This window comes from Eptatretus burgeri, chromosome 17 (assembly GCF_056783735.1).
Source record: "Eptatretus burgeri isolate ZD-2024b chromosome 17, Ebu_testis_v1, whole genome shotgun sequence".
NCBI classification, from domain to species: domain Eukaryota; kingdom Metazoa; phylum Chordata; class Myxini; order Myxiniformes; family Myxinidae; genus Eptatretus; species Eptatretus burgeri.
In genome coordinates, this window is record NC_140977.1 from 59,662,290 (window position 1) to 59,798,210 (window position 135,921).

The following is a 135,921-nucleotide window of genomic DNA, read 5'->3' on the forward strand; positions in this document are numbered from 1 at the left end:
TTTGACTTGTTAGAGATCACACGCTGGCTCTCAGCAGTTTGCATACACGCAGTGGCTGTTTCCATGACTTTAACCAAATTGGGGTCGGAGTTTCCGCAGAATTGAGTCGTCATTGATGCCTATTATAAAGAAATCACGTAACACCTCATAGTTTATCTGTAAACTCTCAATGTTTGGCGAGTCGGCGTAAATCAACCAGAAACTCGGATGCTGACTGACCATCTTGATGATGGTGGGTATAAAATTTACGTCTCGAGACGATCTTACCTGGTTTTGGGTAATTGTTTTTTTCACGAGATTGACGAGCTTTTCATACGACTTGTCAGAAGGTTTGGCTTGGGCAAGAAGATCTTTGATGAGGCTGGATGTCGGGGCACCGCATACGGTGAGTCATACAGCTCGCCACCCTTCAGCATCCCCATCGATGTCCATTTTGTTTACCACGAAGTACTGTTACGAATCTGGCAGCCATGAGCACACAACAGCCAGAGTCCTTATAGATTAGTTATATCGGTAAGTATGTGTTTCTAGTGAGGGTCCCGTCCCTTGTCTAATGGGAATTAAGTGTACGTGCGCTGTGGATTATTTTATAGTTAGGATTTTTACATCCCCAACAACAACAAGTCTCTGCTTTCGGCATTGTCCGCGCTCTTTGCTCGCAGGCGAGCGAGCGCGTGCGTGGGCAGAGTTTAACATGGGCATGGCGCCCCTCTTTGGCCAATCGGCAAGGAGCGGGCGTCACACCCGCCCCCGTCCCCGACTCACCACCATCGCTATTACGCACGTGGTCGGAGGTGAGGAGGTAGGCGGAGCTACAAACGCCTCCGATCGGGACTCCACCCAGAAGGGTGGGAGTTGCCCCGCTTACCGTGGGCCTGTCCAATGGAAGACGGCCAGGGAATCGTGCGATGGGTCCGTCCAATCAGGAGGCGAGTGGCGGGCAGAATAAACCCCCCCCCCTCCTAAAGAAGAGGAGTGTGGTTGTCTGGACCAGCGTTGGCGAGAGGGTGATAGCGGCGCGGTCTGTGGTTCTCGACGAGCGTTTTGGACGTTTTGGTGGATCGTGGTTCGAGAGCGGTCTGCAGTCCTGGTGGTGATTGCGGCATGGTCTGTGGTCATTGTCGAGCGGTCTGCAGTCTTGGTGCTGGCAACGCCAAGGTCATGGGTTCGAGTCCCACCGTGGAGGTGTGACCGCATGAGGTGGGGCAGGTACCCCGGCCTGGCTCTACTGACTGAAGACCCATTGAGGTCCATTTTCATTGTGTGTGTGTGTGTGTGTGTGTGTGTGTGTGTGTGTGTGTGTGTGTGTGTGTGTCCGTGGGACCCGTCTTTAAGTAGGATTGATAAAATGTTTTTGGTGTTGAGCATGAAATTAAGTCAGCAGGGTTCTTGCCTGCAGCGACATGATATCGCTGACTGGGAGTAGACACATTGTGTATCTTGTAAACTTGAACTCATGGTTTCGCTGGGGACAGGGAGGGGCGCTTGTTGTTGGGGGTGTTCGCGCGCCGCTGCCCCCAGCCGCCGCGCCCATTACGAATTCTGTGTTTGGCTGTGGGGGGCGGTCGACCTGCATAGCGGTGTCCTGGGCCTCTGGTTCCATTAACTCTATATCACTACCTACCTGGTTCAGCTTGCCTTGGCCGGACATGATGCGCGCCGGGAAATAAATTTAAAAGTGCTCACAATTTGGGGACACGGGGGGGGGGGGGGTTCCGTACACCCCTGATCCGCGTCCGTGAATTTCATGTGGAGGCGGATGAGGCCGAATCCCGTTCCCGGACACCAGTGTTGTAGTTTCCCGCCGGTGCATCGCCACGAGCACGACCCTCGATGGAGCGGTGGTCGCCTCGGCTCGATCGCCCGGAATATAGATCGTACTTCTCGGGAAAAGTCCAGAGAAGACGGGTCTTGGTTCTTTTGAACCGAAATACACCAATGGGTAGATCATGTGGGGTAGGGTTAATTGCCAACTTCAACTTACCTAAGTACCCACGTGATCCAGCTACCGGGGTACTTCACCCTCGGTGGAACTCGTACGGAAGCGAGCCGCTTAAGCAGGCCCGTTCCGTGTGCATAGCCGAGCGGTGGTGTCGCCGAATTCTGCCGGCCCGATTATCCTGTGACCCTGGCAATGGCCGACTAATCCCTCACAAGCACGTCGTCAAAGCGACGTCGTCAAAGCGACGATCGCCTAGATGACCATCACGGTCGTGCACCGAGATGCGAATCTTCCTTTCTCTCTCTTCATACAACACCGTGGCCTCGTATTTATTCGCCTGTTTGGGGGGGGGAATGGGGGGGGAGGAAAAACGTCTCCGCCCCCCTCCGTTCTTGATCTGAGGTGGTGAAGTCCTTGATTGGCCAAGGAGGCCTACTCCTATTATTCTGGGCGGAGTCCCGATCTAAGGCGGTGAAGTCCTTGATTGGCCAAGGGGCCTTTATCCTCCCATCCTGGGCGGAGTCCCGATCTGACTCCCGCCCACAGTCGTGGTCAGTGGGGTGTAGATAATGGCGTCGGGCAGAGCAAGGTGAAGGTGAAACGATGCTGGCGTGGTTGCAGTCGTTGGTGGTGCGAACAAAAGAAAAGGAAACCTGACTATTAATAATAAACCACAGTGCAGGAATATTTAAATACCCGTTAGACGAGGGGAAAGGGCTATCTATGAAACACGTACTTACTGAGATAACTAATCTATAGGAACCTGAATGATGTTCTGTGAATTTCCACAACCGTAACAATTAGTCCAGCAGCCAACTAGCTTAACCTGGAAGTGGAGTATATACAATGTTTTTTTGGGTTGATTTGGGTCACTGCCTCCATAAATAATAAGAATCCGCTTGATGACACCCTGTCACCGTTGGGCATTTTTCTAATTTGCATAAAACCAAGATGGCCCCAAGTGTTGATTTGTAAAATAAAATAAAAAGAAAAAATTACCCCCGTGTGGGGGTGACGGTCATCTCTGTAATGTTTTTTACTATCATAATCGATGAACCGTTGCCAGATATCTCCGAAAATGACAGACCAGATAGGTTTTGAAAATGGCGACTTTCACAACTTTCGTGACCTTGACCCTGACCTCGAATCCGGGAAAAAAATATGTCGTTGGGTATCACTCATCGACCTCTACCCACATACCAAATTTCATCAAGATCGGAAGTAAAAAGTTTTCTTTGTATAGGGAGGTGTTTTTGACCATGTTCTAATGCTGTGCTGTGCTGTGCTGTGCTGTGCTGTGCTGTGCTGTGCCAGTGTCCAAATAAAACCTGTTGATCCCACTTCAGAGCGTTTGTCCCTGTCCATTGAGCACATTACACACCCGAACTACGGACATCCATCCAGAACCGGGAACAAGGAACCACATTCATCGGACATTCACAAGTGTTCAATACGACAAGAAACAAACAACAACGAACAGACCAAACAACCCTCGGGTCCGTCACTGGGATTATTCCTTCTCTCATTTCTTCGTTTCTCATTCATGTTTCTGTTTCGTGTTGGACAGATGGAGCGTGCTTCCTCTTCTTCTTCTTCTTCTCTCGATTTTCCTCTCTCTGAGTTCGAGTGAAACGCCGTTTCAGGTTATTCGATATTTATTCGTTCCCTCATTCGTTCCTTCATTCGTTCCTCGTGTTTCTTTGTTCCTCCCTGACGCCGCATCGTGAGGACGACTCGAGGGATGGTTTGGTGATGGAACGTGGTTTGTGGTGTGCGAGTGAAATCAGATGTGAAGATGGACATTGTGAGAGTTTCACCGGAGATTTGGAATCGAACACGTGAGTTCCTTCACCGTAACGATGGAAACCGCGAATGGTATTGATAAACGAACATGATGTTACCTCACAAAACTCGAACCCACGTGGGGAGGAATCTTCTTCTTCCTCGTGAAAACCAACTCGACGAGGCGAATGAGTTGACGGACAATGACGTGACGAATGAGTCGATTGAAGGAGTCACGCAGAAAGTATTTTTTTCTCAAAAGAGTGTTGCTGTGGAGGATGGAGGACGTTCGGAAGGAAGGAGTCGTGCCGAATCATTGTTACTGTACAGGTATATCGGAATGAGTGATACTTCAGAGTAGTGCTGAATTCATGCAGATTGAGTGGTGCTGTGGAGGAAGGGGGCATGAGTTGGTGGGAGGGGGGCACGAGTTGGTGGGAGTGGGCACGAGTTGGTGGGAGGGAGGCACGAGTTGGTGGGAGGGGGCACGAGTTGGTGGGAGGGGGCACGAGTTGGTGGGAGGGGGGCACGAGTTGGTGGGAGGGAGGCACGAGTTGGTGGGAGGGAGGCACGAGTTGGTGGGAGGGAGGCACGAGTTGGTGGGAGGGGGCACGAGTTGGTGGGAGGGGGGCACGAGTTGGTGGGAGGGGGGCACGAGTTGGTGGGAGGGGGCACGAGTTGGTGGGAGGGAGGCACGAGTTGGTGGGAGGGAGGCACGAGTTGGTGGGAGGGAGGCACGAGTTGGTGGGAGGGAGGCACGAGTTGGTGGGAGGGAGGAACGAGTTGGTGGGAGGAGGCACGAGTTGGTGGGAGGGGGAACGAGTTGGTGGGAGGGGGCACGAGTTGGTGGGAGGGGGGGACTGACACACAGGGATTTGGCGTTATTTACAAGGAAATCGAACGCAGGTGGAGGGCATTCAGCCCATCATACCTGTGCGAACACCACACTAATTTATCAACACAAGATCCAAGGAAGAAAATACAAAAAAAATGTTTTAAAATAATGAAATTTTTTTTTTCTTCTCCTCAGGAGAGGGGGCATGGGCTTAGTTAAAAACAAACAACATCAACCACACAACCCCCCTTGACAAGACCCCCACCAACAGCACTCGGTACACAATCACCCATCATTGCTCAAACTCCCAAAAAGTCTTATCAACATCCCCATACCCCAATAGCCCTATAACTCCCAGATACCTATCTAATTCTAATTTAAATTTATCTCCTGTTTCTGCTGCCACTACCTTTCCAGGGAGACTATTCCATGCATTAACTACTCTCTGAGTAAAACACCCCCTACCTTACTACCGTCTCAACTCTCCTCTTCTTAAAGGCCCTGTCACACCTTGACGATTTAGCCAGCGTCTGCCTGACGTATGCAAAATTTGGCTAAAACGCTGGCACATGTCGAATACGTTATAGGTAAGTTTGTATACGTTAAGAGCACACTGGCATACGTCGTAGTACGCTGGCTTTTTTTGTAGTACGCTGGTATATGTCTTTGTACGCTGGCATACGTCGTACGCCGAGGTGTTAGACAAATTTTCCATGCTTGAAATTTTTCGACGTATGCCAGCGTATGACTCGTACGTTCCGCATCACGCTGGCCATAAGTTGTAGGCACGTTATGCGATCGTTGACACACGTTACTTGTAAGTTACTCGTAAGTCGAAACACATGGAGGTAATGGTTGGTGTACCCAAAACTTATTTCTAACCTATGAGTAACGTGTTGTAGGCACGTTACGCGATCGTTGACACACGTTACTTGTAAGTTACTCGTAAGTCGAAACACATGGAGGTAATGGTTGGTGTACCCAAAACTTATTTCTAACCTATGAGTAACGTGTTGTAGGCACGTTACGCGATCGTTGACACACGTTACTTGTACGTTACTCATAAGTCGAAACACGTCAAGGTAATGATAAGCGTCAATGTTCCAGACTCTCCGGTTTTTTTAATTTTTTATCTTGCCAAAACGAAGTTTTTGCAAGATATGTTCGTCAGCTTGTATGTTTTTTTTTGTTGTTGTTGTTTGTCTGTAATCACGTATAAAAAATTCTGCAGAGCACAGTTATCATTGGAAATTTTTGTAACCGCATATCTGAGGACTATAGAGGTCCTTTCAGTGCACAAAATTTTGAAGGTCAAGGTCAAAGGTCAAGGTCACTTTGTCGCAAATCAGGGGAGTCGACGAAACTCTTATTTTTTGAGTAATTTTGATCGGATCGTCTTCAAACTTCATGGGAATATAGTTCATGGTCTGGCGCTCAGCTGATTAATTTTTGGTGGCGATTGGCCTTGACCTTCATGGTTAGCGCCTCAGGTCAAACATATTTGACCCCAAGGTCAAATTTTCAAGTTTTAAGAACCATATCATGTAGTACCTCAAATTGAACACCTCGATGAGTGCTTTCTAGAAATGTCAAGCTTGAGACATTATGACGTCATTTGGTGACGTTATGAGGCAAACGCATATTTTTCATGGTTACTCTGTAGAACGATTCTCATCGGAATCTCTCGTAGGCAGATATTCCTCAAGGAGTCGCTCCTGGAGGATAGCAGCTCTGTTCACCTCAGTGTGACCTTAAAGAAGTCACACGTGGGTACCTTTTGGCAAGATATGGGTCACCCTGCGGGTGACATTGGTTTTATTTTTTCTTTGGTATGACGGTGATGTTGACACCTCGATTTCTCGTGCGGTTATGTTATAATATAATTAATAGGCTGCCGCTCAACGATTTAAATCATGACATGCTCAAAAATTACCCCTTACATCCTGTAATCTCTATTTTCATTATTCTTTCCCATCCCCAACATCTTACACTTGCTCAGGTTAAATTACATCTGTCAATCTTCTGCCCAATCTAAACAAGTATTAAAACTTTCCTGAATCTGATGACCACCCCCTCTGCTATCCACCTGGTCAGAGTTAATCCAAGCTTTGTGTCATCTGCAAATTTGGAGAACTTACTCTTTACCCCATTATCCAAATAGTTGATGTAAATACTGAATAGTAATGGTCGGAGTACTGATGCCTGAGGTACCCTACTACTTACATCCTCCCAGCAACACATCCTCACACTCACAGCCACTCTTTACTTCCTACCACTAAGCCAGTTTGTAATCCAATTAGCTACCTCACCAGCCATTCCACAAGCCCTCACTTTGGCTAACAACCTCACATGTGGTAGGTAGGTCCTTCTTATAAAAGAAGGTGAGGGGATTTAACTGTGCACAGACAACCTCGGCAAACTAGACCTAAATTTTCTGATATTTAACATTCTGAGATAAAGATCATTGGATGAGTGGAAGGAATTTTTGTTGGTCGCACGGAGAATGGTCGTCCTGTCGGAACCAGAGGATTGGTGGCAGACCAAGTGCTTCGGTGAAAGACAGGTCAGGTCAGGTATGGGAGCATGCGTCAGAGCAGCGTGTCGCTGTGTCCATTTTCCGTCGGTACTCCAAGGGCCTCCGCCTTGTCATCCCCAAGCAGATGACTGACCCATCCCAATCTCCCTGAGATGCTGATTAACCTGCTGCAACCATGAGGCATGTGCTCTGCCCATTGGCCTCCTCCACTCACGAGACTCCCTCGCAAAGAGAATCTGGTGAGCAGGATCAGCGTCAGGAAAACAAGCCACATGTCCATACAACCGCAACTGACGCTCACGGACTATGCAGTTAACAAATCTCATTTGAGTCTCTCTCAGCAACCGCTCCTTGGACACAAAGTCCGACCCACGATAGCCAAGGATTCTACAAAGAGACCTGGTACCAAAGGAATTAAGTCTCCGTCTCAGATCCCTGGTCAGAGTCCAAGTCTCACATCAACAGAGCAAGACTGAAAGCACCAAGGGCCTGAAGACTCAGACTTTCGTCCTCCCGCGCAAGTACCGGCAGTGCAATTCCCCATGATCAAGTGAATCCATGATTCCCCAGGCCTGACCCAGACATCTATTGACCTCTGGCTCATAGCCAGCAGAGACATGAATATCACTGCCAAGGTAAGTGAATCTCTCCATGACCTCAACATCCTCAGCACAAACAGGTACAGACGGGATAGCAGCATCCAAGATGTCAATGAAAGCCTGGATCTTAGTTTTGACCCAGGAAACCCGTAATCCCAGTGGCTCCGACTCCTCATTCATCACTTCGAGGGCCCCCAAAAGGATATCTAGAGTCTCTGCAAAGATGACTGCATCGTCTGTGAAATCAAGGTCAGAGATCGTGACATTCCCAAATGATGCACCGCAGCTTGATCTCTCCGACATCCTCCCCAGAATCCAGTCCATACAAGTGCAGAAAAGTGTGAGGGGCAGTACACACCCCTGACGAACTCCAGTAACAACTGGAAATAAGTCAGAGATGGTACCACCACATCTCACAGCACTCCCAGTACCAGAGTATAGCTCAGACATCAGGTCGATCAGTTTTCGTGGCACCCCACGAAGACCAAAAATCCTCCAGAGGGCATCCCGATTCACTGAATCAAACGCTTTACAGAGATCAACATAAGCTGCAAGCAGCCCATGCCAAAACTCTCACCTGCGTTAGGTGAGGATCCGAAGAGGAAGGATACGGTCAATCGTTGACCTCTTTTGTGTAAAGCCTGACTGCTCTTGATGCTGGTGCTCAAGGAGATGGTGGCGAACCCTATGAAGAATTATTCGAGCAAAGACCTTGAGAGCACTGAGGTCTTTCGGGGAGGCACAGCATTATCTGGCACTGAGAGCAGCATCACCCCTCGGTCGTTGTTGCAGTCGTGGCGATCACCCTTCCCTTTCCAGCGAGGGACAACAAGGCAATGACACGAGTGCAGCATTTCCACCAGAAGACAAGTTTGCAAAATATACCTTGTGAAGAAGAATAGGAAGAATAGATCATGATGAAGAACACATTGCATGCTGATGCCAGGGAAGTAGGGGAAATGAAGCATTTTGATAGGTTTTCAAAAGCTTTAAAAGGAAGAAGCATCTTCTTCAATGAAGATCATGGAAAAGGAAAGGAAAAAAAAAAGAGGAAAAGGAGCGATGTCCAGAAAGTACAGGTCGAAGGCAAAATAATAGTGTCCGAATGAAAGATTTTGGGTTTTGTTTTTACTCTGCGCGAGCGAAGCGAAAAGCCACATCAAGCAATCGTTCATGTACGTACATCATACGTGTCTGCATTTTGTTAAGAGCGTCCATTGTAAACCGTTCAGCAGAGGAAATTGAAACTTTACCACATGCAACATGACCATGTGATATATAGTGGTCACTCTTTTGAGGTCAACATTGGCCAATTTTCGAACATCTTAAATTTTCATCCGATTGAGTTGAAATTTGAAGAGAATTTGCACATCGAGTCGCTGAATTGAACCACGGAACTCTTTTTGAGGTGAACATCGGCCGGGATTTCTAAAATTTCAATTTTCATCCGATCGAGTTGACATTTGAAGAGAATTTTCATATCACCTTGTTGTGGGCCGGGTATCGGCTGCGAGGACGACCGCTAGGTGGAGCAGTAGAGTCGGCTCCACCGAACAGCCGGAATTTATAGGTCGTCACCCCGGATAACTCCGGAGCCGACTGGTCGCTTATTGGATCGAAGATCGCCAATAGGTCAACCGCGTGGGATAGGGTCGATTGCCAAACTCAATTTACCTAAATACCCACGTCGTCCAAACTACTGGGGAAATTCACCCTCGGCACAGCTCGAGCGGAACGAGCAAGTAGCGTGCTCGAACCGTGCGTAACCCGAGCGGATAGTTACCGAGATCCGTCAGTCAAAATGCACAATTTACCCTCACTACTTCCCAACACGCACCGTGCTAAACCAATGAAAGAAACACAAAAACGAGCTGAAACATTTAACAGGGGATTTATTTATAATTGGGGGAAAGGGAACACACAAAGAGCAGAGTAATCCGACTCTAAGAAATGCAGTCAATGTCCAAGCAAAAGCACTTATCCAGTTGCTACTTAAAGATGGGCCCACACACAGAAATGCACCCCAATGGTCTTTATTGAAGGTCTCCACCTCGAGGACAAGTGAGCTAGAGACCAGAGTCTGTGCTTGGACCTGTCCACCTCGTGTGGTCTTCGACGATCTGGCTCAGAGGGACTTGAACCCGCAACACGATGCCGCTCCAAGCACCAGGTACCACGCTCTCCAACCGGCCACGCACCAATCGACCAAGGCCAAGGAGAATATCGGAGGTGACGATGATCCAGCTCGGCGCAACTCGAACCCGCAACACGATGATGATCACGACGACCACGACCGTTTTACCACAACGACGAACTCCACCACCTCGATCCTTTTACCCACACGACGACCTCCACCACCTCGATCCTTTTACCACCCTCACTACCCAGCCTGGCATTTCTTATATTTCTTTCTCCTCCGGGGTGAGCACATCACCGTCTGAGGCGCTCTCAACTCTCATTGGCTGGCGTGTCGCGGGAAAGCCGCCCTCTGTGGCCATTTCAACTCTCATTGGCTAGCGTGTCGTGGGAAAATCACCCTCTGAGGCGGCCTCCACCCTCATTGGCCGGCGTGTCGTGGGAAAGTCGAACTCTGTGGCCTGATTGGACAACAGGCACCCCCTGCCTTCCTGGGCGGAGTCTCAATCTGAGGCGATGGAAATCTCTGCCCACGTACGTGGTCGAACGCACGTAGACAATGGCGTCGGTGTGAGGAAGCGAGGTGAAGGCGTGTTGTTGTAAATGATTATCCACAGCGCACACATGTAATTCCCGTTCGACACAGGTAGGGGGCCCTAACTATAAACACATACCAAAATAACTAAGCGACGGGGACGGCTGTCTGTCTGTGTGTGTGCACAAGGCTTCCAAATTTGTAACAACTTCACTGAATTCAACCACCAATTATTTTTGAGGTCAACATAAGCCAAAAGGTCAACATAGGTTAAATTTCTGAAATCCTCATTTTTAATCTGATTGACTTGAACTTTTCACAGGATTTCCATATCAGGTCATCAAATTCAACCACCAACTTTTGTTGAGGTCAACATAGGCCAAAAAGTTCAACGTCGGTCAAAATTTCTAAAATTCTCATTTTTCATCAGAATCACTTCAATTTAACATATGTGGAGGCCAATTAACTTGGTGTGCGATTTTGAAGGTGATTGGTTACACCTGAGCGAATTTACAATTGCCATTGTAAGGGGGGTGGACAATTGTCCAACCAAGATATTCTTGTTTTGTATTTTTAATTAATTTTGGAAATTTGTAGAATTTGTTTTTTACTTCGACATTGTGTGTTACGATGTGTAAATAAAGGTGGGAAAAGTCTGATTTAATGTAATGTAATTCCAGGCTACAAGGCAACGAAAGGTGAAAAATTTGAAATGGAGTGTACACTTTCTTTATGAACTGTACATATCATGCAATCTCAAAACGTTGTGGACGAGTGATGACAAAACGGACATTCATTAGAGAATTGGTTCGGTGACAAGAACAAGCTGATTCAATTTTGATTTCAATCCAGCATGTTGGTACGATACCAAACGTAAACTGTTCAGCCTGGTGGAGGTATGCTCTCCACCGAGTGCCGTTCTACCTTGTTCTGTTTTGCCGAGTGTCGCTCTATTAGTTTTGTGTTTTTTTAACCCCATGCACATGAACCGAATAGCAGGGTTTAGCAATTGGTCATGTATGTATGTGTCTGCATTTTGTAAAGAGCGTACATCAAAAACTTCAACGGAGGAAATTGAAACTTTACCACATGCTGCATGACCATTTGATATGGCGCATATGACTGTGATGACGCCATCTCCTTACAACTTACATGGTGAATTGAACAAAGCGTAATGCCCAGAGATAAAAAAAAGAAAAACATGAGTTGGCTCGTACCAAGTCCTTCTCAAGACTGTGCGTGGCATGTATTCTATGAATATCAAGGAATGATTTATCACGGGAAAATTTCACTGAAAATACAAATGGCACACAGTGATGAAAAGATGACAGAAAAACACGACGCATCCGGTTCGAAAAACTTAGCTTTGATTCATTTGGAAAGAGCACCTGTGGAACCTACCTGTACGTGGAGGAACCCTGAACCGGAAGTTTAAAGCTTATTTTTAAGTGTGAATGTATGCCTTGTCCCATCAAGCTATTTTATGAGGCTTGGGAGAAATATGCAGGGTCCCTCCCCAAATGGCAGGTATAAAGGGTTAATCCATGTGCCTTTTTGACGGCTTTTATCATCTTGAAATGTTTTGACCATTACCCAAAATTTTTGTTGCACTCTATTTGCTTTTATGATATCCTGTTCAGTTCATTGTTTAAAAAGTGAGCTTTAAACCTTTCTGATTAGTCAATCATTCACGAACATCTCAGGATGTCATTCCTCACCAATTACAAGCAAACTTGGTGAATAGTTCCAAAATGTTAAAGAGCCAACTTTGTCAGACTCTTTGAACAATGTAAGACCACACAACTTGTCTGATAGATTACCCTTTCCTCATCAATAAATCCACTAAATTTAATAATGTCCCACAGTAATAAACAACATTACATGTTCATGGAGAAGCTTATACCTGCATTCCATCTAGTACCAGCATCGTCAGTGACTTTAGTGTTCTAAGAACCTGATGAAACAATAAACCAACAACCACAGAAATTGAGAGTTCAACCTGAAATTCCAGAAACCAAAACTCTGTGCTTGGATAGGAACAAATAACTCAACCAAAAAGGTTTTGATTTCAAAAACATACCGAAGATGTTGACATTTCGTCCCCATGTCAGGTCAGGTATGGGAGCATGTGCCAGAACAGCGCGTCGCTGCGTCCACTTTCCGCCGGTACTCCAGGGGCCTCCGTCTGGCCATCCCCCAGGCAGATGCCATGCCCATCCCCATCTCCTTGAGATGATGGTCAACCTGCTGCAACCATGAGGCACGTGGTCGGCCCACTGGCCTCCTCCACTCATGAGACTCCCTCGCTGAGAGAATCTGGTAAGCAGGATCAGCGTCAGGAAAACGAGCCACATGTCCATACAGCCGCAACTGACGCTCACGGACTATGCAGGTAACAAATCTCATCCGAGTCTCAGCAACCGCTCGTTGGACACAAAATCCGACCAGCGATAGCCAAGGATTCTCCGAAGACACCTGGTACCAAAGGAATTAAGTCTCCGTCTCAGATCCTTGGTCAGAGTCCAAGTCTCGCACCCACAGAGCAAGACTGGAAGTACCAAGGACCTGAAGACTCAGACTTTCGTCCTCCCGCACAGGTACCGGCAGCGCCACACCCCATGATCCAGTGAATCCATGACTCCCCAGGCCCGACCCAGACGTCTATTGACCTCTGACTCGCAGCCAGCCGAGATATGAATATCACTGCCAAGGGAAGTGAATCTCTCCACGACCTCAACATCCTCACCACAAACAAACACAGACAGGACAGCAGCATCCAAGATGTCACCGAAAGCCTGGATCTTAGTTTTGACCCAAGAAACCCGTAATCCCAGTGGCTCCGACTCCTCATTCAGCACCTCGAGGGCCCCCAAAATGATGTCTAAAGTCTCCGCAAAGATGACTGCATCGTCTGCAAAATCAAGGTCCGAGATCTTGACATTCCCAAATGACGCACCGCAACTTGATCTCTCCGACATCCTCCCTAAAATCCAGTCCATACAAGTGCTGAAAAGTGTGGGGGCAAGTACACATCCCTGACGAACTCCAGGAACAACTGGAAATAAGTCAGAGGTGGTACCACCACACTTCACAGCACTCTCAGTACCAGAGTAGAGTTCAGACATCAGATCGATCAGTTTTGGTGGCACCCCACGAAGACCAAGAATCCTCCAGAGGACATCCCGATTCACTGAATCGAACGCTTTACAGAGATCAACATAGGCTGCAAGCAGCCCCTGCCGAAACTCTCGTCTGCGTTCGGTGAGGACACGAAGTGCAAGGATACGGTCAATCGTTGACCTCTTTGGTGTAAAGCCTGACTGCTCTGGACGCTGGTGCTCAAGCAGATGGTGGCGAACCCGATCAAGAATTATCCGAGCAAAGACCTTGCCCGGCACTGAGAGCAGCGTCACCCCTCGGTAGTTGTTGCAGTCTTGGCGATCACCCTTCCCTTTCCAGAGAGGGACAACAAGGCCCCTCTTCCAGTCAGTTGGGATGATGCCTGTGTTCCAGGCAGAGCACAAAACTGCATGCAACGACACGAGTGCAGCATTTCCACCAGCCTTGAGAAGTTCGGCATGGATGCCACAGATCCCTGGAGCTTTGCCCCGTTTCAACTGGTTCACCGCAGCCCGTGTTTCCACAAGCGAAGGTGGACCACAGTTGATTCGAGGGTCAGCAACAGGGATTGTAACACCCTTGACGTCCAACTCGACAGCTGGGGGATCAGCCTGGTACAACCGCTCAAAGTAACCGGCCCAGCGGGCCTTCACTTCAGACTCCTCTGTCAAGAGCCTACCACTCTCTGCTCGAACTGCAGTGCTCCGAGGGATGGGCTTGGATGAACGTAATGCGCGAATTCCCCTGTAAGCAGGACGAGAATCACCTGTCCACAGGTGATGCTCTACCCCCTCACAGATTCCTCGCACATAGGCCTCCTTGTCCACCCTCAGTGCACGTACAGTTTTACGCCTCAGCTCCCTGAACAGCTCAGCTCTGCCATTCAGCCTGGCCCTGCGACTCTGGTCAATGGTATCCAGTGTCCCTCGAGAGACAAAATTCTTCTTTGCCCTGCGGTGAGTTCCAAGACATCCACCGGCAACATCAAGGACGGTGGTCTTGAAGGCGCTCCACAACTCTTCAGGACCCCCCAAAGCACCCAGACCCCCCAAGTGTCCACTCAGCCTGTTCGCAAACTCCTCAGCTACTCTCTCTCATCCCTGAGCTTGGCAACATCCAGCCTAGGCTGGGATGGTACCATTCTCCAGGATTTAAGGTGCAGCTTTAGAGTTGCTACAACAAGCCTGTGGTCAGTATTGAGGAACTGAGCACTCCGGTAGACCCTGCAGTTCTGGATCATCCTCCAACGACCATCAATGAGGACATGGTCAATCTCCTTTGCCACACCGCCAGCGTTGGAATACCAAGTCCAGCGATGAGCTTGTGGACGCTGAAACCATGAACCAGCCACCCTAAGTCCATGACTTCTTGCAAAGTCAAGGAACTTAGTGCTATTCTGGTTCATAGTTCCTGACCCATGGGGACCAACACACACCTCATAACCGTCCCTATCAGTTCCAGTCGATGCATTGAAATCCCCCAAGACTAGAAGTGTATCTCGTCTGGGGCACTGATCAACCACAGACTCGAGCGTGGCGTAGAATGCATCCTTCACGGTGAGATCACTCGCCTCAGTCGGAGCATAAACAGAGACCAGGGAAATGACACCTAAGGAGTGACGAATCCTTAATCTCATAATACGCTCGTTGACCGGTGTTACCTCAATTATCATTGGGGTCAGCTTATTGGACACAGCTACAGCAACTCCTTGGGTATGGTAACCATCAGAGCGACCAGACCAATAGTAGGTGTAACCACCCACCATTATCTCGCCGCAATCCGGTCTCCGAACCTCAGAGAGAGCTGCAATCCCGATGTCCAAACGCTTGAGCTCAGATGATAACAGAGACAGGTGATCATCCTCTTTTAGGGATAGGACATTCCAGGCACCCACCCGAAGGGACCGCCTCAGGTTAACCCAAGGAGACCGCCGTCTGGTGGACGACACCTCAGCACCACTCCGACACACTCTCCCGCAATCTGACCCAGGGATGTTACCCCGTGGTTTCCCTCCGATCAAAGATTGGGGGTCCCGAAGGCTTTGCCCCAATCCCGTCATCCGGTGAGCTGCCCTGCGAAGGGAAGCTGCACAGGAGGTACTCCCACGGAGTGGGTTTTCAGATTTTTTTGCGTTTTTACGTTTTGCGGAATGAAGGGTTTTACGGTGGCTGGAGTGCAAATCCTGCCACCAACCTCCTAATAAGAAGTGACCCAACTGCAGGAGGACGTCCGCAGACACAGTTGGGCACTAGATATGGATGGCCGTTGGCTCACAAGGAGCTCCTCCGCCCTTTGACAGGTTTTGTTTTTAATCCTGCTGGGTGTCCATATCCAAACACCCTCCTCACCAGAAAACCTGGTGGGGGAGACGGTTTAGTCGCCGACAACCCGACCATGGAACAGGTTAGTACAGGTTTACATGGTACCTGTAGCAGGTCACAGATCGAACCTGACCTGACTAACAGGTGGCCATTTTTTAAGCAAGGTCTGTTCTTCCACAGATGTAATGACGATCATGAAAACCGAGCCTGGAGAATGGGAATTTCAGGAAGTGCGAGGTGAGCTGGAGGAGGATAAACCAATAACACGTCCTTTCAGCATCGTTCACAGGAATATCGACATTTTCTTTTTCATTTTTTCTCTTGTCTTCCTCACTCCCCCAACCCATATCACTCCATTCTCAATTACATGTTTCATATGTTAAGGGTGAATTTTTTAAAAAAAATTTTTTAACAGTGTCTCTACTTGTCCATCTGTGACACAGGACAAAACCATGATGTGATGTTCATCTTACTTTTAACAATAACAAGGACATGGGAGATGATAACTATCATGGCACTCTGACGTCATGATGTCGACCGATATGCCTCCGCCCAGATTATTATATCATTATAATACTTGTACGAAGTTTGATTTTAATCCCTTCAACTGTTCTCAAGTATCATATTTTTACCTGACATGGCCTCTGACCTTTGATGCCAAAATCTAATTGGTTCATCTTTGCATCATAACATATTGTTGTGGGCTGGGGGTCGGTGGCGAGAACGACCATTAGGTGGGGAAGTTTACGCCATCTCCCACCAGACTCCCCGGAATTTTCGGCCGTCGCTCCGGATAACTCCAAAGCCGGCGGGTCAATTAATCGACCGTGAAACGCCAATATCTCGATGGCGTGGCATAGGGTTAATTGTCCAGATCCAATATACCTAGGTAACCACGCAGTCTTGGCTACCGGGGATTCACGCCGTCGGAACATCTGGCCGAACCGAATTACTCTACCAGCTACGGTAGAGTATCAACTTCCACCTACCAACTCCGGCTCGGTTGCAGTCAAGCGGGCCTGCCCAGGACGTTCCAGCTATGATTAACGGATTATCGGGGATGAAACCCCATCTGAACTCAGACCCGGACCATGCTGGACCAAATAAAGAAAGGACGGAAACGAGCTGGGAACATTTCTAATAATTTATTTACAGTAAATAAAAGACAAGAGAAGCGAGACTTCAATCGATTATTCAATGCAAGCATTTACAATGGGCAAAAACACTTATGCAGTTCTACTTACAAGACGGGCCCAACACACTCAGACACACACACGCAAATGAAAAGAAAACCCAAGGTTCTTTAGTCGACCCTCCAGCCGATGAGTGAGACGAGCTGGGGGTCAGAGTTCGGCTTGTACCTGGTCGTCAGAGGGAGGGCGTGCTCTGCGATGTGGCACCTGACAAAGGTCGTTGGTCCGATCCCCAATCGCACGTGAGGGACTCGAGGCTGATGGCGGAGTTGGGGTGGCGAATAATCGGGGTCCGTGGAGGGGGGTCAGGGTCGCTCTGTCCTTCCTTGTAGAGGGCCAGCAAAAGCCCTTCGTAGCAGCAACGTAGACCTCCTGTGACCACTCCTCATAATCGCCCCTCGTAACCACCCCTTCCTCGCAGCAAAAACCCTTCGCCCACAGAACTCCTCTTTTACTGAACTCTCCCTGAGGACGGTGTTGGTAATTTTATGGACCTCCCTCAGCGGGGAGTGCCTTGATGAAACTGACGTTACTGTTTGCCCTGATTGGACGGGGCTCCCATGGGTCCGCCCTTTCTGGGCGGGGTTTCGGCCAAGCACGGAGAAAGCCCCGCCCCCACTCAACGAGTGCCCATACTCGTCAAAAAGAAGTTGGAGCGTTTTGAGAAGCCGAATATGAACTGCGCAGAGATTCTGCCTCGGGCAGCGAGTCTCTTGTTAGGTGAGTGAAGCGCTTGTTCAGTAGCAGGTTGTTGGTTTGTTTGTTGGTTTGTTTGTTGGATGGTTGGATTTAATAACCTCACTAAAAGAAATCGTAACGCACATTTTTGATCCTCCCACTAGACAAAAGGAAAGGGAATCTGACTACACACGTACTTAACGGAATAACTGACTTTTGGGACCTGAATGTTGAGTACTCATGGTTTCCAGATCCATAACAATATGCTTGTACCAAATTTGGTCAAAATACCATCACTGGTTCACAAGTTAGTGTAGTAGCAGAATTTTTACCGAAAGTGCTTCCACCCTTTGACCTCTTGACCCCTTAATCTAATTGGTTCATTTTTGCATCATCATACATACTTGTACCAAGTTTGACTTAACTTCAGAACGGCTGAAGGGATCTTATCGCAGTAACGAAAACCTATCACAGACATATGGACGGACTGACGGACAACCAGACGGACAACCCAAAAAAAAATGATTCCTCCAGCGACTTCTTCGGCGGAGGCATAAAACTCTCAACAGTGTATATGGGATTTGAAACTTGCGTTCCCAGCATTATGAACGATGGATGTGCTTCGTTGAAGAGAAACAAATTTTCATTTTAAAAACTTACCGAAGATGTACACATTTTTGTCCCGACTGGCAGCCATTTTTATCGTGAGTTCTGTTCCTCTCTAGATGTGACGACTATTGTGAAACGTGAGCCTGAAGAACAGGAATTTCAGGAAGTACGAGGTAAGCTGGAGCAGCAACACAACACTCAAGTTGTTCCCCCTTTCTTATCATTCCCAAGTTCCATCTTCCTTCCTCTCCCATTACAACTAGAATGACACTTGGTGAAGCGCATACCTCCGCCACGCTAAATTGTTTACGTTTTGTATCCCACTGATGGGCCGAATCTGGATATAGACCAGTCATCCTTGTCACATGCCAAAATCTAATCAGCTTGTTTTTGTCACCTATCCAGCTCGTCCACCAAGTTTTGTCATCCGTACACTACTTTTTGAAATATCGTGCTGTGTATCATTTTTGGCCCCACTCTTAATGGTGATGAATGACTTCAAAAATTAAAAAAAAATTCTCGTATCCAGATCCGTATTTCACCAAAATCTAATCAATTTGACCTTGTCACACACCCAACGTGTCCACCTAATTTTGTCTGAATCCGTCCATAACTTTTTGAGACGTTGTGTTATGTGTCATTTTTGGCCCGATCTCTCAATGGTGAACAATCACATTAATAAATTCTTATATCTGGATCTTCACCAATGTCTAACCAATTCGTCCTGGTCACATACCCAATCTGACCACCAAGTTTCCTCGAAATCCATCCTTAACTTATTTGAGATTCCCTGACAGACACACAGACAAACAGACAAAAAAACATAACCATCCACTTTCAGTGGCAGAGGTAATATATTCATGAATACGAGGTTGTAATGTCGGTGTCGTATGAATATCCATCCTTTTTAATTTTGCCTCATTTCCTCACATTTGTCCCCTTTTGTTATTTTTTTTATTCTTCCATCGGTTTATAACTTCTGCCTTTTTTGAGTGTTTGCATGGAGAAGTTGAAGGTCCTTCCTGCTCAGGATTTAACCTTGTACCTCTTCCACAATTGAAAGAGGACGTGTTGAGGAGCTTGTTCATTTTCTTGCAGAGCAACGGTTGATCAAACAGATGGTAAAGGAAGAGTTTGTTTTCGGTGATGACCATGAATGGAGAAAAAGGAGCGATGAGGAAATTCTGCCGAAACTTGGAGGTGAAATGAAAGAACAAATGAAGTTGAGAAAATGTGTGGTACTTTTGGAAAAATTAACTCAAATGGACAAACAAACCCAAAAGTATCCTTCCCACCTTCACACCAAGAAAGGATCCTACAAGTGCAACGAGTGTGGAAAGTGTTTCAGTTTCAGATGTAACCTCAATCGCCATTATGGGATACACGTCTTGGAAAAACCTTACACGTGTGATAAATGTGGGAAGAAGTTCAGGAGGAAGGAAAGACTCCATTTACATCTGAGAATTCATGCTGGAATAGGACCCTTCAAGTGCAACAAATGTGGAAAGGCATTTTCAGCCAAGCAGCACCATTTGGTGCACATGAGAATTCATGCTGGAATATGACCCTTCAAGTGTAACGAATGTGGAAAAGCATTTGCAGCCAAAACACACTATTCGTTGCATCTCAGGTGCCACACCGATGAAAGACCTTTTGAATGCCAGTGCTGTGGAAAAACCTTCAAACGGAAGTCAAATCTACAACAACATCAGATGGCACATTGGCCACAAAATAAATCCCATTCCTGTAACATTTGTGGAAAGGCATTCATTGCGAATGCTCATCTCATAAGACATCTTCGTGTTCACTCAAATGAACGACCTTTTCACTGTAAAATATGTGGTATGACCTTTAAACACAACTTCCATGCTTTACGGCACCGCAGACATCTATCACAGTGCAGGGAAATGACGGAGATGTTAAACTGTAGTCTCTCTGCTTCAATGTGATATTCATCAATGCACTGCGTTGAGGTGAAGGTTAGTTTTCCAGTGGATTAAAGTATTGTTACTTGGAAATGGGAGGCGGTGTGTGGGGGGGATAGCTAGACTGTGTGTGCTGTAGGGCCCAGAAGAGGAATAGTCTCTTATTTTCATTTGGGGCCGCCCCGTGGGCTCGATGGCCCGGAGGAGAAGGACGAGGAGGGGCCGAGGGGACACACCAGGTGTGCAAAAGAGGACGAAAGAGAGGGCGGAGGGCAGACCAGGTGAAGGGCATAAAGAAGAGCCATGAAGTGTGAACAAAGGAAGAGGCTTCACAAGGGCTGAGTCACCTTGCTCCTCGCTCTGGTTTTGCTTGCTCTTCATCGCTGACTGTTTCATCATTGCTCCAGAAGGATGGCTCTGAAATGTGGGCACTGTTCTCGAACTACACCATCGCCCTGCACTCCACGCATCACCAAAGGGCAGTCCACGCCTCCAGTATCCCAATGTTTTGCGAAAGTGTGATCTGTGTTCCCTCGACAGGTTACGTTTTAATTATTTCTTATTTCCCTGTGCACAAGTTTAAGTGTCCCCATTCCCCTCTTTGTGTCTTTTGATTCATATGATTGTTCTGAACTGCTCGTCCCATCCACCTTTTCTCCCAGAATCATTATAAATACACTAATAAAAAGATATGCAAATGTGTTCTATCCATCTGCATAGTGTGTGTGTGCCGTCAATTTCAGTTTAGTTGGGTGACCTTGAGGACCGGTAAAGTTGTAAATTAATGTGAACGCAGGAGTCCGAAGAAACCGTTCGGCCATTTCCGAGACAAAGGATCCTTGCACAGATAGCCCGTGTTAACGGAGGCTGTCTGACGTGACCAGATCTTGATGGATCATGGTCTGGTTTTTGATGTTGGATGTTATTGCCCTAAAATTACCGAGTGCCTTGATTCGTTGAATCATCACTGTAAGTAACGTGGGGTAGAACAGTTGACAACTGCAAACATAATACCTCATCATTCACTTCACCTTACCAGATCGCTCACTCGGCACTCACTGTGTATGCTGTGGGGCATCATAAAAAGATATGTGTGAACACCATGGACCGCACCGCAGGTCTCTCTCTCAAAATACCACCTCAATGGTAATGGGACATAGGCAAAAACAAAAACTGGCGCAAACTAGAAGGGCGTGCGGTAGAGCGCATACCTCTGCCCAGTAATGCCTGATCCACAAGAACATATCGGGCCCAATACATTTTTGAGATATTGTGCTATATATCGTTTTTGGCCCTATCTCTCAATGGTGAAGAATCACTTTAAAAATTCAAGTTGGCGAATCAGATTCGGATCTCCACTAAAGTCAAATCAATTTGTCGTGGTCACACACCCAACCTGTCCACCAAGTTTCATCCGAATCCGTTCACCACTTTTTGAGATATCGTGCTATATATTGTTTTTTGCCCCATCTCTCAATGGTGAAGGATCACTTCAAAAAATTCTAGTATCTGGATCCGGCTATTCACCAAAATCTAATCAGTTCATCCTCGCCACACACCGAACCTGTCCACAAAATTTTGTCTGGATCTGTCCACAACTTTTTGAGATATCTTGTACACAAACAAACAGACAGAAAGGAGTGAAAACATAACCTCCTTCACCTTCCGTGATGGAGATAAAGAGGGATCACAGTCTTCCTTGAAGTAAATATGTTTAAGTTGTAAGAATCTCTAATTTCTTTAAATTTTCAGATTTCATTCCAGATTTCGACACTTGTATACGAGATCCGATCCTCAAATCCAAAGACAGATTTCGATTATACGAGGTGTGTTCAAAAAGTATCCAACCTTAATTTTTCGTGCGTAAACAAATGAAGCTAGGGAGGCGAGGTTTGGTGCACGTATGTAGGCGATCCTAATTCGTATGCATGAATATTTTCCCGCCTGCAGAAGCTGTCAGTCGCCGACAGACCGCCGATGAGTGAGGAAGTGTAAGTGAGCGCCGTTGGATGTTAGTTTTTGACAAAATGACGGATCACTGTGGTCTCATCGCCAGTGATCACTGTGTTGAAGAAGTTGGGATCGCTGTTCACAGTCTCCAGCATGTCCTATGCGATCTCCAAATGGAGTTGCTTCTGCTCGATCGTTTGCAGCTTTGACACGAACTTCGCTGAGATTCTCCTGAAGCCCACATCCTCAGTCACAATGGAATGAACGGATCCAATGCTGACGCCCGCCTCGTCTGCAAGTTCTCTGATCATGATTCGACGATCCTGCATCAGCAGGGTCCTCACTTGGTCAATGACGATATCATTTCGGGATGTTGAGGGCCCACCAGAACATGCTTTACTTTCCACTGATATGCGACCATCTTTGAAGCGGTTGTACCACTTTTATCTGTGTGGTGCCCATTGCTTCGTTCCCGAAGGCCTGTTGAATCTTGCGGATCGTTTCCACTTGGGAATCGCCAAGCTTTAGACAAAATTTAATGCAGTAGCGTTGTTCAAGTTTTTCCGTCATTTTGTCAAAAACGAAAATCCGACGGCTCTCACTTACACTTCCTCACTCATCGGCGGTCTGTCGGCTACTGACAGCTTCTGCAGGCGGGAAAATATTCATGCATACGAATTAGGATCGCCTACATACATGCACCAAACCAAGCCTGGTGTTGGCGCAGTGGTTAGGGCAGCAGCTTGGGATCCAAAAGGTCCTGAGTTCAAGCCCCGTTGAGCCACTGAATTAATACACCAGGGGGTTGACTCAGCCTGTCATCCTTCCGAGGTCGGCGAAATGAGTACCAGTATACTGGGCCGGTGTATACCCCAGTTAAAAATAGGTGTACCATATCCCTGTGTCGTAAGAGGCGACCAGGGTTGCGTCAGGAAGGGCATCCAGCGTAAAACATGTGCCAAATCACGATGCGGATCATACGGATGATCCGCTGTGGCGACCCCGAACGGGAGCAGCCGAAAGAAGAAGACATACATGCACCAAACCACGCCTCCCGAGCTTCATTAGTTTACGCACGAAAAATTAAGGTTGGATACTTTTTGAACACACCTCGTATACTTTAATTGGTCCGTGACAGTCCGTCATGGAAAATTACACCATATAATGCATAAAATCACTCCAAGCTCTGTGATGGAGATTTCCACAAAAAATTATAAAGATTTCCTTTATAATTTAACAAATTGTTTATTCTATATAAAAAATATATATGTGGAGAGAAAAGCTTGTCTCAAGAGTACAAGCAGATCTCTGACTCTGAGTTAGAACACATGGCCTTTCATGTGATTGGAAAAATCAGGAGGGGTCAGAACATCACAGGGTACTTGGTTTATCGATACCAAACTACAAGAAAGCTTTGTTTGCACACGAGGTCCTTACAGCAAAGAGAAAACAATCTTGTGCGTATTTAAAGCAGATAGCACTGTGAAAGAATGCGTATCTTCCTTCAGGGTGTGCATGCACAGAAAACCTTCATTTACATTGGCAATGATAAGCATTTATCTCATCACGCCAATGGAGCATCTGGTTTTCACAGCTTTGCAGAACAATCAGAGGTGCATGACCTCAGCAGTTCGATGAGACTCCTGCTTTACAATCAAAATAAGGACAATGGGAAGGCAGAATTAATGAGCTTCATGTTTGTATAATTTTACAATTGAATGGGAGACCACATTTAATGAGACTCTGCACTATAGTTTTGGGGGCCTGACTGACTGGTGCCAGCGAAGGCAGTTCTGTTAATGATTCGGCGTCACTTAACAGTGCCGCCGTCTCCGGGGTTATAACGCCAGCTAGTTCGGCACAGGTCTCGGGTCACGCGCCTTGGATCGCGATACCAAAGTACACCTGGGCCTTACCAGTTGGGGAAATATACCCCGGCTACAGACTGGGTTTGTCAGAGACCGAGTGAAGTCTTCCAGTCCAAAGCCCGTTTGGTTTTAAATACAAATCGAGCGGATTGTTCCTCAGCACGGCACGAATAAACTCAAGGTGGCAACTTTCATATGAATCAGCCAGATTTAGTGGGGACACATTGGGGAAACACAACACAAGCAAAACATTCATGAACGTTATCATTCATCTATAACCCACTCTTAACTCGGGAGCTACGGATGTGGGTTTCGAAGGGGGCCCTCGTGAAATAAACCTTAGACAACATGCAGACAAGACACGGAGTACTTGGTAGTGCCTCATGGACGAGAGGAAAAGTGTCGAAGGCACGAATGCGGCTCGTGACAAGCCAATGGTCTCTGATTCGAGTGCCCAGCTCACCACGCCGCGTGGCAAGATGGCGGCGACAGCCTCCTTTTTGTCAGCACTGCTTACGCACGCCTCGACGCGTCCTGACCCCGTGAGGTCAACGGCACAAGACAGTCAGATCTATGGTGGGTTCCAGCTGGTTTCTCACAAGGTCCAGTATACAAATCCAGGCCTGGCCTGTTCACCAGACTAGGCCAAATCGGGGTGTTGGGTTCCGCAGTTGGATCGATGGGATCACAAGATGTGTCGAGCCATGCAGTGAGTAAGGACAGTCAGAGGCTCCGTGACTGGACTCAGGATCAACCTGTGGATGACCTTAGGCTGGATCCATAACCGAGGAGGAACAGCCGGTCAAACCACTCTTCACAAAGCCGATTACCGAGTCACACAAGCCGTTCCCAGACGGACAAAAAAACCAGTTCCTTTCGGGGCGAGCCTTTCTCACGAAGCCGATCGCAGACTTCTACAGCCGTCCCCAGACTGACAAAGCAGCCAGTTGCTTTCGCCTTTTTGGGGCGGGCCTCACGGACCGCCTCTGGGGACCCGTGATTGGTCCATCCCTCGAGCCCACAGCCGCTCTCCGCCAATGGCTTGCTGACACGTCTCGTCGACTGACTGTCAGAGCGCTGGGCGGGGGCTGGTTTGGAGGGGGAAGGAAGAATAACGCCACCTCTCGGTACACCACCACTGTATGAACACTGGACAGCCTGCTACACCTCCCGGCACACATGTAACGTCCGTTTACCAAACAACCTGGCAAAGCATGCATTTCAGGGGGGATCTGGGCTAATCCTATTTTTAATAACCCACTAAGGGCCCTTTTCCGCAACACTACCCCCACCTTTCTCCCGAGGCTCTCCCGAGCCTCCATCTGGGGCAGCCCACGATAATGGCCCTGTCTAACGTACAGCACATATCTCCCATTTCCTCTAACCCAAATATGGGAAGCACTTAACTCCAAAAACCAGTGTCACAGTAAGATTTGCATGTTTCTATCCTAGTGTGTCGGATCACTAATCTAACAAACACATTCACACTCTATGCACACTACTTAACATTCTAATTATGGATTTGAACGGGAGGGCATTCAATTTTACTTTTAACAACAATGTTTGCATCGGAGCAGGACATTCAAAGGTTCAAAGTTCCCTAACGTGTTCGCTTATTCATGGCCCCTCCCGCCAGTATTGTCTATTCACCCCTGAGGGTTTCCTCACTCCGTGGCCCTATTGGCCTCTCACCAGGTGAGTTCAGTCGGCCCAGGGCCTAATCTCACAGAGAGTTCTTCGGCCCACTGATCCCACAAAATGGCATGAACCTTCGGCCGCAACGGCCCACAAAAGCACTTTGCCCTCAATGGCCCACAAAAATGCTTCGGCCCATATGGCCCACAAAATGACTTCTCGGCCGCAATGACCTACTCACGAGCAGCAGCAGGCAACAAGCCCTGCATTGGACAGCAGGTGACACAGCAATGGTAGTACGGTGATATCGATAGTAAGTAAATGCAGTTTGGAGGCGTTCTTGAGGGTGCAAATGGGTGTGATGACCTTAGACCAGGTGAGATGGAGTGTACCTTTAACCTTCCTTGCCTGACTTGCTTTGGCAGGACTTGTTTTGGTATGGTCTTCTTAATAAGTTCTCTTTTTTTTTTTTTCTTCTTTTTAGCAGACAGGATGGTGCGTTTCTAAATCAAATGTTATCTTTGTGGGTGTGTGCTCATGACATACTGGTGGCCTCTCTGGCACTTGGAGAGGGTGACCTAGTCTGGCCCTTGTTAACAAATTTTCCCATCAACACTACTCGTACCAGGTGTCATGCATGAATGGTGCGGAGGAGAGTTCATCGAACCTAACCATTTACTTTTAGCTCAAAACAATGAAACAAACCCTGCTATGGCAAGAATGATCCGAATAACCAATTTTTCCCAACCTGGCACACTGTTCCATTCTTTTAAACCTGGGCAAGGCCCTTATTTGTCTTTTTTCATTTGGTGGTGCTAGGCATACTCGCTGGCTGGGGAGTGTGACTACTACTAGGCCTCTTTTCCTGCTTCCAATACGGGGTGGGGGACACCCAGCGACCTCGGGGTTCACCTGAGCGTGCTTCGGGCGCTCCTAACTAAGGGGTGGCTCTCTAGCCCCCATAATGTGCTCTCCTAGCACCCATACTGTGCTCTCCGAGCACTAAAACCTACTGTGCTCTCCTGGCACCTCTGACAGCCTTCACCTGCCAGGAGCCCCCAGAGCCCTGGTGCCCTCTCTCCTGACTCACCAACTTCCAATACCATGTCACACCCCCAGCCAGTATCACCATACCTTGGCCTGCACCTATCCCTAGCAGTCCGCCTGCACAATGGAACAGCAGCCAGAATCCATGTCAAATCCTCTAAGTCCCCCTAACCTGCACTAACTTGGTGAGGAGACTCCTGCCAACAGGGTACGTTGTTCGCACTCACTCTTCTCATTCGCACAGTCACGCCATTCACCCAAACACTTTAGTCATTCATTCCACAGTGCCACACACCCAGTCCACAATACCATCCAACACCTTTCACTTTTATGTTAAACAAAAACACACCAGTCCTTTGGATCCCACTTGGTCATCAAATTTAACTGATACACTTTTTTTTAATCAAACCCCAATCAATTTGTCACCACATCCGTCGTCCGCTGGCCTCCTCCATACTGCCCTAATCGTTTATTTCCAACAATTTCAACAAAACATCAAAATCTCTTCACCAGCCCCATGGAACCTCTGCATGGTTCTTACCAGGCATTTCAATCTTTCCTCGAACAAGCCACTCTTTGTCATCCACTTGCTTCAGGTGTGTTTAACGCTCTGCCTGTAATGTCTCCACCATTTTTTCTTTTTTTCTCTCTCAATATTCACCCAAATCCACTCGTTCCACTCTTATCCCTTCTGTCATCTCTCAATTTGCAATCACTCTCGATATAATTTTCAATCAAAAATTTTACATCCCAATATGGCCTGCTTCCTTGGCTCATTGGAAGGGAAGTGAGGGAACGAATCCCTCATTACCCATTACATGACCCCGCCGCCTTTCCGCCACGGCTCAAAGGGGTCACGTCTCATTTGGGGTTGTGGTCCACCCCCTCCTCTTCTCCAGGGTTCGCGGAAGTCAGGTAAACCCCAATCGGGGGAGCGGCCTCCCTCTCTTCTCCAGGGTTCGTGGAAATCAGGTAAACCCCAATCGGGGGAGCGGCCTCCCCCTCTTCTCTCTAACTCCCTGACGACAGATAAACCCCACTCAGCTAGCCAAACCCCTCGTGTCCTCAGAAAGGTTTGAAGACCAAGTGACACATGGCGGTGTCGCTGCTGGCCCGTTCCTGTTCTAAAATTGGTAAAGGGAGTATGTGACCCATGCCAGTGCCGCTTGCTACTCATCTGCGCTCTACCCCAAAGTTCCTGTGAGGCCGAGAGAGAAATTAAAATCCAATTTCTAAAGCCTGCTCCTGGATGCAGCACCTCTAACTCTGTAAGAACCCATGCGGAGCAGTCCATTATGGTGTCCGTCCCCTGTGTCAAGTTCTGTGCTGGTGGCATTTATATTTCCCCTTGCACCTCTAACCTATTTCCTACGTCACCACTCATTCCATGCTCAGGACTCCCACACAAAACAGGCTCCACACATTCCAAGGCTATGTGTTCACATTCCACACCTTCAACCTTGCCTGCGTATTGACCAACTGCCTCGCACTCCAGGGCTACATTCTCGACCGCCACGTGAGTACCCACACACGTTTCGGCCTTGGCAGCACACACCGGTGCTGTAGTCTGGACTGTGGACTTACCGCATTCATTCACAGGAACTCCACCACACACGTTCAGGGGTCACGCATACGTGCACCCCATCGGACAGTCTCCTCATTAACATAAAATCCAATTCCTACCTTAAGCTCATCGTCCGCACCATGTATGCATGTACCCACGTACCTGCTTCGTTCCAGTCACCTCGGTCCGGTCGCTTCTCTCCAGCAGGTTGCTCGTCATCGGTTCGCCACATTCCTCTGGGGTTGTCAGCTCCACATGCTGGACCTGCTCAAAATGTGTTTCATTCGTCAACAACCCCATTTGCTCCCTCAATGTCTCCTTCACCAGGGTTTGCTATAATTGTTGTTTCATCTGACGAGTGATGTCAATCAAGTCCCACACCACTAACATTCCTCCCTGTGGTGATGTCACACATCCCACATTATTGTGCTGTCCTACTTCCTGGCTCCATTTTCCTTTCCATTTGAGTCATTCTTCCTCTCTGAGCCTTTTGAGTTGTTCGTTATCTTTCCGGAGTCTTTCCATCTCCGCGTACTCCAACCTTGCTCTCTCCTTTAGTTGGTCAATTTCAAATTCATATTCTTTTTGTTTCCTATCCCACCGTCTCTCTTGTTCTTCATTCTCCAATCTTGTTGTTTCCCTCAATTGATTGATTTCCCTTTCCTGCTTCATTCGTTGTTCTTTCACTATTTCTTTCATCTCATTCTTTAATCTTGCTTTGGCTTCTAACTGTTCGATCCGCACAGTGTGGTTCCTTAACGTTTCATTCTCCATTCTCTCTCTTAACATCCTCAGCTCGTTTTGTAGTTCCCTCTCTTTGTTTTGGTGTTTCTGTAACTCAGAAGCTTTTTCCCATAATTCCTTGCTCATCTTCGCACCTCTTTCGCATTCTTCCTTCCTCATTTCGTCCATTCTCTTACCGTATTCCTTTAGTTGTTCCACATATTTCTCTGTTCTTTCTATCGTTTGTTCTTGGATTTCTCTTATCTGATTGCCTGTTCTTACCTCTTCCTTCAGTTGTTGCAATTCCACATCGTGTTCCCATTTTTCCTTTTCCAGCTTTATTTTTCATTCTTTTTCCAAGTTCTCCCTAACCCGGGAGTTACTAATTTGCTCTTCCTCTATTCTTTCATTCAGTTCGCTCTTCTCTTGTTCCAACTTATGGGTACTCCCCTCTACCTTCCTCATTTCTCCATGTAGTTCTTCGAACTGTCTTGACTTTTCCAACAATTCTTCCTTCCTTTGCTCCAGATATTTCTCTCCTCTTTTTATCTTCTGTTCTCGGCTTTCTCTTATCTGATTGCCTGATCTTACCTCTTCCTTTAGTTGTTTCAATTCCAAATCGTGTTCCCGGTTTTCCTTTTCCAGCTTTATTTTCCATTCTTCCTCCAAGCTCTTCCTATCCCGGGAGTTATTAATTTGCTCCTCCTCTATTCTTTTGTTCAGTTCGCTCTTCTCATGTTCCAACCTACGGGTAAACCACTCTCCTTTCCTCATTTCTCCATATAGTTCCTCGACTGCATTGGCTAAGTCATTTTCCAGCCACCGAATTCATTCCTGTGCATCGGCCAATTGTTGTGATTCCCTGTGCACATAATTTTCCTGAACCTCGTCTGCGTGCCGTAGCGCCTCGTCCAATTTAATTTGTAACTCCTCAATATAATTCCCATCACACCTCCTCTGCTCCAAGGTATCCGCCAATCGTGCATGAAGCTCGTCAATGTACGCGTTGTCGTCCTGCTTCGTTTGCCATGATGCATGCTGTGACCATGTGGTCTGAAACGGTGGGCGGGAGCGCTTTCGGCATGCTGTGCGGTTCGTTACGCTATTCATAGTAACCCTCTCCCGCTTCGTGTCGCGCTGAGGTGGAGCCACGACGCCATCTTGCGACTCCATCTTTCTTTACAATTTCGATTGTTTACTTTACTAACAGCTTTACAATCTATGGGATCACAAGACGTGTCGAGCCGTGCAGTGAGTAAGGACAGTCAGAGGCTCCGTGATTGGACTCAGGATCAACCTGTGGATGACTTCAGGCTGGATCCATAACCGAGGAGGAACAGCCGGCCAAACCACTCTTCACAAAGCCGATCGCCGACTCACACAAGCCGTTCCCAGACTGACAAAGCAGCCAGTTGCTTTCGCCTTTTTGGGGCGGGCCTCACGGACCGCCTCCGGGGACCCGTGATTGGTCCATCCCTCGAGCCCACAGCCACTCTCCACCAATGGGTTGTTGACACGTCTCGTCGACTGACTCTGTCAGAGCGCTGGGCGGGGGCTGGTTCAGAGGGGGGAAGGAAAAAGAAGAACGGCGCCTCTCGGTACACCACCACTGTATGAACACTGGACAGCTTGCTACACTTGCCGGCACACATGTAACATCCAATTCCCAAACAACCTGGCTAAACATGCATTTAAGGGGGGATCTGAGCTAATCCTATATTTAATAACCCACTAAGGGCCCATTTCCGCAACAGTTCTACCCCATTTGCCAACGTAGTGAACCATAGATTATATTGTTATATAGTTGACTAACATACTATATCTATTCATTTATAAAACAGCCTTCAGTGTGCAATGATCCATTATCAAGTATATTTTAAAGTATCAGAGCAGCAAACATAACAGATGGGTACATGTTTCCTTTTAACTGAGCATTGACGAACAACAAGATACCTTACCAGGGCCAGATGTGCTTGTGCCAGAATTGGGATTATATATTCGTTCTTATTATATTGATTATTATTACAATCATATGGTTTGAAAGTCATCTGGTTTGAAATATTCACTGAGTGTATAGTAATGGTATTGAGCATTTTACTGGTGCACTCAGGAGAACGTGTTTTGCAAATAAATAATCAATGATCCTAAGGTTTTAAAAGATATATTATAGTTATATGGAATTAACCAGACTACAGTATATTGAACAGAGATTATATTCCATTTATTCGTGGCCTGACACAGTGAGTTCTGAGCAAACAAAGAAACTCATTCCCATAAGCAGCCGCCACCATGAGCAGCCCTTATTTGCAAATGCAATGAGCTTCTGACTTTGTCATTGTGAGAGACCTGATGAGCATAAGTATCCTGCAGACAATTTAATCGATATCTCGACTGTCTCAGTGCCTTTGAAATGTTTCCTGGTGAACCATTCCTTATATGGTGACAATCACTTTAGCCAATGCTTTACAACAGATTCACATTGCTTAAAAGCATATTAAAGCAAATAAAGAGAAATTAGTACATAAATTGTGGACAAAGAACACTTATCTCAACATGAAAATATTTGTTTCAGCATGATCAATATAGAAACACCAGTGCTTTGCGATAGTCATGCGATCCATCGAGCATATATGTCCATGCTAACATTTCACAAGATGGAATTGATTATTTTACTTCCACAACTCCTGATTTGAAAAGTATAACACCTACAAAAGTGAAGTACACAGTGATTGGTAGGTATGTAGATCATGGATTCAATGATATGAGTGAGGAAAGTGAAAAGAAGTAGGCCTAATTGTGAGTGCTTTATCATACAGAAACCGTTGCGGCCCGTTTCAAGTCAAGGCATATTTGAGCAGGCCAAAACAAAATGGTAGCTTAAGACCCCTGTGAGGTGAAAGCAGGCTGACCAAGATGGCATGCCACCATCTTGGTAATTCTTTTTTTGGTTTTTCATGATGAGCACCTCTTTAGTTATCTTCAAAAGGGGTGTTTAAATTTATCCAAATACCCAATTTTCATTCATGCACTCCCTTGGTCTGCCCTCAAGATGCATGCGAAGTTTTGGGCCACTAGGTTTCATGGTTTTAGAGTTACGGAGGAGACACATGGACACAAACACACACATTACTAGCAAATGCAATCCATCACTTTGCTGATGGAGATATTAAGGGGGGAGTAAGAAGGAGGGGAGGGAGGGTAGGATGAGAGGGTGAGGGGAAGGGGGTAGGGGGAGTGAGGAGGGAGGGAGATCGGGGGGGGGTGGGGGAGTGAAGACGGTGGGGGGAGGGAGGAGCGATGCAGAAATTGAGGGCAGCATGAGGGGAAGGAAGGCAGTGTAAGGGGGAGCCAAGGTAAGGCAGTGTGAGGGGAGGACATTGCCACCGGACATTGCCACTGTCCAAAAATGTCCGGGAAGAGAGAGAGAGAGAGAGAGAGAGAGAGAGAGAGAGAGAGAGAGAGAGAGAGAGAGAGAGAGAGAGAGAGAGAGAGAGAGAGAGAGAGAGAGAGAGAGAGAGAGAGAGAGAGATGGGGGGGTGAGAGAGAGGTGTTGGAGGAGGGTGCTGCACTGTATTGGGAGGGGGTGGAGTGAGGATGGGACAAAGAGAGGAGTAGGGGAGTTATCAGAGAGAATATGCTATGCTTTATGAATAACACACACACACACACACACACACACACACACACACACACACACACACACACACACACACACACACACACACACACACACCTCTCTAATACTTCTGTTTGATCAGTCAGCGAGTCAGAGGTGATTCATTCATTTCTCGTTCATGTTTCTGTTTCGTGTGAGTGGATGATAAATGGGGTTTCTGGGACGCCCATTCAAATGAATGGGGAAAAAGGGAAAAACTTTCTGCAAATGTAAAATTGAGACTATGAAAGATTGAGACTTACTGATGAAAGCACTTCTTCCCTTTCATATTTTCATTCCACTCAAAGAGCAAACCAACGAATATTTTCCATGTTCTATTTTAGGGAATAACCTAATTTTCTTCTAACATTCATTTCCATCGAGTATATTCACAAATAATAACTTGGAACTTGGTTCTTGGTTTAAGTGTCTTTGTTGTGCAGAAATGAAATGATAAACTTCTCTCAATGCTCTTATTTGACCACCTCCTGAACCACATATCATTTTGAGATTGTAGTAAATTGTTTTTCCATTGTTCAATTGATAACCATCAAAGTTTTCAGTCCATTCAAGGATATTAATTATTTTCTTTACATCCTCCAACTTCTCTTATCCTTACCTTTTTCCTCCAGCTGTCACCTTAAGTTCTCCAAATAATCTCTGTCGAAAGTTCCCTCATTCTCAGGGAACCCAAGTTTGCTGTGCATCGTCCACTCACACCAGCCGATTCTGGCAGAGCGGCACTCTCCGGTTTCCTCAATTGCTTAATTGGTGTTTTGCTGCTCTCCGTGTACACGTATTGGTGGGCAATAAACAGTTTTCTCTCAAGTACATCGACGTCTTCATATATTGGTAAAGGGTAATCGACGCTCCGACATATATATATATATATATATATATATATATATATATATATATATATATATATATATATATATATATATATATATATATATATATATATATATATATATATATATATATATATATATATATATATATATATGGCGAGCAAGGGTCTCGAATAGCGGTCCAACTACGAGCAGGGTAATTCTGGATAAATAATGTATCAAGCTATAAAGAACACGACATAATTCCTTTACAAATGCATGTCCGTACAAATGGCAATTACATTAATTAGAAAGCTGAGGAAAGAGAGAGAAGAGGGAGGGAATATTTGAGGGTTGCATTCTCCAGACATTCAGCAAAGCAGTGAGTGAATCATGTCAATGGAGCCAAATGGCTGTGGGCCTTTGCTCCAGTACAAAATAACACCTTAAGAAAGAAAGACACAGATGACAAGCTCTAATTAAATGAGGTACATCAAGATGAATCAATTAAATTAATATTTACTAATTAGAAAAACACATTCAGGAATTAACTGAGACTACAATTCTTATTAATGCCCACATTCAAGCAGATTGATTATAATTATAAGAACTACCGAAAAAGGAAGTCCACTTCGACACTGTCGTCGGTGGGCGTGGCCACCTGGTCAGCTGATGGTTCCAAATACCAAACGGGCCTCCTGTTCTTGTACGCCATTCATGAGCCAATAAATGTGCTCTCACTCATGGAACCTTTGTCCCATGGTTGGTTGTGTGGAGGAAAAAGAATTATATTCATGTATTCTCAATTACAATTGTTGCTGGTACTTTATAAATTTAATTTTTGTACTCTTGTTGAATTGGCTGTCAGTCATGTTTCATTTTCCCCAAGAGTCTTTTGACCTACATATTGATAAAAGGAATATCTTACTATGAAAAAGGTCTTGCTCGCTGCATAGAAACAGGGTGACCTAGTTGATAACACTGCAAACTTTTGCCATGATTGTGTCATTCGCTCCCTCCCACCTAAAGTGGCAATGTATTGCAGTTTTGAGTTCTTTTGCCTCGTGCTTATCAGCTCATCCTGTAGCTGAATTGCCAAATGTCTTACCCTCCCATTTTTGTGGATGTCAAATTGTGTATAAGAAGAATTACTTCAGGCTTCTGTTTCAGTGAAGTTCATTCGAATGTTTCAGTGACTCATTGAATGTTCTTCCTCTGTATATATGAAATTAAAGATTCTTCGTTTGTATGCTGATCCATTGTGGAAATTGAGTTCTTTTTCACCACACAGCGAAGGGGAGGCAGCGAAGAGAAGAGAGCTAACAGCTCCAAGCTCCCCCTTTTATAAGCCCCAGACGAAGGGTAGGGTGATGACCCAAAGCGTCGCACTGTGACCCAAATCCAGCTTCTCTATTGGGACTCAGAGGCACTAGTCAAGCCCTGCCAGGCTCTGGGACCGGAAATTGCCTCAGTTGCCCATCAGCTTTGGCATGGGTCGAAGCTCCTGACTCAACATAGGGTATGCTCCCTGAGCTGGCACAGCAGCCTTGAATGTGCTCCGAGTGCAGTCTGAATGTCGAATAGCAATGGATTTTCCCCACCACTCACGGGCCCCCTCTCATAAGCCAAAATACACACCCAGGTCCAATATCAAACTACCGGATCGTTCTTCTTGCAACCCCTCCTCGCTGCCCGTCATGCCGTGATCTGGCGATAGGATGAGGGTTGTATCAATTCCGCGTGCTCACCCGGGACGTCCCCGGCAGATGTAGTCAAGCTCTTGCCATCTGCTACTTGGCCAAGCATCGCGCGGTCCCGATGTCAGCCCGAGTCATGCAGTACTCCTCTATATAGAGTGGCAAATTGTAGCGACGCAGTGGTACGAGGGGGTGCGGGAGGCAGTTGTGGTCAAAGAGGTGAGGTTTGGTGAGCGAGGTGCGAAGTAAGGTGAAGTGCCAGTTGGGGATTGGCGCGCAGATTTGAATGAAATAATGGCGAGTGATGCACGGGTGGTATAGTGTGGAGTGGGATTGTGGTTCCTAACCATGGGAGGCATCGTGGTGTGCTTATTATCAATTGCATATTGAATGGGGTGTGTGCTTGCTTGCTTGTTTTGTCCCATGGCTAAAAGGACAGGGTTAGGATAGGAATCAGAATATGAAAGTTACTAGTTAATCGCGAACGTAGTGAGCTTCATACTAAACGCATGCACATGAGAGATTAGGAAACAACAACAACACAATACCCTGGCAATTTGGAATCCGTGTCGTCGGCTATGACCCTTTTGCTTCGGGTTTTTGTCATGGGGAATGATGCGTCCCGGGAGATAAAAGCATCGTCGGAGACATGAAAGACCCAAATATCAGACATGGTGTATATTTCCTCCACTTATTTTAATAAAGATATCTCCCGCATCATCAAAAAATAATTTTTAATCGTGATTTACATTATTTGATCGCTGATCCCGAATCCAGGCCGAAGTAACCGGAAATTGCAGCATCGAATGCAAGAAGAATTCTACGTTAGCTTCTCGGCTTTGCCTATTCCATATTAGACCCAACTACAAGACCCAGGCAACACATTTCGTCCCATTAACCCACTAGACATGAGGGGAGGTCTAACTGCACAAAGACTAATGAAATAACTTCCTGGGGATAACTGTATGTTGGGTGCCATTGCCTTAGAGCCATGCGGTTTTGTAGAACCGCAATAATGTTACAATTTTACAAATACAAAGGAATAAATATAAAATATTTTACTCAAATAAATGTAGAAAAAGTAAAACTTAATTTTGATATAATAAATACTTATGAATAAAATTTTATATCATTGTTCACAAGTAAATATATTTTATCAATATAAATAAATGTTTTATATTAACGAATAAATATGCAAAATTATTATTGTTTTCCAGGAGAACCTCTGACCCGGAATGCTCAGGACAAAGGTGTTCCAATATTTCCAGTTAAAAGATAAATTTAAATAATTGATGTCATCATTTTATGAGGCCTAATTCATCCAGCCAGAAATTATTACTAAACAGGTATTATACACTTACATACAGTATAAGTACTGTATGTATTTAAAAACGAAATCAAACAAGTAAAACAAAACAAAAAAAGTAATTGCCCCTGTTATTTTCATAATTTTGTTGTATGGATTCATAATTTTCATGATTGTTTCATAATTAAAGGGCTAGCTCATATTTATTCACAACTAAAATTTCCGCCAGTCTACCAGTCGGCCAACAATGATCAGATCACAAAAAAATCAGTGAGATGCATGTGTATGCAATCATGGACTGTACTTGTGCCAAGTTTGAACAAAATCAGACCATGCATGTCTGATAAATGGTTGGGGACACATTTAAGTAACAAAATGGCCACCAGTCCACCATCATGGACCTGATCTCGAAAAAAACGACGTGCATATGTAAGCCATCATTCGTTATCTGTGTGCCAAGTTTTAACTACATCGGTAAATGCATATCCGAGAAATGGTTGAGGAAGTATTCAACATCAGGCTTTTTTTAGATCCTCGTGGAGGATCTCTAAGTCTGACTCACGTTGTTGTTCTTCATCTTCTTCTTGTGGACTTTTTTGTTTCACAGCCTACAGTTTTCATCGAAACTTCCTGAAACTTGGCATATATATATATGTAAAAATACCCTCCGCAGACAGTAACCATCTCCGATTTTGAAAATTCCTCCTAGAAAAAAAGTTATGACGTCAAAATATCTCCGCTAATGGAAATCGCCTAAAAAATTATCTCCGAAACTAGGCAAGCTTTTTGAGTTCTGTTTGCGAGAATCGAACAGGGCATTAGCAGAGATGAATTACCGCACATATGATACATCACTATGACGTCATATCCATTTTTATGACGTCATTCCTATTTTTTGACATTTTTTGTTTCACAACCCAGAGTTTTCATCGGATCTTCGTGAAACTTGCCATGTATATGCAGAAAGCCCACACGCAGGCAGTAACCATCTCCGATTTTGGAAATTCTTCCTAGAAAAAAAGTTGACGTCATAATATTGTCGCTAATGGAAATCGCCGATTCCATTATCTCTGAAACTAGGCAAGCTGTTTGAATTTTGTTTGCGGGAATCAAGCCGGGCATTAGCACAGATAATTTATCGCAAACCTGATACATCACAATGACGTCACATTCGTTTTTATGACGTCAGCATTAAGAGGACGAGGATATTTGCTCATTTGAGCTTGTTATAACTGAAATGGGCACCAGCTGGCCATCTTGGATCTGATGTCGAAAATAATTGATGTACATATGTAAGCTATCATTCATTATCTGTGGGCCAAGTTTGAACAAGATCAGTCAATGCATGTCCGACAAATGGTTCAGGACGTATTTGACACCGGGGTTTTGTTTGTTTTTTTAAAAACTAAAATGGCCGCCAGTCGGCCATCTTTGATTGCATCATGAAAAAATCAGAATGTGCATATGTACAGAATCATATGTTGTCTTTGTGCCAAGTACAAATAAAATTGGTCCATACATGTCGAGATATGGTTGCGGACACACATTAGTAGAGTAAATTTGTGGTTTGACCCCAAAAAATTGATACAAAAGGTTTTTCAACGGTTTTGGGTAGGTTTTGACCTCCAAAATAACATACTAAAAATCTACTCAAATCCACCTACCGTAAAGGGCCTATTTTCAAGATGGCGTCCAAAATGGCCGCCATGGGCTTAAATTTCCATAGAATGTGCAATAGCTGGCCTACATTTGTGATTTTTGTGTCAATTTCTATGTTTTGGAGGTCAATCCAATCCTAACAAATCCAATGAAACCATTTTCAAAGTTGATCAGTGATGGAAAAGCCTTAAATTCAAGATGGCGGCCAAAATGGCCCCCCAAAATGGCCGCCATGGGCATAAATTTGCCACTAAATTGTCAATAAATGCTGTGCTTGTGTGATGTATGTGTCGATTTCTATGTTTTGGAGGTCAACAAATCACCTGATATCATTTTCAGTGTTGACTAGTGATGGTAAGGCCTTAAATCCAAGATGGTGTCCAAAATGCCCCCCACCCCCCCCCCCAAATGGCCACCATGGGCGTGTACTTGTTTTAAAACAGACAATAAATGGACTACATTTGTAGTGTTTGTGTTTATTCCTATGTTTTGGAGGTCATGCCCAATCCTTCAAATAGTGTCTACCTGAAAAGTTGTCCCGTGTGTAGTGATCAGAATTAATTGACCATCTTGTGCATAACATAAATAAAAATATGCTTTGGTAATTTAGAAAGTAATAAATTAATCGGCTCTCACAATGATCACCATTTCCTCTAGAACGTACTTTCAATTAAAATGCCTTCAAGTTAGGGTAAATCGAAAACATCAACGAAAGTTCGTTCATTGAAGTAGCATTTATCATAGATAAACTATGCTTCCTCTTCGTCCTCCGATACTGTCTTGTTGAAAGGATTTTCGCAGGTATCAAGTTGACAGGGTCTGCAGACGCTGTGGCATGGCAGACCGTATCCCCTACAGCTACAGCGACTTGTTCTACAGCCAGTTGTGCAGTTGCATCGGATCATCTTCAACAACTTTTCTGGAGCAGCGTCCTTGTCTGACATGACTGGAACTAGTTTATTGTCCTCCAGTTTCCAACCCCAGTCTGTTGGCTTCAAGTTTCCGTTCCTCCCCATCCAGACCATAATCTGATAGTATACTCTCAGAGAGTGAAACCTTGTTGAAGACGCTGTTGGTGGCAGACGTTCTGGGGTGACAAACGACTTAGCTGAAGCCAGTTTCTTCACAAAGACATTATATCGCAACTTGGCGAGGGAATCACAGGGATGTCCTCCAAATAATACTTTCATGGCATTTTTGCCGTTCATGACCATGTCTCTTGTTTGGTTGGGGACAAGGAAGGTGTTTGCACAAGTCTTGATTGCTGAATCCCCCTTTGCCAGTTTCTGAAATGCTGACTTTTTTCCAATTCCAAATACTCGAGATGTCGAGTCACACCCAGTGAAGGCATGAAGGAAGAGAAGATGTGGGCATAGCTCTTCACCCAATGATACTTTCAGCTGGTTGATATTGTGCACCTTCCAGTTCCTGGATGAATTGTCAGAACGAAAATACAGTTCTTTGCTGTCGACGCTAGCGTAATGCAATAATAGCACCGACAGATCTGTATCTTCTCCAATCAGGGTAGTTGATTGTTGGTATGACGATGTCACTGCCGCTTTTACTATGTCTACATCGGCATCCCCTGGTGCATGAATTACGTTCAAGCCAATTTTCTTCATTTCCTCACTGATGAGGTTGATGAGCTGTTGCTTGTTGGAGCTCCTGGACAGGAACTCATCCTTTTTGCCAGAGAATTCTGTTCCAGGTGTGAAGCTGACTTCTGGATGAACAATATGGCCATGGCGCTTGTGTGTATTGTCCTTAATAGATGGTCCATCATCATAACCATCAAAAACGACTGTTGCTTTTACATAGTGACGAATAGTGAAGTCAGCATACGACTTGGCTATCACATTGAAACTGTCCCCGGCTGTCCATGACAAACGATGCAGCAAGGAGCCACCATCAAGAACATAGTGCTCAGTTTGGGGAACAGAGTCAGACACGGTATCATTTGACACTTTGGCAGAATGGTCTCTGATAGCTTGAACTAATTGAGGTTTGTCAGCCTTTCTGAAAATACCTATACCCTCAAACAGGGCAGGGGGAAATGGGCTCAGCTCATAGCCCATGACATCTTCCAACGAAATGTCTCCTGTTTTTGACACAACAAGAAATATTTGAAAGAGTAGAGCAGGGTCAATTGCTCTGTTTGGACCAAGTTTGACTGAAGATACATCTCCAAGTGTTTTGGCTCTGTCTTTTCGTTTGAAGGAAGATGTGAAAGCGGGTTTATTGACCATACTTTCCATAATCTTCTCTCCAACAGACTTATGCTCGTGGACATTCACATCCGACGCGGCCACCACTCCAGTCACAACATTTCTTAGTGAGGGATCTGGAGAAAACGGAGAGCATTCACTGAGTTTTGAACTGATTTTGGCTAGGTCAGAAGCATCTCTTTCCATCCTTGCGCCACTAAATTCCTTGTGTTGTTCACTAGTCGTGTACAAAAGATCAGTGAATTCCTGCATCGCACTGTTATATTCCGACGTGACCGGCATTGACATTGTCCATAGAGACCGTTGTTCTTCACCCATCCCACTTCCGCGTGTTAGGCCACCAGTGCTCTTCAGGGATCTCATCAAGGTCTGTTCGATGACAAGATCAGGGCTTAGACCCGCCCAGAACTTATTACGCCATCCATTTTGGACGCCATCTTGGATTTAAGGCTTTTCCATCACTGATCAACTTTGAAAATGATTTCAATAGATTTGTTGACCTCCGAAACATGGAAATTGACACAAAAAATCGCAAATATAGGCCAACTAGTTCCCATTCTATGGCAATTTAAGCCCACGGTGGCCATTTTGGACGCCATCTTGAAAATAGGCCCTTTCCGGTAGGTGGATTTGAGTAGATTTTTAGTATGTTATTTTGGAGGTCAAACCCTACCCAAAACCGTTAAAAAAACCTTTTGTATCAATTTTTTGGGGGTAAGGCTATTTTTTGTTGTAGATTTACCCGACTACACACGCACACGTAAATCGAGACCAAATCCATAAGCCCCTGTTTCGGACTAAGTCCAACGGGGGCTAATAAAACTTCCTCTGTTTCCCTGCCATGTTATTGGAATTTCCCAGAGCATCATGTGGCTGTGTTGGACTGAGGAAAGGAAATTGCTTTTCTGAACCACCCAACCAGCTTTTAAAAGAGGAAGTGAAAAAATGGACAATGTACCAACCCTGATGGAAGAGCGATACTTTGTCATTTTTTAACGTATCTTGTAAACTAGTAAATATTATTAAAAGAAAAGTGATAGTAGTGAATCATTTAATTTTAGTAAAGTGTCCCAAAACGAACCAACATGAGTAATTGCGTAAAACACCAATTATTTATTTATTTATGATAGAGGGACCAGGAAAAAAAAACCATCAAACATGATTTAATTGTGGTAGAGGAGTCAGATAGCTGGTCAAGAGGTATGCACACTCACCGAACAGCTGTCCAGCTTGGGTTTGAATCTCAACCCGACTAGAAACTGTCATCCTGGTGATTTATCAATGTGTGTGCTGTCTCTAAGATGGACGTTAAACTGGGCATCTCATATGCTGGTATTCGTTGGTGTACGTTAAAGATCCCATGGTGTCCTGCATGAAGAGTCAGCGAGCTATCGCCGGCATCCTGAACAAATCACAAATTCCTGCCCCAACTACTGCAGGGAAGGGAATGGCAAACCACCCAGTGTAATTCTTGCCAATAAACTGCTTTGGCAGCACCGACTCTCTGCAACAGAAGATGGTACATCTCAATTAGAAATCAAACAACATTATTTGATTACTTAATTCACACATTCACACAACACATGATATTTTACACTCCCCGTCTCTATGCATATTTTACACTCCCATTAACCCAAACTAACGCAGCCCTCAAACTTGCATGTTAATGCAATTCCTCCACTCCATTCCTGTTTGCACATTCCCTCCAAATGTAGCTCCGTCAGATCATTGCCCTTTTACCGTCCATTCTATCACCCTTCCATGAGCCTCGATGTTGAACAGAAAAAAGAAAAAAAACAACATCATCAATGAGCCGTGGATGTTACAAATACGCACTGGGCAAGTAGAGTCGCAAGCAATCAAACGCGGTTGTATTTATTTGCACAAAATTTGACATTTGCAGGAGTAAAATGAAATGCACAAAAAATAAGGGAAGCACAGAGTCATTGAACTGAGTGAAGCACATCAGAGGGAAGAGAGAGAAAAAGGAGAATCAAGATCCCAAATGGTGTCACTCTCAAACACAATTGTCTCCTTAAAAATCAACATGTCTCCTTCCCTTTAACTTACTTTGTACATCATTTTTATTTACTAGTATGTGCCCGTACGTGCGTGCCCGTACGTGCATGCCTGTACGTGCAATAAATAAATAAATAAAAATATTCAAACCGCGTGCCAGAAACAACCACACAGGCCGTTCCTTCACTCTCGCATGCCCGTACGTGCGTGGCCGTACGTGCAACCCAAAAAAAACAACAACCTTTCAAACAACCACACAGGCCGTTCCTTCGCTCTCGTAAACAACGACTGGATTGGGGCATTGTGTTTATCCATAAATGCACATAAGAAATTATTAGAATACAGTAAGTCATCACTATACGGAAGTGGTGCGTGCCCGCATGGAATGTTCACATCATTCCACAAATTATCGCTTGCATTGAAGTAACAACTGCTGTGATACTTACACACACAGAGATAATTAAAATCCAAATTAAAATCAAGTTTACCTCCCTGTCTTTGCCTGCCATGATATTCGCTGCCATTGACCATTTACCACTCCTACACAACGGTAACGAAGGCGCTCTTTCCCCATTGGCCACGCCGACGCAGCAACGTGTCTTGTCTTTGGTTTGGTAAATAAATGGCCATAACTTGGGAAGCACTTGTCCGATTAATATCAAACCTTGAAAACGCACATACTCAGGACCCCAGCAATATACCTGGCAAGTTTCAATTAGATCGGACCAGTGGTTGTCGAGAAACAGCGGTCACAAACAGACAGACAAACACATACACACACGCACAGAGATTGCTGGAATTACAGATAGATATGGCAATCTCGGTTCATGCAGGAACGGAACGACTCAAAGTAGAACCTGTTGAAACGTTCATGTACATACTACCGAGGGGTATGGGGGAGATAGATCTGCACAAGAAGTAATGGAGGAATAACACAAAATGAGAAACAATGGTAGGGAGAGCAACACAATGGGAAAGAATGAAGAGATCTTGGTGTTGTGTCGGTGAGCGTACAAGATAATGATGTGCAGTGTATTTGAAAGATAGGTGATGAAAATGAAATTATGGACATTGGGATTTTACATTATGCCTTAATGTTACACTGTAAATAATCAAAGGTTCTGTGCTAACTTTGTTTAATTGTGACAAAATGACGTCAGTATGATGATCGAACCAGAACAGGACACGAGTCCCAAAGCCATGCTCTGCACAACATGACAACCTTCTCGCTAACATCGGAACACTGACCAATTGGAAAGGAATATGCAAATGTCAGTATTTGTCGATTTCCCCCAAAATAACAATCAGGAGGAAGTAGCACGAAGATCAAAGGTCTAACGGCAAAATGAAAAGTAACGACGTGATAAAGCCATTTTGGTCCAAGGGTCGACCAAACACGTGGTCAGCATCGATTACCATTAAACATCCCCCTTCTTTCCTTGCACTGGTGTGGATGATTATGATGGCGCAGAAGATGGGAGTTGTGTTTGAAGGTCATGCCACATTTTTTACATTGAAAAGGTCGTTCATTTGAATGAACACGAAGATGTCTTACAAGATGACATTTTGCACCGAATGCCTTTCCACATGTCTTGCAGAAATGGGATTTATTTTGTGGCCTCTGATGTCGGTGTAGATTTGACTTCCGTTTGAAGGTTTTTCCACAGAACTGGCATTCAAAAGGACTTTCATCGGTGTGGCACCTGAGATGCACCAAATAGTGTGGTTTGGCTGCAAATGCCTTTCCACATTCTTCACACTTGAAGGGTCGTATTCCAGCATGAATTCTCAGATGCAAATTGAATCTTCCCTTCCTCCTGAACTTCTTCCCACATTTGTCACACGTGTAAGGTATTTGCAAGACGTGTATCCCATAATGGCGATTGAGGTTACATCTGAAACTAAAACACTTTGCACACTCGTTGCACTTGTAGGATCCTTTGTTGGTGCGAAGGTGGGAAGGATACTTTTGGGTTTGTTTGTCCATTTGAGTTAATTTTTCCAAAAGTACCACACATTTTCTCAACTTCATTTGTTCTTTCATTTCACCTCCTAGTTTTGGCAGAATTTCCTCATCGCTCCTTTTTCTCCGTTCATGGTCATCACCAAAAACAAACTCTTCTTTCAATGTCTGTTTGATCAACCGTTGCTCTGCAAGAAAATGAACAAGCTCCTCAACACGTCCTCTTTCAATTGTGGAAGAGGTACAGGGTTAAATCCTGAGCAGGAAGGACCTTCAACTTCTCGATGCAAACACTCACAAAAGGCACGAGTGATAAACCGACGGAAGAATAAAAAATAACAAAAGAGGACAAATGTGAGGAAATGAGGAAATGTGAAAAAGGATGGAAATTCATACAACACTGACATTATAAGCTCGTATTCATAAATTTATTGCAAAAGGAAAGGAAGAAAGATGGAAGGGAATGATGAGAGAGGAGGAACAACTTGAGTGCTGTGATGTTCCTCCAGCTTACCTTCCTGAAATTCCCATTCTTCAGGCTCGGTTTTCACGATCGTCAAATCTACGGAGGAACAGAACTCGCTACAAAAATGGCTACCGGTGGGGACAAAATGTGTACATATTAGGTACGTTTTTAAAAAGAAAATTTGTTTTTCAACTGAGCACAACCATTGATCATGATGCTGGGAATGAAAGTTCAAATCCCATTTCTACTGTTGAGATTTTTTATTTTTGTCTCATACTGTATGTGCTTGTAATTATTTTTACAAGTAATACGAAATGCCCTGGTTTCCACAGCGTGAAACCGCGAAAGGTGAGAGGCAGGATCACCAGCCTTGAAGGGAGAGCAGTACTCCATCAGGCTGCGGACGAAAGCTTTGCATGTGGTCAGCGGCTCAGGTGGGACGAGGAAGGACTTTGCACGATGGAGGATTCCCAGTCGGCGACTGGCTTTTCCAAACACTTTCGACTCAAAAGAGGTACAACATTCACTCCACAAACCACATCAAGAACAACATAAATCCATTCAGCAGCGCTTCAATCAAACACAGCACCATCTTTAGTGCAGCAAATTCAGGCATGGCTCGGTGTTCATGAAAACGTCAGATGCATTGCCCTGTTCTTTCCACCGCCTCTGAGACAGAGGCCTTCACCTGCTCTCCTGCAGCCAAACGCAATGGCTGGATCCTTGCCTGCCAGTCAATCGGAGTGGTTGGATCACGGAAGGTGGAGGTGAGAGATGACAGAAGCGAGGTGAATAAAATGCCTGGCAGAGAAGTTTGCGGTGGAGTTCAGAATCGAAACAGTGTCAGTTCTAGAGTTCAGATAAGAAGTTGTGTTTGAGTTGGTTCAAGTTCAGAGAAGAGTTCAAAATCAAGCAGTTAGTCGATCGAGCGGAGGGTGAGGATAACCATGCCAAGCAACTGGGGAACGCAACGGAACAGGCACTGAACGCCGTGGAATGGGCACGAATAATGCAGTGCAAAGGTACTGAGGGCACCAGGCAGATCAAGCGAGATGTGGACTTCCCGGCATGGTTACCACCTCCTCACTGACAATACCTCCAATGCTGACTTTATTAAAAACAACCACAAACTCGAGCATCAAAATAATCGACAATAATTCTCCTCAGAGCCAACTCATTGCCCGATATTTCTTTACACATGCACCTTACATCCTTGCACCTGCCACCCCAAGCTCCTCAGTGACTCTACCTGGTTTTGCAGTGTCAACAGAGTCCACAACAGTCCTTTTCAGGACTTGCACTACACTCACCCACACACACTGCACGTCTCACCTGCACCTCCGACTCACCCGCACCATACTTCTTGTTCATTACCACATGAGCCGTATGACGTCGACACCACACCCTGCCTGCTTCACTCCTCTGTCTATAAATCTTTCTTCTTTCCTTTTTCCGGAATGATTGAGGCACCTGTGTGTTTAGAGACTGTGATAAGATGACTGACGAAGTTAGCTTACATGCTCAGGGTTATTGCTTTCTTTTGTGACACCGTTTTGTCTTGTACATACATGCTTTTTGCGAATCCTAATAAACTGATTTCCAAACTGCCCTATCGTCTTTCCATTGGTTAGACCATCATGTGTACTTGTGATACAGAGTTCCGCCTCAACATTTCATTATGGGTAGATATCAGCCAATGTTCCACTTACGGGTCAATGGCCAGGAGGTGAATCCAAGAAACTCCCCTCACAACCGTGACACCCGCCAAACCCATAACAATATTAAGGATGTAATTGAGAATGGAGGGCTAGTGAATGGGGGAGTGAGAGAAACAGGAGAAAGAATGAAAGATAAAATGTCGATATTCCTGTGCACGATGTTAAAATGACGTATCGGTTTATCCTCCTCCAGCTCACCTCGCACTTCCTGAAATTCCCATTCTTCAGGCTCGGTTTTCATGATCGTCATTACATCTGCGGAAGAACACACCTCACTACAAAAATGGTCACCACATGGGGACAAAATATTGTTATGGATTTCAGAATCGGATCCGACTAATGCACACAACATCCAGGTCCTCAGACAGTTATTTCCATAAATACACGTTCAGAATAGACCCATCCCCTTGTCTGGTGGGATTCCAACTCTGATGCGTTAAAGAAGGGTAAATAATAGGTTCCCTTTCTTTCTTATGGGATAACCTTTTCCTCTTTGCGACACATTCATGACGTATGATTTTACGCCAGTATTCATTTTCCGCATGAGCAATATTCACCGTTCGTGCACGCAAGAGATAGCCGTTAGCCCAATGTAGACTCATTCTATTCCCTTTCAATCAGGATGCATTGGCTTGGAAATGGACAATTTATTTACACTTCGGACTTACAGGACATTTGGTTAAACATACCACGGGGCTTTTTCTGGACAGTTTATTCTGATGGTCAGACATGGCTGTAGATCATTTACCTCAGGCATCTACCTTTTACCATCGACGTTTGACGCCCCGTTCAGCAGCTCTATGGACGCTGGCTGGCTCTTGTTCATGTCGGGCTCAATGGGGAGGTGATAATTACCCGTTGACGTTTCCCTCGGTAATTCCGGCAAATGACTGCTTTCTGGCGTTTGTCCAGTGCCCCTAACATGGCGTTGTAAGCCAGGCCTGTGTTAATTGGTTGTTGCATCTTGTTCGATAGTGAGGAGAGATGATCGCGAGAATTGACGGTTGGAGGTCACGTGCAGCGATGTGCCAATAGGTGAGCTGGATTTGGCTGAAGTCTGCTTGAGAATCCGCCCACACTGGTCGCCTATAAAAAGGACATGAGGTCCGCTTTCCTGATGGTTCCTTACAACTCCTGACCATTGGTTACAATTCCTTACAGCTCCTGACCATTGGTTTCAGTTCCTTGCAGCTCCTGGGTGTTGTGTACAGCTCCTGACCGTTGGTTAAAGCTCCTGACCATTGGCTACAGCTCCTGACCGTTGGTTACAACTCCTGACCATTGATTACAGCTCCTGACCATTGGTTTCAGTTCCTTGCAGCTCCTTGCCATTGGTTACAGCTCCTGACCGTTGGTTATAACTCCTGACCGTTGGTTACAGCTCCTGACGGTTACTGACAGCTCCTGACCGTTGGTTATAACTCCTGACCATTGATTACAGCTCCTGACGGTTACTGACAGCTCCTGGCCGTTGGTTACAGCTCCTGACCGTTGGCTACAGCTGCTGACCGTTGGTTACAACTCCTGACCTTTGGTTACAGCTCCTGACAGTTACTGACAGCTCTTGACCATTGGTTACGGCTCCTGACCATTGGTTACAGCTCCTAATAGCTCTTGACCATTTGTTATGGTTACTGACAGCTCCTGACCATTGGTTACAGCTCCTAATAGCTCTTGACCATTTGTTACGGTTACTGACAGCTCCTGACCATTGGTTACAGCTCCTAATAGCTCCTGACCATTGGTTACAGCTCCTGACCATTGGTAACGGTTCTGACAGCTCCTGACCGTTAATTACAGCTCTTGACGATTACTGATAGCTCCTGACCATTGGTTACAGCTCTTGATAGCTTCTGACAGTTGGTGACAGTTGGTGACAGTTGGACCATTCCTGCTGGTTCTGCTCGGTACCTGGCCCTTGGCGTACCTGATTCTTGGCGTCCCTGGTTCCTGGGAGTGACGATGTAATGTCGATTGGTGTTCGAGCCTGTTTGCGGGTGGGTGCACGGCGAAGCAAGGCACTGGCAGCGGACCAAATCCACGCTCACACATTTTGGCTGATTTTTACTCAACGCACGGTGACTTCTGCCTTGGTAAGCCGACACCGGATTTCTTTTCGCCCCTGAATGATCTGCTGGGTACCCATGTCTTGTATTTAATTGTTAAGTAAGGCATAGTAATAAACATCTCCTCTTTGTCTATTTTTCTAGAAATGATTGTTGAATTCGTTATTTGTTTGATATTTACATATGAAAAATTATTGGATTCCCTATATATGCTAGATATCCCTTATTGTCGGGTTTTCCGTCTGTCTGTCTGTGTGTCTGCAACGCGAGGCTCCACAGCACGAACCAGCAAACCGATTTTGATGAAACTTTGCCAACATGTGGAATATATACTGGGAATGTGCGCGTTTGAATTTTGTTGCCGAGCAACCACCCGTTGATGTGCAGCGGCCGAAAAACCACGTACAGTATTTTCAATACTTGTTCTTCAGTTTTGAACGTAGAGAAACGAGACTTCGGAATTAAACACTTCGAGATATTTAGAAAATTTTACTCGAGCCGATTTTTTATTGAGGTTTCATTTTTCAAATGGTAGTCCTTCAAAAATCGGGTGTCTATTCACCGTCGTTTTTTTTATGAGGGGCTGAGGAAAGTGGGCGGAGCTTAGGGAAAGTGGACGTGGTTGATGAAAAGTGGGAGTGGCGTAGGAAAGTGGGCGTGGCTTATTAAAAATATTGTGTGGCTCAGGAGGTGTGGTCAAACAAGAGTATTGAGAGAAGTTTATCGGGTTTTCCGTGTGTGTGTGTGTGTGTGTGTGTGTGTGTGTGTGTGTGTGTGTGTGTGTGTGTGTGTGTGTGTGTGTGTCTGCAACGTGAGGCTCCACAACACAAACCAGCAAACCGATTGTTTTTCAAATGGTAGTCCTTCAAAAATAGGGTGTCAATTTAACGTCATTTTTTATGAGGAATGCCAGTTGGCAAAATATGCAATAGGAAAAATCTTGCCAGGCAGAGGAACAATTGTATGTGAACCAATACGTCTTGGCAATGAATCTTCGTCGGTGGATCGGTCAGAATGAAAAGCATCGTATCCAGCGCTTCGATCCTAGCGAATTCCTCGTCGCCTACCGGCTTGTTTACATTATTTGTCGTTATTTATTTGCATGGTATTTACATAACCAAATGCAGAATGACTGGAAGTGGCGAGACAAACAGCAATTATGAAATCAATAAAATGGAATTAGGAATTGTACCATGTATTGTAACTGTATTGCTCTCACTGATTAGTAGCTGGGACTGGCCTGACTGTAATTTAAGTAAAATGCCTCTACAATTTGTAGAAAGACAAACAAACGATAAACCAGAATTATGCGGAGTACAGAAGGCATGACCATGTGAAATGAATGTTAAATCGGTCAGAATGTAAGAATTATATTATTGAAAAGAGAGCGATGATGCCACAAGCCAATTTAAATATTATTAATTGGACAGGTGCGTGATTTTTTGACCATCTTTCATCAGCACTGAAGTGCTACGTTAGCTAGAAATAAATAAATGCATAATGACAGTTGCTCTGGAACTGCTTGTGAATGAAATTGTGAATTGTTTAGCAGATACGAATGTTAAAATGATTGCAAATGTTAAAATGGAAACTGCAAAATCGAATCGCTTTGGATTCGTTACTTGAAAGAAGTCGCTAACTTTCATAATAATTGTACAGATGATGGAATATTTTTCTTGACTAGAAAGGATTTTCTTTTTGCAGGATGGTGAAAAGAATTATTGATTGCAAATTGGAACCCTGATAAAAACCGTTGCCCTTTCTACATGGAAATAGCAAATGAGACGAATGTTTTTGAGTGTACATACAACTGAGATTTCTGTATATTTTGGCATGTCATTTAGGTGTGGGGAAAAAAAAAATAAGGAAAGGGATAAAATATTGATGTGACATATAATACAAGTTAAATGCTTATGTAAGAACCTTTGTCAGTCTTTTTGAAATACATGAGCCGATGACGTTTACTGATTGGTGTTGAATCGAGGCTTAACCTTGATTGTGTTTGTTTCAGAGTGTTGAGAGCAGTTGAACTATGCAGTGTACAATTTCATCTAATGAAGCTTTGGAAAAACTTCCACCAGAAGATTGGACGATGGGGAGAACCCAGATTTGGGTGATTGGGCATTCAACACGTGATCATGAAACTTCCCCCTTCCTGAGGAGATAAGATGAGCAACTTGCCGTGGTTGCACAATGCACGACGAAGGCCCTGAAGGTCCACACGGCGAGTCATCTGCAACATGTGTTCAATGGTGAGGGCGGGGCTCGTGCAGCCGTCGCGGCTGCATCCAACGTGCACAGCTCACTTGGTGAATCAAACCTGATTGCACAAACTGCTGCTACGAGGCCCCAAACTCTGCTGGGGTTGGATCTCTGGGTTACCTCTTGAGTCCTTTTTGTCTCCTTCAACTCAGTGTCGGGCCCAAGCTCATACTTGCCAAGATCTACCCTCTCTGCAGCTCAAGGTGTGCCTCGACTGTGTTTCCCGTTGGGTGCTGCTCTATCTACACCCTGACCTGCTTATCTTCTGACTTCGGGTAGCATGTATTTTCGATTTGTGACACATGCTGATGAACAGGCCATGAATTAAATGGAAACACACTCACTAACCTGGCTGGGACACTATTGAGATGGTCGCCATCCAGCATTCTTCTGATATGAGCACTCTCTGCCATTGTTGATTGAACTTGTGTAACGGATATCTTTTCTCCTCGAGGAACGCGGTATGGTGATCATGTGTAATATAATTATTCAAATTTTCCTGATAAGGGAAAAAGGGGGCATTGTGGAAGAAAAAAATAATTATATTCATGTACTCTCAATCATAATTGTTGCTGGTGCTTTATAAATATAATTTTGATGCAATAGACGAATTGGCTGTCAGTTTTGTTTCCCTTTACCCAAGAGTCTTTTGACTAAAATATTTTTTTTTTGAAAGGAGTGTCCTACTATGAAACAAAGTGACCTGGTTGATAACACTGCAACTTTTGCCATGATTATGTCATTCTCTTTCACCCAGTGACAGTGTGACACGTATTGCAGTTTGAGTTCTTTTACCTAATGCTTATCAGACCCATGCACTCACTGCCTTTTATATACACAATTCCTTGTATTCATTTCTTTGTAAGACCGATAACCTACGGTCTGATCCTGTACTCCTTTTGGTTGTCTGCTTTTTTAGTATTTTGCCTGATTCTTACCAAGGCCAGCTAAAAGTCACCATGTTCTCTCTCCGTTTGTTCTCCCAGCTCTCTCCACTCCCACGAAAGCATATAAATGTCAGAAAATGTAAACTTAGCCTGGTGTAAATGATTGCGGATGTTTTACATCTCAGTGTTTTGAACTCTGTGGTACCATGAAATGTACTTTTCCTTGTGGACAGTGGATGATTTGGGTGTTTAAAGAGACAATAACGAAAATAGGATTTACACTGAGTCAGTTAACAACAAAATTCCACAAAAGAGGTACGCACACTCGCCTCAAGCTGTCTCGCCTGTGTTCGAATCTCAGTCCAGCTATGAACCGTCATCTCGGTGCTTTAAAAGCAGGGCGAGGCATCAATGTGCGTCACGTACCATTTTTAAAAGTCTTTGGTAAGACTCGGCCGAGGTCCACACCTACCTCGCAGACTCAGACCACACCCTGACCATTACTCCACCGAGGCCTTGAAACATTAATTTACTGATTTGTTTTGGGGTTTTTTCAAAAAGGAACCTTTTCACTGAGCAATTGGTCTGCACTGAGGGTTATCCCACCCAAGCTGGTACAGTGAATGGGTCCTGAAATCAATCCAAAAGAAGAAGACAATGTTAAAGTAATCTGTATACCAAAGAAGGATACTTGTGCATGGTGTAATGGGCTGATAGGGTGGCCTATAGGTACGCATACTAGCGTCTAAGCTGTCGAGTCTGAGTTTGAACCTCAACGCAGTTATAAACTCATCCCGGTGTTTCACAGGAAGAGCAATCCATCATTGTGTGTGCTGTCCCTCGGATGGCTGTTAAACTGCGAGTCCCATCTTCCGGCGTTAGTTGGTGGATATTAAATATCCCACAGTGTCCTTTGCGAAGAGTAGGCAAGCTATTACCGGCACCCTGGCCAAATTATAAATTCCTGCCTGATCATCATCGAACGTCAGGCCTCTCCATCTGGTTCGTGATAAACTTGAGGTGAACTTCCCCTGGCCAACCCAGCAAGAACGTGGGGAAAATTGCGGCTGTGAAGAACAAGTTGTCTAACGAAGGTGATGTTAGATGTGTTTGGGCAAATGATAGGATGACAATTGCTCAGTGAAGTGACAGGTACAAACGCCCAATACTGCATACTTTGTGTCCAGTTTTCAAACGACGTCACCGTTTCGGTTTTGGGAAGACACCATCGTTTAGGGGCATGGTGTGTGTTGGACATACAGCACTCACACAACAGCTTTCCTACGTCAGTGTGTGCTGCCTGCCTGGTTGGACATGTGCAGTGGCCCACATGTATCAACGGGGAGGTCTGGATGGATGGACATGTGTGGTTCTTTAAAATGCTGCCACCACTCCATGATTGAGATAAGGATTCCTTCCTGCCACCAACGGAGCCAACCAACCATGGGATGAAGGTTCCGTGAGTGAAGAGCACTTTGATTGCTTCATGAATGGTGTACAAGAACAGGAAGCCCATTTGGTATTTGGAACCATCAGATGACCAGGTGACCAGCTGACCAGGTGACCACGCCCACCGACGAGGCGTAACCCACGTCATTTCCCCTCCAACGATAGAATCCCGCTGTAGGTGAGATTAGACCAAACCGAGCAGCAACTGAGATCTGTTCAATGGTCCACGTGATGAGAGACAGAGACACAGAGAGGAGAGAGGAGAGAGTGATGGGATGGGCCTGTGGAGGGAGGGAGAGAGAGAGTGATGGGATGGGATGGGCCTGTGGAGAGAGAGAGAGAGTGATGGGATGGGCCTGTGGAGAGAGAGAGAGGAGAGAGGAGAGAGGAGAGAGAGAGAGAGAGAGAGAGAGAGAGAGAGAGAGAGAGAGAGAGAGAGAGAGAGAGAGAGAGAGAGATGGGATGGGATGGGATGGGCCTGGAGAGAGAGAGAGAGAGGATGGGATGGGATGGGATGGGATGGGATGGGATGGGATGGGATGTGGAGATGGAGATGGAGATGGAGATGGAGATGGAGATGGAGATGGAGATGGAGATGGAGATGGAGATGGAGATGGAGATGGAGATGGAGATGGAGATGGAGATAGGTTCTGCAGATCAACAACGGCCATCTTCGAATCGTGTACACCTCACAAGGACCATTTCATTTGATTTTTTTTTTAACAAATCGTGATGAAACAATCAACGTGAATCATTCAGAACAACTCCCACAGCACCACTCATTCGCCTCGTCGAGATGGTTTTCAAGAGGAAGAAGATTCCTCCCCACGTGGGTACGAGTTTTGTGAGGTAACATCATGTTCGTTTATCAATACCATTCGCGGTTTCCATCGTTACGGTGAAGGAACTCACGTGTTCGATCCCAAATCTCCGGTGAAACTCTCACAATGTCCATCTTCACATCTGATTTCACTCACACACCACAAACCACGTTCCATCACCAAACCATCCCTCCAGTCGTCCCCACGATGCAGCGTCAGGGAGGAACAAAGGAATACGAGGAACGAATGAAGGAACGAATGAGGGAACGAATAAATATCGAATAATCTGAAACAGAACGTTTCACTCGAACTCAGAGAGAGGAAACTAGAGGGGGTTTGTGAGGAGGAGGAGGAGGAGGAGGAGGCGGAGGAGGGGGGGGAGGGGGAGGAGGAGGAGGAGGAGGAGGAGGAGGAGGAGGCGGAGAAGAAGAAGAAGAAGAACGAGGAGAAGAAGATGAAGAATAAGAAGAAGAAGAAGAAGAAGAACAACAACAACAACAACAACAACAGCAACAACAACAAGAAGAAGAAGGAGAAGAAGAAGAACGAGGAGAAGAAGAAGAAGAAGAACAACAACAACAACAACAACAACAACAACAACAACAACAACAACAACAACAACAACGAGGAGAAGAAGAAGAAGGAGAAGAAGAAGAACGAGGAGAAGAAGAAGAAGGAGAAGAACAAGGAGGAGAAGAGGAAGGAGAAGAAGAACGAGGAGAAGAAGAAGGAGAGGAAGAACGAGGAGAAGAAGGAGAAGAACAAGAAGAAGGAGAAGAAGAAGGAGAAGAACGAGGAGAAGAACGAGAATAAGAAGGAGAAGAACGAGGAGAAGAACGAGAATAAGAAGGAGAAGAAGAACGAGGAGAAGAAGAAGGAGGTGAAGAAGAAGACGGAGAAGAACAAGAACAAGGAGGAGAAGAAGAAGAAGGAGAAGAAGAACGAGGAGAAGAAGGAGAAGAAGAAGGAGGAGAAGAAGAAGAAGAAGGAGAAGAACAAGAAGGAGAAGAAGAAGGAGAAAAAGAAGAAGGAGAAGAAGAAGAACCCTCCATCTTTCCAACACGAAAGAGAAACATGAATGAGAAACGAACGAAGGAGAGAAGGAAGGCAGTAGTGGCAACGCAACGGGTGCAGGCAGTTGTGGGGGTGCAGCGTGTGCAGACAGTGGTGGGTGTGCAGTGGGTGCAGGCAGTGGTGGAGTGCAGTGGGTGCAGGCAGTGGTGGAGTGCAGTGGGTGCAGGCAGTGGTGGGGTGCAGGCAGTGGTGGGGTGCAGGCAGTGGTGGGGTGCAGCATGTGCAGGCAGTTGTGGAGATGCAGCGGGTGCAGGCAGTGGTGGGGTGCAGTGGGTGCAGGCAGTGGTGGGTGTGCAGTGGGTGCAGGCAGTGGTGGGTGTGCAGTGGGTGCAGGCAGTGGTGGGTGTGCAGTGGGTGCAGGCAGTGGTGGAGTGCAGTGGGTGCAGGCAGTGGTGGGGTGCAGCATGTGCAGGCAGTTGTGGAGATGCAGCGGGTGCAGGCAGTGGTGGGGTGCAGTGGGTGCAGCAGTTGTGGGGATGCAGTGGGTGCATGCAGTTGTGGGGGTGCAGGCAGTGATGGGGTGCAGCAGATGCAGGCAGTGGTGTGGTGCAGCGGGTGCAGGCAGTTGGGTGGTGCAGCGTGTGCAGGAAGTAGTGGGGTGCAGCGGGGGCAGGCAGTGGTGTGGTACAGCGGATGCAGGCAGTGGTGTGGTACAGCGGGGGCAGGCAGTGGTGTAGTACAGCGGATGCAGGCAGTGGTGTGGTGCAGCGGGTGCAGGCAGTAGTGGGGTGCAGCGGGGGCAGGCAGTGGTGTAGTACAGCGGATGCAGGCAGTGGTGTGGTGCAGCGGGTGCAGGCAGTTGGGTGGTGCAGCGTGTGCAGGCAGTAGTGGGGTGCAGCGGGGGCAGGCAGTGGTGTGGTACAGCGGATGCAGGCAGTGGTGACGGTGCAGCAGGGGCAGGCAGTGGTGTGGTACAGCGGATGCAGGCAGTGGTGACGGTGCAGCAGGGGCAGGCAGTGGAGGATGTGCAGGCAGTAGTTGTGGTGCAGCGAGTGCAGGCATTGGTGGTGGTGCAGCAATGGAGATTGGAAGGAATGATATCTGGGAGACAGTTTTTGTTGGTGATGAGATTATTAAATATGTCGATTCTTCATTCTGCAGGAAGGATCGTAGAGACAGAATTCTGTGTCGTTTTGAAGGAGTGGGAGTTCGGGACATTGAAGGAAGGGTAAACGATGTTGTATCGGTTCATGGCAGGAAGAAGTTGGTTGTGGTTCACCAAGGTGTGAATGATGTAGGGAAAGTTTACTCAGAGGTTTTGAAAAATAGATACAGGATATTGGGTAAGAGGCTGAAAGGAAAGGGTTGTGAGGTCATGTTTTCTGGGATCCTCCCAAGATTAGGAAACAATATAGAAATTATGACCAGAACAATAGACATCAACCAATGGCTGGAAGAATGATGAAGGGAGATAAGAAGCAGTGGGAATCACTGAGGGGATAAAGGGAGTGTTTCCAGAATGAAGGCCACATGTTAAATAGAAAGGGGCAGCAAGGTTTGCAGTGGGAATTGAGGAAGGAATTCAGACTTTTTCGGTCAGTGGAGGGTGGAAATGGTATTTAGGAAGGAACGGATGATGTAATTGTGGTGAGTAAGAAATAAAATTTCAGGAAGGGAAAAGTTAAACATATTCTATACCAATACCAGAAGTTTAAATAATAATATTGTTACGAATTCTGGCCCGCCTGGCATGCGAGCGATTGCGTAACTCCAATCGCAACCGCGTCGCCCACCGTACGGACAATTCAGTCGTGACCCTCCTGGAACTACCACCAGGAGCCAGTCACGGGTGGGGGTTTAACCTCACCATGATCGTGCCAATTGCCCACCCGCGCAGGATAGGGTTGCTCGCCAAATTCGACCTACCTAAGTACCTGCGCGAGTAGTCGACCGGGCGATCGTACCTCGCCGCAGGTCGGCCTAGAGAACGAACCGCTTAAGCGGTCCGTTCCGTGCTACAGTGATAACCGAGTGGTGTAATCGCCGACCTCGACGGATGTGATTCTGTTTACCGGGCGTTCAAAACCCTCTACTAATTTATTCCACGATTCAAGATGGCACTTTCAAAAGGGAAAAAGACGATGAACGGGATACATTTCACACAAGAACATTTATTTCAACAGCACACGTATATACAGCCAAGGCAGTCATGCAATGTACAGGCACATAGAAGCAAAAGCAATACCACCGACGACGGTTATTATTTACAAGCACAGTCACTTACACAGTTTCTACTTGGCAGGACACGGCGCCACAGCATGCATACGAAAACAAAGAAAAACCCTCCCCATAGGCAGGGAGGTAGACGGGGTTCGTAAACGTTTATGGCACGGGACCTGGAGGACCGAACGGGTCCCGTGAGACTGAAGGGTCTTACCCGCGCCCTCGTGGCGCGACGGTGGGCAGGTCGCGACGTCGACTCCCCACGGCCTTGCGTAGCCGCGCCTGACCTCGGGCCCCTGGCATGGTCAGCGAGCTCTCTCCGGCGTTGCTGCTGGTGCTTTCACGACCCACGACCGAACAAGAAAAGACTGAAGGGCAGAAGAGGCTTCAGGACCAGAGAGAGAACGGATGATGGACCACAGGGCGAGAGCTCATGGACCAGAGAGAGAGAACGGATGATGGACCACAGGGCGAGAGCTCATGGATCAGAGAGAGAACGGATGATGGACCACAGGGCGAGAGCTCATGGACCAGAGAGAGAACGGATGATGGACCACAGGGTGAGAGCTCATGGACCAGAGAGAGAATGGATGATGGACCACAGGGCGAGAGCTCATGGACCAGAGAGAGAACGGATGATGGACCACAGGGTGAGAGCTCATGGACCAGAGAGAGCGAGCCTCGTGCGCGTCTGCCCTTTTATAATCTGAGGCTCCGCCCTTCGCCCCACCCTGCTTCTGGCTCCACCTCCCTTCTGGAAGCTTCCCAAAAAGGGGCGTTCCCTCACCCCGACCGCCTCACGCTGTTCATCCACCAATCGGCGGCGAGCTGCCCTCCACCTGCCTCCATCACACTCCTCGGAGAAACAGGTGGGAAAAATCTGCGCGTCCATCGGAACTCTTTTGGTTCCCTTTTTCGTTCGACGGTTTTCAACGCGGCTTGTTGCTTGCGTGGAGGTTTGTTCAAATTAACAATAGAAAAAGAAAAACAGCTATCTCAAAGAGTCGCAGCCCGGTGAACATGAAGAAACCCCTTTAAACAACGGTGGGGAACTATCTGCACATAAACTTAGCGTCATAACTAATGTAAGGACCCTTTATGGTGTATTGCGAATTTCCACAGCCGTAACAATATGGAAGAGCTTGAAGCCAAAGTCGATAACGAGGAGTGCGATGATAATTGACCTAACACCAGTCAATGAGAGTATCATGAGATGAAGGACTCATCACTCCTTGGGTCTCTTTTCTCTGGTCTCTGAATATGCTCTGACTGAGGCGAGTGATCTCACCGTGAAGGACACATTCTCTGGCACGCTCGAGTCTGTGGTTGATCAGTGTCCCAAGCGAGAAGCTCTTCTAGTCTAGGAGGATTTCAATGCATCGACTGGAACTGATAGGGATGGTTGAGAGACGTGTGTTGGTCCCCATGGGTCTGGTACTGTGAACCAGAATAGCAATAAGTTCCTTGACTTTGCAACAAGTCATGGTCTTAGAGTGGCCGGTTCATGGTTTCAGCACCCACAGGCTCATCGCTGGACTTGGTATTCCAACGCTGGTGGTGTGGCAAAGGAGATTGACCATGTGCTCATTGATGATCACTGGAGGATGATCTAGAACTGCAGGGTCAACTGGAGTGCTCAATTACTCAATACCGACCACAGGCTTGTTACAACTCTGAAGTTGCAGCTTAAATCTGGGAGAATGGTGCCATCCCAGCCGAGGCTGGATGTTGGCAAGCTCTATGATGAGAGGGTAGTTGAGGAGTTTGCAAATTGGCTGACTGGGGATTTGGGGAGTCTGGGTGCTTTGGGGAATAATGAAAAGTTGTGGAGTGCTTTCAAGACCACCGTCCTTTATGTTGCCAGGGGATGTCTTGGAACTCACCAGCGGGTGAAGAAGAGATTTGTCTCTCAACAGACACTGGATTCCATTGACCAGAGTCACAGGGCTAGGCGTAATGGCAGAGCTAAGTTGTTCAGGTAGTTCAGGTGTAAAACTACATGCGCTGAGGTTGGACAAGGAGGCCTATGTGCGACGAATCTGTGAGGGGTTGAGCATCACTTGTGGTCAAGTGTTTCTCACCGTGCATGCAGGGAAATTCACGCATTGCATTCCTCCAAGCCCATCTCTCAGTGTACTGTAGTTCGGGCGGAGGGTGGTGGGCTCTTGACAGAGGAGTCTGTCCGAAGTGAAGTCTCGCTGGGCCGGTTACTTTGAGCGGCTGTGCCAGACTGACCAACCAGCTGTTGGGTTGGATGTCAGAGGTGTTACTATCCCTATTGCTGACCCAACAATCAACTGCAATCCACCTTCGTTTGTGGAAACACAGGCTGTGGTGAGCCGGTTGAAATGGGCTGAAGCTCCTGGGATCTGTGACATCCATGCTGAACTTCTCAAGGCTGGTGGAAATGCTGCACTCATGTCGTTGCATGCAGTTCTGTGCTCTGCCTGGAACACAGGCATCATACCAACTGATTGGAAGAGGGGTCTTGTTGTCCCTCTCTGGAAAAAGAAGGGTGATTGCTGGGACTGCAACAACTACCGAGGGGTGATGCTCCTTTCAGTGCTGGGAAAGGTCTTTGCTCAGGTAGTTCTTGATCGGGTTTGCCACCATCTGCTTGAGGACCAGCGCCGATAGCAATCAGGCTTTACAGCAAAGAGGTCAACGATTGAACGTATCCTTGCCCTTCAGGTCCTCACCGAACGCAGACAAGAGTTTTGGAAAGGGATGATCACCTGTCTCTGTTATCGATGGCTTGCAGCCTATGTTGATCTCTGTCAAGCATTTGATTCAGTGAATCGCGATACCCTCTCGAGGATTATTGGTCTTCGTGGGATGCCACCAAAACTGATCAATCTAATGTCTAAACTACACTCCGGCACTGAGAGTGTTGTGAGATGTGGTGGTACCATCTCTGACTTATTTTGAGTTGTGACTGGAGTTTGTCAGAGGTGTGTACTCGCTCCCACACTTTTCAGCGCTTGTATGGACTGAATTTTTGGAGGATGTCGGAGAGATCAAGCTGTGGTGCATCGTTTGGGAATGTCAAGATCTCTGACCGCAAAGATGACTGCACCATCTGCAAAGTCAAGGAGACTCTGGATATCCTTTTGGGGCCTTCTAGGTGCTGAATGAGGAGTCGGAGCTGCTGGGATTTCGGGTTTCCTGGGTCAAAACTAAGATCCAGACTTTCAATGACATCTTGGATGCTGTGATCTTGTCTGTACCTGTTTGTGGTGAGGATGTTGAGATCACGTCAAGATTCACTTACTTTGACAGTGATATTTATATCTCTGCTGGCTGTGAGCCAGAGGTCAATAAACGTCTTTGTCGGGCATGGGGAATCATGGATTCACTGGATCATGGGGTGTGGCCCTGTCGGTACCTGTGCAAGAGGACAAAAGTCTGAATATTCAGCTCCTTGATGCTTCCAATCTTACTCTACGGATGTGAGACTTGGACTGTGACCAAGGATCTGAGATGGAGACTTAATTCCTTTGGTACCAGGTCTCTTCAGAGAATCCTTGGCCATCGTGGGTTGGACTTTGTGTCCAACGGTCAGTTGCTGAGAGACTCAAATAAGATTTGTTACCTGCACAGTCCTTGAGCATCATCTGCGGCTGAATGGACACGTGGCTCATTTTCCTGACACTGATCCTGCTCACCAGATTCTCTCAGCGAGGGAGCCTCGTGAGCAGAGCAGCCCAATGGGCCGACCACATGCCTCGTGCTTGCAGCAGATTGATCAGCATCTCAAGAGATAGGGATGGGGGAGGCATCTGCTTCAAGGATGACCAGGAGGCCCCTGGAGTGCTGGCGGAAAGTGGATGCAGCGACGCGCTGCTCTGGCACCTGCCCCCACACCTGACCTGATATACTTCACATCCAGCTCATCGCGTTCTTGTCCCAAGAGCATTCGCTGCAGTCCCGGAATGGCGTTGCCCAGGGGTTGTTTGAAAATTGCCTCTGAACGATGGTGATCCGTCTGCACATTCAGAGGCTTCACATAAACATACCGGTGGAACTGCACATCGCAGATTGCCAACAGTTCCTTTTCGATCTGTTCATAGTTCTTTTTGGTGTCCGTCATGGACCTTGATGCATAATGAACTGGCCGTCCCTCCTGGAGTAGGCAACAACCAAGCCCACTCTGGCTCGCATCAGCTTGGACTGTCACTGGTTTGGGGACATCACAGTATCTCAAAACATGTTCCATTGCCAGTGCAGCTTTTGGCTTGTTGAAAGTTTGTGCGTGCTCTGCTTCCCAGCTCCAGGCTACATCTTTCTTCAGCAGTGCATGGGGCATTGCCATTATCGCCGACTCGTTTGGTATATACTGCACGCGTGTTACTCACGGCCTCCGTGCCTCAGGCAGAGTGCCCCGCAAGTACCCGGAGGGGAGTGCGGCAGACAACTAAATTGATCACTCCAAACTTTTCTGTCTATGAGTAACCAAGTGACACCAGTGCACGACATGAAACAGAAGGATATTTAAAAATGCAATTTATTAATCCTGCCTGACTCTGGTTCAAGCGCTAATATCTTTACCTCCGCCACCGGTGAATAAGGATATGTTTTCACACGTGCTCGTTCTCTCTCTGCCTGGGTCATCGCACTCGTTTCTTCCCTGGTCCTGGATGCGTTGGTTCATGCTCTTGACGGAGCTGGTGGACCCTCGGTGGTGGAGATTAGTACCAAATTGGGGAGGGTGACGGTGATGTAGGTACCAGTCCCAATTTGTCTCCCTATGTCTTTGTGGTTTGATGGGTACCCTGTTTTGTTAGCCAGTAGGTAAGGCATAGGTGAGGTCGATAACTTGTACATTTGCCGTCCTGTTTTATTTATTTATAAATATACACCTTGATTACACTCTTTTTATTGCATTTCCCCTTTTCCTGCCTCAGTTTCAGTTTGACACCATTAAAGCTCTGAACATCCCCTCCCTCTCATTGCTTATTGTAAATAAATGATTCTGTTGTATTTGTAATCTGCCCATGGTTGTCCTTTCTTCCATTGGTCCAGCAATGTCCATATCTAGATTAGCAGTGAGGTTATAATTCCCCAACTAATTGGTTCTCATATCAGTCTGGCATTGTGCTAGCGGAAAGCTCCACTATATTAATCAAGATCCAACAAAGATAATAACATAATTGCCGAGGACACGATTCTGCAATAAAATCGCAGCTATATGGTTGGTTCCAAATAGCTCTGGCATGTTTAGGAAAGGTGGGATGCTGTTGTTGCTACTCTTTATATATTGCTTTGACTTGCTTGAAGCTCTTCATGCCTTCAAGATGCTGCCTGCTTGATTCGGCAGTGTGGCATATGTTCAAAGCTTTCTGCAGCGTAATTTCACCTTCCCCAAGAAGTCTCTCTTTCGATTTCTCTTCTTGCATGCCAAACACAATCTTGTCTCGATTCATGAGTTCTTCTTAGGGTCTGAGCTCCCATGGCTACTTGCGTTCTGAGTTCAATGAGCCATTGGTTTATTCTCACCCTCCTGATCACGTTTCCAAAACCGATACGTCTCGGAGACAGCGTTTTTACGTGACCTGCAATAGTGCATGGATTTGCATCGCAGCAACTCATAATTCTTTGCATCGTCACCCTTGACAAAGGTCTTTGTGGTTTGATGGGTACCCTGTTTTAATCACCTCTTGTGAATGGCCAGGGAGTATGGCCCTGCCAATTCTAGCCAAATGGCGACCTTCACACCAGTGTCTTTCTTCTTGAGCTCGGTGGCCTTGAAGTTGTTTGAGAATCGTGCAGCCCACTTGGCCCATGTATCGGCAGCAATCGATACCTTAAAATTCATCGGTCCGGGAGGCTTCAGGACTTTCATTGCGGTGTTTGGTTCAACTTTCTGACTCCATGTAACATCGACGACAACACAGGCTAAACTCAAGCAAAAGTGATGCTTCCATTTATTGAGTCCACATGCAAGCACATATAATGAGTACAAGCCCACATCCGGAGCACGTGTATTCTGTTACAAATGAGGAAGAGTAGATTTCTTCACAACGAAAGCCCTGCAGGACATTTACAAAGAATGCTGAATTGTTGGGAGTTAACCAGGAACTAAATTAAATCCTGGGATATACAAGACAAAAAGTTCTCCTGGGCCACTTAGTTTGTGAATTGTAATTTTAAAAGGTGTTAAAGTGAATAAAACCCATTGATTGGATGTGGTGTGTACAATAGATTGATGTGAATAGTTGAACTCGTGTTAAATTGTCGTGATCTACACCACTCCACTTCCAACCCGCGGGTTTTAAAGGTGGAATGGGAAGAAAAGAAAAAAAAAACCCGATCCAATTAAGGACTACCTATGAGGCCTAAATGATACATTGTAGAGGGAGGTCTTATGTACAAGTTACAATATATGCTCTTTCTAACATCAACAAGACACAGCAAAGGGCCTTTGTCAATAAAAGCCTTCACAGTGTCATTGTATAGCTGAAGAACCTGCTCTACAGGACAGTGTCTTTTAAAATTCCTTCTGAGATGGAGAGTATGTTCCATGACATTCCAGATTCTGTTGGACAAGTAAATTGATTGTGTTTTTCAAGACCTTACCAAGACGAGACTGATTTTTCCTGACCAGGTTTTAGTATTGCAATTACATGAACATGACAACAGATATCTGGGATATTACCGGTGGTCCACAACACCTCAAATAGTTTGAGGAAGTTATTTTAGCATTGCATGGGAAACCAACTCACAAATTCATATGAAATTCCATTAATGCCAAAAGAGGAGGAGGGAGCAAGGTGGGGGCGGGGAGTGAAGGAAGAAAAGGAGGAGGTGGGGACTGAAGGAAATGTAATCAGCAGGGGTGGGGGAGCCTGGAGAAGATGTCGGGAAACTCGGGTGTGAAGATGCCGTTGGGGAGGACACCGACGTGAAGAAGTTTGTCACCGTCATCTCTCACACAGTACAAAAAGGGTTGGAGAAGAAGAAGGAGAAGGAGAAGGAGAAGGAGGAGAAGGAGAAGGAGGAGAAGGAGAAGGAGAAGGAGAAGGAGGAGAAGGAGAAGATCATTTTGTCGTATTTTTATTTGTATTAAACAGAAGGTATAAGGAAGAAATTAAAGCAAGGGTGGTGAATAATAGGACTGAGATAATTGGAGACACATCATTGGGGAGAACCAGTTAGGAGAGAAAACCCCAAAAAAACACGGGTAAGCCCAAAACCAAGCTGAGCCTGAGACGGAGGATTGAAATCAGTAGAACAGCACGAAAAAAAAAAATACACGGGAGTCAGGCATCAATAGGAAGAACAATCTACAAAGAGAAAACATAAAATCTATGACAGGAGAGACTAATCCAGGAGCCTGGTGTTGGCGCAGTGGTTAGGGCAGCGGCTTGGGATCCAAAAGGTCCTGAGTTCAAGCCCCGTTGGGCCACTGAATTAATACACCAGGGGGTTGACTCAGCCTGTCATCCTTCCGAGGTCGGTGAAGTGAGTACCAGTGTACTGGGCTGGTGTATACCCCGGTTAAAATAGGTGTACCATATCCCTGTGTCGTAAGAGGCGACCAGGGTTGCGTCAGGAAGGGCATCCGGCATAAAACATGTGTCAAATCACGATGCGGATCATACGGATGATCCGCTGTGGCGACCCCTAACGGGAGGAGGAGGAAGAAGAAGAAGAAGAAGAAGAAGAAGAAGAAGAAGAAGAAGAAGAAGAAGAAGAAGAAGAAGAAGAAGAAGAAGAAGAAGAAGAAGAAGAAGAAGAAGAAGAAGAAGAAGAAGAAGAAGAAGAAGAAGAAGAAGAAGAAGAAGAAGAAGAAGAAGAAGAAGAAGAAGAAGAAGAAGAAGAAGAAGAAGAAGAAGAAGAAGAAGAAGAAGAAGAAGAAGAAGAAGAAGAAGAAGAAGAAGAAGAAGAAGAAGAAGAAGAAGAAGAAGAAGAAGAAGAAGAAGAAGAAGAAGAAGAAGAAGAAGAAGAAGAAGAAGAAGAAGAAGAAGAAGAAGAAGAAGAAGAAGAAGAAGAAGAAGAAGAAGAAGAAGAAGAAGAAGAAGAAGAAGAAGAAGAAGAAGAAGAAGAAGAAGAAGAAGAAGAAGAAGAAGAAGAAGAAGAAGAAGAAGAAGAAGAAGAAGAAGAAGAAGAAGAAGAAGAAGAAGAAGAAGAAGAAGAAGAAGAAGAAGAAGAAGAAGAAGAAGAAGAAGAAGAAGAAGAAGAAGAAGAAGAAGAAGAAGAAGAAGAAGAAGAAGAAGAAGAAGAAGAAGAAGAAGAAGAAGAAGAAGAAGAAGAAGAAGAAGAAGAAGAAGAAGAAGAAGAAGAAGAAGAAGAAGAAGAAGAAGAAGAAGAAGAAGAAGAAGAAGAAGAAGAAGAAGAAGAAGAAGAAGAAGAAGAAGAAGAAGAAGAAGAAGAAGAAGAAGAAGAAGAAGAAGAAGAAGAAGAAGAAGAAGAAGAAGAAGAAGAAGAAGAAGAAGAAGAAGAAGAAGAAGAAGAAGAAGAAGAAGAAGAAGAAGAAGAAGAAGAAGAAGAAGAAGAAGAAGAAGAAGAAGAAGAAGAAGAAGAAGAAGAAGAAGAAGAAGAAGAAGAAGAAGAAGAAGAAGAAGAAGAAGAAGAAGAAGAAGAAGAAGAAGAAGAAGAAGAAGAAGAAGAAGAAGAAGAAGAAGAAGAAGAAGAAGAAGAAGAAGAAGAAGAAGAAGAAGAAGAAGAAGAAGAAGAAGAAGAAGAAGAAGAAGAAGAAGAAGAAGAAGAAGAAGAAGAAGAAGAAGAAGAAGAAGAAGAAGAAGAAGAAGAAGAAGAAGAAGAAGAAGAAGAAGAAGAAGAAGAAGAAGAAGAAGAAGAAGAAGAAGAAGAAGAAGAAGAAGAAGAAGAAGAAGAAGAAGAAGAAGAAGAAGAAGAAGAAGAAGAAGAAGAAGAAGAAGAAGAAGAAGAAGAAGAAGAAGAAGAAGAAGAAGAAGAAGAAGAAGAAGAAGAAGAAGAAGAAGAAGAAGAAGAAGAAGAAGAAGAAGAAGAAGAAGAAGAAGAAGAAGAAGAAGAAGAAGAAGAAGAAGAAGAAGAAGAAGAAGAAGAAGAAGAAGAAGAAGAAGAAGAAGAAGAAGAAGAAGAAGAAGAAGAAGAAGAAGAAGAAGAAGAAGAAGAAGAAGAAGAAGAAGAAGAAGAAGAAGAAGAAGAAGAAGAAGAAGAAGAAGAAGAAGAAGAAGAAGAAGAAGAAGAAGAAGAAGAAGAAGAAGAAGAAGAAGAAGAAGAAGAAGAAGAAGAAGAAGAAGAAGAAGAAGAAGAAGAAGAAGAAGAAGAAGAAGAAGAAGAAGAAGAAGAAGAAGAAGAAGAAGAAGAAGAAGAAGAAGAAGAAGAAGAAGAAGAAGAAGAAGAAGAAGAAGAAGAAGAACAAGAAGAAGAAGAAGAAGAAGAAGAAGAAGAAGAAGAAGAAGAACAAGAAGAAGAAGAAGAAGAACAAGAACAAGAACAAGAACAAGAACAAGAAGAACAAGAAGAACAAGAAGAACAAGAAGAACAAGAAGAACAAGAAGATAATCCAGAATGATTACTTAACTTTCTGGAAGCAGATTTCTTGGATGAACGTGAGAAGTGATTACGACCAGGTAATCAGAAATGGAAGCTGGTCAGAGAAATGGAAGGCACTATTTTCCTGTCTTGGATTGAAGGAGACAAGTATGAAAAGAATCGGCACAGAGCATCTCTTCCGAGTTTCGCAAAAATCCTTCCGTACATCTCATGAGAAACTCGACACATGGACTCATTTGCAGTGAACAGAAATGCACGTTGTCATGACAATAGCTCTTCAAGTTTTAAACCTTTAATGTTTTTCGACTGTTGTTGCAGAAAACACTTTCTCGATTACATGAAAATAAATGTGTGGTGTGTTTACTTGAAGGTGTTCAGGAGGAACCACCCACGGCACTCAAATCAGGCTAAGATATAATAGGGTTGGGGTCAGAGGGAAGATAAAATGACCAGAAACAATACTCAGTTGTCTTTTTTAATACAGATAAGACAACAGAAGAGTTAATTCTTCACAAACAGAATGCAGTGTTCCAGTTAAGACAATGAAAGTAAAGCAACAAAATTCCCCTTGCAGCTCAGTTTACAAAATCATGAGCAAACGTTGGAAACGGAATCACAAAGACTTTCTTGTCAAATGACTAAAGTAACCTAACACAGCAATGCACAACCCAACAGTACGACATATTTTATTGATATAGGAGGACCTCCAGGACAACCCATAGTCCAGGAAACATCTGTCTGTGTGAAATAAAATTAAGGGTTTAAATTTGGTACCACAGCATGAAATAGACACTCAGCATGGTGAAAACAGACAATGCGGTGGACACTCGACCAGGGACATGAAACCGGCCAATTGGTGATGAAAGCAATAAGGATCATGGGCTTGTTCATCAAGTTGTGCATGCCATCAATCAATCACTGTCTTAAAAACAAAATGACCAAAGTATTCCCTCTGGATCGATTGATCACGTGAACAATTGTGCCCTGATGGACCGACTGGGCCTCGCTTTAAAAGTCCACGGCACTTTGGGAAGTTTAGAAATGAGAAGAGTCAAGCATGGTCATAGAATTACAGCTTCACATCCGTCAGTTTGAGTTGTGTGGACACACTTGACTGCACCCGCCATATCTGCAGGTCAGACAACCGCAGCGTGCTTCGTTTCCTTGTAAGTAGCCATCATCTTTTTAATTTCGGCAATGGCTTTCCCAGGATTCAAACCCTACAAGGGGTCAAAAGAACTTAATAAACAGAGTGAGAATTTACATATGCATTCAAAATCGATTACTTTTTTTTTTGTATATAAATCGAGGCTCATGGAAGAGCTAGTACAAGGACACTCAATTGATCAGGATGCAACAGGACAAAAAGAACAGCAGAGAGAAAAAAGGGGGGAGGGGGACACCAACAGCAGAATTGAAAGCCAAGACAAAGGGAGGCAGACAAACAATAGGTGTGGGTTGGAATGGGAACAAGACCGATTCAGAAGGGAACACCAAGGAGGAAAGGGGAGGGGTGAGTTAACAAGGATCGGAAAAAAATGATGATTTTGGATTGGGGACGATCTGAGATGGTGGTGCACAGCTGTCTTGAAGACCTGCAAGGAAGAATTAGATTGAAGAGAATGTGGAAGTTGGTTTCACAGGTGGGAAGAGAGAGAAACAAATGAGTGGAGGTGGGTAGTGATGCTGGATTTAGGTAGTTTAACCAGAAGAGTGAAGATGGCAGACTGTATGAACCCTGCAGAAACATGGGGTGGACAAAGCACAGAAAAAGCATCGCATGAAAGACCAGAGAGGAGGCGGTAGAAAAGAGATCACCGACCTGTCTGCGACGGCAAAGTGATAAGCCCAGAGACTCAGCTTCATCATGGGAGATTCCAATAACCTTGAAGGCCTTTGTTTCCACAGGGTCAAGCTGAGCAAGGTGTGAGGTATGGGAGCCAGCCCAGAGGGGAGAGCAGTACTCCATCAAGCTGCGGATGAAGGCCTTGTAGGTGGATAGGAGTTAGGATGTGCCAAGGAAGGACTTTGTACAAGATGGCACCTGGGTTTGGAGGCTAACTTTCAAATGTGGTTTGCCCAAGAAAGATCATGGCTGATAGTGAGACCTCAGAGTTTTAATGACTGAACTTCCTCAAGAAGATTATTAAGAAAGTAGACAGGAGGGTTTTCCAGACAATCCTTTCGGAGAAAGATAGTGAGTGTGATATTTCTCAGGATTGAAAGACATATTTCAAGTGTTTGACCAGCTTGTGATTTTGTCAAGGTCTGAAGAGGGGGAAGATGCTGCAGCCTGCCTGTCTGAACGATGAGGGGTCATAGCAGAGGGGGGGAGTCATCAACAAATACATAAAGTGGATTTTCCAAAGTTAGACAGATCACTGATGAAGATTCAGAATAAGACTGGGCCCTGAACACTGCCTTGGGGCACTCCAGCCTTGACAAGGAGCGGAGATGAAAGGATTCTGTTCAGAGACACACATTGGCCACGAGAGTAGAGGAAGTCAGTAAGCCACATGTGGAGTTGGCCTTGGATGCCACCATAAGCAGAGAGTTTGGAGAGCAAGGCAGGAGACCAAACTGTATGAAAAGCACGAGATATGTCCAAAGACAGCCGTGATCTCATGTCTGACGGTGAGCGCCTCCATCGACTGTTGGGTGGGTCAAAGCAGCATGTCCAAGGTGGAGTGACCTATTCTGAATCCAAATTGGTGATCTGAGATTAGATGAAAACATTATAGAAAAGGAAGGATTTCATATCAACTGCAATGATGGATTCCATGACTTTGCTGATGATTGGAACAAGCTAATCAGTCTGTAGTTGATGGGATCAGTTTTTTGCATCGTTATTATTTAATGCAGTGATGATGTTGAATTTTCAAACAGATGGAAGATGACCTAGGGCAAATGATAGGGTGAAAAGGGCAGAGAGAGGATGTGCAAGAGCAGCAGATTAGGCTTTTAGGACACGTGAGCTGATGACATCCGGTCCAGTAATAGTCAGAGCTGAAGGTTGAAAGAGCCTCCACCTTCTAAGGTGCAAAAGACACAGAGTCCAGAAGCAGTTGAGTGGAGAGGTTTGGGGACACAAGATTTTGAAGCAAAGACAGGATTGAGGCATTTGGCCTTCTCACGAGCAGAGTTTGAAGAGAGGGAAGGGATAGAAGGGGAGCATACACCAGAAATAGACTTAACAAGGTGCCACCAGGTTTTAGAGGAGGGAGACAAGTTTGAAAGCTCCTTCTTGAGATTAGACAGACGATGTTTTCTGTCCTTCCTGAGAGTAGAAACACACTTGTTGCAGGCTTGGTGGAATGATCTGAGGTTGCCTTCGGTAGGATTGTCCTTCCAGGAGGAGAATGTAAATTGTTTTAAAGCAACAGCCTCACCACAGGATTTGGAATACCAAGAGCGGGAGGATGGGTAAGATAACTGAAGACGAGGTGTAATGAATCTGTGCGTAAGAGAGGGCAGGTTTTTGTGGAAGAATTCCTAGGCTGAATTAATGTCAGCGGTGGTTGATATAGGAGACTAGTCCTGAAGTGGAGGGCAAATAAATAAAGAAATAAATAAAATTAAAAACCTACCCCCCTTTTTCCCTTTGAAACAATGCCCCGTCATTCGCGGATTCGACGTTCGCAGCATTTTCCAGTAACGTATTCCCTTCAGATGTCGGGGTCGGCCAGCACACAACTGGAGATAGAGTATTCACAATGGGTGACATCATCTCGGAAAATCTAGGATATTAACGGCTGTCCTTCTCAGAGTGCAGTGCAGAATTTGAACAAGTGAATGCAGAAGATGCTTTTCAGATTTATCGGTTTGAGACGTACCAATCGGACACAAATAACAGACAATTATGACTTGGACAAGAGCACTTTGGAGGGCCTTACAATGGAGAAAGCTGTAGAATACCGAATGATACATATGGCTATTAACATTTGTCAGAACAAGTGTATATTAACTTCAAAATACCTAGATACAATGTGTAATCAAATAGTCAGTTCACCATTGATCAAACAAAAACATCCCAGCAGCATCTGGTGTGGAACGGGACTCCAACGAGTTTTGCTAAACTAAATCGCAAACGAACGCAAAATGTTAACAGGTAGTTTAAAATACATTTCGCTAAAATATGTTTACTACAGACCGGGTGTTTGATCAATAATGCATTTTAACAATATTTATTATCAGTTGGTGATGTGTTCATCTTTACATCAATTTAATCTGTCTGATTATTTGTTTGACCACGGCAATATTTCCGATGAAGCAACACAATTCACTCACAAAGAGTCCTGCAACAAAAGTAGAAAACACATCAAGCCTTTGTTGCCGTGTCACCAGTGGTTTCCTGTTGGTGTAAATATTTACAGTTACTTGCCCCGAGTACTTTCACAGGAACGTGTGATCCGCCGAAGCAGTTCACTTGTTCACTCGATCACAAAGAAAGGATCCAACATCACGTTCGCCATCATGGCAGACGTACCTTGGGACAGGAATTTGTGCAGTTCATGATCGTGTGACAGCGGTAAAGAGAGAACGGGTCCTGCAGTTTGGACAATCGCTCCGCTGTGAAGTCGTCACGGCTGTCTATCATCCAGCGATAAGCCTGCAAACGCATACCGTCGTAAGGAAAACCGTTCAAATGTTCCACTGTATATCCATTTAAAGGGTGTACATTTCTCTAGAAACATGACTCAAAGCAATTCAAAATGAAATAGTTGTATCAATCCATTGAAGGATAATTTGGAGCAAAGTTTATGAACAATCTATTTGTCTCTCTCTTGCATGAGCCCAGACATGAAACAAAAATAGCGACTGTGACGCACAGACCTGCATGAGCACAGCCGGTCCCAGGTACTTATCTGAATTCCACCAGTAACTGGGGCAGCTAGTGCTGCAACAAGCGCATAAAATGCACTCGTACAGCCCATCCTGCACACAAGGAAACGGGCACAACCCATCTTTATCAGGGCCCACACTAGACCCACACACAGACTGTGACTCAGTAAAGGACAGAGTACTGGTCAAAGGACATGGGAAGGAGATCATGTGATCTTGACAGAAGGAAGACCCAAATACATTGCATATTATTGTTGTGATTGCATAATGCCCTTCACTTCAAGGAAAGGTACAAATGTCTGTTTTTGGTCTTTGCATATTTAACTACATATCATCAAACTCCCCCACCTATTTCTCATATATTCATGTGGCTCGAACCCCCCTCATCCCCTGCCCCCCCCCCTTCTCATTCCACAGACCAATTTGGCACGATCCTCCACAGATTGCAGACACTGCTCCTTGCCCAACTGGGTGTCATCAATCTTCTTCAGGTATGGCTCAATTGATTTGTATTGCATGTAGAAGTGGCTCATGTCCTGCGGCACAATAAAAACGAATCAGATCTGTGCATATCCATCACTTCATTTATCAAAATTACAAAAACATGAACAGGATAGAAGATCATAAATATATGTGGAAAAATTACAGGCCCAAATAGCTCAGATGGCAGAGCTCTGGTGCGGTTTTCCAGATGACCTGGGTTCGATTCCCAGTCAGGTTCTGTAATTTTTCCACATATATTTATGTTTTCAAAATTACAAAGATAATTCCACAAAAATTGAGGCATTGCTCTTTGGAAGAGGAGTAAAAGAGTCCAGTTCAAAAGGACCTTCATGTCTATGGATATTATCTGATATGATAGAAAAGGTCAGGTGCTTGGTCAGAAAGTGAAAGGTTATGTAGTTACAAATAAGTAAATGGTAGTTTGAGTACATCATTGAGTTGAAAGTTAGTCTTGCTAAGGAATAAAAGTATTGTCCTTGTCCTGTATTTGCAACGACATACCTGCCTTCCTCTCTGATGTTCCTCAACTTCAAGATTGTGCAAACAATGGCCATTCCTTCCCCCAGACTAAATAAGAGGACCACTTGGGTTCCCATCATGTGTACAGAGGTCCAACACGTCAAGTGTTTGTTCGTTGTCCCGAGTTGTGTATTCACGCTATATGTTATATAAACACCAAAGGTCCTTTCATCAAGTCGATATCACTCATGAAACCGGCACAAGATGAGGGATGGTTGTACTGGGTGCGTTGCAAACACAGCCCGGACTTACCGGCACCAGGTCTTTCACCACATACATGTGCGGTAGGGGGTATATCTTTGTTGCTTTCCCCAAGTTGTCATCGATACGGTAAATGCAAGCCAAGGTGTTCCCACCATGAATATTCATGGCACAAGAACCACAGATGCCTGACGTGTGAGATAAATGTACACTCGGTGAAAATAGTGGAGAATATGGGGTAAAAGAAAGCAGACGGACTTTTAAGAAATTGAGTGCAGATTTTAAGCCGGCTGTCCCATGTACAACATGACATTTTTAGGAGGACAGAGGAAAGGGACGCGCTTTACCTTCACGGCAGGACCGGCGGAAGGTCAGCGTGGGGTCAATCTCATTCTTGATTTTGATCAAAGCATCGAGTACCATAGGGCCACACCTGGAAGCCAACAGGTCCAACCCAACAATCATCAACTGCAGAACCTTGTGATTATCAAGAAAAAAAAATTCTACATGATACAACTCATTCATGTCCATGGGTCTCCGTTTATGTAACCATCAAAGAAAAAATAAAATAATCACCTTGGGAGGCGGTTCCACTCCGTTAGTGTTTCTTAGCAAAAACAAAGCTGATGAAAAGACTTGAGACTTTTTGAAAGACTTGAGAACAATCCGAACTCTGATGAAAACAAACAACTAAACAAAAAACAAAAACCCCATAAATCACAGGGATCATGCTCACGTGTTTAGATCAACCTTGAAGGTCTCCATGCGAGGCTTGTCCCCTTCCTTATCTGGATCCCATCGGTAAATGGAGAAAGTCTTCAAACGCTGAGTGTGCTGTGCAGCAGTGCTGGTTGCACGAACCAACTGTATTGTCTAGAGAAACACCACATGATGTACACACACACGGTACACTATTCATAAACACCACATGATGTACACACTCACACTGTACACTATTCATAAACACCACATGATGTACACACTCACACTGTACACTATTCATAAACACCACATGATGGACACACACACGGTACACTATTCATAAACACCACATGATGTACACACTCACACTGTACACTATTCATAAACACCACATGATGTACACACTCACACTGTACACGATTCATAAACACCACATGATGTACACACACACACGGTACACTATTCATAAACACCACATGATGTACACACTCACACTGTACACTATTCATAAACACCACATGATGTACACACTCACACTGTACACTATTCATAAACACCACATGATGTACACACTCACACTGTACACTATTCATAAACACCACATGATGTACACACTCACACTGTACACGATTCATAAACACCACATGATGTACACACACACACGGTACACTATTCATAAACACCACATGATGTACACACACACACGGTACACTATTCATAAACACCACATGATGTACACACTCACACTGTACACGATTCATAAACACCACATGATGTACACACACACACGGTACACTATTCATAAACACCACATCATGGACACACACACACGGTACACTATTCATAAACACCACATGATGTACACACTCACACTGTACACTATTCATAAACACCACATGATGTACACACTCACACTGTACACTATTCATAAACACCACATGATGTACACACTCACACTGTACACTATTCATAAACACCACATGATGTACACACTCACACTGTACACGATTCATAAACACCACACATAAACACCACATGATGTACACACTCACACTGTTCACCATTCATAAACACCACATGATGTACACACTCACACTATTCAAAAACACCACACATAAACACCACATGATGTACACACTCACACTGTACACTATTCATAAACACCACATGATGTACACACTCACACTATTCAAAAACACCACACATAAACACCACATGATGTACACACTCACACTGTACACTATTCATAAACACCACATGATGTACACACTCACACTGTACACTATTCATAAACACCACATGATGTACACACTCACACTGTACACGATTCATAAACACCACACATAAACACCACATGATGTACACACTCACACTGTTCACCATTCATAAACACCACATGATGTACACACTCACACTATTCAAAAACACCACACATAAACACCACATGATGTCCACACTCACACTATTCAAAAACACCACACATAAACACCACATGATGTACACACTCACACTGTACACTATTCATAAACACCACATGATGTACACACTCACACTGTACACTATTCATAAACACCACATGATGTACACACTCACACTGTACACTATTCATAAACACCACACATAAACACCACATGATGTACACACTCACACTGTTCACCATTCATAAACACCACATGATGTACACACTCACACTATTCAAAAACACCACACATAAACACCACATGATGTACACACTCACACTATTCAAAAACACCACACATAAACACATGATGTACACACTCACACTGTACACTATTCATAAACACCACATGATGTACACTATTCATAAACACCACATGATGTACACACACACGGTACACTATTCATAAACACCACATGATGGACACACACACACACACACACACACACACACACACACACACACACACACACACACACACACACACACACACACACACACACACACACACACACACACGATGTACACACTCACACTGTACACTATTCATAAACACCACATGATGTACACACTCACACTGTACACTATTCATAAACACCACATGATGTACACACTCACACTGTACACTATTCATAAACACCACATGATGTACACACTCACACTGTACACTATTCATAAACACCACATGATGTACACACTCACACTGTTCACCATTCATAAACACCACATGATGTACACACTCACACTGTACACTATTCATAAACACCACACGTAAACACCACATGATGTACACTCACAATGTTCACCATTCATAAACACCACATGATGTACACATTCACACTATTCAAAAACACCACACCATGTACACACTCACACTATTCATAAACACCACATGATGTACACACTCACACTGTACACTATTTATAAACACCACAGGATGTACACACTCACACTGTACACTATTCATAAACACCACATGATGTACACACTCACACTGTACACTATTCATAAACACCACATGATGTACACACTCACACTGTACACTATTCATAAACACCACATGATGTACACACTCACACTGTACACTATTCATAAACACCACATGATGTACACACTCACACTGTACACGATTCATAAACACCACATCATGGACACACACACACGGTACACTATTCATAAACACCACATGATGTACACACTCACACTGTACACTATTTATAAACACCACAGGATGTACACACTCACACTGTACACGATTCATAAACACCACATCATGGACACACACACACTGTACACTATTCATAAACACCACATGATGTACACACTCACACTGTACACTATTTATAAACACCACAGGATGTACACACTCACACTGTACACGATTCATAAACACCACATCATGGACACACACACACGGTACACTATTCATAAACACCACATGATGTACACACTCACACTGTACACTATTCATAAACACCACATGATGTACACACTCACACTGTACACTATTCATAAACACCACATGATGTACACACTCACACTGTACACTATTCATAAACACCACATGATGTACACACTCACACTGTACACTATTCATAAACACCACATGATGTACACACTCACACTGTACACGATTCATAAACACCACATGATGTACACACTCACACTGTTCACTATTCATAAACACCACACGTAAACACCACATGATGTACACTCACACTGTTCACCATTCATAAACACCACATGATGTACACACTCACACTGTTTACCATTCATAAACACCACATGATGTACACACTCACACTGTTCACTATTCATAAACACCACACATAAACACCACATGATGTACACTCACACTGTTCACCATTCATAAACACCACATGATGTACACACTCACACTGTACACTATTCATAAACACCACATGATGTACACACTCACACTATTCAAAAACACCACACGATGTACACACTCACACTGTACACTATTCATAAACACCACATGATGTACACACTCACACTGTACACTATTTATAAACACCACAGGATGTACACACTCACACTGTACACTATTCATAAACACCACATGATGTACAAACTCACACTGTACACTATTCATAAACACCACATGATGGACACACACACACGGTACACTATTCATAAACACCACATGATGTACACACTCACACTGTACACTATTCATAAACACCACATGATGTACACACTCACACTGTACACTATTCATAAACACCACATGATGTACACACTCACACTGTACACTATTCATAAACACCACATGATGTACACACTCACACTGTACACTATTTATAAACACCACAGGATGTACACACTCACACTGTACACTATTCATAAACACCACATGATGTACACACTCACACTGTACACTATTCATAAACACCACATGATGTACACACTCACACTGTACACTATTCATAAACACCACATGATGTACACACTCACACTGTACACTATTCATAAACACCACATGATGGACACACACACACGGTACACTATTCATAAACACCACATGATGTACACACTCACACTGTACACTATTCATAAACACCACATGATGTACACACTCACACTGTACACTATTCATAAACACCACATGATGTACACACTCACACTGTACACTATTCATAAACACCACATGATGTACACACTCACACTGTACACTATTCATAAACATCACATGATGTACACACTCACACTGTACACGATTCATAAACACCACACATAAACACCACATGATGTACACACTCACACTGTACATTATTCATAAACACCACATGATGTACACACTCACATTGTACACTATTCATAAACACCACACATAAACACCACATGATGTACACACTCACACTGTACACTATTCATAAACACCATATGATGTACACACTCACACTGTACACTATACATAAACACCACATGATGGACACTCACAATGTACACTATACATAAACACCACATGATGCACACACACACTGTACACTATTCATAAACACCACATGATGTACACACACGCACTGTACACTATTCATAAACACCACATGATGTACACACTCACACTGTACACTATACATAAACACCACATGATGTACACACTCACACTGTACACTATACATAAACACCACATGATGTACACACTCACACTGTACACTATACATAAACACCACATGATGTACACACTCACACTGTACACTATACATAAACACCACATGATGTACACACTCACGCTGTACACTATACATAAACACCACATGATGTACACACTCACACTGTACACTATACATAAACACCACATGATGCACACACTGACACTGTACACAAAACATAAACACCACATGATGTACACACACACACACACACACACACACACACACACACACACACACACACACACACACACACACACACACACACACACACACACACACACACACACACACACACACACGACACTATACATAAACCCCACATGATGAACACACTCACACTGTACACTATACATATACACATGATGTACACTCACACTGTACACTATACATAAACACCACATGATGTACACACTCACACTGTACACCATTCATAAACACCACATGATTTACACTCACACTGTACACTATTCATAAACCACATTATTTACACACTCACACTGTACAATATTCATAAACACCACATGATGTACACTCACACTGTACACTATTCATAAACAACACATTATGTACACACTCACACTATTCATAAATACCACATGATGTGCACACTCACACTGTACATTATTCATAAACACCACATGATGTACACTATTCATAAACACCACTTGATTTACACACTCACACTGTACACCATTCATAAACACCACATGATGTACACACTCACACTATTCATAAACACCACATGATGTGCACACTCACACTGCACACTATTCATAAACACATGATGTGCACACTCACAATGTACATTATTCATAAACACCACATTATTTCCACACTCACACTGTACAGTGTGCAGTATTCATAAACACATGATGTGCACACTCACACTGTGCACTATTCATCAACACCACATGATGTGCACACTGTACACGATTCATAAACACCACATGATGTGCACTCACACTGTACACTACTCAAAAACACCACATTATGTACACTCACACTGTACACTATTCATAAACACCACATGATGTACACACTCACACTGTACACTATTCATAAACACCACATGATGTACACACTCACACTGTACACTATTTATAAACACCACAGGATGTACACACTCACACTGTACACTATTCATAAACACCACATGATGTACACACTCACACTATTCATAAACATCACATGATGTGCACACTCACACTGCACACTATTCATAAACACATGATGTGCACACTCACGCTGTACACTATTCATCAACACACATGATGTGCACACACTGTACACTATTCAAAAACACATGATGTGCACACACTGTACACGATTCATAAATACCACATGATGTGCACACTCACACTGTACACGATTCAAAAACACCACACGATGTACACACTCACACTGTGCACTATTCATAAATACCACATGATGTGCACACACACAGTACACAATTCAAAAACACCACATGATGTACACACTCACACTGTACACAATTCATAAACACCACATGATGGACACACACACAGTACACAATTCATAAACACCACATGATGTACACACTCACACTGTACACAATTCATAAACACCACATGATGTACACACTCACACTGTACACAATTCATAAACACCACATGATGTACGCACTCACACTGTACACTATTCATGAATACCACATGATGTACAGACTCACACTGTACACTATTCATAAATACCACATGATGTGCACACTCACACTGTACACAATTCATAAACACCACATGATGTACGCACTCACACTGTACACTATTCATGAATACCACATGATGTACAGACTCACACTGTACACAATTCATAAACACCACATGATGTACACACTCACACTGTACACAATTCATAAACACCACATGATGTACACACTCACACTGTACACAATTCATAAACACCACATGATGTACACACTCACACTGTACACAATTCATAAACACCACATGATGTACGCACTCACACTGTACACTATTCATGAATACCACATGATGTACAGACTCACACTGTACACTATTCATAAATACCACATGATGTGCACACTCACACTGTACACGTTTCAAAAACACCACATGATGTGCACACTCACACTGTACACAATTCCAAAACACCACATGATGAACACACTCACACTGTACACTATTCATAAACACCACATGATGTACACACTCACACTGTACACTCTACATAAACACCTCATGATGTACACACTCACACTGTACACTATACATAAACACCACATGATGTACACACTCACACTGTACACTATACATAAACACCACATGATGAACACACTCACACTGTACACTATACATAAACACCTCATGATGTACACACTCACACTGTACACCATTCATAAACACCTCATGATGTACACACTCACACTGTACACTATACATAAACACCTCATGATGTACACACTCACACTGTACACTCACACCAAGAGACGTGTCACCGTTTAATCCCCATCCGAGGGACGGAACAACGATTGCCCCTCCGTTGTTTCTTTCCAGGAACGTCGTTTATCGTTGGGCAGATTCGAACCTGTGGAAACCTTTGGAGTCTCCTGTTCTTCCTCTCCCTGTTCTCCCTCTCCCTGTCCTCCCCTCCCTGTCCCTCTCCCTCTCGATTTACCAATCCCATCTCCTTCCTGAGGAAGCCAATTTAAGCCTGAGGTGATTCCTCAAAACGACCTTCATGTTCGCCACGTGAACAATTCATGGTGACAAAGCCTCGATCGGATTTCCCCTCAACCGTCTCATGTTTCTCTTTCACTTCACCAAGTGTCCACGTTTATTAATCTTTTGCTGATGTACCTGAGAGCGCGCAACACGTCCTGACGACACAACTGAGAGAACGAACGCCATTGTTGTCTTCTCTCACTCCTCCCTCCTCACTTGACGCCGTCCGCGCTGAAATTACTTTTCCTGTTCTTCTTCTTCTTCTTCTTTGGCCTCATCATCCTCCTCCTCCCCCTCCTCTTCTTCTTCTTCTCGAAGATCTCTTTCACAGCCGCGAAGCTCTATATATGCCACTTACCACAACTTGAACGTGGTCCCCAAGGAGCCATGAGGTTTCCCGAACATTTTCATGGATCTCTCGCTCTCTCTTTTTTGAATGTTATCAGCGCTTCTGGTTCAACAGATTTATGTTATCCCGCCAGATCCGACACTTTGATCCCCATCTCTTTATAAATACTCTGCACCAGCAGTGGTGCTATAAAGTAAAGTGATCACAAGATTGTGGTCAGAAGAACCATTTGGAGGTGAAATTGTGTTGTAGTTGTAATGCAATGGATTGGAAGTGAAGAATGAGTCCAAAGTCTTGGTAGTGTGGTCATGACCATGTGGGATGTGGGTTTGGTTTGGTTTGGTTTGGAGATTCGAGGTCCACAAGGTGTCCAGCAGGTGTGTTGATGGTGGAGGAGACACAGACTCCTCCTTTGAAGCAGAATCCTGAGTCAAGGTTGGAGTTCAAAATGTTAAAGTGATGAACAAGAACATCACGTGATCATTGGATCTCTGAGAGAAGCTTGCTCGATAATAAACGTGATGCTGAGGCGGTGTATGTAATTTATAGACGGAAGACAGAGTAATTTTGTAAGTGTAAACACCTCTTGTTTGTGGACGGGACGGGGTGAGGATTTCCCATCACAGAGTACACGTGTGTAACGTGTGATACAAGGCCATCACGATCTGTGTGGTCAGTGGGTGCTCGTTTCGCTGTAGGGTTGTGAAGGAAAGATTGAACGTTTGTTTTTATTGGGGCCGCACCGTCGGTGGGACTGTCAGAGGAGAACTCCTCCCAAGAGGAGGAAGAAGAGGAGTCCACCCCAAAAAAAGAGGCGGCGTCGTGCGCGAAGAGGACGAGCGCGTGAATCACGGAGCAGTTTGTGAGGGAGATATTCTTGTGGTCTTGTGGAAATTTGGAATTGATCCAATATCACCCTGTTGTTGGAGGGGGGGAAGACGTGTCCTCGTTAGAGAGGAAGAGGAACGACCTCAGAGACAGGACAGCTCAACGTGTACAGAGTGCAAAGCGCTTTGATGAGGAAGAAGAAGGGCCGAACAGGAGGTCTCGTCTGGAAAGGACACAGAGGGCCATGAAGCCTGGTTGAAGAGATGATCGTCGCTAGCACTCCTCGTGGCTGGGTCACTTAATCCTTCTCTGTCTGGCTTTCTGTATTCTGATTGCTGCTCGTCGTTGGAGCTGCTCGTGGCTGGTTTTCTTCGTTTTTGGCCTGACTTCGTCACTGGCTCTCGTCGTCGTGTACCTGGTTCCCAAAGCGGGCTGCAGAGTCCTGTATCCACCTTGCGCTTCGTAGACAAAGGGAAGTCCCGCCTGCATGCTTATCTTTTTGTAAAAGTGTGTTCTGTGGTGCCGAGAGTGGGTTGGGATTTGAGCTTTATTTATTACTAGCCAAAACCCCGTCACAGATGGATTCCGTTCATTCAACCACCCTCACCAGCTCACCCACACTCGAGGGACATGGACTGGACTTGCCCCCTCCTACTCATCCCCCGCCCCTGCCGCATTCCCCCCTGCCTCCCACCCCCGCCTTCAATTTGCTTACCCCCACCATAAAATTTAATTACCCAGCCCCGCCACCGCCTCTTCACTCCCCGTCCCCCGTCTCTTGATTCCCCACCCCACTTCCCCCTGGGCCTCCGCCCCCTGTCCACCGCCTCTTCACTCCCTGCCCCTGTCTCTTCATCCCCCGCCCCCGCCTCTTCATCCCCCGCCCCCGCCTCTTCACTCCTCGCCGCCGTCTCACCGAAAAGTGTTTATTCTGCTTCAGAGTTGAAAGTTGACTATTGGCACGATGTGCGATGCACTCTTACAGGTACGAAGTTTCTTTCAGTCCAGGTCACAGTACTGAGAAAAACGTGACGCGGCCACTTGGAGGAGCACAAAATTGGTCCTTCAGTATTAATATATAGATTCTCGTACATAAGCTTGCGTGTCTTTTGATTTCCCATCGCTCTCTTTGTGTCTTGATTTGCTTGCTTTGCACCGTTTATTTTAGCATCTTGGCTCCCCACTTCCCTATACCGTTCATTAGAAATGAATCCTTTGAAAAGGTAAGGAAACGTGTTGGCGTCGTCTGCTTTCATTGCGTGTGCCGTCACTCCGTTTTGGCCCATTTGAATGATCGTTGGGGAACGGCAAAGTGGTCAAAATAACTGAACACAGTGCAAAAAGAGACCATTTGGCCATATCCCGAGACTTAAGGTCCCGGCGCTGAGGATAGAGTGTTAACGGGCACTCAGACATGACAATATAAAGAAGAAAGTTTGTTTGTTCGATTATTTGTTCATTCGTTTATGCATTCACACCCTGCAGGAACCACTGCAACCAACCTTACCTTTGCATGGCCCCCTCTTTCATCCAGAGGAAGGTCGAGGGCTATGTTTGGATTAAAAAAAATTGACCTCAGATTATTGGCCTTCAGGCCTTGATTAGTTCTTGTACTTATACACTTCCTTCATTAATACCAGGAGCAAATCAAGTCTTCTTTTTTCTTCTTATGTCTGGGACCTGGGCTGCTGGGTCACAATCATTTTGTTGGGGTGCAACGATGCTGCTGATGCTGTGTTCCTACATCAGTACATTAGTAATCATTTCACCAACCTTGGAAGGATGACAGTCTGAGTCAACCCACCTGGTGTTAATTCAGTGGCGAACAGGACTTGAACTGAGGACCCAAAGATCCCAAGCCAGCCACCCCAACCACGATGCCAACACCAGGCTGAACAATCAAGTAATTTGTATTGTGAAGATCGAGGTTGTGGTTGTGGTGATTTGTTGTCAACATTTTTGTTGAAAACATTTTTTTTTTGAATTGAAAATTTTTGAATTTGATGAAAACATCAAACAAAAACGAGAACAAAAACAATATGGCGACCGAACCATGTGACTGATGACATCAATTCTTTGTCCTCCATACAATTTAGCCCTAGAGGACCCTCAAAAATGTTCATTCCGATCGGATAAAGCGTTCGAACTATGCAATTATGTTGTCATAACGAAGCCACTTATGACATCAAAAATTTAGAACTTTTACCTGATCCACCACAATCGCCAGATTTAACACTTTAATTCATGACACCATGCCTGTTCCGGTATGTTTGCCGGACAATACAACTTTTGGAAGGAGACTCGTATGCAGTGTACATTAGGCCACCAAGCCGTGCTTGCGTCCCACGGTAACAAACGCGTTCACACATTGATCAATATCATCATTAGAGTGAGCAGCAGATATTTGCACTCGAATGCGCGCAGACCCTCGTGGAACCACCGGGAAGCTGAACCCGATAACAAACACACCTGGAAGTGAAGGGATGAGAAAGAGGAGTAATATGGTAAATGGGAATCGAACAAAAAAAAAACAGTGCAAAAGTCACAAAATATTTCAAAACATTCAGGATTGACAGATATTATTCCAAGCTGTAATCGTGAATGAGCACTTTTTTAAAAAAAAGAAGAAAAAAAGTGTTGTATGAACATCATGTGGGTTTCCAACATTAAAACAAGAGTGAAGCCGATGGCATGCCATGGCACATCCCCACACTTCCCACCTAAGGCAAACTCGAAAGATGGCATAAAGTTCCGACAGGGTTGAACCAATGTCAAATTTTGAGTTAAAACGTTCCCCCCCCCCCCGTGACCCAAAATCCCCAACCCCGGGAGTATGAATCAGGGGTCAAATCCCCCAAAAAAACATTTGATATGTCATGCATCCCCCAATGTTGATTGCAGAAACAAAGTTTCATTAAAACGTGCCTGTAATTGCATTTTTTGGTATTCCAACTGTTTGACCCTGCCAGGGACTGGGGCCAAAAGGATATTGTTCTTGAACATTCTTGCCACGTGGTGAACATAACCACCAAACCAAGTATGATGAATTTCGGCACAACCGTTTCGGAGCAGATAGCATGACAGACAGACGGACAGACGGAGCCAATTATTATTTTTGTATACATAGTGGAGGAGCCTGGTGTTGGCTTCGTGGTTAGGGTGATGGCTTGGGATCTCAGGGTCCTGAGTTCAAGCCCCGTTGGCTGCTGAATTAACACCAGGGGGTTTGGTTGACTCAGCCCGTCATCCTTCCGAGGTCGGCGAAGTGAGTACCAGTGTACTGGTCCCGGTGTATGCCCCGGTTGGAATAGGTGTACCATATCCCTGCGTGTCATAAGAGGCGACCAGGGTTGGCGTCAGGAAGGGCATCCGGCCATAAAACATTGCCTCAAGAAAAAGCCCAACCCCTGCACAGCAGGGAAAAATGGCTGTAAAAATGTATACATAGTGGAGGCTCGTGGAAGAGCAAGTGGACTGAATGGATCAGGACGTAACAGACAAAAACAGGACACAAAATACGCATGCATGGAGAAGGACGCTCCAAGGAGGAAAAACTGGAAAATTAGGAGGGATTTGGATGTAGTTAACAAGGGTAGGAAAGGTAATGGTTTTGGATTGGGGACAATTTGAGATGGCAGTGAACAGCTGTGTTGAAGACCTGTAAGGAAGAATGAGATTGAAGAGGATATGGAAGTTTGTTTCACAGACAGGAAAAAAAAAGAGGAACAAATGAGTGGAGGTGAGTATTTATCCTGGATTTCGGTAGTTTCACCAGAACGGGTTGATGGTGGACCGTGTATGCTGCACAGAAACCTGGGGGAGGGGGGACAAAGCAGAGGGCGCAAGACCAGAAAGGTGGCGGCAGAAGACGGAGGCCACCGACCTTTCTGTGATGGCAAAGTGACAAGCCCACATACTCAGCTCCAGCGCAGGAGATTCCAATGATCTTGAAGGCCTTGGTTTCCACAGTGTCAAGCTGAGCAAGATGTGAGGCAGGGGAGCCAGCCCAGAAGGGAGAGCAGCACCTCACCTCGTCGTGGATGAAGGCCTTGTAAGTGGATAGGACCCCGGTACGCCAAAGAAGAACGCCCAGGCAGCAGCCGGCCCCGAAGGCCAACGTTGAAATGTGGCCTGCCGAAGAAAGATCACGGCTGATAGTGAGACCCAGAAGTTTGAATGACTGAACCTTGGCCAGGATTGAGAGAAATATTCCAAGTGTTTGAGCACCAACTTGTGATTTTTTTTTTCATAGTCTGAAGAGAGGGAAGTGGCTGCAGCCTGCCTGTCTAAAGGATGAGGGATGAGGGATGTCATGGCAGGTAGAGTCATCAGTAAATAGAAAGAGAGGACTTTGTGGAGAACCATAAGGATCATTGATAAAGATTTGGAATAGGACTGGGCCCAGAACACTGCTTTGGGGTACACCAGCATTGACAGTGAGAGGAGATGAAAGGATTCCGTTGAGAGCCGCACGTTGGTTACGAGAGTGGAGGAAGTAGTCAGAAAGCCATGTGTGGGGTTGATCTTGGATGCCATAGGCAGAGACTGTGGAGAGTAAGGCGGGATGCCAGACTGTATCAAAAGCATGAGATACATCCAGAGATAAGGCACTGGACTCATGTCTGACATTGTTGGCCTCCATCCATTGTTGGGTGACGAGAAGCAATAGATCCAAGGTGGAATGACATGGTCTGAAAATTGTTGAGTTGTTGGAGAAAAGGATTTCATATTAACTGCGATGTTGGATTCCATGACCTTGCTGATGATTGGAAGTAAGCCGATTGGTCTGTGGTTGAGGGGATCAGTTTTTGCACCTTTGTAATGTTGTGCCGTGATGTTGCCAGATTTCCAAGCATATGGAAGACGACCGAGCACAAAGGGTGAAAAGGGCTGAGACAGGTTGTGCAAGAGCAGCAGAGCAGCTTTTTTAGGACACATAAACTGATGCCATCCAGTCCAGTTGCAAAGTCTTCCGGTTCCGGTTTTGAGCGGCAAGAGGTCTCCTTCGGGGCTCCCTGCTGACGTTCTCAAAGTTAAGTTCCGGTTGTTATTTGTCCCGTTTTAACTGTTTAATTTTCTCACCTACATGTTAATGTGTGTTCCTAGTTCGGTTTTGTTTCAAAAATCGTGCTATTTTGTGAATATTTATGTCGACGTTCTTACCTGGTGTTTGAGGCCTAGTCCTAGGCTTGAGGCCTACCGGTTCCACTCGGTGTTCGATCGTTTTTTTTTTGTTTGTTTGTTTGTTTTTTCTCCCCATTACCTTCAATTTCTATCCTCCCCATTACCTTCAATTTTCATCCTCCCCACTTTCCAAACATCCCCCATTCTCCCAACTAATCTCTTTCTTATCTCAAAAAAAAAAAAAAAAAATATATATATATATATATATATATATATATATATATATATACCCAACAACAACAACAACAACACGCTCACCTTCTCCCGATTCTGCTACTTCTTCTTCCTCTTAACTTCCTCCTCGTCTTCCTCAATTTCTTTTTTTTTTACACTTCCATGACCTAATCTGTTGAACTCTCTCATACATTAATATTAACAACAAAAACGATCTTATAATGCTTCATCTTCCTCTCTCACACATGTGGTACTCTTTACTGTTTCACAATGCACTACTCTTCTGCTATTTTAACAGACTGCTCTCATTTCGACCTCTCCTTCATTCCTTGCCTAAAAAATCCAACTATTACAGCGCTTCTTCTCTCCATGCTCTGAATTCGCCTTCATTGCATCCATCAAGAATTGTGTTAAATCGCATCTCTGACCTAAAACTTTTAAAAACCACAGTTTGCCATGGATGCTCGCTTTCCATCAACCATTCTTTTTTTTATAAGTTCAGTGCCAACTCACCCCTCTCGTTCCTCCCTCTCAAAGCAACCATCCCACTCTTCTCCCTCCAAGCCTCCCTCTCACCTCTTTCAAAAATTCCCCCCTCACCTTTCTCCCACCTTTCATCCCCCTCACTCTTCCTTCTCTAAGTTGCCCCCCCTCTCATCCACCAACCTGCCTCCCTCCACTGCCCTCTCACCTCCATCTCTTCACTCCACCTCCTCAAATCCTCAACTGCCATCTTCCTTGTCTCTTGTCCCCCCTCTCTCCCAGCACCACAGAGCCTTTTCTACTCCTCATTCGGCCCCCTCCCCTCGCTATTCTGCAATACCCCACACTCCTTCAGCAACCCTCCTTACCTCCCCCCTCATCCCTCGTCCTACCCCTCCCCCGCCCCCTCCACCTCCTGCACCCAAAGCCTCCTCCCCTACCTCTTCATTAAAAGTGTGGACCTCAAATATCCGGGGCCTTCACTCAAACCTTTCAGATCTTTCCATGCAGGTTGCCACTGACAAACCAGACATTATCTGCCTAACAGAAACTTTCCTCTCCCAAGACGTGTCTGACTCCCAAGTATCTCTCCCTGGTTACTCCCTCTTACGGTATGACAGACCTGAGCCTCGTCCTGGTGGAGGTGTTGCTCTCTTCATCAAAGACTCTATTCCTCACTCTCCCTGCACTGCCCTCACTCCCCCACACCCCCAGGAATACCTCTGGCTTCGGCTTCCCCTCCCTCCCACCTCATGTTTATATGTGTACTGTACCGTCCACCGAACAGTGATGACTCCATCTACACCTCACTCTCCGAAAACATGGACCATCTTCTATCTTCTCATCCAAACTCTCTCTTCCTCTTATGTGGCGACTTAAATTGTCATCACGCCAGTTGGCTAGGTGTGGGTACCTCTGTCTCCTGCCATAGGACATCAACAAAAGCTTTCTGTGACTCATTGGGACTGACTCAATCGGTCAACTTCCCGACCCGGATCTCAACCAATGGTACTCCATCTCTTCTGGATCTGATTTTGACAAATTTCCCTGACAATATCTGCTGCTCTTCCTTCGCTCCAATCGGTTCTTCTGACCACGTCCTTATTAAAGTGGACATCTCTCTGGCTGTTATCAGAGAACCACCTCACCGCCGTCGAGTCTGGCATTTCACTCAAGCCGACTGGCAGGGTCTCCGAGCAGCCATCAAACTTACAGACTGGTCTCCTATCACTACTTTCTCAAACATCAACTCATCCTGGGAATTCTTTCAAAGAAACTTGCTCTCCCTCATGCACAGATTTATCCCCTCTCGTGTTCAGTTGTCTTACCCTTCCTCCCGCCCTTGGTTTACTGAAGCTTGTGGCGAGGCAGTTGTCCTGAAACAACTTGCCTTTGCCTCATGGAAAGCAAACCCAACTGAGGAGCAATCTCAGTTCTTTCCACAAAGCTCGGAACAAGTGTGTATCTACCCTCAGGAGAGCCAGAAAACAACATCTTTCTCATCTCAAGTCTGAACTCTCAAACCTCTCTCCCTCCTCAAAATCCTGGTGGCGTTTAATCAAATCTGTTTCTGGTGTATGTTCCCCCTCCATCCCCTCCCTTACCTCAAATGGCCGCACTGCTGATTCCACACGTGATAAAGCTGAATGTCTAAACTCGGTGTTTGCAGCTAAATCTTGTGTCCTAAACCCATCACTATCTCTACCCACCTTACCCAGTCGCACCCAACTGTCCCTGGACTCTGTATCCTTTTCTCCTGACAAGGTGGAGAGCTTGCTTTCAAACCTCGAGTCAGATTCTGCAACCGGTCCAGACGGCATCAGCCCACGTGTCCTCAAAGCCTGCTCTTCTGCTCTTGCTCACCCTCTCTCTGTTCTATTCACCCTCTCATTTTCCCAAGGTCATCTGCCATCTGCTTGGAAATCTGCTAACATCACTGCCCTGCACAAAGAAGGTGCAAAAACAGATCCCTGTAACTACAGACCAATCAGCCTTCTCCCAATCATCAGCAAGGTTATGGAATCCATCATCGCTTCAGACATCAAATCCTTCCTCTTCTCCAATGGCTTGATTTCCAATCATCAATTTGGTTTCAGACCAGGTCACTCTACCCTGGATATGCTGCTACTGCTCTCCCATCAATGGATGGAGGTCCTCAATGCCAGACAGGAAATCCGAGCCGTATCCCTGGACATATCACGTGCTTTTGACACAGTCTGGCACCCTGCCCTACTCACCAAACTCTCTTCCCATGGTATTCAAGGCCATCTCCACTCATGGCTCGCAGACTTCCTCTCCTGTTGCAGTCAACGTGTGGCCCTAAATGGAGTTCTTTCATCCCCTCTTCCTGTGCAGGCTGGAGTTCCTCAAGGTAGCATTCTGGGCCCTGTTCTTTTTCTGGTTTTCATCAATGATCTCTCGGACTCTCTGGAAAATCCTCTATTTCTTTGCCGATGACTCCACCCTCTGCCGTACCATCTGTCATCCCTCAGACCGGCAAGCAGCAGCTTCTTCGCTCACTGCAGATCTGGATAAAATCACAAACTGGTCCAACAAGTGGAACATGTCTTTCAATCCAGACAAATCTCACACTCTCACTATGTCTCTTCGAAAGGACCATTTACAAAACCCCCCCATCCACTTTCTCAACAATCCTCTGGAAGAAGTCTTTTCTTTCAAGCTTCTGGGTCTCACTATCTGCCATGACCTTTCCTGGGAAAGTCACATTTCCAACCTTGCCTCAAAAGCCAGTCGCCGACTGGGAATCCTCCGTCGTGCAAAGTCCTTCCTCGGCCCTCTTGAGCTCCTGACCACTTACAAAGCTTTTGTCCGAAGCCTGATGGAGTACTGCTCTCCCCTCTGGGCTGGTGCTCCTGCCTCCCACCTTTCTCGACTTCACGCTGTCGAAACCAGGGCTTTTAAGATCATTGGCATCTCCCGCAATGAAGCTGAGTCTTTGGGCCTCTCACTCAATCACCGCAGGTTGGTCGGTGGTCTTTCTGTCTTCTACAGACTCCTCTCCAGCCTTGCCCCCCCTGCTCTCTCTGCGATTTGTCCCAACCACATTTCCACAGGGCGCTCAAGGTCCGCCAACAACCCCCTTCTGGTAAAACTAGTCCAAGAGCAGTTGATATGACAGGGAAGAATGGGTACTGAGAGTGAGGGGTTGGGAACACAAGATTTGGATTGGGAGACACAAGCAAACACCGAAATCACCCAATCAGCCTTCTCACGAGTGGAGTCGGCTGTGGTGCCATTTGAAGAGAGGGAAGGGAGGGAAGGGATACACCAGAAACAGACTTAACAAGACACTGCCAGGTTTTAGAGGACGGAGACAAGTTTAAAAGTTCATTCTTGAGGTTGGACAGATGTTGTTGTCTGTCTCTCCTGAGAGTGGACACACACTGGTTGTGGACTTTTTAGCAAGCACTGAGATTGCCTTTGGTCAGATTTGCCTTTCGGGAAGAGAAGTTGTTGTTTCAGCACAACTACCTCACCACAGAATTCAGGGTACCATGGTTTGGAAGAATGGTAGGATAACAGAAGATGAGATGGAATGAATCTGTGCATGAGTGAGAGAGAACGTTTCTGTGGAAGAATTCCCAGGTTGAGTTGATATCAGGGGCAGCAAATATTTGAGACTAATCCTGAAGAGAGATGGCTGCTTGCAGTCCCTGCCAATCTGCTTGAATGAAATGCCAGACTCGCAGACGTTGAGGCCGTTCTCTGAGAATAGCGAGAGAAATGTTGACTTTCACAAGCACATGACCAGATGAATCAATTGTGACGTTCATTTCCAACATCAAAATGAACATCACGTGGGTTTCCAAGCAAGCCTAACCACAAATTAGTTTCCAAGCAAGCCAAACCACAGCCTAATTAGAAGCTAACAGCAAGCCTAACCACAAATCAACACAAGGTTAACTACAAATCAACACACTAAAATAACTCCAAGGCCACAGCAAACTGCAAGGTTAACCACAAATCAACACACTAAAATAACTCCGAGGCTAACCGCAAATCAACTCTCTAAAATCAGAGGCCAATCGCAAACCACCGAATCAACATACAGAAAATATTCTGAGACGAACCACAAACCACAAGGCTAACCACAAAATCAACACACTAAAATCACTGAGGTTTCAATTCACCCATTAATGGGGAGTCGAGTTAAAAAGAAGATAACAAGACAAATCAATAATTATAGAAAGGAGTTTACCTTGTTCTAGCATTTCATCTGCCATTATGCTTGTGAGCTTGGCATCACCAACCATGATGGGGCAAATCGGGTGGTCTTTACCACCCAAGGTGAACCCGGCAGCTTTCATTTGAGAGCGGAACCTGCGGGTGTGATAAAGATTGGCTTAGTGTTTGGATTGGGAAGTTCACAGAATGGGAAGAGCAGGGAACCATTTCCATTACGCCTGGCTGGCTGCAGTGAACACCTCTCCAAACCTGGGCAGGTGTTCGGTGTGGTCATCGGAACACCACCGTTGTCCCGCATGAACATCATGTACAGATTCCTCAGTGGGAGTCAGACATGGTGGAAACCAAAAGAAGAGAGAAATAGCTTGGCCAGTTCACAATCAACCAGGGTGCCTCAGATCATGATTCAGGAGATCAGATGGGAGATCCCACATACCATGTGCGCTTGTCCATTACCTACTGTCATTGTAATTCACGTAAACATACGTTGATATCACGTGTCTTTGTCCTGCACATGATACAACTGATTTGTATGAGTGCCACTGGGACAGTTTTATGTTCGAAATAATGAGGTATGATATAAATAAACTAGAAGTGCACTCTTTGACGTCGTAACTTTGCCAGATTATGCCTCTGCCCACATTATTACATCATTATACATACTTGTACCAAGTTTGATATAAATTCCTGAACCCAGATTCCAAATATTAAATAATGCTGGCTGCTAGACCAAGCGGCCTATCAAGTTGAAATTTAAAACACTCATTCCCCATCACAATACCAGATCACAATTGTGAAGTTTCACGTTGATTAATGAAAGCGGTTCAAGAGAAATAATTTTTAAAAAGATTTTCGTTTAATGCAATATGGCTGCCAGACCATGTGACCTATTAAATATGAGGGAACACCCGGGTATCCCCAAGGCTTGGGGAACATGTGGGTGATGTTTTCCATCGATCTGTCAAGCAGTTCTGGAGGAGACGGTTTTTAAAGGTTTATTCTTCAAAAAAATCAGAGCTGCCAAACCACGTGACCTTTGAACATAGGGGTGAGGCAGAGCCCAACACTCATCGACCTACAATATTACTTACAGAATAGCCACCTGCAGGGAGATGGTGAGTAGAAGTCTATTTCATCAGATGTGTTGAACAAAGGAGGATTTGGTTTAAAATAGTCAAATTGCAGAGAACAACTGGCATTGTAACAAGATGGACATAAATAAATATATGCAGAACAGGGCGCCGGCAGATTGTACACTTACTGTTGAGTACATTTTGCTCAACTTTTGACAAAATTCGAACTCATGCCCGATTGTCAGGAGACCCGACGTTGGTATTTCTGCAATTTGCTCACCGCCGAGTTTTCTCTGTAATGCTCTGAGCCAGAGTTCCGTCAGCCACCAGGTTTAAGGCAGCTAGAGCGCAGGCTGTAACCGGTGGTGGAAGGGCATTGGAAAACAGGTACGGACGAGCACGCTGGCGCAGTAGGTCCACTAGAGGCTGTGGGCCCACGGTAAAACCACCTGCAGGAGGAAAGAAACAACCATTCAAAAACAAACAAACAAAAAAAACAATTAAAGAGATGCAACAAACGCAGGAACAACTATGTGGATTACCCTTCAGTATCCCACCTGCTGCCCCTCCAAGAGCCTTTCCAAGTGTAGAGTTGATTATTGTCACTTTGTCGGTCACCCCCAGCAGTTCATCGACACCTCTGTACCCAAACAGAAACACGTGTCATTTCATGAATCCTCCGCCTCGAACGGCCTTTTCAACCTACCACCAGTGTTGTCGTCGAGTCCACCTGGTCCGAGTTCAAGTGTGAGTCTGAGTCCAAGCTGTCCAAGTCAAAGTCCGAGTCCTGTGGTCTGAGTCCGAATCCATCTATTGGAAAGTGGCAAAAAAAAATAAAAAACGAATTTGTGTTTATGTATTTCGTAAATGAAGACAATTAAATATCAAAACCGACTAACACTGCAACTTGTCACTTGCATCAAGATTTTATTCCATATTATGTCCCTTATGCTCTGCAGTAGAAATATTCCATATTATGGCCTGTAATGTCTTATGGGGTGTCTGCCTCTGCTCTAATGTTACGGAGCATTACAAAGTTCGTAAAAATCGCTTTAATGTTTGAACTTTAGCAAAGATAGAGTTAATTAATGTTTGAACAGCCCCATTTAAATCATTGGTAATCACAGATCATTTACCACCATGGTCTTTTACAGTTTTACACCAGCATATGTAAAACTAGCTGAAGTACCCGGTAATACCCGGGAAATTTGCCCTATTTTCCTCACGCTAGTTAGACTGAGGCATTAATTGTATGGAGAAAATTAGGAAGGCTTCTTTTATTCCTCAGATTTATGGAAGGAAGGCTTTATGCTGCCGTAATCCTCAGAGAGGTCATAGTTGAAGGCGGCCTTGAGTCACTCAATGTTTCTAGCAGCAGTGGAAACTGTCCTTGATGTCTTGCCAAAGCCCAGACCCAGAAAACTGGAACGTGAGTTTTGTGTTTCTCTCGCCCGTCGGTGTGACGCTCTATTTGCAGTTAGGTGACGCTCTCTCACTCTGCAGCCGACTCTGCTTGCCTGGCTCATTCATGAGCAGATATATCAGCAGTCAGACGTCCGTCTGTCTGTCTGTCTGTCTGTCTCTCTCTGCTTGCCTGGCTCGTTCATGAGTAGATCTATCAGCAGTTAGCTGGTGCCGTCGAATTTCAAATCGAATTCAAATAACAGGAGGAGAATGTGTATGTTTGAAAAGTCAACGAATACGAACATTTTATATTTCAAAAAAACCCCAGCGTTTTTAACCATGAAGCCTTTTGTTACGATTAATATGCCGGCGCACTATTCGAAAGGCATTTTTTTTAAAAATGGAATATATATGTATATATGTATATATGTATATATATATATATATATATATATATATATATATATATATATATATATATATATATATATATATATATATATATATATATATATATATATATATATATATATATATATATATATATATATATTTTTTTTTTTTTTTGTTGCGAATTCGCGCCCGCCGGCGTGCAAACGGCCACGTAACTCGAATCGCGGCACGTCGCCCACCGGACGGACAATTCTGTCGTGACCCTCTCGGACTAACGCCGGGATCTAGTCACGGGTGGGCCTTTCGGCCTCACCATGATCGTGCCAATCGGCCCCCCGCGTGGGATAGGGTTGTTCGCCAAATTCGACCTACCTAAGTACCCACGCGGAGGGTAGACCGGGCGATCGCACCTCGCCGCAGGTCGACTCCGGACACGGGCCACTTAAACGACCCGTTCCGTACTATCGGGATAACCGAGCGGTGTTATCGTCGGCCTCGACGGTTCCGATTAATTATCCGGCGTATTAAGCCCACTACCAACCCTTTACGTGAAGCAAGATGGAGATTCAATTAAAGAAAAGACGAAGCGAAACGGGAAAAACAGTTCAACATAAGGCACATTTATTCCGCGGCAAACGGAAAGCACACATTTCCAATTACAACAATTATGCACATATATCAAATGCTACAAAAGAAACACAACAATGCAGATCTACGACTGACTACGCGAGCACACGGCAACACTTACACAGTTTTACTTTACAGACGGCGCCGACAACACATTTACTCAAAAGCAAAAGAAAAGGGCCACCCTCAAAGACAAGGGGGCAGACGGGGCCTGAGGGCCGCGAGACCGGGTGGATCCTACCCGTGTCTTGTGATGAGCCGCAAATGTCGCGGCGCCCCGACTCCGCGCTCCTTCGCGGGTTTCGTTGGCACTGCTTGGAGTGGGGTGGGAACGGGGCCCCCTTTTCGCACTATCTCAGCGCGGGGGGAAAAAAGGGGGGAATTGTTGATGCTCTGGGGAAAGAGGATAGCTGGCTTGCTTGGGTCCCGCGACGAGAGACTCCACTGCGACCTCGTCGCCGACCGCCGTCTTCCTTGCCTTGGACCCGAGCTATTCGACATCCTCCCCAATTCTCCTCAGCAGACTTCAGCAAACCACCTCGACCGCGCTCCAGGCTTCAGGCTTCCCCTCTCTGCAGCTCCCCGACAGACGCCGAACCCCGACAGACTGCCACTCTCCAGACCCGACTTGACTCACGGCTCCACAGACTGCTCCTCTCCAGACCCGACTTGACTGCCTCGACCTTTTTCCCAACTCGCCTTGACCAAAAAAGTCTGACTGCCTCGAACTCTTCCGACCCAAACTGACTAAATTTGCCCCGTGCTCGGCGCTTTATAGTCCGGCAGGAGAACCCATATGCAAATTTCTGGATCAGAACGAGCTCGGGGGTGGAGCCACGCTCGCCCATTGGACGGAGAAAAAGGGGCGTGAGTCTCCCCTGATCCTCGAATTTGCATATATCGATTCCACTCCGACGCGCCTGGAGGCGGGGCCAAACCGCCCCAAACCGCCCCGATATATATATATATATATATATATATATATATATATATATATATATATATATATATATATATATATATATATATATATATATATATATATATATATATATATATATATATATATATATATATATATATATATATATATATATATATATATATATATATATATATATATATATATATATATCCTAGTGTTGGCGCAGTGGTGAGGGCAGCGGCTTGGGATCCAAGAGGTCCTGAGTTCAAGCCCCGTTGAGCCACTGGATTAATACACCAGGGGGTTGACTCAGCCTGTCATCCTTCCGAGGTCGGCGAAATGAGTACCAGTATACTGGGCCGGTGTAAACCCCGATTAAAATAGGTGTACCATATCCCTGTGTCGTAAGAGGCGACCAGGGTTGCGTCAGGAAGGGCATCCGGCGTAAAACATGTGCCAAATCACAATGCGGATCATACGGATGATCCGCTGTGGCGACCCCTAACAGGAGCAGCCGAAAGAAGAAGAAGAAGAAGAAATATATATATATATATATATATATATATATATATATATATATATATATAATTTCATTTTTAAGGAAAGCCACTCAATGCATCCTGGAGCTGAATGTTATGTCTATATGTGTGTAAAGTTTCATCAAGATCGGTTCACTAGTCTAGGAGCTTATTGGTTTCAAACAAATAGACAGACAGACAGACAGACAGACAGACAGAAGGACTGCCATTTATATAGTAGAAGTTTGATTACTCTTTCGTAGTTTAATAATGTTTAGTTATATAATAATAGAAACAGTAATATATAATGGAATATAATGTACAATGGATTGTGGTATAACATATAATGGAAATAGAGCTGTTATAAACAACATCCTCCAAGCCCTTGCATGTATTCATGCAAAGTTAATTTTGCTGTGTAAATGTTGGTCCAAACGTCCAAGCGAATGAATTTCATTTATTTTACATTGTCTAAGTTGATGCGACCACTTGATGTTGGCAGCAATATTGCCTCAACACTTGTGGTGAGATTAAAACTTGACTTTGACGTTGGGAAACTTTTCCCCAATCATTCACAACGTCAAACACAAGCATGAAGCAAAGAGTAAAATTTATAATTCCGATGTTTCATTGCATCGCTAATCATGATATCTTAAATCTTAACAAAAAAGTAATTGTGTACTCTGTAGTTTTCCTTTTAATAATGAAACTAAAGGATAAACTGATATATTAACATATTTAAGAACGTTATCGGCTGGTGTAGGCCTTGTCGGGCTTTCTAATTAAAAACAGTTAATATAGAAATTAAACATACGTGTCAACCACAATTGTATAAAGTCAAATTCAACATTAAATATTAACGTTCAATGCATGATTAAAGGAGAAATTACTTTGCATTTCATCCAAAGAGTACATTTCTTTTAAAAGTGCTTTATAGCCAATAAAAGTAACATTTTGGGTTATATGACGTCACACCAGCACATTAATCATTTGTACCATAAAAATAACAAATAACAGTTTTCGAAAGACAAAAAACAACAACAAACAAACATAGAAATGAGTGCCTCCATTACTACACACTGCTTTAATAAAACCACACAAATTACATACTTATTGTAAATATATACTATATATGTGAACATTTTATACATTTTTTTTAAAACGAGGACATAAATACGATCGGACGTGTGAGTTCAAATAAAGACGTTCAAGCTTGACATAAATGTGGCAAACAGCAAACTCTGCACAGAGAAATGCATCTCCGGTTTTCCAGACCCAATTATGAAAAATATGTCTTTAAGATATAGACGAATATTGCAACAAACATTTTTCGGTTACTTTTTGTTGAGGAAACCGATTCTGACCGTAGTTTGACGATTTAGTAGCTTATTTTAGCCTGAAATAGTGTTTGGAACCGAGCTTTTCTGCAACTTATTTTCGCTCTAATTAATTCGTTTTTTGTTGGATTTGATATTCCGACCAGTTTCTGGAAGCCAAAATTGCATTCCTAGTAATTCTCTGCAGATTACTACAATAGGATTTGGTCCCAACTATACATATTGTTACGGCTGTGGAAATTCGCATTACACCATGAAGGGCCCGTAGGTGAGATATCTCTAAGTACATGTGTCGTTAGCCCCAAATCCGTTGTCTCGAGGGAATTTATGTGATTCATTCGGGCTGCGACGCTTTGAGATAGCCGTTTTTCTGTTCTATCGTTATTTTGAACCAACCACATCTCAACCGCCATCACACAACAACCACCTTAACCACCACGCCAGCCATCGTCACAAACTACAACCATGCTCCAACCCTCAGACAACAACAACGCCAACTGCCATGACCTTTACCTTCACAACTCAATCGCGCAAACATCGCATCACCGTCATTCCCAAACGGCACCATAACCATCAAACCACCACCGATAAACCCTCCACCACCCTCACCTCTCTCCTTCTACGGCCATTCCTGCACCACCTGTGAACACTGAGCATCGGGCTGTCTTTGGGTCGTTCAGCGATACGCACCGAGCCGCGAGTGCAAATAGCGGCCTTTCCGAGGGGGAATTCGGATCAAGAACGCTACACGCCCACTTCTGATCCGTCCAATTAGTAAGTGTGGAGCGGCTTGGCCCCGCCTCCAGGCGCGTCTGTGTGAAAGAGATATATGCAAATTCTAGGATCAGGGGAGATTCACGCCCTCTTTCCTCCGACCAATTGGCGAGCGTGGCTCCGCCCCCGAGGTCATCCTGATCCGGATATTTGCATATTGTTTTTTTCTGCCGGCCTATAAAACGGCGAGCACAAGGCGAATCGTGGGAGAGTGTGGCAGTGGCAGTGTGTGTCGGCAGGGCAGAGTGAGGCGAAGTCATCGGTGTGGCATTGAATTGGGTTCTGCAGTCGACTGAGGAGAGTTGCGGGAAGAGGCAAAGGAGTCCGAGGGGGAAGGACGGCAGTCGGCGACGAGGTCGCGGTGTGAGATCGCTCATCACGGGACCCAAGCCAGCCAGCCATTCTCCTCCCCCAGGGCATCAACAATTCCCCCTTTCCCCCGCGCTGAGATAGTGCAAAAAGGGGGCCCCCTTCCCACCCCACTCCAAACGTCGTGCCAACGAAACCCGCCAAGGAGCACGGAGTCGGGGCACAGCCACGCGGCCACATCTGCGGCTCGTCCGCCAACGCGTCACGGGGATGCGGGTAGGACCCACCCGGTCTCGCGGACCTGGCCGCTCCTTCAGGTCACGCGCGCATATTGGCCTACAGGCCCGTCTGCCCCCTTGTCTATGAGGGTGGCTTCTTTCCTTTGCTTTTGAGTAAATGTGTGTTGGTGCCGTCTGTAAAGTAGAACTGTATAAGTGTTGCCGTGTGTACGCGTATTCGGTAGTAACTCTGCATCATTGTTACTTTTGTTTTAACTGCTATATGTGCATTTTGACTGTTTGGCTGTATATGTGTGCTTTCCGTGTGTCGCATAATAAATGTGCATTGTGTGAACTCTTTTCCCATTTCGCTTCGTCTTTTCTTTATTGACCCTCCATCCTGCTTCACATAAAGGGTTCGTAGTGGGCTTAATACGCCCGGTAATTAATCTGAACCGCCCAGGTCGGCGATAACACCGCTCGGTTATCCCGATAGCACGGAACGGGCCGCCCAAGCGGCCCGTGTCCAGAGTCGACCTGCAGTGAGGTGCGATCGCCTGGTCGACCATTCGCGCAGGTACTTAGGTAGATGGAATTTGGTGAGCGATCCTATCCTGCGCGGGTGGGCAATTGGCACGATTGTGGTGAGGTTAAACCCCCACCCGTGACTAGCTGCCGGCGTTGGTCCAAGAGGGTCACGACAGAATTGTCCGTTCCGGTGGGCGAGGCGGCCGCCATTCGAGTCGAGCGCCCGATCGCATGCCGGTGGGCGCGAATTCGCAACAATATATATGTATGTATATATATATATATATATATATATATATATATATATATATATATATATATATATATATATATATATATATATATATATATATATATATATATATATATATAGCCTGGTGTTGGCACAGTAGTTAGGGCAGCGGCTTGGGATCCAAAAGGTCCTGAGTTCAAGCCCCGTTGGGCCACTGAATTAATACACCAGGGGGTTGACTCAGCCTGTCATCCTTCCGAGGTCGGCGAAATGAGTACCAGTGTACTGGGCCGGTGTATACCCTGGTTAAAATAGGTGTACCATATCCCTGTGTCGTAAGAGGTGACCAGGGTTGCGTCAGGAAGGGCATCCGGCGTAAAACATGTGCCAAATCACTATGCGGATCATAGAGATGATCCGCAGTGGCGACCCCAAACGGGAGCAGCCGAAAGAAGAAGATATACATATATACATACATACATACACCTGTTGTTGGCTTAATGGTTCGGGTGGTGGACTTCGGATTCTGGGATCCTGAGTTCAAATCCCACTCGGCTGTTGAATTAATACCAGGTGGGGTTGACTCTGCCTGTCATCCTCCTGAGGTCGGCAAAATGAGTGCCAGCATGCTGGTATCCTGTGTCGGAGTGTTGGATACCTGTGCTGGTATCCTGGACAACCCTTCCAGGATTGTGCCCAATAGCCAAGGAGACCCAATAGCTACCCAATAGCCAACGCTCTGCACAGAGTATGGTCCCGATGGTAAGACAGTGTTTAAATATATGACTGGTTCCCAGTTTCTTTTGACACTCCAAAACCTCATTCTTATAACGATATGGAAAATGTACCTTATTTTTGTGTTGGACTTTAAAGCGTTAATAGCGTTGATGATAAGTTAAGCCATTGAATGTTTAAGTTTAAAGTGATTCAGTGATCCATTAAAAGTGCTCTTTGAAAGAACAGAATGTGTTTTGGATCCCGCGTCATTACACAATGGTATGACGTTCACGTTGAATATCTCCAAAAATCTGGAACATTGGTCGGTTTTTAAAATATTCCTCAACACAGGATTGTATAATTCTGTCCGTTAATCCTGGTTGCCTGGTTAATCCTGTTAATCCTGTCATGGTTGCTCGGGATGAGCGTTTTCGTGGGAAACCAATTGGGCCTGGTTACTGTACCTGTGGATTTTTGCTGCTGCACACTAAAAGTTTTACTGCACACTTTTTATTTCTACCGTAAACTAAATTTTGCCAGACTCGAGCTGGAATCGGGCCGAGTCCAAGTTCTTTGCATTTGGAGTCCGAGTTCCCCAAAAGTGTGGATTCAAGTCCCACATCACTGCCCATCACGGGAATTGTGGACATCGCCAAACATTCAACCAATCTTACCGACCGGTGGCGCCGATGAAGCCGGTAGCATGACACTCGTCGATGAAAACCAGAGCTTCATAGGCTTCGGCAAGCTGGCAAAGCTCCCTCAACGGAGCCACGTCTCCGTCCATGGAGAACACGCTGTCTGTCGCCACCAATTTCAGACGAAAACCATGTGACTGTAAGCAAAACAATGAAGATGAACTCGTGTTGGGAAACCAATCACAGCTATTTTCATGGTGGACATTTTGAGCAGGTAATTGGGAATATCAAAGCCCTGGGACAAACAAGGAGCGTAACCTTGTAACGGGCCATCACGGCAGTCCGGTCTCTTGATCCACAAATATCACATTCGAAGAACAGCAAGACTTTTTTAAAAGTAAAACAAAGTCCACAGAGAAGCAAAGCGACTAAATTTGGAAATTGTATTTGGGCCTATACCAGATGGACAGAGACCGGTCAGGGATACAAACGTCCGAAGGGGAATTTAGAATAAAGGGCGAGGAATTCAAATGGAAGCAAATAATGAGTAATGTCGAATTTGCATTTTTACATGTTCAACACATGAGGTCATAATGACAGAATACTCACAATGCAATGCTGACAAAAAAGTTCCGACACAAAATTAAAGTACATTGACAAGGCGAAGCCATGGAACATTATCTGGTTCATTGGAACATGCTGAATGCTTCATCCCCACACGAAAACAGCCGTGCCCACAGGTAAAACCCGTTCCCACCTGTGAACACCCGTGCCCACCCGTCCCCGCCTGTGAACAACCGTCCCCGCAGTATTCCTCATACCTGTGCCCCTTTCAGTTTTTCCTCCAGATCAGCAAAATCAAGGTGTTTGTAACGGTACTTTGCAGCTTTGCAAAGTCGAATGCCGTCGATTATGGACGCGTGGTTCAACTCGTCCGAGAAAACAGCATCTTCAGATGACAACAAAGTCTGATGAAAGGTGAAACGAGAAAGGTCAGATTGTGGATGCAAGATCAGGTATCGATCTTGTCCGAAGCCATCGGCCTCACCTCAAAAAGAGCTGCATTTGCATCAAAGCAGCTGCTAAACAATATGGCTGCCTCCCGGCGATGGAAGGCCGCCAACTCCTCTTCCAACTGCTTGTGCAGCTCCTGTTTAGAAATGAAAAGTACATAATGATGGATGCGAATGAGACCGTCGTATAGGTCCTGACAGGCGCGGAAAGCCCTCGTGTGCACACGGGGACAAAGCAGGCTCACCTGTGTGCCACAGATTAACCGCACGGAGCTGAGACCTGCACCGTAGCGTTCCAGCGCTTGCTGCCCAGCAGCGACCACCTCTGGGTGGCTGGACAGACCCAGGTAGTTGTTTGCGCAGAAGTTGAGAAGTCCTCGAGACGATGAGAAAACGAAAGCAAATTCGATACCACCTCTCGAGTGGCAGCCACAAAAGCACATACTTGTGGTTGTGTTTGCTGTCTATGAATGGAAGTGCTCGCAAAACATCTAAAATGGAGTTCATCTCGGTGTGTATACGGGAAGACAAGAGCAAGTGCTACAGTTCGTGTAAACAGGAATCTTCTCTGTCATGCCTCACCTGCACACTGTCCGTGCACATCGATCTGTACAGCCTGAGCACTCGTGAGAACTCGCTCGGATTTCCATGTACCTGCGCTACGGATCTCATCCAGCTGCTGTTCTAAATGGCAAGCACAGACAAACGTTACCAAGACACACAGACAGAAAACCCGCATGGTATGGTCACAGACAGCCGCGGTCTACATGGGATTTGAACCAAGGTCCCCTGCAGATGACAACCCGAAACAAGACAACCGAAACGTGCTTTTCGATAACACAATTGCCACGAGTGATGCGAGACGGTCGCACATCATGGCCTCACTTGGACAAATGTGTACATCGCATGATCAAACTGATGTCTCTTTTCCCCAGCTCGCTCACCAAGAACTGTATGCAGAGCAGACACAGCAGATGCAGAGCGAGACGAGCACGGGGTCATCAAGCTCCGCAGCGTTCCATTCCCGAGCATGGACCCAGACAGGATCGAGACCTTGGAGATGAACATCCGTACAACGTCAGCCATTGTTGCATGTCGTACTGGGGGTGTGTTCGGGTAACTTCGAATCCAGGCTCAGCACGTGTCACGCCTCCACGCTCAAAGCACGCCTACCCTGGAAGAGAAATACAGGACAACTTGGACACAGGTCATTTGGCCCATCATGGCTGTGCTTTATCAACACCACGTCAACAGTCTACCGGGTTAGCGATCTAATTTCACCAAGAGAGGGGGGCAATGCTCGGCACAGTACGTAATTAGGGGTTTGTGTGTGCTGGAGGAGGGTGTCTACTGTCTAAGTAACCAAGATTAAGCACTATGTAACCACCACAGATTGCGACCAGTCACACAAAACACGTTCTGTGGGGGTGGGAAAGTGTTTCCCAGAGCATCACAGGGAAGGGTGTTGCAGTTCCGTGAGGTTATCAAGCAACGCTTTCAAGGATCCAGGAGAATTCTAGGACAACATCAGAGTATGAACTGTTCGTCATATTTACAAGCGAAAATAAATATTATATACATTTAATATAAACACCTCATGACTTGGAGCTCATCGAGAACGTCGTTTTCCGGACGGCACGTCGTCAATCAGCGAGTCCTTAAACATTTACCACTTCTTCTCGGAAACGACACACAATTCCGATGAAACTTCACCACTACCTCCATCACACGTGATGTACCAAAGTTTGTTCACGGCATTAAAAAAGGAATCCATCGGTATTTACTTTCTTCTCCGTGACGTATTTTGTGGGTCATCCACGACTAGCACTGGTTCCCTGGTTATCAGATCCATCCACTACCAGGTGAACACCCTGGGGTGTTGCCCCTCTGTTTTTTGCATATGAAGTCGAGACTTGTCGAAGAGCAAGAACACTGAACGGATCAGGACGGAACAGAACAGTAGAGAGAGGGCAGGGACATTAGAAAGAGAAAAGCGGACAAGCTTGTTGTTGGCTTGGGACCTGAGGGTCCTGAGTTCGACCCCTGTCGGCCGTTCAATTAACACCAGGTGGGTTGACTCAGCCGATCATCCCTTCCGAGGTCGGTGAAATGAAGACGGCTTACTGGTATTGAAGCAGCAGCACAGCCGTGCCCTCAACCAATGATTCTACCCACAACCTTGTGCTGCACATGAAGGAAGGATGGGAGGGGTCAGCAGAAAAAAGGGTAATCCTTCACATGTGCTGAATAATGCATCATTTGGGCACATGTAGACTACATGCACATTCATGTAATCATGCAATCCTTCATTTTCTATCACATAAAATGACTGATTAAATATGTCATGAACCATGACATATTGTTAACTTATGTTAAGTGCAACAATTAGACGAATTCAAATAAATAAATAAACAAATGTAAGTGTATTTTTTTTTTTGTATACCTTGTCGAGGCCCGTATGAGAGATAAAGAGAGTCGAGGCTCGTATTGACTTGTATACAACTTTTCCAGGATGTTCTTAATAGTCAAATTATGCATCGATGTTTCGATGATGATTCATGTTGTTTTACAAGTGAAACCCACGAGCTGCCAACTACAACAACATAGTACCACACATACATGTACACACACACACACACACACACACACACACACACACACACACACACACACACACACACACACACACACACACACACACACACACACACACACACACACACACACACACACACACACACACACACACACACACACACACACGCGCGCAAACACGCACACACACAAACACGCACGCACGCTTGGCTGATATCGGCAATTTTTCAGGAATCAGCAGGTTGGAGTGAGTGTGATTACTGACTGTAGTACACATTATATACCACCCAGAAACCTTGTGTACCTTTCACTGAAAAACAACGTGACATTGATATCGACGTTTCAGGGAGATGTTCACAAACATTAATCTTAACAAAACAGCTGCATGTGATGCGTGGGAAAAAAACATTGGGCTCGTTAATTTAGTAAACACGTTCATACGGCAAAGGGCTCAGAAATCGGGTGTTCTTTCACAACTCGCTCGGGATGACGGGGCACGAACCACTCGCTCGGGATGACGGGGCACGAACCACTCGCTCGGGATGACGGGGCACGAACCACTCGCTCGGGATGACGGGGCACGAACCACTCGCTCGGGATGACGGGGCACGAACCACTCGCTCGGGATGACGGGGCACGAACCACTCGCTCGGGATGACGGGGCACGAACCACTCGCTCGGGATGACGGGGCACGAACCACTCGCTCGGGATGACGGGGCACGAACCACTCGCTCGGGATGACGGGGCACGAACCACTCGCTCGGGATGACGGGGCACGAACCACTCGCTCGGGATGACGGGGCACGAACCACTCGCTCGGGATGACGGGGCACGAACCACTCGCTCGGGATGACGGGGCACGAACCACTCGCTCGGGATGACGGGGCACGAACCACTCGCTCGGGATGACGGGGCACGAACCACTCGCTCGGGATGACGGGGCACGAACCACTCGCTCGGGATGACGGGGCACGAACCACTCGCTCGGGATGACGGGGCACGAACCACTCGCTCGGGATGACGGGGCACGAACCACTCGCTCGGGATGACGGGGCACGAACCACTCGCTCGGGATGACGGGGCACGAACCACTCGCTCGGGATGACGGGGCACGAACCACTCGCTCGGGATGACGGGGCACGAACCACTCGCTCGGGATGACGGGGCACGAACCACTCGCTCGGGATGACGGGGCACGAACCACTCGCTCGGGATGACGGGGCACGAACCACTCGCTCGGGATGACGGGGCACGAACCACTCGCTCGGGATGACGGGGCACGAACCACTCGCTCGGGATGACGGGGCACGAACCACTCGCTCGGGATGACGGGGCACGAACCACTCGCTCGGGATGACGGGGCACGAACCACTCGCTCGGGATGACGGGGCACGAACCACTCGCTCGGGATGACGGGGCACGAACCACTCGCTCGGGATGACGGGGCACGAACCACTCGCTCGGGATGACGGGGCACGAACCACTCGCTCGGGATGACGGGGCACGAACCACTCGCTCGGGATGACGGGGCACGAACCACTCGCTCGGGATGACGGGGCACGAACCACTCGCTCGGGATGACGGGGCACGAACCACTCGCTCGGGATGACGGGGCACGAACCACTCGCTCGGGATGACGGGGCACGAACCACTCGCTCGGGATGACGGGGCACGAACCACTCGCTCGGGATGACGGGGCACGAACCACTCGCTCGGGATGACGGGGCACGAACCACTCGCTCGGGATGACGGGGCACGAACCACTCGCTCGGGATGACGGAGCACGAACCACTCGCTCGGGATGACGGAGCACGAACCACTCGCTCGGGATGACGGAGCACGAACCACTCGCTCGGGATGACGGAGCACGAACCACTCGCTCGGGATGACGGAGCACGAACCACTCGCTCGGGATGACGGAGCACGAACCACTCGCTCGGGATGACGGAGCACGAACCACTCGCTCGGGATGACGGAGCACGAACCACTCGCTCGGGATGACGGAGCACGAACCACTCGCTCGGGATGACGGAGCACGAACCACTCGCTCGGGATGACGGAGCACGAACCACTCGCTCGGGATGACGGAGCACGAACCACTCGCTCGGGATGACGGAGCACGAACCACTCGCTCGGGATGACGGAGCACGAACCACTCGCTCGGGATGACGGAGCACGAACCACTCGCTCGGGATGACGGAGCACGAACCACTCGCTCGGGATGACGGAGCACGAACCACTCGCTCGGGATGACGGAGCACGAACCACTCGCTCGGGATGACGGAGCACGAACCACTCGCTCGGGATGACGGAGCACGAACCACTCGCTCGGGATGACGGAGCACGAACCACTCGCTCGGGATGACGGAGCACGAACCACTCGCTCGGGATGACGGAGCACGAACCACTCGCTCGGGATGACGGAGCACGAACCACTCGGTCGGGATGACGGAGCACGAACCACTCGGTCGGGATGACGGAGCACGAACCACTCGGTCGGGATGACGGAGCACGAACCACTCGCTCGGGATGACGGAGCACGAACCACTCGCTCGGGATGACGGAGCACGAACCACTCGCTCGGGATGACGCAGCACGAACCACTCGCTCGGGATGACGGAGCACGAACCACTCGGTCGGGATGACGGAGCACGAACCACTCGGTCGGGATGACGGAGCACGAACCACTCGGTCGGGATGACGGAGCACGAACCACTCGCTCGGGGTGACTTGGCACGAACCACTCGCTCGGGATGACGGAGCACGAACCACTCGGTCGGGATGACGGAGCACGAACCACTCGCTCGGGGTGACTTGGCACGAACCACTCGCTCGGGATGACGGGGCACGAACCACTCGCTCGGGATGACGGAGCACGAACCACTCGCTCGGGGTGACTTGGCACGAACCACTCGCTCGGGATGACGGGGCACGAACCACTCGCTCGGGATGACGGGGCACGAACCACTCGCTCGGGATGACGGGGCACGAACCACTCGCTCGGGATGACGGGGCACGAACCACTCGCTCGGGATGACGGGGCACGAACCACTCGCTCGGGATGACGGGGCACGAACCACTCGCTCGGGATGACGGGGCACGAACAACTCGCTCGGGATGACGGGGCACGAACCACTCGCTCAGGATGATGCAGCACCAGTGTGAGAGTGGGTGGCTGTGTGGGCCGGGGGGGGGAGGAAGTGCGAAGTAAAAGCAGCGCGAGGAGGGGGGAGTAAAGCAGATTGAGGGGAAGGCAAAGCAGAGTGAGGGGAGGGTAAAGCAGAGTGAGGAGGGGGGGAATAAAGCACACTGAGGGGAGGATAAAGCAGAGTGAGGGGAAGGGAAAGCAGAGTGAGGAGAAGGGAAGGTGACGTAAGGTGAAGGGAAGGAAACAGAAGGACAAGGGAAGGAAGCATGAGGGGATGGGGAGAGAAGGCAGCAGAAGGGAAAGGGAAGAAGAAAAACTACCTTTCTCCCTGCACACCCACAAGTCCTGATTCATCTTCTGCCTCAGATTCTTCTTCTTCTTCTTCTTGCTCTTATTCTTAATCTTCTTCCTCCTCCTTATGCCGGTACACCATCTTTATTCGTCTTGAACTGACCCTCTCTCGCCATTACCTTCACAGTTTCTTCCTACAACCTTCCATTCCCGAATCTTACCTATTCTTCAAAAATCCATCAAAAAAATAATAAACCAATCTCACCCTCCGGGTGACCCGTATCTTGCCAAAAGGTGACCACGTGTGACTTCTTTAAGGTCACACTGAGGTGAACAGAGATGCTATTCACCAGGAGCAACTCCTTGAGGAATATCTGCCTACGAGAGATTCCGATGAGAATCATTCTCCAGAGTAACCATGAAAAATATGCGTTTGCCTCATAACGTCACCAAATGACGTCATAATGTCTCAAGCTTGACATATCTAGAAAGCACTCATCGAGGTGTTCAATTTGAGGTCCTACACGATATGGTTCCTAAAACTTGAAAATTTGACCTTGGGGTCAAATATGTTTGATCTTAGGCGCTAACCATGAAGGTCAAGGCCAATCGCCACCAAAAATTAATCAGCTCAGCGCCAGACCATGAACTATATTGCCATGAAGTTTGAAGACGATCCGATCAAAATTACTCAAAAAAAAGGGTTTCGTAAACTCCCCTGATTTGCGACAAAGTGACCTTGACCTTTGACCTTCAAAATTTTATGCGCTGAAAGGGACCTCTATAGACCTCTGATATGCGAAGTTACAAAAATTTCCAATGATAACTGTGCTCTGCAGAATTTTTTATACGTGATTACAAACAAAAAAATAAAATTTTCATGAAAAATCCGTTTTTTCGTCATGACGTCATCAAATGATGTCATAGCGTCAAACTTTTAACAGATCTGGAAAGCACTTATCAAACGCTTTCATATGAGGTATTACTCGATATGGTATCTAAGATTTCAAAATTTGACCTTGGGGTCAAATATGTTTGACCTTCGGTGCTAACCATGAAGGTCATGGCCAATCGGCACCAAAAATTAATCAGCTGAGCACCAGACCATGAACTATATTCCCATGAAGTTTGAAGACTATCCAATCAAAATTACTCAAAAAATAAGGGTTTCGTCGACTCCCCTGATTTGCGACAAAGTGACCTTGACCTTTGACCTTGACCTTCAAAATTTTGTACGCTGAAAGGGACCTCTATGGGCCTCTGATATGCGAAGTTACAAAAATTTCAATTGATAACTGTGCTCTGCAGAATTTTTTATACGTGATTACAGGCAAACAAACAAACAAACAAACAAAAAAATTAAAAAAACATACAAGCTGACTAACATATCTTGCAAAAACTTCGTTTTGGCAAGATAATAATCTTCCTGTATCCTTTCTATCGATACACCTCCTGCAAACACGTCTCTCAACTTTTACCGATACTTTTCATCGATCCACCAGCTTCACTCTGCGTCTACCGTCCAAATTCACCACACACCTCCACAATTTTACTTCAACCTTCCCTTTTCCAAATGTTACACAATCCTTATTTAAAATAAATATGTTCACTTTTGACGATACACCTCCCATGGTCACGTGCTTCCCCCGTAACCACACGGTCCGTTTCCACTTTCTGCGTTCACTGATCCAAATTCACCATTCACCTCACGATATTCTCTACAAACTTTCCATTACCGAATATGATGAAAACTCTCTCTCTCTCTTAAAAAAAATTATAATAACAATAATAATACAAAAACTATCTCTGATAATGCTCCATCGTCCTCTTTCACACGTGTGGTTCTCATTACTGCATCATAATTCACTACTCTTCTTCTATTTCAACAGACTGCTCTTAATTCGACCTTTCATTCATACCTTGCCGAAAAATCCAAATGTTTCAGCATTTCTTCTCTCCATTTTCTTAATTCATCTTCATTGAATCCATCAAGAAATGTCTTTAATCGCATCTCTGACCGAAAAAAATTTAAAACCCCAGTTTGCTTTGAGTGTTCACTTTCCATCAACCATTCTTTTTTTTATAAGTTCAGTGCCAACTCACCCCTCTCGTTCCTCCCTCTCAAAGCAACCATCACACTCTTCTCCCTCCAAGCCTCCCTCTCACCTTTCTCCCTCAACTCTCCTCACTCACCCTTCTTAAATTTGCCCTCCCTCACTCACCCTTCTCCCACCATTCACCCTCCTCACTCACCCTTCTCAAAGTTGCCCCCCCTCCTCTTATCCACAAAGCTGCCTCCTTCCCCTGCCCTCTCACCTCCATCTCATCACTCCACCTCTTCAAATCATCAACTGCCTTCTGCCCCTCCTCCCCCAGCACCACAGAGCCTGTTCTCCTCCTCATCCGGCCCCCTCCCTGAGCTATTCGGCAATCTCCCAAACTCTTTCAACATGTCTCCTTACCTCCCCCCCCTCCAATGTCCTCTCTCCCCCTCCCCTCCCATCCGCTGCACCCAAAGCCTCCTCCCCTCTCTCTTCATTAACAATGTGGACCTCAAATATCCGGGGCCTTCGCTCAAACCTTACAGATCTTTCCATACAGGTTTCCACTGACAAACCAGACATTATTTGCCTAACAGAAACTTTCCTCCCCCAAGACGTCTCTGACTCCCAAGTATCTCTCCCTGGTTACTCCCTCCTCCTGTATGACAGACCTGAGCCTCGTCCTGGTGGAGGAATTGCTCTCTTCATCAAAGACTTTATTCCTCACTATCCATGCACTGCCCTCACTCCCCACACCCCCAGGAATACCTCTGACTATGGCTTCCCCTCCACTCCCACCTCATGTTTATATAGGTACTGTACGGTCCACCAAACAGTGACGACTCCATTTACACCTCACTATCGAAAACATGGACCAACTTCTATCATCTCATCCGAACTCTCTCTTCTTCATATGTGGTGACCTCAATTGTCAACATGCCAGTTATCTCGGTGTGGGTACCTCTCTCACCTGTCATGGCACTTCAGCAAAACCTTTCTGCAACTCATTGGGACTGACTCAATCGGTCAACGTCTCAACCGGATCTCAACCAATGGAACTCCATCTCTTCGGGATCTGATTTTGACATTTCTCTGCAAATATCTGCTGTTCTTTCTCTGCTCCAATCGGTTCTTCTGACCACATGCTTGTCAAAGTGGACATCTCTGGCTGTTATCAAAGATCCATCTCAGCGCCGTCGATTCTGGCATTTCACTCAAGCAGTGTGCCCAGTGGCTACAAAAAGAAATGTGGGATTTTTTGTGGGAAAATGTGGGATTTCAAAATTTGAATGCAGTTAAAGCTATCAAACTAATTCGGGTGCTCAGATTGTATGGTATCAACATTATAAGCAGTAAACATCCTATATCCACCTATTTCAATTAAAAAATATACATAATAACCACAACATGAAGCAATATAGTGTCTGTATGGTAACATCATCTTACTTAGTACATGTATAGCCTATGGTTGCATAAATATCATGTATACCTCATGATTAGGTTAGCATTGATGAAAGCCTTTATACTATTGTACATGTTTCAGTTTCTAACAGCATCTTCTTCTTTCGGCTGCTCCCGTTAGGGGTCGCCACAGCGGATCATCCGTATGATCCGCATAGTGATTTGGCACATGTTTTACGCCGGATGCCCTTCCTGACACAACCCTAGTCGCCTCTTACGACACAGGGATATGGTACACCTATTTTAACCGGGGTATACACCGGCCCAGTACACTGGTACTCATTTCGCCGACCTCGGAAGGATGACAGGCTGAGTCAACCCCCTGGTGTATTAATTCAGTGGCCCAACGGGGCTTGAACTCAGGACGTTTTGGATCCCAAGCCGCTGCCCTAACCACTGCGCCAACACACCAGGCTAGTTTCTAACAGCATATGTAATCTTAATTAAAATGCACAAATTCAGGAGTACACACGATGCAAATATAACACATATTAAGAGTGGACTTTCAAAACACTTTAGTTTTTTATTTAAGATGTTATAACTCAAACTGGTTACATTCTAGAGTACAACTATCAGTGCCAAGTGGGCTTGAGAGCATAAAATATAGAGTATTACTATTATGGAGTAAAAATTCATAAAATCATTTCCCAAGCATTGAATTATAAATAACATGTGAAAATAAATCTGTCTTACTTCGGTGAGGGCTTTAATGCTACAAAGTGAAAATAGCCCTATTCATATGCAAAAGAACATAATATATAAATGTGATACCACACATGATGCCAGGTTCAATGGCTGAACAAAGCAAAGTAATAATAGCACCCATGAAAAAACTTTATTACAATCAAACTTATTTACATGGTTTATGATTTAAACAGATGAACTCCTTCAAACGTATAATACATTAGGACTGTTTCCATTTATTTCCCATCACCACTAACACAATCACCCTGACCTGAGAGGCAGATCACACTGATCACCCACATTACAATTTTCTTTTTCTGCACTGAGACAGGTTTTTTTCCAATTTTTCCAAGCTGGAATTGGTTTGTGACAGCTTATTATGTCCTCATTCAAGGAGGGCCTGAGCTGCACAAATTTCTACCATTCTTTGAGATTTTGATGCCAGAGCTTTCTTCAGACGTTCATTCGCTTCAGCCACAAGTTTATCAGCTGTTTTCAGGTCAAGTTGAAGTCTGTCCTTCTGTACCCTGAGTTTTTTTCTCCTCAGTCTTTTGGAGCTCCATCTGATCCTTTGCTTTTTGCTGCTCTTTTTCTTCAGCTTCGTTTTTTAGCTTCTGTTTCTCCATCTCCTGTTTTGCATCTCTATCTGCTTTGTATTTCCTATGTGCTTGGCACACACTCTCCAGCATCGATTTGGTAACTGGAACTTGGCATGGTTCACCCTTTCACATATTTTATGGTTCTCAAACCATTCACAGCATTTTCACTCAGATGGGTTCTCTGTGAAGTGACTGTATATTTGTTCAGTGAAAAACCCCTTTCAACATCAGCCTGTCCATGTGATATGGCCAAAACAACTTTCACAAACTGTCCAAGAATGGGGTACTTCTCTTTGCCAGTAGAGGTCTTAACATTCAACACTCTGACCCAATATCTATCAACTCTCTGATATGAGCCTCCTTCCTCCATGAACCAGGATTCATTTATTTCATTCTCAGCCTGGTAAAGCATCCATTCATCACCAATTTGATCGATGTCTTTATCAGAAAAGATGAGGAAATTTCCGGGCAGCTGCTTTGATAGAATCCATTGATTTCTCCTGCTGTCTCATCATTGGATGTAAGAAACCTAATCGCCTCAGCAAAGAATTGTCCAGTGGAAGGCGATTAATCAAATGCTTTGCCACAGCAGCATATGCATCCTTGACATCTGAGAAGAAACCAACTTTATCCAATGGAGTGATGTTCTTCTTTGGCAAAAGCTGTCTTGTTGATTCACCAATGGCAATGCGGTCATTGGACAACATCAGATCCTTCTTCATAATGTCAGTATCAAGCAAATCTTGGCCTTCTTTGTCTTTTATGACTTCACATTTCAGAAATTTAAGTACGTTCTTCAAGAGATCTGAGAGCTCTGAATAAAGGACATGTACGAGTGGCTCTTGAGACTGGAAAAGAGTGAGGAACCCATTAAATGCACTGGTAAGGAACTGCAAGAAGTGCAATCTGAGCAGGGTCAGGTTACACAGCTGTTTTCTAACGTCTTTGTATCTCGACTAGAGATAAGCAGCTTCACATTTTCTTTTGGGAGGAAGACAGTGAAGTACTCAACCAAACTTTTCCATCGCTCTATCACTCTCTCCAATACAGGGCCAATGCTCAACCAATGATTGCTTACAGCGTAGAAGAACATGGTTCTCCACCTCCATCAAGGCTTGAATTTGGGAGTAGTCCTCTTTCCGTGATGCCGTTTGATTGAAGAACTTGAATAGCTGATCAAGAAAACTGTCGATGCCCCACGATTCTAGAACACCCATTGCTTTTCCAAATGCATTGTGTACTGTGTGTATGTTGCATGATCCTACATCAACAGCCCACGGGAACCTGCAGCCTTGCAGTCTGCATCCATTTCTTCCCATAATGCTTTGTTTACATTAGGTCCATCCATTCCCAGCATAATCATGTTTTTTTTAAATAAAAACCATCTTCTTCCAATGCGTCTGAAAGGATGTCCCTCAGAATTTGAGCTGTTGCATGACCCAACATTTTTGACTTCACGTAGCGCGTGTCAATCAATCCAACATTCCAAAAACGAATATGGATATCTAGTTGCTTTTTCATCTGGTCATTAGTAGTTTCATCTCACAAGATGGCATAAAATGTAGAAGTGTTCCTAATCTTTGTAACAAGATCTTCATGAAAGAAAGAACCAAGTCCATGTTAGACCACATCTGAGACTTTACGACAGTTAGTTTCATATCCCTTGCAACATCACTGTCGGCGAATATTTCTTGAAATGTTTCAGCTATCTTATCACATGATTTGAAAGATAAATTGTCTTGTGCAACTTTCATGACCCACAGAGCTTCTGCTTTTGTGACTTTGTCCTGGTGTGAAAGAGTCCATTTTTGGAATGCTCCAGAGGTTGATACTTGTGACAAATATACCCCACCTGACCCAATTTTCAGCTTTGACTGTCCAGATGCAATTGCAGTTTTAACCACTCGAATATGCTTTGTTCCTTCAGCATGTCTTTGCAGTTGATAAACACCACCATTGCTCATATCAATGTCTTTCTTGCATAACGCACAATGAGCTTCCTGGTCTGATTTCTTTTGTACCCACTGGCTAAGCGCATGCCCATTCTTGTCCACACTATTCATCCAATTTTGTTGTCTGTTGTGGCATTTTGATGAATTCATAATATGTTCTCTTGCTTGTAAAACAGATTCTACAGCTACACCTGTAAACAGGAAAGCAAATAGGTTAAGGAATTGTATATACATGTATATGCCAAGCAACAATCCAATACACATGTATCATGAAAGGGGGAAAAAAACACCTTATATGCAAGTTAAATTGTTGTGAATGTTAACATTACATGTACCAGCATTACCAGTACTCCAAATAACTACCTCAAATGGTACATCTTTTAATAGCCATTTATAAATACGCAATCACAATATGGTGTTGTCTTACACTTTCAGCATTAAAAAACCATCACAGACACAGTGAACATGATGATGAAGAGAAATGTGTGATTTTATAATAACCATGATATCCATCAATTATTTATATTTATTACCACAGCAGAAAGATTGAAAGTGCATTAAATGACACCGAAAAAAAATGCTCCAGAGGCCAGGGGTGCAAAACCCTATCAGATTTTTTGGGCTTAACAATGCTAAAAAATCTGCTGTCTTCTTCTTCTTCTTCTTCTTTCGGCTGCTCCCGTTTGGGGTCGCCACAGCGGATCATCCGGATGATCTGCAGTGAGATTTGGCACATGTTTTACGCCGGATGCCCTTCCTGATGCAACCCTGGTCGCCTCTTACGACACAGGGATACTGTAATGCTGCAGCGATTACAATTTTTAAAGGTCTGACAAAAATGTGGGAAATGTGTGATTTTTTCAAAAATGTGGGACACATTTTGCAAAATGTGGAAATGTGGGAAATGTTGCACCACTGGGCACCCATACATAAACACCACATGATATGCACACTCACGCTGTACACTATACATAAACACCACATGATATGCACACTCACACTGTACACTTATACATAAACACCACATGATATGCACACTCACACTGTACACTTATACATAAACAACACATGATGTACACACTCACACTGGACACTATTCATAAACATATGATGCGTGCGCGTGTACACACACACACACACACACACACACACACACACACACACACACACACACACACACAGTACACTATTCATAAACACCACATGATGTACACAGACACACACACACACACACACACACACACACACACACACACACACACACACACACACACACACACACACACACACACACACACACACACACACACACACACACACACACACACACACGCGCACGCACACGCACACACACACACGCACACACGCACACACACACACACACACACACACACACACACACACACACACACACACATACACACACACAGTACACTATTCATAAACACCACATGATGTACACACACACTGTACACCATTCATAAACACCACATGATGTACACACACTGTACACCATTCATAAACACCTCATGATGTACACACACTGTACACCATTCATAAACACCACATGATGTACACACACTGTACACCATTCATAAACACCACATGATGTACACACACACTGTACACGATTCATAAACACCACATGATGTACACACACACTGTACACTATTCAAAAACACCACATGATGTACACACACACTGTACACTATTCAAAAACACCACATGATGTACACACACACACACACACACACACACTGTACACCATTCATAAACACCTCATGATGTACACACTCACACTGTACACTATACATAAACACCACATGATGAACACACTCACACTGTACACTATACAGAAACACCTCATGATGTACACACTCACACTGTACACTATACATAAACACCACATGATGAACACACTCACACTGTACACTATACATAAACACCTCATGATGTACACACTCACACTGTACACTATACATAAACACCTCATGATGTACACACTCACACTGTACACTATTCATAAACACCACATGATGTACACAGACACACACACACACACACACACACACACACACATACAGATACACACACACTGTGTACTTTTCATAAACACCACATGATGCACGCACACACACACACACACACACACACACACACACACACACACACACACACACACACACACACACACACACACACACACACAGTACACTATTCATAAACACCACATGATGTACACACACACTGTACACGATTCATAAACACCACATGATGTACACACACACTGTACACCATTCATAAACACCACATGATGTACACACACACTGTACACGATTCATAAACACCACATGATGTACACACACTGTACACCATTCATAAACACCACATGATGTACACACACACTGTACACCATTCATAAACACCACATGATGTACACACACACTGTACACTATTCAAAAACACCACATGATGTACACACACACTGTACACTATTCAAAAACACCACATGATGTACACACACACACTGTACACCATTCATAAACACCTCATGATGTACACACTCACACTGTACACTATTCATAAACACCACATGATGAACACACTCACACTGTACACTATACAGAAACACCTCATGATGTACACACTCACACTGTACACTATACATAAACACCACATGATGAACACACTCACACTGTACACTATTCATAAACACCACATGATGTACACACACACTGTACACTATACATAAACACCACATGATGTACACACTCACACTGTACACTATTCATAAACACCTCATGATGTACACACTCACACTGTACACTATACATAAACACCACATGATGAACACACTCACACTGTACACTATACAGAAACACCTCATGATGTACACACTCACACTGTACACTATACATAAACACCACATGATGAACACACTCACACTGTACACTATACATAAACACCTCATGATGTACACACTCACACTGTACACTATACATAAACACCTCATGATGTATACACTCACACTGTACACTCACACCAAGAGACGTGTCACCGTTTAATCCCCATCCGAGGGACGGAACAACGATTGCCCCTCCGTTGTTTCTTTCCAGGAACGTCGTTTATCGTTGGGCAGATTCGAACCTGTGGAAACCTTTGGAGTCTCCTGTTCTCCCTCTCCCTGTTCTCCCTCTCCCTGTCCTGTCCTCCCCTCCCTGTCCCTCTCCCTGTCCCTCTCGATTTACCAATCCCATCTTCCCTCAATTTAAGCCTGAGGTGATTCCTCAAAACGACCTTCATGTTCGCCACGTGAACAATTCATGGTGACAAAGCCTCGATCGGATTTCCCCTCAACCGTCTCATGTTTCTCTTTCACTTCACCAAGTGTCCACGTTTATTCATCTTTTGCTGATGTACCTGAGAGCGCGCAACACGTCCTGACGACACAACTGAGAGAACGAACGCCATTGTTGTCTTCTCTCACTCCTCCCCTCCTCACTTGACGCCGTCCGCGCTGAAATTACTTTTCCTATTCCTCTCTTTGTTGTTCTTCTTCTTGTTCTTCTTCTTCTTCCTCTTCTTCTTCATCTTCTTCTTCTTCGGTCTCCCCTCATCCTCTTCTTCTTCTCCATCTTGTCGATGATCTCTTTCACAGCCGCGAAGCTCTATATATGCCACTTACCACAACTTGAACGTGGTCCCCAAGGAGCCATGAGGTTTTCCGAACATTTTCATGGATCTCTCGCTCTCTCTTTTTTGAATGTTATCAGCGCTTCTGGTTCAACAGATTTATGTTATCCCGCCAGATCCGACACTTTGATCCCCATCTCTTTATAAATACTCTGCACCAGCAGTGGTGCTATAAAGTAAAGTGATCACAAGATTGTGGTCAGAAGAACCAATTGGAGGTGAAATTGTGTTGTAGTTGTAATGCAATGGATTGGAAGTGAAGAATGAGTCCAAAGTCTTGGTAGTGTGGTCATGACCATGTGGGATGTGGATATGGTTTGGTTTGGAGATTCGAGGTCCACAAGGTGTCCAGCAGGTGTGTTGATGGTGGAGGAGACACAGACTCCTCCTTTGAAGCAGAATCCTGAGTGAAGGTTGGAGTTCAAAATGTTAAAGTGATGAACAAGAACATCACGTGATCATTGGGTCTCTGAGAGAAGCTTGCTCGATGATAAACGTGGTGCTGAGGCGGTGTATGTAATTTATAGACGGAAGACAGAGTAATTTTGTAAGTGTAAACACCTCTTGTTTGTGGACGGGACGGGGTGAGGATTTCCCATCACAGAGTACACGTGTGTAACGTGTGATACAAGGCCATCACGATCTGTGTGGTCAGTGGGTGCTCGTTTCGCTGTCGGGTTGTGAAGGAAAGATTGAACGTTTGTTTTTATTGGGGCCGCACCGTCGGTGGGACTGTCAGAGAAGAACTCCTCCCAAGAGGAGGAAGAAGAGGGGTCCACCCAAAAAAAAGAGGCGGCGTCGTGCGCGAAGAGGACGAGCGCGTGAATCACGGAGCAGTTTGTGAGGGAGATATTCTTGTGGTCTTGTGGAAATTTGGAATTGATCCAATATCACCCTGTTGTTGGAGGGGGGGAAGACGTGTCCTCGTTAGAGAGGAAGAGGAACGACCTCAGAGACAGGACAGCTCAACGTGTACAGAGTGCAAAGTGCTTTGATGAGGAAGAAGAAGGGCCGAACAGGAGGTCTCGTCTGGAAAGGACACAGAGGGCCATGAAGCCTGGTTGAAGAGATGATCGTCGCTAGCACTCCTCGTGGCTGGGTCACTTAATCCTTCTCTGTCTGGCTTTCTGTATTCTGGTTGTTACTCATCGTTGGAGCTGCTCGTGGCTGGTTTTCTTCGTTTTTGGCCTGACTTCGTCACTGGCTCTCGTCGTCGTGTACCTGGTTCCCAAAGCAGGCTGCAGAGTCCTGTATCCACCTTGCGCTTCGTAGACAAAGGGAAGTCCCGCCTGCATGCTTATCTTTTTGTAAAAGTGTGTTCTGTGGTGCCGAGAGTGGGTTGGGATTTGAGCTTTATTTATTACTAGCCAAAACCCCATCACAGATGGATTCCGTTCATTCAGCCACCCTCACTCGAGGGACATGGACTGGACAGGGCGTGCTTGCCCCCTCCTACTCATCCCCCGCCCCTGCCGCATTCACCCCTGCCTCCCACCCCCCGCCTTCAATTTGCTTACCCCCACCATAAAATTTAATTACCCAGCCTCGCCACCGCCTCTTCACTCCCCGTCCCCCGTCTCTTGATTCCCCGCCCCACTTGCCCCTGGGCCTCCGCCCCCTGTCCACCCCTCCCACTCAACCCTGCCCAATTCACCCCAGCCCCCCCCCACTCATCCCCACCCCATTTCCCCCATCTCCCACTTTCAATTTGCTTACCCCCGCCCAAAAATTTGCTTACCTTGCCCCACGCCTCTTCACTCCCTGCCCCGTGTCTTCATCCCCTGCCCCCGCCTCTTCACTCCTCGCCCCGTGTCTTCATCCCCCACCCCCGCCTCTTCACTCCCTCCTCCGTTTCTTCATCCCCCGCCCCCGCCTCTTCACTCCCTGCCTCCGCCTCTTCATCCCCTTCCCCCACCTCTTCACTCCTCGCCCCCGTCTCTTCATCCCCCGCCCCGCCTCTTCATCCCCAGCCCCCGCCTATTCACTCCTCGCCCCGTCTCTTCATCCCCCACCCCCGCCTCTTCACTCCTCGCCCCGCCTCTTCACTCCTCGCCCCGTCTCTTCATCCCCCGCCCCGCCTCTTCACTCCTCGCCCCGTCTCTTCAACCCCCACCCCCTCTTCATCCCCCGCCCCCGCCTCTTCACTCCTCGCCCCCGTCTCTTCATCCCCCGCCCCCGCCTCTTCACTCCCTGCCCCCGCCTCTTCATCCCCTTCCCCCGCCTCTTCACTCCTCGCCCCCGTCTCTTCATCCCCCGCCCCCGCCTCTTCATCCCCGCCCCCGTCTCTTCACTCCTCGCCGCCGTCTCACCGAAAAGTGTTTATTCTGCTTCAGAGTTGAAAGTTGACTATTGGCACGATGTGCGATGCACTCTTACAGGTACGAAGTTTCTTTCAGTCCGGGTCACAGTACCGAGAAAAACGTGACGCGGTCACTTGGAGGAGCACAAAATTGGTCCTTCAGTATTAATATATAGATTCTCGTACATAAGCTTGCGTGTCTTTAGATTTCCCATCGCTCTCTTTGTGTCTTGATTTGCTTGCTTTGCACCGTTTATTTTAGCATCTTGGCTCCCCACTTCCCTATACCGTTCATTACAAATGAATCCTTTAAAAGGTAAGAAAACGTGTTGGCGTCGTCTGCTTTCTGTGCGTGTGCCGTCACTCCGTTTTGGCCCATTTGAATGATCGTTGGGGAACGGCAAAGTGGTCAAAATAACTGAACACAGTGCAAAAAGAGACCATTTGGCCATATCCCGAGACATAAGGTCCCGGCGCTGAGGATAGAGTGTTAACGGGCACTCAGACGTGACAATATAAAGAAGAAAGTTTGTTTGTTCGATTATTTGTTCATTCGTTTATGCATTCACACCCTGCAGGAACCACTGCAACCAACCTTACCTTTGCATGGCCCCCTCTTTCATCCAGAGGAAGGTCGAGGGCTATGTTTGGATTAAAAAAAATTGACCTCAGATTATTGGCCTTCAAGCCTTGATTAGTTCTTGTGCTTTTTCACTTTCTTCATTAATAACAGGAGCAAATCAAGTCTTCTTTCTTCTTCTTATGTATGGGACCTGGGCTGCTGGGTCACAATCATTTTGTTGGGGTGCAACGATACTGCTGATGCTGTGTTCCTACATCAGTACATTAGTAATCATTTCACCAACCTTGGAAGGATGACAGTCTGAGTCAACCCACCTGGTGTTAATTCAGTGGCGAACAGGACTTGAACTGAGGACCCTAAGATCCCAAGCCAGCCACCCCAACCACGATGCCAACACCAGGCTGAACAATCAAGTAATTTGTATTGTGAAGATCGAGGTTGTGGTTGTGGTGATTTGTTGTCAACATTTTTGTTGAAAACATTTTTTTTTTGAATTGAAAATTTTTGAATTTGATAAAAACATCAAGATTTTCATGTTGAAAACAATATGGCGACCGAACCATGTGACTGATGACATCAATTTTTTGTCCTCCATACAATTTAGCCCTAGAGGACCCTCAAAAATGTTCATTCCGATCGGATAAAGCGTTCGAACTATGCAATTATGTTGTCATAACGAAGCCACTTATGACATCAAAAATTTAGAACTTTTACCTGATCCACCACAATCGCCAGATTTAACACTTTAATTCATGACACCATGCCTGTTCCGGTATGTTTGCCGGACAATACAACTTTTGGAAGGAGACTCGTATGCAGTGTACATTAGGCCACCAAGCCGTGCTTGCGTCCCACGGTAACAAACGCGTTCACACATTGATCAATATCATCATTAGAGTGAGCAGCAGATATTTGCACTCGAATGCGCGCAGACCCTCGTGGAACCACCGGGAAGCTGAACCCGATAACAAACACACCTGGAAGTGAAGGGATGAGAAAGAGGAGTAATATGGTAAATGGGAATCGAACAAAAAAAAAACAGTGCAAAAGTCACAAAATATTTCAAAACATTCAGGATTGACAGATATTATTCCAAGCTGTAATCGTGAATGAGCACTTTTTTTAAAAAAAAAGAAGAAAAAAAGTGTTGTATGAACATCATGTGGGTTTCCAACATTAAAACAAGAGTGAAGCCGATGGCATGCCATGGCACATCCCCACACTTCCCACCGAAAGCAAACTCGAAAGATGGCATAAAGTTCCGACAGGGTTGAACCAATGTCAAATTTTGAGTTAAAACGTTCCCCCCCCCCCCCCCGTGACCCAAAATCCCAACCCCGGGAGTATGAATCAGGGGTCAAATCCCCCAAAAAAACATTTGATATGTCATGCATCCCCCAATGTTGATTGCAGAAACAAAGTTTCATTAAAACGTGCCTGTAATTGCATTTTTTGGTATTCCAACTGTTTGACCCTGCCAGGGACTGGGGCCAAAAGGATATTGTTCTTGAACATTCTTGCCACGTGGTGAACATAACCACCAAACCAAGTATGATGAATTTCGGCACAACCGTTTCGGAGCAGATAGCATGACAGACAGACGGACAGACGGAGCCAATTATTATTTTTGTATACATAGTGGAGGAGCCTGGTGTTGGCTTCGTGGTTAGGGTGATGGCTTGGGATCTCAGGGTCCTGAGTTCAAGCCCCGTTGGCTGCTGGGTTTGGTTGACTCAGCCCGTCATCCTTCCGAGGTCGGCGAAGTGAGTACCAGTGTACTGGTCCCGGTGTATGCCCCGGTTAGAATAGGTGTACCATATCCCTGCGTGTCACAAGAGGCGACCAGGGTTGGCGTCAGGAAGGGCATCCGGCCATAAAACATTGCCTCAAGAAAAAGCCCAACCCCTGCACAGCAGGGAAAAATGGCTGTAAAAATGTATACATAGTGGAGGCTCGTGGAAGAGCAAGTGGACTGAATGGATCAGGACGTAACAGACAAAAACAGGACACAAAATACGCATGCATGGAGAAGGACGCTCCAAGGAGGAAAAACTGGAAAATTAGGAGGGATTTGGATGTAGTTAACAAGGGTAGGAAAGGTAATGGTTTTGGATTGGGGACAATTTGAGATGGCAGTGAACAGCTGTGTTGAAGACCTGTAAGGAAGAATGAGATTGAAGAGGATATGGAAGTTTGTTTCACAGACAGGAAAAAAAGAGGAACAAATGAGTGGAGGTGAGTATTTATCCTGGATTTCGGTAGTTTCACCAGAACGGGTTGATGGTGGACCGTGTATGCTGCACAGAAACCTGGGGGAGGGGGGACAAAGCAGAGGGCGCAAGACCAGAAAGGTGGCGGCAGAAGACGGAGGCCACCGACCTTTCTGTGATGGCAAAGTGACAAGCCCACATACTCAGCTCCAGCGCAGGAGATTCCAATGATCTTGAAGGCCTTGGTTTCCACAGTGTCAAGCTGAGCAAGATGTGAGGCAGGGGAGCCAGCCCAGAAGGGAGAGCAGCACCTCACCTCGTCGTGGATGAAGGCCTTGTAAGTGGATAGGACCCCGGTACGCCAAAGAAGAACGCCCAGGCAGCAGCCGGCCCCGAAGGCCAACGTTGAAATGTGGCCTGCCGAAGAAAGATCACGGCTGATAGTGAGACCCAGAAGTTTGAATGACTGAACCTTGGCCAGGATTGAGAGAAATATTCCAAGTGTTTGAGCACCAACTTGTGATTTTTTTTTCATAGTCTGAAGAGAGGGAAGTGGCTGCAGCCTGCCTGTCTGAAGGATGAGGGATGTCATGGCAGGTAGAGTCATCAGTAAATAGAAAGAGAGGACTTTGTGGAGAACCATAAGGATCATTGATAAAGATTTGGAATAGGACTGGGCCCAGAACACTGCTTTGGGGTACACCAGCATTGACAGTGAGAGGAGATGAAAGGATTCCGTTGAGAGCCGCACGTTGGTTACGAGAGTGGAGGAAGTCAGAAAGCCATGTGTGGGGTTGATCTTGGATGCCATAGGCAGAGACTGTGGAGAGTAAGGCGGGATGCCAGACTGTATCAAAAGCATGAGATACATCCAGAGATAAGGCACTGGACTCATGTCTGACATTGTTGGCCTCCATCCATTGTTGGGTGACGAGAAGCAATAGATCCAAGGTGGAATGACATGGTCTGAAAATTGTTGAGTTGTTGGAGAAAAGGATTTCAGATTAACTGCGATGTTGGATTCCATGACCTTGCTGATGATTGGAAGTAAGCCGATTGGTCTGTGGTTGAGGGGATCAGTTTTTGCACCTTTGTAATGTCGTGCCGTGATGTTGCCAGGTTTCCAAGCATATGGAAGACGACCGAGCACAAAGGGTGAAAAGGGCTGAGACAGGTTGTGCAAGAGCAGCAGAGCAGCTTTTTTAGGACACATAAACTGATGCCATCCAGTCCAGTTGCAAAGTCTTCCGGTTCCGGTTTTGAGCGGCAAGAGGTCTCCTTCGGGGGCTCCCTGCTGACGTTCTCAAAGTTAAGTTCCGGTTGTTATTTGTCCCGTTTTAACTGTTTAATTTTCTCACCTACATGTTAATGTGTGTTCCTAGTTCGGTTTTGTTTCAAAAATCGTGCTATTTTGTGAATATTTATGTCGACGTTCTTACCTGGTGTTTGAGGCCTAGTCCTAGGCTTGAGGCCTACCGGTTCCACTCGGTGTTCGATCGTTTTTTTTTTTTGTTTGTTTGTTTTTCTCCCCATTACCTTCAATTTCTATCCTCCCCATTACCTTCAATTTTTCATCCTCCCCACTTTCCAAACATCCCCCATTCTCCCAACTAATCTCTTTCTTATCTCAAAAAAAAAAAAAAAAAATATATATATATATATATATATATATATATATATATATATATATATATATATATACCCAACAACAACAACAACAACACGCTCACCTTCTCCCGATTCTGCTACTTCTTCTTCCTCTTAACTTCCTCCTCGTCTTCCTCAATTTCTTTTTTTTTTTACACTTCCATGACCTAATCTGTTGAACTCTCTCATACATTAATATTAACAACAAAAACGATCTTATAATGCTTCATCTTCCTCTCTCACACATGTGGTACTCTTTACTGTTTCACAATGCACTACTCTTCTGCTATTTTAACAGACTGCTCTCATTTCGACCTCTCCTTCATTCCTTGCCTAAAAAATCCAACTATTACAGCGCTTCTTCTCTCCATGCTCTGAATTCGCCTTCATTGCATCCATCAAGAATTGTGTTAAATCGCATCTCTGACCTAAAACTTTTAAAAACCACAGTTTGCCATGGATGCTCGCTTTCCATCAACCATTCTTTTTTTCCAACTTCAGTGCCAACTCACCCCCTCACCCCTCACTCTCACTCTCAAAGCAACCATCCCACTCTTCTCCTCCAAGCCTCCCTCTCACCTCTTTCAAAAATTCCCCCCTCACCTTTCTCCCACCTTTCATCCCCCTCACTCTTCCTTCTCTAAGTTGCCCCCCCTCTCATCCACCAACCTGCCTCCCTCCACTGCCCTCTCACCTCCATCTCTTCACTCCCACCTCCTCAAATCCTCAACTGCCATCTTCCTTGTCTCTTGTCCCCCCTCTCTCCCAGCACCACAGAGCCTTTTCTACTCCTCATTCGGCCCCCTCCCCTCGCTATTCTGCAATACCCCACACTCCTTCAGCAACCCTCCTTACCTCCCCCCCTCATCCCTCGTCCTACCCTCCCCCGCCCCCTCCACCTCCTGCACCCAAAGCCTCCTCCCCTACCTCTTCATTAAAAGTGTGGACCTCAAATATCCGGGGCCTTCACTCAAACCTTTCAGATCTTTCCATGCAGGTTGCCACTGACAAACCAGACATTATCTGCCTAACAGAAACTTTCCTCTCCCAAGACGTGTCTGACTCCCAAGTATCTCTCCCTGGTTACTCCCTCTTACGGTATGACAGACCTGAGCCTCGTCCTGGTGGAGGTGTTGCTCTCTTCATCAAAGACTCTATTCCTCACTCTCCCTGCACTGCCCTCACTCCCCCACACCCCCAGGAATACCTCTGGCTTCGGCTTCCCCTCCACTCCCACCTCATGTTTATATGTGTACTGTACCGTCCACCGAACAGTGATGACTCCATCTACACCTCACTCTCCGAAAACATGGACCATCTTCTATCTTCTCATCCAAACTCTCTCTTCCTCTTATGTGGCGACTTAAATTGTCATCACGCCAGTTGGCTAGGTGTGGGTACCTCTCTCACCTGCCATGGGACATCAGCAAAAGCTTTCTGTGACTCATTGGGACTGACTCAATCGGTCAACTTCCCGACCCGGATCTCAACCAATGGTACTCCATCTCTTCTGGATCTGATTTTGACAAATTTCCCTGACAATATCTGCTGCTCTTCCTTCGCTCCAATCGGTTCTTCTGACCACGTCCTTATTAAAGTGGACATCTCTCTGGCTGTTATCAGAGAACCACCTCACCGCCGTCGAGTCTGGCATTTCACTCAAGCCGACTGGCAGGGTCTCCGAGCAGCCATCAAACTTACAGACTGGTCTCCTATCACTACTTTCTCAAACATCAACTCATCCTGGGAATTCTTTCAAAGAAACTTGCTCTCCCTCATGCACAGATTTATCCCCTCTCGTGTTCAGTTGTCTTACCCTTCCTCCCGCCCTTGGTTTACTGAAGCTTGTGGCGAGGCAGTTGTCCTGAAACAACTTGCCTTTGCCTCATGGAAAGCAAACCCAACTGAGGACAATCTCAGTTCTTTCCACAAAGCTCGGAACAAGTGTGTATCTACCCTCAGGAGAGCCAGAAAACAACATCTTTCTCATCTCAAGTCTGAACTCTCAAACCTCTCTCCCTCCTCAAAATCCTGGTGGCGTTTAATCAAATCTGTTTCTGGTGTATGTTCCCCCTCCATCCCCTCCCCTTACACTCAAATGGCGGCACTGCTGATTCCACACGTGATAAAGCTGAATGTCTAAACTCGGTGTTTGCAGCTAAATCTTGTGTCCTAAACCCATCACTATCTCTACCCACCTTACCCAGTCGCACCCAACTGTCCCTGGACTCTGTATCCTTTTCTCCTGACAAGGTGGAGAGCTTGCTTTCAAACCTCGAGTCAGATTCTGCAACCGGTCCAGACGGCATCAGCCCACGTGTCCTCAAAGCCTGCTCTTCTGCTCTTGCTCACCCTCTCTCTGTTCTATTCACCCTCTCATTTTCCCAAGGTCATCTGCCATCTGCTTGGAAATCTGCTAACATCACTGCCCTGCACAAAGAAGGTGCAAAAACAGATCCCTGTAACTACAGACCAATCAGCCTTCTCCCAATCATCAGCAAGGTTATGGAATCCATCATCGCTTCAGACATCAAATCCTTCCTCTTCTCCAATGGCTTGATTTCCAATCATCAATTTGGTTTCAGACCAGGTCACTCTACCCTGGATATGCTGCTACTGCTCTCCCATCAATGGATGGAGGTCCTCAATGCCAGACAGGAAATCCGAGCCGTATCCCTGGACATATCACGTGCTTTTGACACAGTCTGGCACCCTGCCCTACTCACCAAACTCTCTTCCCATGGTATTCAAGGCCATCTCCACTCATGGCTCGCAGACTTCCTCTCCTGTTGCAGTCAACGTGTGGCCCTAAATGGAGTTCTTTCATCCCCTCTTCCTGTGCAGGCTGGAGTTCCTCAAGGTAGCATTCTGGGCCCTGTTCTTTTTCTGGTTTTCATCAATGATCTCTCGGACTCTCTGGAAAATCCTCTATTTCTTTGCCGATGACTCCACCCTCTGCCGTGCATCTGTCATCCCTCAGACCGGCAAGCAGCAGCTTCTTCGCTCACTGCAGATCTGGATAAAATCACAAACTGGTCCAACAAGTGGAACATGTCTTTCAATCCAGACAAATCTCACACTCTCACTATGTCTCTTCGAAAGGACCATTTACAAAACCCCCCCATCCACTTTCTCAACAATCCTCTGGAAGAAGTCTTTTCTTTCAAGCTTCTGGGTCTCACTATCTGCCATGACCTTTCCTGGGAAAGTCACATTTCCAACCTTGCCTCAAAAGCCAGTCGCCGACTGGGAATCCTCCGTCGTGCAAAGTCCTTCCTCGGCCCTCTTGAGCTCCTGACCACTTACAAAGCTTTTGTCCGAAGCCTGATGGAGTACTGCTCTCCCCTCTGGGCTGGTGCTCCTGCCTCCCACCTTTCTCGACTTCACGCTGTCGAAACCAGGGCTTTTAAGATCATTGGCATCTCCCGCAATGAAGCTGAGTCTTTGGGCCTCTCACTCAATCACCGCAGGTTGGTCGGTGGTCTTTCTGTCTTCTACAGACTCCTCTCCAGCCTTGCCCCCCCTGCTCTCTCTGCGATTTGTCCCAACCACATTTCCACAGGGCGCTCAAGGTCCGCCAACAACCCCCTTCTGGTAAAACTAGTCCAAGAGCAGTTGATATGACAGGGAAGAATGGGTACTGAGAGTGAGGGGTTGGGAACACAATATTTGGATTGGGAGACACAAGCAAACACCGAAATCACCCAATCAGCCTTCTCACGAGTGGAGTCGGCTGTGGTGCCATTTGAAGAGAGGGAAGGGAGGGAAGGGATACACCAGAAACAGACTTAACAAGACACTGCCAGGTTTTAGAGGACGAAGACAAGTTTAAAAGTTCATTCTTGAGGTTGGACAGATGTTGTTGTCTGTCTCTCCTGAGAGTGGACACACACTGGTTGTGGACTTTTTAGCAAGCACTGAGATTGCCTTTGGTCAGACTTGCCTTTCGGGAAGAGAAGTTAAGTTGTTTCAGCACAACCACCTCACCACAGAATTCAGGGTACCATGGTTTGGAAGAATGGTAGGATAACGGAAGATGAGATGGGATGAATCTGTGCATGAGTGAGAGAGAACGTTTCTGTGGAAGAATTCCCAGGTTGAGTTGATATCAGGGGCAGCAAATATTGGAGACCAATCCTGAAGAGAGATGGCTGCTTGCAGTCCCTGCCAATCTGCTTGAATGAAATGCCAGACTCGCTGACGTTGAGGCCGTTCTCTGAGAATAGTGAGAGAAATGTTGACTTTCACAAGCACATGACCAGATGAATCAATTGTGACGTTCATTTCCAACATCAAAATGAACATCACGTGGGTTTCCAAGCAAGCCTAACCACAAATTAGTTTCCAAGCAAGCCAAACCACAGCCTAATTAGAAACTAACAGCAAGCCTAACCACAAATCAACACAAGCTCGACCACAAATCAACACAAGGTTAACTACAAATCAACACACTAAAATAACTCCGAGGCTAACCGCAAATCAACTCTCTAAAATCAGAGGCCAATCGCAAACCACCAAATCAACATACAGAAAATATTCTGAGACTAACCACAAACCACAAGGCTAACCACAAAATCAACACACTAAAATCACTGAGGTTTCAATTCACCCATTAATGGGGAGTCGAGTTAAAAAGAAGATAACAAGACAAATCAATAATTATAGAAAGGAGTTTACCTTGTTCTAGCATTTCATCTGCCATTATGCTTGTGAGCTTGGCATCACCAACCATGATGGGGCAAATCGGGTGGTCTTTACCACCCAAGGTGAACCCGGCAGCTTTCATTTGAGAGCGGAACCTGCGGGTGTGATAAAGATTGGCTTAGTGTTTGGATTGGGAAGTTCACAGAATGGGAAGAGCAGGGAACCATTTCCATTACGCCTGGCTGGCTGCAGTGAACACCTCTCCAAACCTGGGCAGGTGTTCGGTGTGGTCATCGGAACACCACCGTTGTCCCGCATGAACATCATGTACAGATTCCTCAGTGGGAGTCAGAGATGGTGGAAACCAAAAGAAGAGAGAAATAGCTTGGCCAGTTCACAATCAACCAGGGTGCCTCAGATCATGATTCAGGAGATCAGATGGGAGATCCCACATACCATGTGCGCTTGTCCATTACCTACTGTCATTGTAATTCACGTAAACATACGTTGATATCACGTGTCTTTGTCCTGCACATGATACAACTGATTTGTATGAGTGCCACTGGGACAGTTTTATGTTCTAAATAATGAGGTATGATATAAATAAACAAGAAGTGCACTCTTTGACGTCGTAACTTTGCCAGATTATGCCTCTGCCCACATTATTACATCATTATACATACTTGTACCAAGTTTGATATAAATTCCTGAACCCAGATTCAAAATATTAAATAATGCTGGCTGCTCGACCAAGCGGCCTATCAAGTTGAAATTTAAAACACTCATTCCCCATCACAATACCAGATCACAATTGTGAAGTTTCACGTCGATTAATGAAAGCGGTTCAAGAGAAATAATTTTAAAAAAGATTTTTGTTTAATTCAATATGCCTGCCAGACCATGTGACCTGTTAAATATGAGGGCACACCCGGGTATCCCCAAGGCTTGGGGAACATGTGGGTGATGTTTTCCATCGATCTGTCAAGCAGTTCTGGAGGAGACGGTTTTTAAAGGTTTATTCTTCAAAAAATCAGAGCTGCCAAACCATGTGACCTTTGAACATAGGGGTGAGGCAGAGCCCAACACTCATCGACCTACAATATTACTTACAGAATAGCCACCTGCAGGGAGATGGTGAGTAGAAGTCTATTTCATCAGATGTGTTGAACAAAGGAGGATTTGGTTTAAAATAGTCAAATTGCAGAGAACAACTGGCATTGTAACAAGATGGACATAAATAAATATATGCAGAACAGGGTGCCGGCAGATTGTACACTTACTGTTGAGTACATTTTGCTCAACTTTTGATAAAATTCGAACTCATGCCCGATTGTCAGGAGACCCGACGTTGGTATTTCTGCAATTTGCTCACCGCCGAGTTTTCTCTGTAATGCTCTGAGCCAGAGTTCCGTCAGCCACCAGGTTTAAGGCCGCTAGAGCGCAGGCTGTAACCGGTGGTGGAAGGGCATTGGAAAACAGGTACGGACGAGCACGCTGGCGCAGTAGGTCCACTAGAGGATGTGGGCCCACGGTAAAACCACCTGCAGGAGGAAAGAAACAACCATTCAAAAACAAACAAACAAAAAAAAAACAATTAAAGAGATGCAACAAAAGCAGGAACAACCATGTAGATTACCCTTCAGTATCCCACCTGCTGCCCCTCCAAGAGCCTTTCCAAGTGTAGAGTTGATTATTGTCACTTTGTCGGTCACCCCCAGCAGTTCATCGACACCTCTGTACCCAAACAGAAACATGTGTCATTTCATGAATCCTCCGCCTCGAACGGCCTTTTCAACCTACCACCAGTGTTGTCGTCGAGTCCACCTGGTCCGAGTTCAAGTGTGAGTCTGAGTCCAAGCTGTCCAAGTCAAAGTCCGAGTCCTGTGGTCTGAGTCCGAGTCCATCTATTGGAAAGTGGCAAAAAAAAACAAAAAACGAATTGGTGTTTATGTATTTGGTAAATGAAGACAATTAAATATCAAAACCGACTAACACTGCAACTTGTCACTTGCATCAAGATTTTATTCCATATTATGTCCCTTATGCTCTGCAGTAGAAATATTCCATATTATGGCCTGTAATGTCTTATGGGGTGTCTGCCTCTGCTCTAATGTTACGGAGCATTACAAAGTTCGTAAAAATCGCTTTAATGTTTGAACTTTCGCAAAAATAGAGTTAATTAATGTTTGAACAGCCCCATTTAAATCATTGGTAATCACAGATCATTTACCACCATGGTCTTTTACAGTTTTACACCAGCTTATGTAAAACTAGCTGAAGTACCCGGTAATACCCGGGAAATTTGCCCTATTTTCCTCACGCTAGTTAGACTGAGGCATTAATTGTATGGAGAAAATTAGGAAGGCTTCTTTTATTCCTCAGATTTATGGAAGGAAGGCTTTATGCTGCCGTAATCCTCAGAGAGGTCATAGTTGAAGGCGGCCTTGAGTCACTCAATGTTTCTAGCAGCAGTGGAAACTGTCCTTGATGTCTTGCCAAAACCCAGACCTAGAAAGCTGGAACGTGAGTTTTGTGTTTCTCTCGCCCGTCGGTGTGACGCTCTATTTGCAGTTAGGCGACGCTCTCTCACTCTGCAGCCGACTCTGCTTGCCTGGCTCATTCATGAGCAGATATATCAGCAGTAAGACGATATATATCTCTGTCTCTGTCTCTGTCTCTGTCTCTGTCTCTGTCTCTGTCTCTGTCTCTGTCTCTGTCTCTGTCTCTGTCTCTGTCTCTGTCTCTGTCTCTGTCTCTGTCTCTGTCTCTGTCTCTGTCTCTCTCTCTCTCTCTCTCTCTCTCTCTCTCTCTCTCTCTCTCTCTCTCCGCTTGCCTGGCTCGTTCATGAGTAGATCTATCAGCAGTTAGCTGTTGCCGTCGAATTTCAAATCGAATTCAAATAACAGGAGGAGAATGTGTATGTTTAAAAAGTCAACGAATACGAACATTTTGTATTTCAAAACACCCCAGCATTTTTAACCATGAAGACTTTTGTTACGATTAATATGCCGGCGCACTATTCGAAAGGCATTTTTTTTTAAATGGAATATAATATATATATATATATATATATATATATATATATATATATATACACATTTCATTTTTATGGAAAGCCACTCAATGCATCCTGGAGCTGCATGTTATGTCTATATGTGTGTAAAGTTTCATCAAGATCGGTTCACTGGTCTAGGAGCTTATTGGTTACAAACAAATAGACAGACAGACAGACAGAAGGACTACAATTTATATAGTAGATGTTTGATTAATCTTTCGTAGTTTAATAATGTTGTTATATTACAATAGAAACAGTAACATATTATGGAATATAATGTACAATGGATTGTGGTATAACATATAATGGAAATGGAGCTGTTATAAACAACATCCTCCAAGCCCTTGCATGTATTCATGCAAAGTTAATTTTGCTGTGTAAATGTTGGTCCAAACGTCCAAGTGAATGAATTTCATTTATTTTACATTGTCTAAGTTGATGCGACCACTTGTTGTTGACAGCAATATTGCCTCAACACTTGTGATGACATTAAAACTTGACTTTGACGTTGGGAAACTTTTCCCCAATCATTCACAACGTCAAACACAAGCATGAAGCAAATAGTAAAATTTATAATTCCGAAGTTTCATCGCATCGCTAATCATGATATCTTAAATCTTAACAAAAAAGTAAGTGTGTACTCTGTAGTTTTCCTTTTAATAATGTAACTAAAGGATAAACTGATATATTAACATATTTAAGAACGTTATCGGCTGGTGTAGGCCTTGTCGAGCTTTCTAATTAAAAACAGTTAATATAGAAATTAAACATACGTGTCAACCACAATTGTATAAAGTCAAATTCAACATTAAATATTAACGTTCAATGCGTGATTAAAGGAGAAATTACTTTGCATTTCATCCAAAGAGTACATTTCTTTTAAAAGTGCTTTATAGCCAATAAAAGTAACATTTTGGGTAATATGACGTCACACCAGCACATTAATCATTTGCACCATAAAAATAACAAATAACAGTTTTCGAAAGACAAAAAACAACAACAAACAAACATAGAAATGAGTGCCTCCATTACTACACACTGCTTTAATAAAACCACACAAATTACATACTTATTGTAAATATATACTATATATGTGAACATTTTATACATTTTTTTTAAAATGAGGACATAAATACGATCGGACGTGTGAGTTCAAATAAAGACGTTCAAGCTTGACATAAATGTGGCAAACAGCAAACTCTGCACAGAGAAATGCATCCCCGGTTTTCCAGACCCAATTATGAAAAATATGTCTTTAAGATATAGACGAATATTGCAACAAACATTTTTCGGTTACTTTTTGTTGAGGAAACCGATTCTGACCGTAGTTTGACGATTTAGTAGCTTATTTTAGCCTGAAATAGTGTTTGGAACCGAGCTTTTCTGCAACTTATTTTCGCTCTAATTAATTCGTTTTTTTGTTGGATTTGATATTCCGACCAGTTTCTGTAAGCAGAGCAATCTTCCCCCCTAAGCAAAAATTGCATTCCTAGTAATTCTCTGCAGATTACTTTTGCAATAGGATTTGGTCCCAACTATACATATTGTTACGGCTGTGGAAATTCGCATTACACCATGAAGGGCCCGTAGGTGAGATATCTCTAAGTACATGTGTAGTTAGCCCCAAATCCGTTGTCTCAAGGGAATTTATGTGATTCATTCGGGCTGCGACGCTTTGAGATAGCCGTTTTTCTGTTCTGTCTTTATTTTGAACCAACCACGTCTCAACCGCCATCACAGAACAACCACCTTAACCACCACGCCAGCCATCGTCACCAACTACAACCATGCTCCAACCCTCAGACAACAACAACGCCAACTGCCACGACCTTTACCTTCACAACTCAATCGCGCAAACATCGCATCACCGTCATTCCCAAACGGCACCAGAACCATCAAACCACCACCGATAAACCCTCCACCACCCTCACCTCTCTCCTTCTACGGCCATTCCCGCACCACCTGTGAACACTGAGCGTCGGGCTGTCTTTGGCTCGTTCAGCGATACGCACCGAGCCGCGAGTGCAAATAGCGGCCTTTCCAAGGGGGAATTCGGATCAAGAACGCTACACGCCCACTTCTGATCCGTCCAATTAGTAAGTGTGGAGCGGCTTGGCCCCGCCTCCAGGCGCGTCTGTGTGAAAGAGATATATGCAAATTCTAGGATCAGGGGAGATTCACACCCCCTTTCCTCCGACCAATTGGCGAGCGTGGCTCCGCCCCCGAGGTCATCCTGATCCG

General features: G+C 45.5%; 6 protein-coding genes across 15 annotated transcripts in view; 1 reads left to right on the forward strand and 5 right to left on the reverse strand.

Moving 5' to 3' along the window:
* LOC147010256 (uncharacterized) overlaps positions 1-20,922 on the forward strand; it is a 22,019-nt gene extending 1,097 nt beyond the window's left edge. The window contains exons 1-4 of one of the 4 annotated variants that reach the window (XM_085861458.1): positions 1-3,780; positions 15,987-16,043; positions 18,403-18,459; positions 19,385-20,922. The exon at positions 1-3,780 is cut by the window's left edge and continues 1,097 nt beyond it. In XM_085861458.1, coding sequence (XP_085717584.1) covers positions 3,738-3,780; positions 15,987-16,043; positions 18,403-18,459; positions 19,385-19,851 — 624 coding nt within the window. In that variant the 5' untranslated portion in view covers positions 1-3,737 and the 3' untranslated portion in view covers positions 19,852-20,922. The other 3 variants (XM_085861456.1, XM_085861459.1, XM_085861457.1) reach the window with 3 other exon arrangements.
* Positions 20,923-40,994: 20,072 nt separating this feature from the next.
* LOC147010257 (uncharacterized) lies at positions 40,995-54,259 on the reverse strand. 2 transcript variants are annotated; one of them, XM_085863191.1, is made up of 5 exons: positions 54,113-54,259; positions 46,735-46,791; positions 44,867-44,914; positions 44,439-44,540; positions 40,995-41,874 (listed from the first exon to the last, which is right to left on the reverse strand). In XM_085863191.1, the coding sequence occupies exons 1-5, from the start codon at positions 54,153-54,155 to the stop codon at positions 41,801-41,803; spliced, it is 324 nt and encodes a 107-aa protein (XP_085719317.1). In that variant the 5' UTR covers positions 54,156-54,259; the 3' UTR covers positions 40,995-41,800. The 2 variants fall into 2 exon arrangements, with proteins under 2 accessions (XP_085719317.1, XP_085719315.1); XM_085863189.1 differs by lacking the exon at positions 40,995-41,874 and having other exon boundaries at positions 42,220-44,540; positions 54,113-54,258.
* A 12,755-nt stretch (positions 54,260-67,014) lies between these two features.
* On the reverse strand, positions 67,015-119,134 carry SDHB (succinate dehydrogenase complex iron sulfur subunit B). Of its 3 annotated transcripts, none has more exons than XM_085861690.1 (8): positions 118,970-119,134; positions 73,541-73,677; positions 73,152-73,237; positions 72,856-72,992; positions 72,000-72,116; positions 71,572-71,673; positions 71,225-71,347; positions 67,015-67,958 (listed from the first exon to the last, which is right to left on the reverse strand). In XM_085861690.1, the coding sequence occupies exons 1-8, from the start codon at positions 119,018-119,020 to the stop codon at positions 67,875-67,877; spliced, it is 837 nt and encodes a 278-aa protein (XP_085717816.1). In that variant the 5' UTR covers positions 119,021-119,134; the 3' UTR covers positions 67,015-67,874. The 3 variants fall into 3 exon arrangements, with proteins under 3 accessions (XP_085717816.1, XP_085717815.1, XP_085717817.1); XM_085861689.1 differs by lacking the exon at positions 118,970-119,134 and adding an exon at positions 80,982-81,142; XM_085861691.1 differs by lacking the exon at positions 118,970-119,134 and adding an exon at positions 80,604-80,950.
* LOC147010259 (2-amino-3-ketobutyrate coenzyme A ligase, mitochondrial-like) lies at positions 84,247-119,111 on the reverse strand. 3 transcript variants are annotated; one of them, XM_085861687.1, is made up of 11 exons: positions 118,970-119,103; positions 103,721-103,950; positions 103,359-103,460; positions 103,022-103,152; positions 102,812-102,913; positions 102,585-102,731; positions 101,800-101,960; positions 93,701-93,783; positions 93,424-93,592; positions 92,084-92,205; positions 84,247-84,492 (listed from the first exon to the last, which is right to left on the reverse strand). In XM_085861687.1, the coding sequence occupies exons 2-11, from the start codon at positions 103,860-103,862 to the stop codon at positions 84,341-84,343; spliced, it is 1,311 nt and encodes a 436-aa protein (XP_085717813.1). In that variant the 5' UTR covers positions 103,863-103,950; positions 118,970-119,103; the 3' UTR covers positions 84,247-84,340. The 3 variants fall into 3 exon arrangements, with proteins under 3 accessions (XP_085717813.1, XP_085717811.1, XP_085717812.1); XM_085861685.1 differs by having other exon boundaries at positions 102,812-103,152; positions 118,970-119,111; XM_085861686.1 differs by lacking the exon at positions 118,970-119,103 and adding an exon at positions 104,371-104,532 and having other exon boundaries at positions 102,812-103,152.
* LOC147010260 (uncharacterized) lies at positions 104,227-118,963 on the reverse strand. Its single transcript, XM_085862971.1, has 4 exons — positions 118,591-118,963; positions 116,083-116,264; positions 107,582-115,740; positions 104,227-104,292 (listed from the first exon to the last, which is right to left on the reverse strand). Exons 3-4 carry the CDS (start codon positions 108,872-108,874, stop codon positions 104,227-104,229), a joined length of 1,359 nt encoding a protein of 452 aa, XP_085719097.1. The 5' UTR covers positions 108,875-115,740; positions 116,083-116,264; positions 118,591-118,963.
* Positions 119,135-122,855: 3,721 nt separating the features above from the next.
* LOC147010261 (2-amino-3-ketobutyrate coenzyme A ligase, mitochondrial-like) overlaps positions 122,856-135,921 on the reverse strand; it is a 20,901-nt gene continuing 7,835 nt past the window's right edge. For both annotated transcript variants that reach the window (XM_085863145.1, XM_085863144.1), the window contains 4 exons: positions 132,277-132,359; positions 131,998-132,166; positions 130,659-130,780; positions 122,856-123,101 (listed from right to left, as the gene is read on the reverse strand). In XM_085863145.1, coding sequence (XP_085719271.1) covers positions 122,950-123,101; positions 130,659-130,780; positions 131,998-132,166; positions 132,277-132,359 — 526 coding nt within the window. In that variant the 3' untranslated portion in view covers positions 122,856-122,949. The remainder of the gene's footprint in view (positions 123,102-130,658; positions 130,781-131,997; positions 132,167-132,276; positions 132,360-135,921) is intronic.

Excerpts from the sequence above, each read along its gene's own strand:
- LOC147010257 (XM_085863189.1), bottom strand. The coding sequence starts at position 54,155 with ATGGACATTGTGAGAGTTTCACCGGAGATTTGGGATCGAACAC. Across the intron at positions 46,792-54,112 it reads GGAGATTTGGGATCGAACAC|ATGTAATGACGATCATGAAA; the intron begins GTGAGTTCCTTC and ends GTTCTTCCGCAG. Across the intron at positions 44,541-44,866 it reads AGAATGGGAATTTCAGGAAG|AGCAACGGTTGATCAAACAG; the intron begins GTAAGCTGGAGG and ends ATTTTCTTGCAG.
- LOC147010259 (XM_085861685.1), bottom strand. The coding sequence starts at position 103,862 with ATGGCTGACGTTGTACGGATGTTCATCTCCAAGGTCTCGATCCTGTCT. Across the intron at positions 103,461-103,720 it reads TGCTCTGCATACAGTTCTTG|AACAGCAGCTGGATGAGATC; the intron begins GTGAGCGAGCTG and ends CTTGCCATTTAG. Across the intron at positions 93,784-101,799 it reads TTCATCGGCGCCACCGGTCG|AGGTGTCGATGAACTGCTGG; the intron begins GTAAGATTGGTT and ends GTTTGGGTACAG.
- LOC147010260 (XM_085862971.1), bottom strand. The coding sequence starts at position 108,874 with ATGAATCAGGACTTGTGGGTGTGCAGGGAGAAAGGTAGTTTTTCTTCT. Across the intron at positions 104,293-107,581 it reads TCCGTCATCCCGAGCGAGTG|AATTCTCCTGGATCCTTGAA; the intron begins GTTCGTGCTCCG and ends ATGTTGTCCTAG.
- SDHB (XM_085861690.1), bottom strand. The coding sequence starts at position 119,020 with ATGGCGTTCGTTCTCTCAGTTGTGTCGTCAGGACGTGTTGCGCGCTCT. Across the intron at positions 72,993-73,151 it reads CCGCCGGTCCTGCCGTGAAG|GCATCTGTGGTTCTTGTGCC; the intron begins GTAAAGCGCGTC and ends CTCACACGTCAG. Across the intron at positions 72,117-72,855 it reads TGGTGAAAGACCTGGTGCCG|GACATGAGCCACTTCTACAT; the intron begins GTAAGTCCGGGC and ends ATTGTGCCGCAG.